Consider the following 121,896-nt stretch of genomic DNA (forward strand, 5'->3'; position numbering starts at 1 on the left):
TTTGATTCTGCCTTATCTGCCATTTGTCTTTTAGAGACAGAGAAGATGAGATGAAGAGAAGGAGACAGCATGCACTGGGAACCGTGATATATAAACAATTCATTCACATTCATTTTATGTTATTATCAGAATTAGTTTACAGTCGCTCAAGTTGTTTAGTAACTATTCTCCCCCATTGTTTGTCATTTGTCTTTTAGAGAGAGGAAGAAAGAAGATCAGACCAAGATGAGACAACATGCACTGTGAGCCCTCTCATTTAAAAAGTTAAATATATATTTATTCTATTTAATAAAAAAAAGAAAGAAATCCTACAGTGATCAATATTTTCTCTCTACTTGATTGTTGTAATTATTAACTGTGATTCACTCTTGTTTTCCTTTTGTCAGGGAGGAGAGAAGATGAGACAGCCATCTAATTTACCAAGATAAGAATACATTTATTGCATGTTATTATCAGAGTTTCTATTCATCAATGTCTCATCTTTAAAGCTACAGTTATCAATCGTTAATTGCTATTAATCTGTCTTTTAGAATGAGGAGAGGAAATGACACAAGGAGGAAAAAAAGAAGAAGACAACATCTGCTGTGGATCCTTTTGTTTGAAAAGGATTGGCTTCTACAGAGAGGAGAAAGGATGCATGCTGAGGTTATAGCTGTTATCAACCTTATCTGCCATTTGTCTTTCATAAAGAAACAAGGAGTGGAGGGGAAAAGTACACATCATGTGCTGTGATTCAAAATGATATGTTGTTATACATTTATTTCATGTTATTATCACAATCAATTTACTGATCAATACTTGACAGTTTTTTTTTTAAATCTATTTCCAATAAGGACAACCAGCTCAGGATGTGTCTTCATCTGCAGCAGCAGCATCACAGACACTTTTTTCATCTTGCCTGTCGTCACACACACATCCAGCTCTCACAAAGTCTGCTAGTTCGCAGACTGTTACAGCTTCATTTGACTTATTTTACATGCGTAAATCACAACCTCTTTGGGTAAATTACATTTTTCAGCCCCTTTAAAGAGAACAATTACATTGTTTTATGTAATTATTATTATCAGTAAAGCCCGTGAAAAGACCCAAATCCAACTAATCCTTCTGATATGTTTGTGTTCTCACATGATGAACATGTCTTAATATGTCAAGCATTTTCTTTAATGAATCGAATTTCACGGGGCAATTTACAGTGGGTACTTTATTGATTGTTAGAACAGTATTTTAGAAGGTTTCCATTGAGAACTTTAGAGTTAAATGAACATTAATTTCTATTTTCATCACTGTGACACGTCTGAGTGATGAAGTTTGTTTAAAATTTTGCATGTGTTCATAAATTACAATATTTTCTCATTCACTTTGATTAGCACAATAGAGAAGGGCTGTTTTTTTTTTTTTTTTACTCAACCCCAGTTCAATCACACGAGGAGTTCAAGTTATTTGAACCACAGATTCCAACAATTCAAATAGTTTTGACGATTGATGAGACTGTGGTGGGAAATCCGATGTGATCAGAAGGTTGTTGGTTCTAATCCTAAGGTGTCTTTGCTCAGTGTGAATGACGAACACGAACATGTGTGTGTGTCAGTGTTGAACCCTGAAATGTAACTACTTCACCTGACCTCTGCTGTGGAAACAAATGAGTTAATACAATCTTTTTCTTTTTTTTTTCCCCTGGAAATTAAATCTATCAATTAACTTTCGAAAAACATATTTCTTGGAGACAGATAGTTGATGGAACGCTGGCAGACCAATGGTGACATCTGTTATCACATTTATTGAATATTTAACACTAACTAACACTGCTTCATTGTGACAGCGTGAGACACATTATGTCTGAGATTTAATTTGCATACCTTGCATACATGCGTTATATCTGGTGTAGATGTGGTGTGTCATATGCATGTTATCATTTTATCAAGCGTGCGTGCGTGTGTGTGTGTCTACATGGTTCAGTTCTGTGTAATGCACCTAGCCTGAGGGCGAGGGTTGCCAGGTTGTGTAAATAAATTAAAGCAACAAATTATGTTTAAAAGCCTCTCCCTCAGGCCAGAGAAAACTAAGATCCATTATTCATGGCTCTTACTGCCGGGAATCTAAAGGCAGGTGTGTGTGTGTGTGTGTGTGTGTGTGTGTGTGTGTATGTGTGTATATATTAGTATCAGTTTTTTGTCAATTATTCAAAGATTAACCGGCCTTACCCGATCACATTATCTTGTTGGTGAAATTGAATACCATTTACATTTTGATACCAGTAATGAAAACCACCACAACGACGGAGGATGATCTTCATCTTCCTCGCGCAGTAAATGGAGAGATTCTGGTCACAATCCAGCGAACGAAAACCTTTAACCTTCAACATCGTATTTGAAGATTTTACTGGAGGTAGGTTACACGCTTTGCTGAAATGCTGAGCAAAAAACATGTATTTGAGATGTATAACTGTAGAGAAGCACTGCTACACGGGGGGGTTGCAGCACTCGTTTCCAGGTCAGATGACTTATAATTCTGCCAGCATGTCCTGGCCAGTGCAGGATCTCTCCCAGCATGTAGTCAGCACAGGAACCTTCTTTACACATGACCACAACATCCTGTCTTTTCTTTTTTCCCTTCTCTATCATGAGAGCTGGATTAAATTGGAAACAAAATACTCATACATACAATACTCAAATACATATAAACTGCTTTAAAACAAATGCTTAGACACCTCAAGAAAATATTTATTTTCCACTACTGCTACAGCTGCAACTGTCTTCCACGTCGACGCTCACTAATTATAGCGGCATCAGTTATTTAATACAAAAACCACAGAGTAAAAATGACATTTTGTGATGACGAAACGTGAGCCTGGCAGAGAGATAGTCTGTAGCTAATGTGTGTGGGATGCATAAATGTCACTATCACGGATAACTATACAGGCAAAATAAAAATTTTGTCTTGTGTTATTTGTGCAAAATTTTATATAGATCAATACACCACACTTTTTTTGGGGGGAAAAAAAGGTATAAGCAGGTTTTTTTAGTCACGGGTATAATATGTGTCAAGTGAGCTCAAGTCAACAGATACCATGACGACAACTGTTCTTTTTTGGGCTTGTTCTGCTTGCAATATGCGCAGCTATCTACATCAGACAGACCAAAAGTAGATTTTCTTTCAAAAGGTTCCAAAAACAAAATGATGAATCTCATATAGATGCTGTTGTGGTTTCTGTTCCTTTGATTGTTTTCATTTTCTTCTTGTAGCATTTAACAATTTTGTTTTTGCTTTCATTCTAAGTTACTTTGATTGTTTTACATGTGGAGTTATTTTAATTATTTTCTATGTTTTGGCTTGGTTGGGTTTTTTTTTTTTTCAGATTTATTGATATAATCTGATTTTAGTTATTGTTTTATTTGTTGTACTTGTGTGTGGACCCCAGGAGGACTAGTGACCACTGTGTGGAACCTAATGGGGATCCAAATAAAGAAATTAATGAATAAATAAATAAACACTTAGATGAGAGTTGGAATCAATAGTCTAATCTAACTCTGGATGTGGTAATAATAGTAAGTTACAGATTAGTTATCATTACAGTATATAACTGCAGTCTCACCCCCATAGTGCATAGGGGATATTGATGCTATCGATATTATAGGTAGCTTATACAGAAACTGCCCTTCTGTCTTACCCTGTATGTGGGCTATACTACTTACTATAACAATTCCCATATAATTACCAACCACCCCTCATTACTCTGCTTCAATTTTACTACATAATTCCTACTAATTACACTCCTACAACTTTGCATTATTCTGACTTTACCTGTAAATTAAAGGGTTACCTTTTTGTAAATGCATTTTTTGTACAATCAAGTTTAATTAACAGTAGTGAGTCGTTTTACTTAAATTCTGTGCCAAACCATCGTCTGATTGCTGCCATCACCAGAGTTGAAGCGGCGTTTGTGTTCACAAATCAAAGGCCTCCTTTTCGTTAACATCTCCATCTCCATCTCTTTTTTCGTCACATCTGAGGTGCTGTATATATTTTCCGACAAGGTCTTCACTCATGTTATCTGATCACTATGGCTGTATCAAGAAATACATGCTTTACAGGATTTGAGGTTAATGGCTTTTTTCTCTTTTGCCTTTTATCGTATCAGGAGACATCTTCGGTGATATGAAAGTTTGGCTGATGATTTCAATTAAAATATTTTTGATAAGCAGAGCTGAGCATATGAGGATGCATGATATAATGTAATTTACTAAATCAACTCCCAGTACAGTCAGATATTTTCTGCTACACTGATATGTTCAGTGTGGTTAAAACCCATTAGAGCAGTAATAAAGTTATGATTTCATTTTAATTTCATGTTAATTTAATTACGTCAGCAACACAGTCCCACAATACTGATTGCAAGCAAGGCTCATTTTAATTAACATCTAATGTACCCTTTTTATAGTTTGTAAATTATACAAATGCATCTATTAAAGGCTGCAGACAACAATGAGGATAATCAGGAAGGAAGAGGCAGGAGCAGATATATTTGTCTAGAAAACAAGGATGAGACATAGTAGAGATGTTGTTCAGCGTTCAGCGGGATCAAGTGCTTATCTCAAACTTTTACGAGGGTCACCAAACGATTCGCTGCTGTTATCACACAGTCATAAAAAGATGACAAAAACACTGCCATTTATGCAGCTTCAAAAAATGTTATATTACAACAGTAATACAATGTTACAGCTGCTCAAGCACCAGCATCGGAAATTTACAAGAAGTAAACCATGGTTATGGTTTCTCATTTAAATCACACGCCTAAATGTGCAAGTGTAGGAGGAAAATGACTCTGAAATGTTGGTGTTAAAAATGTTCCCTCTGTTCTGCTGTGCCTGCGCTTGCATTAGTTATTCAGACAGAAGTGCCGGGTTGAGACACTTTCAGTATCAAGAATGAGGTTCCTTGTCTCAAGCCCTGAGGATAATTATTGACGTTAAGTGAAAACTCTGCTGATGTTTGGTGGAAGAGCAACAATCACGTGGCAGGCTGAGCTGAGTCAGGTTGTCTGTGTCACTTTCTTCTTCGATGCGGTGCTGTGCCTTCAGTAGTATGCGGCTGGACTTGGAAAGATACACTCATGGGATTTGGTTTTGCACACAATAGACGTTATGTAACATATGCCATGCATGTTTCCAGGCTAATTTTGTACAGTAGAAGAAAGCGCATTTACTCCTTTTATGCTTAGATTTAAGACATTTAACTCCACTATTCAATACCTATATAATTACTTTTCAGATGAAGATTTTACACAAAACATACTGCACCTCCACCAGCTTTAACATTAGCATGCATCTTACATGCTAATCAATAATCAATATCAGTAATAATGATCCAATAACAGTGTCAGGGGCCATTTTGCATGATTTCACTTTTGATACTCTAAGTTCTCTAGCTCTAACTTCTACGTCTTTGAACTCAGGAGGTTTGTTTTTAAGTAACTGATGCATTTTTATATGAAGTATGATTATGGATGATCTCAGGCTCAGTAGCGCACAGTCCCTGCGTAGACTCTCCATGTTCTCTCTCCATTTGTTTGGGGTGATCCACAGTTCAAACACACCAAGGTTATGTGAAGTGGAAAATCTAAATTGTCCATTGTTGTGAAAGTGTTTGACTCTGGTGCTGGCCCTGCAATTGACTGGCAACCAACCCGGTGTCTTTTTGCCTCAGTCTTTTCTTACATCCTTGCTCCATTTGAAGGAACAGCTGATACAGTCAGTGATCCAGGATGCTCCCACTCTAATCATTTGTATTTCTTAGTCCTGGTTTTGCCCTGGTTGCATGTTGAATTGCTACGCTGATGTGAGGCTATATGAGGTGTGCATATATCTTGCTGGTGATCTTATGCTCAGGCTTGCCCACTGTTTTTCTTATTTACTCACCTTTTATTCCAGATCTTTTTACTGCAGGTATTCCAGTCTTATCTCAAATTGCAGTTTAGTGTTTTCTCTCTGTTGTACACCACCATCTGCTTCTTATGTTCAAGCTCAGTGTCGGAGTCACCCAGTGTGATACTCGAGGGGCCCACTACAGGGGAGGTGGTTCTTATCTGCTCCATATCTGCTTCCTCCTGCCATAACTCTTCATCCTCCTGCCCGGCAGGTTGTTGCTATTACGTCATAACTTGGCTGATGTCGACTCGGGGCCCTGTTAGTCATTGATCATCTCGGACCGATGATTAAACCAAAGCCAGACACTCCAGAAAATAACATTGAGAAAAACTGTAATGATGTTCCAACTGACCAAATAAGCAGTTTTTATTAATCAAATTCCAGTTAACAACCGACAAGCAGAAAGAAATATCACTCCGATATACTGTATACTGTGATATACTCTAATTGCCCCCTGGGGACAAATAAAGTTTATTGAATCGAATTGAATTGAATTGAATTGAATGTACATCCTCCTCCTCTTTCTACCTCTCTATCTTCTCTCTTCCACCTCTGTCAGACCCACACGTCTCTTCTCTCCTTCTCGTCCTCTCTCCAGCTCTTCCTACTTGTCTGTTTTTGTCCTCCCTCTACCACCTTCTCTTTTAGAGCTCCTCAGAGTGGAAAGCTGAATGACAGAGGAGAAAATTAGACATTCATCAGCCCCAGCAGTTCATCAATCAAAGTTAGTGCAGGAATAAATATTAGGTGAGGAAGAATGATACACATGCGAACTCTGAGAAAACATGCTCTTGACATACATAAAACATCATGGTCGATATTACAAAACCTATAAAGCACTAAATATGATGCTGCCTGTGTAAAGGAAGGATGTTTTTCTTATTTTTCTGACTGCCTGCTGTTATGGCCTTGAACGGAAACTGCCTCCCCCACTTGATGCAATAACTCTGACTCACGTCTTTCTCCTGGTCTGTCTGCATGAGAGCTACGATAAACATAAGTGCCAAAGTTCAAGTTTTTAATTACAGTTAATTAACTGTATTTTTAATGGAAGAATGGTTTTGATAATTGAATAAAGAAGATAAGATGGGAAGTTTATCTTCTGCTTAATGTATTCCCACAATTTTGCAAGTTACAAGGGCATCATATTCATTATAACTCAGTTAGTCAGTGAGTGATTACGTTCCAGCTCCATCATTACTATTATCTGCACCGGCTGGGTTATCGCAATGAGCATCTGCAATTAAAACAGGAGTTTGAGACCGGATGTATAGTTTTTTTTTTTTATACATTTACACTACATTTGCTGTTCTTCTAGATTCAGTTTCATTCATGATTTGGTACATGTAAATGTCATGTTCTGAACAAGATGTTTAGGTAGAGTAAGCATGGATGGATCATGAGACCGTTCAGCAATCCATCCAGGAGCTATAAGCATCTTATTCGAGATTTCACCTTCGACATTAGATGGTTGATTAGTGTGAGGTGATGTTTTCTTACATGTCAGGGTTTCAGTTAGCTGGTGAATACCTTCCTCCTCATCATCAGGAGCTACCAAGCTGGCTGCAAACGTCCATAACATCCCCAACCAATCAGTGCTCTCCTGAGGGACTCCAACAGGGCTTGATTTAATTGGACGCACAGCACCTGAATAGAGAAGAAGAAATAAGGAGTGGTGCAGTATGTGTATAATCATATATTTAGGCCTAACATGTTTTAACAAGAGTTGAATTCAACAAGTAAACATGGGGCGGACAAAATAAGGAACACTTACCTGCAAACTACAGTTACAAAAACACACACAGTGTTAACAGAAACTCAACAAGCTTCTCAAAGGTAGCATGTATTAAATTATGTTAAACTGTATACTGTATATATGAAATGTATGTGTAGGTGTATTATTTGCTTCACCCTAATGCAGCTGTTAGAGCTCACACACACACACACACACACACACACACACACACACACACTTATATACATTTAAAGTTAGTATGAAGGAGTGAGTGTGACTGTGAAATGTGTGACGGCTTAGACGTTTCTTCTTGCCTCTAGCCTTCAAACCTCTCTTAGCGATGGCAGAAGGAGGAGGGAGACCTGTCGGCGAGACACATGAACATTAACAGAGACAGCGTCATGTGAAGTGCAGGTTACAGTTTGCAGAGAGAGAAGGGAAAAAGGGAGAAAAAGGGAGATTGGGGAAACAAAGAGGGGGGAAATGACACATAACTGCATAAAAAAAACCCATAAAGTGATAAAGTCAAACAGAAGAACAATGATCAGTGGATTTATTCCCTCACTACAATAATGCAAACAACATGATAAAAAGAAAAATCACACTTTTCATCGTACAGAACATGTTAGGACTCATCTCTCTGCGGTGCAGGGGACATGCTGAATGAATACACGGCAAGACACAGCAACAACACAACCAGCTCTCCAGCAACATTTCAACATTCCCAGCACATTTTTTTAAATTCGTTTTTTACTAATATTTCCACCTTTAATTCATCAGAAAGACCAATGGACTGTTTGGCCTCTGACCATCAAGAAAACAGCTGCAGAACATCTGGAACAAATCAATTCTTTAACACATTATTAACATTTAAAATGTGTATATTAGTTAATAGATAATTATAGAGGACATTCAATGATGGATTGTCAACATTTGTAATTTAAATGAATGTCTCACTTTTGCTACTGGCTTATTAGACAGTGAGAAAACCCGTGACACATATTGATCACTTATTAACAACTGCAAATTTGATGACTAATTAGAAAGTTACACTCATTGCCCTTTATTTATGATTTAATTAATTACTAGAGAATTAATGTCTTATCGGGCATGGATATTTTAAACAAAAGTTGTTCATTTTAATGACTCCATAACTGACGTAAAACAACTGATACATGATTCACTGACCAATAATGAAGCCATTAACTGTCACTTCTAAAGCCAACGTACTGACGGATACATGAGTGTTATTGTGTGTATTGTGGGCTCACTTCTTTCAGGCAACTTTTTGACTTTGCACACTTATTACTGAACGCAGGTGTTGAACACGCTGCAGGAGACAGGTGAGGTCAGGGTTCACCGGCTAACAGATACATCGCTGGTAAATGAGGCATTTTAAAGCCTTGCAGCAAGACAATTAGAACAAAAATGATTATCATTATGTTCAGTCTTAGTCAGTCTTTTGTACTTTGACCCCTCTGCGCTAGAAACCGTGGAATCGTCCCCGTGACTGCACTCAGTGCCTCTGAAACACATTTTTTCTCATTTGCTTTGAAGTCTGGGTGTGTGTCACAGCTTCCTCAACAGTTCATTAAAAACTAACTGCTGCTGCATCTGTTTCATGTAGTATTGACTTACAGAAGTGTTTTGATTTTATATTTAGTTGATACGGAGTGCACACAAATGCCCAAATGTTCAGCTGCTCCTCTGTATCTGTAATAAGCCAGATAATACCTCTACTTTGGTGTAAGCTGCTCTGGCCGTGAAAGTAATGACTCTGTTCTCAGCGACATGTTCTGGCTCGTGGCGTTTAAACAAACTCTGATCATATAGCTGTCGCTGCAGTGCAGGTGTTTTGCATTTGTCTCTCTGAGGAACACGTGAATTAGCACATTCATCGCTACTCCGTCAGTGTTATGATGACTCTTGGCTCTGAAGTGCTAAATGCATTGTTTTGGTTGTCTCTGTGGATCTCTTTAATATTCCCTCTCGCAGCTTTTTGCCTGTTTGTTGCCCAGTGTAGAGGAGTCATTTCATGGATCCTCATAAACAACTGTTTCATTTAATGCACTGACATTTCTTTGATTGGCACTCCAGACACAGAGCCAGATACTACAGGAATAGAAGGCAACCCCCCCCCCCCCCCCCCCGTCTTTCTTTTAATTCCTACCATGTCCCTTTTCTTCTCTACTCTCTCTTTGAATCTATTTTCTCCCACAGTCTTACTTTCATGTTCTCATCTCATGTCGCTCTTCTCCTCACTTCCTGCATACCTTTATGCCTTTGTTTTTCAGTCTGGTATAGTTTAGCAGCCACATCAAAATGATAAAACACAAAGAAAAGAGATGAAAAATACAAATTGCACAGCAGAGATAAAAAAAAAAGAGGAAACCCGAGGGGCTCTGAAAAACCTCAGAAGAAAAGAGCATAAAGTAGCTGGAAGAGAAACATCTGAGGTGGATAAGAGAAGCTAAATGATACATTTCTTTCTTTCTTCGTTTCTTCTTTTTCTCCCTTCTTCCTTGTTTTTTTCATTTGTCCTTCTTTCTGTCCTTCCTTCATTCTTCAATTCCATCCTGCCTCCTTCCTATCCTTTCATTCCTCCTTCCATCCTTGCTGTTTTTCCTTCCTGTTGCTCTTTTTTCCTGCTTCTTCCTTTCTTCCTCATCCCTTCCTTCGTTCGCAATGTCTGAACTACCAAATAAACCCTGCATGTTCGTCCTGCAACATTTCCACCTGTCTCAATCTGAGTAGTTTTCATTTTCACATTTGAGCCTCTGTCTTTCTGTCAGAGAAGAACAGTTTGATAAGTTGACTGATTAAAGTCTCGCTGTCTACAATGCTGCATCTTTGTCTCCACCTCCTTTCTTTCTCTGACAACTGCATTTTTTCCTGTTGCTTTCTACACAATCCGCTTTCATCTCCTCTGAATAACTGTATTTTTCAGTATGTCTCCACATTTTTATATCTGAATCCTCTTCTGGTGCAACCTTGCCTGTCTATTCTCTGCACGCACGCACACACGCACGCGCACATGCACACGCACGCACACACAAACTCTCTGCTCTCCTACAACACGGAGAATTGCATTTCTTCTTTATTGTCCAAAAATGTCTTCATGCCGTTTCCCTTACACACACTGGCCTTTATTGAAATGTCATGGTGGGAGAAAAGACTTGTGATTAAAAATGCAGTCCAGCATTTTGTCATTGTCAACTTGCAAATATTTGCTTCAGGAAATGGAAGATAACTACAATGTACAGGGTACACATGCTCATTATGTGCATTTCCTCCTCACTTCAGGACTATCCTTAGCCCTGGGAGAAATGTTTCCTTGACTGAGAGAGAGGATATTTAACTTTTACTGATAACTCTGCGTGAGATGTGGGCGATGAATGAATCCGTCGCAGTGACTCTGTATTACATTTTCTGTTAAAGTTTTCTTGGATTATCATGTTTGCCACATCAACTTGAACATATTTGTCAATGTCAGCGGTCACAAGACAATAAACCTGCAAAATTGCACAAATGATTCAATTAGAAATCGCTACAGGCCGGATTTACTGTGTGTCATGAGACACAACAGTTATACCCATTACCTAGATGTCTATTTTAAGACTCTGTATCACACAACTTCTTTGTTACCGAGAACTGTTAGCAGGTCCAGAGAAAACACAGACACACATGCAATTCCACACCAGTAATGCAGCACACAGGCACATTAACACACAGACTGGTGACAAATTAAATAAAAGCCCCAATAAATAAAATATATATATATATATAAAACATAATGAATGCAGATTCTTCCATATAAACATACATAAAAACACCAAATGAGGGGAAATAGTTTTGAAGTATGCTGTTGAATGCCTCTGGAAGAGATCCAAAGACTTGTAGGATCAAAGCACCGAAGCCGTTCTGGAGGCTTGTGGTGGCCAAACACCTTTCTAAACTTAATGTTGTTTCTCCATTAATTTGCCATCCATCTGTAGCCGAGAGGCTTGATACACACAGGCTGCTCGCAGCTGACAGCAGACCAGAACAAAAAAGCATTCTAGTGAAAAAGTAAATTAAGAGAAGCTTTATATCAGGAAACAATTCTCAAAGGGCAAATCAACACAGAATCACTTAAGCTAGCAAGCGAGTAAGCTAGTCTCACCAAGGTCAAGAATGAACAGTGAATTACTGCAAGATTCATGTCAACCCAATGTCTCTTCTAAGAAACACAAAACCCAACATAAACATTCAAATCCAGTCCAACCTTAGTGAACTTTGACCTGTGAATTTGCATTGTTGATCAGTAGCAGGCCTTGACAGTGTTGACCTTTGAGGGAATGAAGAGCCAAAGAGCTTAAAATGTATAGATGTGTTGAACCTTTATCTTTTCTTTAGTATAACCTGCTCGACAAATGGTTTGCAGCCAGCTATGAGACAGGACTTTGAAAAAAAGAAAAAAAAAAGAACTGTGTAATCCCGCTATCTCATTAGCAAGCGAGCTAACAAGCTTGCTAACTGACAGTTAGCAAGCTTGTTAAGGTGAGGAGGAACTGCCAGGGGGAAGTAAGCAGCACAATAGGCTACAGAGAAAAAAAGAAAATTGTGACCAGGCAGAATAAGTGACAGATTTTGCTGTGGATAGTTTTCTTTGAGAAATTTTCAAGCATAAAAGGATAAAAACTGTCCACACGAGTTGCTACGCTGCTCGTCATTTGAAACGTTCAGGCACATCAGTGGTATCATGGATCACAGCAGATGTTTAGCTTTTGACAGATGGTGTAAAACACTTGTTGGTAGCAGGTTTCCACAAATTGAGAGCGCTAGGTTTAGTGTTGATTTACCCTTGAAAAAAATCAAATACAGAGCCTCACAATTTGAAATACGTGGCTACACATGGACAAGGATCATCATGACCGCTCTGTCACAGGCATTGTTGTAGTGCAAGCAAACAGCGCAGTTAAACTGTTAGTGGTTTCGTTGATGTTTTTACCAGGAGATAAACACACGGGGTCGTCACAGTATGATGTATAGTCTTTGGATGGGATGGCAGGTGATGGACAGCATGAGGATGGAGAAGAGGTGAAGGAGTGCGAGTGGAGGGGGGTGGGGGGGTGGGGGGGTGGAGAAAGGAGGAGAGTTGGGAGAAGTGTTAAAGATGAGCGTGTTGGATGTGTGAAGCAGGACTATCCTTACACTGTAGGATAGTGCCAATGTATGTGGATGTGTAGCTGTGGGAGTGGTGGGAGTGATAAAGAACAGATATGAGCGGCACTGACAGAAAGGTCGTTATTACAGTAAATTAACTGAGCACTGAAATACACCAGCTCTGTGACAAAATCAAAGTGATTGATTTTCTTTTGTGTGGTTGGAAGATCGGTGGCAGTTTGACCTTTGTGTGTCAGATCTATTTAGATCACTACAATGCATGCTGCTTTACTGTTCCTAGAAAAATAAAATTAGTTACAAAATTTAGGGAAACTAGAAATTTCTGTCCTTGAAAGGCAAGCCCAATTTAAACCCAAACAAATATTGATTATTCATCTATTATTTGAAATTTTACTATATTCTGTATGTAAAATGCTTGTAGACTAATTTCACATTTTGCATGTTCAGCTGACCTGCTGACTAAACTAGACTAAGCCACTGACTAAAACATTTACAAGATTAATTTAACTAATTGGGAAAGTAAATTTTGTGCCAAATAATATTGTTGTCTCTGAAGGATACCTGCATCATATCAAAGGATGCACAGCTGCCATAGAATTACTTGTAGCTGAGGTGAAACTGCAACCTACCGTCCTTTTACATACTGCTCAAGGAGCTATTTGTAAGTTTTGCTATCGCTACATACCCAACATTAGCATTAACAGCTGTTTACTTACCACTCTTGGCATGAGCCTCAGCCATTGTGTTTACAAGAGGTTTACTGTGGCTAGTTGGTTAGTATGCTAACTTGAGTACAAGAAAAGAAGAGATACAAATAGAAGCAAAACAAGAGGGTTGTTTTCCACTGCTGGAGACAGCACTTGGTGAGTAAAGGAATGAAGTTTGATGCTGAACTTGTAACGTTTCTTCTTGACTGGTAAGTAAACAGCTGTGAATGCTAACGTTAGCTATGTAGCAGTAGCAAAACTACAAATAGCTCCTTAAAAGACCTGAATTTGTGATAATTACATACTTAACTTTTTTCAGGGCAAAATGAATTACAAAGATAACATGCACACTAATAATCTGATGCTTTTGTAATAGCTCAGTTAAAGCAATAGAGAAAATGATGAAACTGTCATTGAAATATACAGGAATAATTGCAACTCTTTAGTCTGGCTCATTAAAATAAATAATAACAGCAAATTCTTTTGTACAGCTATGTTATTTTTGAGTCTTCTGATTTCTGGGGAAATCAACCCAGGTTCTATGTTTACAGAAATAAAACAATAAGCTGCAGTAGCTACAGCATGGATGAATTTGAGAGTGCCGCTGTTGCTCTTTCTTTGTCATACCGTTACTTTGCAAACAGACGTTTCTTATTATCTCGAGATATAACTTAATGGGTTTGTAGAGCTTTGTAAGCCTGATCATGGTGCCAGTGAGCAGACAGTCTCAAGCAGAACCGAACATGTTTGAAGGAGAGATCTTGACTGCTGCATTTACTTTAATCAATCACTATCCCAGTTGCAATCTCAGGGAAATTCATTTTCTGTTATCTCATGACAATGAAGTAATTAAAGCGTGATCACAGAAAATGAAATTTGATCACTCAAGACAATTAAATCATGGGCTGGAGATAATAGGATTAAAAATATATGAGGAAATAAAGCCGCTCTCAGATTCTGTCGAGCTGCAACAGTCAATGTATGGAATTTTAAAGAACTTCATACAAGAGAAATTACTCAACTTAACTCCCTAACGTTTTAATCAAAATGAGGACTGATTAACCCCTGTGACTGTGTTATTAGTATGCATGTTAACACCAGGAAGTGCCCCTTCAATCCATTCTTTAAGTGCATGAGTCATTTAAGTGAAAATGAAGAGGAGTGGAAAGATCTCAGCATGTACGCAGCTGTATTACTACACTGGTACATAAACTGTCAAATGTTAGAGGCTAAGTGAATGTGTGAGTGTGAGAAAATGCCCTCCTAAAGACAGTCCGTCATTTTCAATACATTTGTCCGTCAAGTGACCGGAAACACACCATGTGTTGCTTTAAATACAACCAGTGTCTAACGCAGCACAGATGTTGTAGTGCAGTGTTATTAACATGTGTTGAAAAGAAAAATGAGATGGTGTGTGTCCCGTAATTTGACACCTGGACGTTGCTGAAAATGACGACCTTCATGAGAGCACGTCCACTTTTGAAGTCTGCTTCAAAAATGTCTGAAAGGCTGTTGACCAATGCTCGGATGAAATATGGATGTGTGAATGAAATGTGAAAATGGGTAATGCATGAGTGGGAGGAAAATGTCATCATTGTAAAATATTACAAGTATATTATAATCACATTTTTATGGAATTATAACCATAGTAGAATGGTAAAAATGATAATAACAAAAATGAAAGTGCAAAAAAATAAATTAAATATTAATTCTTGTTACCTGCTAGAGTCTTATAATCAAGCAGATCAAACAGAACAATGGCTACGCCCGACCACGTGATGATCAGAGCCACAACCAGCAGCCAGGCCATCGGTGAAGTAAAGGTTAAGATGACATCATCCAAAAATGTCCTCTCATTGCTCCGAGCTGAAGGGACGGCCTCCCTGGCGTTGGTCTGACTGCTCATTGTTGAAGAGAGCTGAGGACAGGAGAAGGGAAGAGAGGGAGTAAAACAAGTAAGGGATTTACTAAAGGAAATACTTTCTAGTTTTCAACTAAATAAAATGCAGAACTAGATCAAGTTTTAACCATGACAGTTTTTGAAAAATAAAAGCATCAGTGAACTCTTAAAACTAATTTAAACAATCATTTAGTGAGCTTGCTTTTTGTTTTGATCAGCATATCCCACACCTGCAGTTTATAATGCAGAGTTCCTGTTCTATATTCAACGTCTTCAAGCCCAAGGTTATTTTTTCTTAGACTTTGCACAGCTCCTCCAGCAACGCTGTCTCCTTGAAATTATGTTTATATGCTTCTAATCTGCAACAGCAAATATGTTTTGAAGGAAACATAATGCTGCCCGAATACATTATGTTACTTTTTCATTAACAATGAATGGTAAATGGACTGCACATTTATGGCACTTTTCTGGTCTTATCGACCACTCAAAGCGTTTTTCAATGGAAGCCCTGCACCCATTCACACACAAATTCATACTGGGCTTTTTCCTACTCATATAGCACTTCTCTACCATACCCACACACTCACACACCAATGGGAACTGGAGGAGCCGCGATCGAACCACCACCCTTCCGATTTTGTGACCCGCTCTACCTCCTGAGCCACAGCTGCCCCCAGTAAGGAAACTTTGTTAATTCACATACCTTGCACGTCGCAAAATACTGATACTGAACGTATCAGCAAAATGTTCACTGACCATGTATTTCATTTTCCTATCCACGTTTGCAGTACAGTATCGACTCTCAGCAGCTAAAGCAGGATTAAACTTTTAATGGTTATGTTTAAACTCTCACAGCACTTAACATTAACATTAGGGAAAGATTGTGGTCTGGGTTTGATAATGAAAAATTCCACAGATAGTTGAAGAACCAGACACGATGTATTCACTGTATTAACATTTAATTAAAACTACAATCCTCCCCTAACCTTAACCAAAGTGCTTCTGGTGGCTAAACCCTTTCATATGCAGGACTCAGGACACAAACACTAGTCTCCAAGGTCAAAGTCTTTGTACACCCTGCCTCTACCGCAACCACCTCGCAATGGCCTGCGTGTGGTACAAAAATGTGGCACTCGCTTCACTCAAAAAAAAAACAAAACGAAAAAAAAACCTTGCCTGTAAAAAAAAAAATCCAGACGGCAATAACGTTTCCCATCACAACATAATGGGGAAAATAAATTAGAGCTACAGAAGAAGATTAGACCTGTTTTCTCAGGGTGAGTAGTAGTCCCCATGGTGACTAAACTGACCTTTATGTGTACAGTTTTTGCAATCCCACTTTAAAGTTCTTGGGACTATATGTGGGTGTGTAGCCATCATCTTTTGACAATATGCTCTTTTAACTTTAATGTCATCTTGTCCCTGTTGTCCATGAAATGACACAGATCCCACAGTGTGTATTTTTTGATGAAACAGTATTTTTAATTTTTTTTTTTTTTTTTTTTAAGAATCGCTGACATCACTATTTAAAGTCAATATCTATAAAAGAAAATCTGTAGAAATTAAAGGGCCTTACTTAGGTTGTCTGGTACCATAAGGACACATTAAAATATAATCAGCATCAACACCAAGCTAGAGAAACAATTCACACTAATTACAGAAACCTTGGGAGTATTGTGGCAGTGTAAGGTTCAGTTTGCCTTCAGGCCTTTGCATCCATTAATTCACCACTGAGCCCAATTTGTTTAATTTCAATCTGTTCATTATATGATAATAATATCTTCAGTACAACAGGTATGTCGTTTGCATTCATGTTACCAATGAATTTGATAGATGCGCACGGCAGCTGTTTATTCACATGGATGTCAGTGAATCATTCAAGTATGTTCTCTAATTTTTTTCTTTGTGAGAGGATGAGGATGAAGGATGTGGAGAGAAGAGACGAGCACGAGGGGGAAAGAGTGAGAGAGAGCAAGGAGAGAGAAAGACAGACAGAGATTACCTGAGGTGACGAGGAGATTAAATTCTATCTCACTTTGACAAATGACTTCTTTAAAGAAAGTTTTCATCATTGTATGGCAGTGGGGCTTGTGTGCCGTAACATGATTACGTGGCCGCGTTCGGTTGTTTGTGTTCATTACGTGGCGTGGTGTGATGGAACGCCTGAGATGATTTATTTTTCCTTCTGTTTCGCTGCCTGCCTCTCACGCATCTTATCTGTAAAGAGAAGTAAAGAGATATATTTACTCTGGTGTGGAGCTCTGAATTAAAACAGGAATGACTCATTTGGAAGAAATATGTCCTTCTTAAGACTATTAATGAGGTCCTGAGGGATGCAGATCCATGAGAGTCCTGTATGCTCTGTGCTGGTCCAGCTGAAGCACTTAACCCCATTCATTATGACAGGCTGGTTGACAGAATTAGGCGGTGGTTTGGACTCTAATGGTCCTCGTATCCATTGCCAATTAATGGAAACTCTGTGACATTGTCCCTCTGACTCCTCATTATATAATAAATCTCAAGGCACAATTCAGGTTACATTTTTTCCCTCACTATATCCACTAATTCTTGTGAGTGAAACCCAGTCACTTGAGTAAATTGTCCATATTATAGCCTATTTTGGAGCCTGTGCACCCAAAAGAATGTTTACTGGACTGCAAACTCTTAAGCAGCGAATGTAGTTACAAGTAGTATAACTAGATTCAATAAGCAAGCGCACGTGGGCATGGCTGGATTTACCTGCTATATCACACTTTATCTATCTATCTATCTATCTATCTATCTTTCTTTCTTTCTTCTGTGTAGGATATATGTCACCCAGGATGGTTGTATAATGTGAAGTATTGATGTGTTTTGATTCAGTTGCTGGTATTAGACTGACCTTTCTGTTGCTGCATTCAGATAACAAACTACAAGATCAATTTAACATAATTCTGTCCACACACACACTTGAGTGTGCATTTGTGCGTCTGACTCAAGAAAGCTAACCATTGATCTGGTGAACAACAACTGGTGCGTGTGTGTCAGTTAGGAGGCAGAGCCAAGAGTGTTTCTGTGCGCGTGTGATATAAAAGCCATTGATCTCCTGAAGCCTTGGCAGCGGCTGGTCAGGCCGGCATATTGATCCAGAGCAGGTAAAACAGTCACGATGTTACAATGACAGACGGCTGGAGCACAGCAGACAGAACGGGGGAAATGCTGCACTGTCCAGTCCAACCTCACATTCTTCGCCAAACCATGTAATTACAGTGGAATTCTCTTATGTTTTTATCAAAGAGGGAGTCACTGTCTGCAAATATTTTTACCTTACGGGTCTGACTGTGCTCTTTTCCAAACCAGCTGACCCAGCCCACCTGTTGTTACCATCAAGTGCTGAGCTGAGCTTAACACACAAACAAACACACACACACACACACACACACACAAAAAACTTCTGCTGCCACCTCCTCCTCCACACCAGAGGAATGAACAGAATTAGAACGATGTGGGTGAAGGCTACGAACCGGCATTTGAGGGCAAATGGAAGGTGACAAAGGCACGGTCAAGAGGGTGAACCATTAAATGCATCCCCATTTGTTAGGAGTACACCACCTTTCTGACAAATAGGTATGGTGCTGCTTATAAAGCAATCTTGCTGGATATCATTACCAGTGGTAGAAAGTTAAATCAAGTTCAATTCTGAGGTACTTACATTTCTTCATTTGTTTTAATGCACTACATTTCAGTGGGAAATTGCAGTTTCTAATAACAGTTTATACCAGTGGTTTCCAACCTTTATGGTTTGTGACCCCTTACAAAAACAGTCTAGTTCTAAACTTCTTTGGTTTTATCTAAATAACTGTTTTGAGGCCCTACCAGATAAAACGATCTGACATATTTAACAAAAACCCAAGATGAGAGAAAGCCAAGACAAACAAGTACAAATTTGTTTAGCAGTATTTTGTTTTTTGTCTTCTGTCTTCTCCAATTAATCATCTTGTGACCCTTCAGCATAAACATAACCCATTCTCTTGTAACAGAATAAGCTGATCAAAGAAATCATTTGTCAGAATTCAGTATGTTCTCATATGTGTAAAGTGCGGTTTATATGTACATAACCAAATCAGTCTTTCAGTCAACTATTCCTCTTGGTTACATTTAAGCAATTACCAGATGACAGTCAGACAAAAAAGGGGAAAAAGATATAAAAAAAAAAAAAAAAAGATGGTTGATCGTCTCGACATCAGAGCGAGTGAGCTGTTCCCAACCTGGGGGTTGGGACGGCCTAAGAATCCCAAAGACACATCAGAGAGATAACAAGATGATATAAGGTAAAAGAAAGAAAAATACATCTTTTTTTCTTCTGAAATACTGGATACTTTCAACTCTTCAGGCTTCCAAAAATCATGGGGGACATACAGATATTTATTTCATTTTAAGGGCTCACAAGCCAAAAAGGAATCACTAGTTTAACAGATTCACAGAAGATTGAAGAGTAAAAGTCCAGACCAGGGCCAATGAGTTAAAATTATGCTTTTTCAATCAATTTAAACTGATAATTCAATTATTCATTCATTAAACTAAACTGATTTTCTGTAAAATTTTGAGATAACAGTTGTCATGTATTTGATGTAACAAAAAAAGTGCAGCATTATACCACCATTATGGAAGTGGAAACAAAGCAACAGAGCACGGTGTTGCATTTATTCAGGAAGGTAAAAAATTTGATTTTTAAAGTTTATTTCTCTCACTTTTACACTTCAAAGCAACAGTGAGGAAATTATGAATTATTAACAGGAGCCAAGAGCCTATACTGTAGCTTACATGTGGTATAAGATCATAGTGCAAATAGTCTGGTTTATGGCTTATTTGACCAGAACATTAATATTCCTACAGTCCTCCTGTACATATAGACCTATAAAAGGTATTTCAGATGACAGTGAGAAAAAAGAACTGCATGGACTGGTCATTGACCTCCTGCATTCAGTAACACCAGCAGATCATTATTATAAAGTTCAGCCAGAGTGAAATGGATTTCTAGCATACCTTGGACTTGCTGGATGTTCAGTGATAACCTTCAGTCCTTAAAAGGCTCAGAGAAATGCAGTGTTACCATAGAAACAAGCATGTAACTCCTTCGTTAAATCCTCTTTGGCCCCAGTTGAACGTGAGAAAAGATAATGGAGGTAACACTCAAATCCGTCAGCAAAAAAACAGATCACACCAGAGTCTAAAAATACACTAAAACTACCCCACAGGAGAAAAATGACGGAAATCCAGTGAACAATCTTTCACTTTATATTGTTCTTGGTATTTTTCAAAGTTGTTCTTGGAGGTTTCAAATTTGTGTCCATGGAATTCTTGAGCCAAAGCTTTTGAGATTCTGTTCCTAGCTGGTGAAGTTGTTGGAGAGAGTGAGACAGAAAGAGAGAGACGGATAGAGAGAAGAAGGGCGAAGGGGTTGACCCACTGAGAGTCACCCTGCCCCCTCTGAGGGTCCAAAATAGAGAGATAAAGAAATGGAGGGAGGGAGGGAGAGAGGGAGGCAGAAATTTCAAAAGCAGAGAATGAGTGAAGGGAGAACGGAGAGGACAAAAGATCAAAGGATGGAGGGGAAAGGGGGAAAGAATAAAGTGAGGAGATAAAGGTCTAAAAGTCTCCTGTGCTATGTGGCGCAGAAACACAGAGCTTATTAATCAGGGTATAATAATGTAGGCAGAGCCAGCTAACAGCTGTTGCACCAGTGTTTCCTCCTCTGAGAGGCTCATAACTCCATTCCTACTGACCTGTTCAAAAATATCAATCCCCTTACAACTGTAATCTGATTTTTCATTCATTCGTTTCACCATGTTCTAATATGGTTTGATAATATTAAGTGACTGATGGGTCCCCCAATGACAACAGTACTAGTAGTTTTATCAAGACTTAGTCTAGAGACCAAAACATATTCACTGTGTGCCCTTGACAACGACTTCGACAATAAAGTACTTGGAACTTTAAACCTCCAAGTCTTCTAACTCTTCCTGCACTTCCTCCCAAGGAAACATATTTTCTCCTAAGTGCCCCTTCTTGTCAAACAGAGGTCAAAGTGAGGAGTAAATAAGCGAATAAATATCTCGTTCAGCCCCATGTGAGTTTTTAAGCCCCGTCAGAACCTGTTTTTGAGGCCCAGTTTAAAGGAGGGTGTGTGTGTGTCTACGCGAGAGCAGTGGGAAAGAGTAACCTGACCCCCAGTCTTGCCCTGGGAGCCTGCACTGCAGAGGCTATAATTAGAGATACAGACAGCAGCTGGTGTTAACATTGGACTGGACTGCTTTATATGTAGGGCGTACAGAGGGGGCTGAGGGCTGGGGAACGAACACACACACACACACAAGCGCACGCACACACAAAATTCAGATCCTATTCTCTGAGAGACCATGCACAGTATGTAGGAGATATTTAAGGACTCCACAAAAATTACTTTATGTTTATTTAACTTTTTAAAATACTATCATCTTAAATGTATGTCAGTGTATGACTGCCACCATAAAAGTTCATCATTATATTGGGAAATTTCCCTGTTTTAACAAAATCCAGTGTTTCCTCTACATTCATTTAGCAGTGGCGGCCCGCCACTGCTAAATCATAGCCGCCACGCCTTCAAATTTCTTTTATTTTTTTATTTTTTTATTGTCGCAAATGCACCACCGCCACATCTCTCCACCTTCACAGCACAGCCTGTGTGATGATGAGCGCAACAGCGGGGGGAGGGGAGGGAGGGAGTGGGGTGGTTGGAGGATCCTATTGGAGTTAATTACTCGCGAGAGCGCGGCCTTGAAAGTGACGTCACGTCAGGCACCAGGTGAGAGTCAGAGAAGTGTAGTCGTGAGGAATAAGGCAGCGAATTACCGGAGAAAAGGTAGACTTATTAGCCAACTCAGTGACGCTAACTTGGGTAAACTAATTGATAGCATTAAGCTAATATCTACACGTCATTATGTATTAACTGCTGACTGCATTTTCAGATGAGCTTGTTCAGATACTTCTCTAAGAAGAGAAAGACAACAGATGAAGAAGACGCTAGTCAGGTAGCATCATAAGCCTTTTACTGACTCGTAAATGATGATGGTTAGGTAAAAAATAGTATTTTAATGTTCACACTTGTAATCAGATGTGATGTGAGTGTAAATTATATAACGCTGTTAGCGTTACGTTACTCACACTTTTAATGTAATCTTATTAGACAAGTAACATTAGACAGGGAGGAGTTGTTAAACAAAGTGGAGGAGAGCAGAGCACAGCAGCGGGAGAGCTGGGTGAAGATGCAGGAGAGAGAGATGTGCCTGGGTGCAAACTTTGCCACTGACTCACCCCCCCCCCCCCCCCCACTTTGCCACTGACTCTACCCCCCCCCTCCATAGCATGCCCCCACTGCTGAAAAAAATCCTAGAGGAAACACTGAAATCCTTTTCACATTTTAACAAGCAGTTTTTATGACATATTTTGCCATTATTACTTAATTCTTGTGAGAAACATCTTGTTATAACATCATATCATTTTATCTTGTATCTTTTAATATTTTTACTCAAGTACTGTCCTTAAGTACGATTTTCAGGTGCTAGTGCTTTACTTGAGTATTTCCATTTTATTTTACGCCATACTTCTATTTCACTAAAATGTAAAAAAAAAATTGCATTTTTAACTCTACTTTCTAACCTCCCTGACCCCCTGATAATTTCCACAGTCCCTTGTCAACTTTCTGTTTACATATCCTATGATGCAAATAAGCAAACAATGCATTTATACTTGCAACCCTATCTGCCACTGAAAGATTAGTTCCAGTTATACACAGTTCAGAAACAATATATATCACAAACTAACAAAGAAAAAACATCCGCACAATTCGCAGTCCCTCTAATGTTCTCAGCCACCTAATAAATGTTTACAGTTGGCCTAGCTCGTTCTGATTTTTTTAAGTTATCTGTCATTTCATTTATTTTTTGTCAGAGAGATGCTCTACTGCATGCACACACAAATGCACATACCCATGAGAGATGCTGTGATGAAACAAACCATCCAAAGTAAATCTGATGAAACTAACAGCAATCAACAAGAACAACGCTCATATCTGCCCTACAGTACTCTGTGTTATTGGGCATTTGCCTGTTTGTGTTGGATACATTAATATATCCTGAATAATTCTTCCTTCCATCTGTAGCTCAAGATAGCGAGGAGATAAAACACAGGGACATCCTGGTAGCTGTGCGATTTTGAAAGGTTTTATGAGACTTTTTCTTCTGAGCGTTGCACTCAGAAGTGAGGGATATGTTTTGGCACTTTGAAATTCTCAGGGACAAAGCCTCCAGAACTTCACAGGTTCTCAGGAACTGGCTGACGTTCAGAACCACAGACAGCGACAGAGGCATCGGGTGCTGCTGGCGCCAGTTCAGCACCTTCGGACAGCGAATAAGGACAACCTCACACCTGTGGCTGCTGGGAGACACAGCTGGAGCTGATCACGACCAGGAAGTCATTTCAACACCCCGAGGGTGAACTGTCGCACATCCAGCACCACTTCACTTCTCACAGAGACTCAAACATCTGAGGCTCTGCATAGTCTTATGCAACTTCCTACTCACTTTTGCCTCTACACTACTGCCTTTCAGCATAATTAAGCTTGAGGGTTTTAGTGTTACTCCATAAACAAGGTAATGTATACACCTACCACCACTGGCACGACTTAAATCCATTCCTTTAAGACTCCGTTTACTGTCATGGACAAAGGTCTGAGTCCACTGAAAGCCCTTTTGTTCCCGGAAGTCAGAGAATCAATTTTAAAATATTTTTACTTGTCTCCAAATCACCCACAAGGCCAAGACCAAATTATTTTTCTGACACGTTTTGTTTACGTATGACTCCTCTAGAACTTTACTGTAATTTATTCTGACTTGAGTCTGCTGCCTCTTCAGGGTCAACACCAAACACAGAGAAACTGCATTTATGCTACACATACTTGGATCTCTTTGGTGATCTTAGTCACTGTCTAACTGTAACCATCATTAAATCTAAACTACCCGCTCACTGCTGCCTATAACTGAACTTTTGTCTCTGCATCTATCTTGTTATCTTTTAATTGTGTCTCTTTTTTGTCTTATCCTGTCTCACTTATTTTATGCAATTTGTAAAACACTTTCAACTGCCACTGTTTATGAAATGTGCTAGATAGAAAATAAAAAAAACCTTGCTTTTCCTTGTTAAAACCAACAATATGTTAATCCATCTTACAATAGTTTTTCAACATCCCTACGCTATCTGTAGCACTCAGCCCGAGTCCATTCATTCCAACTGAAGAAATAAATTATTTAAAATGTGGCACAAATAGGCCTATATGGTTTCATTTTTTAAAAAGGCAAAATAATTTTTATTATTATTATTTTTAAAATACATATTACAGTATAACATTTAGTAAATGTTACTGAAACGCAAGTAAATAGTGTATTTTGTTCCAGATTATTTCCAGCTGCAAGTTAATACACATTTTGGTGTCAGAGTGAGTATTTACAGCAGCAGGACGGTGTATGTGGGATTGACTCGGAGTAAGTGACAATGGCAATGTTCATTGTAATTAATTGTAATAAATACATCACTCAATGCAACAGTGTGGCTCAGTGATGTTTTTCATAGTTTTTGGACAACAGGGTGCTATGAGAGGAATAAGATATATCGGCTACAAAGGCAATGCTTGTTCGTAGACTCAAATCATTGGTGGTTTTGATCTTTTCAAGGAATTTACTGACAAGAACAATATTAAATATCAAATGATATTTCTCAAACAAGATTACATACTTATTAACTATTCAGAATTTATTATTTATGCAAATTTCTCAGTATAGTTTACCTTCCCTATTTTGGACCTACACATTTTTTCATGGTAGATATTTTTGGCTTGGCTTTTGTGTTTCAGTGGTTGTTGTGTCGATTTGCACCTCTTTGTAGTTGATGGTTAATATTTCATGTCAATCACTTAAAAAAAAAGGCTCTGGCCAATGGGGTCCCCTGACCTCTTGGGCCCCTGAGCCTGGATCCTTAGGTCTGTTCGTAATCCTTCCATGACCATACCTGACTCACACTTGTCTGACTCTCCTATTATTTTTGTTGTTCTTAAAATTACACATTTATCATTATTATTAGTTGGAGAAGTTCATCAACCTTGCGTACTTCCAGCGAAGCTCTACCCAACTTCAATTCTAATTAACTGGAATAAAACAAACTGGAATAAATAACACCTGAGTGGGTTTGCAGAGCCATTAAATGGAACGAAGTCATCATTAATAGTAATAATGTTATTACATTAACTAGTATTCTTAGTTACCAGTGCTTTTCATGCTGTGACAAGGCGAAATGCAAGAAGACAGAAGCGGCAATAAGCATGAAAGTATAACAATAACATGAGAATAAGAGAATGAATTAGGTACATCATTAATTATCTGGTGAGAGTATGTAATTATGTATGTCATTTCCTACAGGTACGCAATGAAGTGTCACGCACGGTAATGAGATCTATATTTGCCTTCGCTTGTCTAATTAAGACGTGTAAAATAGATTAGAATGCTACAAAAGACTAAAACCATAATTTCTGCGTGACTTCAACTGATTTTTTCTCCACAGCCTGGCTCATGCACTGCATGTTCTCTTAGTAATGCTGCCACGGGGCTACAGCTACCTGTTTTCCCTTCGCAGACAGCTGCAGGCCTTTAACCAGCACAGAACAGCGAGGAAACCAAGTCGGTGATTAAAGCAGGAGTGAAGACCACAAGTCACACATCAACCACACACTTCAGTCTCTCCGAAACACTCTCTGCTTCTCCATTACTGTTCGACTCCTTCACCTACAGTACGTTGTCTTTTTCTGTTCCTGCGCCTTTCCTCTTCTTTCTCCACACCTCTCTCTACTACTCTAATTTTATGTCCTCTTTTCACCCCCACCTCTCGGTCCTCTCTCTTCGTCTTTCTCTCCCTCAGTCACCTTTTCTTTTCCTCCTTTATTTTGATCCAGCCTGTTCTACTTACACTACTTCCCTCTCCTCTGCTCCTGAAGTTTCTTCCTTCCTTTCCATCTTTTCTTTCCTCTTTTCACCCCCTGCACTTGCTCGTATCTCAATCTACGCCTCACTGTGTCCCTCGCCATCTTTGTATCTCTACCTCCTCACACACACACTTCTTATTATTAAATTAGTAATAATGTCACCATGCTCCCTCCCAGGAGACCAGTGTTATTGACTTCATTATGCAAATGTAAACCAGCCCAAAGCTATACCACTGATGGGACACACACACGCACACACACAGTTTCTAGGCTGAGTGTGCCGGCCAGGAAAAATTTCTTGCTGTTTCAGATAATTATGTCAACCAGTGGAGTTGATGTGCATATTAGCATCAAATGTGTTAAATCCAATGAGCCTGGGGCTTATCATATCTGTCTTGGAGTGACACTGTGTTAGTATAGAATAGAAAGAATAAAACAGAATAGAATAAAATAAACAATACAATAGAATTATACTGATCCTGATACTATGTGTATGTGTGTATGTGTGTGTGTGTGTGTGTGTGTGTGTGGGGGCATTTGCTAAATGAATGTGATGTTATAAAACTTTAATTTTAATTTAATTTCATGTTTTTTTTTCACTTTTAAGTCGCTTTGTATATGTAAAGAGTGTGTAGTCAAGAACATTTTCAAAGATTTAATTACGAGAAACACATTTTGTGAATTTTGCTCACCCAAATCTACAAAAAAAATCTGTTTCACATCTGTGTTGGTTCTTCACTATGTTGTCCATGTCAGCTTTAAAAAGAAACATATTTGGCTGTGAATAGTTCTTCACAGGAAACTAACTGACGGAAGAGCAGGCCAGGTGCATGTAACCTACAAGTACCTGAATGGCCTGTGAGCTTGTGGAGTAATTTTGGCTTTGTGGCTCGGCCATGAAGTGAAAATCCTCTCATATTTACTCTGATCTGCCAGGCGTGTGGCTCTTTCCATCATACTGGCACTCGCTGGTAACAGTTGCCAAACCACGCTGGGTCTTGATACGAGTTCACAGACATGGAAACGTAATGGAGAGTATACAGTAAACACACATGCGTGCACACACACACACTGTTAGACACAGTATTGGCAGAGGCAGACTAGACAGATGGAAAGACAGCAGACAGCAGGGAGGAAGTGGAAATTAAAGTCACAGTGTCAGGAAGAACAATCAGAGCTCAGGGAGTAACATTGCATACACTGCCTGACTGAGTATTACTTATCATTTTAAAAATATAATGTCATTTTTGGTGTATTTATTAGATTGGGCGGTGCACCATTTTGTCCCAGGCTGAAAAACCTCAGTAATTATTAGATGGATTGGCCCACAGTATGATACACACATTCATTGTTTCCAGATAATAAAGTCTTATGACTTTGGTGATTCCCTAACTTTTTATCTAGTGTTTTCCCTATCCAGTGAAATATCTCTACATCTATGGTGCTGACTTTCAAAGGCAGTGAGGAGTAACTGACAGGGTAAACAGTGTAACAAATGGATAAGATGTCATACCTATAATAAACTTACTGACAAAGACTTAGATGCAACCTAAAAAACTTCTGAACCTTCTGGGAAAACTTAGAGGATGATGAAAATATGAGGAAAAACAAAACAGTATTAACAAACAAAATGTCAATAGTCAAAATAATTTTAGCTTTCCATCTATCACATTACATGTTACATTTTCTTCATTTACATTTGAATGCATTTACTTTAAAAGTAGCTTAACCACATGAATTAGTGAATTCCAGGTGAACGTTTGTACCAAATTTGAAGAAGTTCTGTTAAGGCGTTACAGAGATATTGTGTTCACGAGGCCAAAACTGCGTTTTGTGAGGTCACAACGACCTTGAGCTTGGACCACTAAAATCCAATCAGTTCATCCTTAAGTTCACCCTTGTTCGTGCCAAATTTGAAGAGGTTCCATGAAAGCGTTACTGAGATATTGTGTCCACGACAATGGGACGGATGGATGGACAACCTAAAAACACCATTCCAGCTCTGGCTGTTGCCAGCACAGAGGCATAACAAAGTAATTTTTGCTTTAGCTTTTGCCCAGCTTTGGCTATCTTCGTAAACACACTTTAACTAAATTAGTCTCTCCTGCTTTTATAGCTTTGTTTTTTAGCTGTCTTCTTACATTTATATGGCATAAACATTTATAAGTTAAAACAAACAAGTCAGATACTGGTCGTGACTAGGCCTAAATTTTGACTAAATATGTAGATTTGCAATTTGGTTTTGTAGGGTAGTATCAATCACTTAACTTTTCAATTAGTGCCACCATCAGGTTAAAGTCTAAGACTTTAGTTTAGCACAAAGTACTGCTGTGCCTAAGTACAGCCTCACAGAGTCGCTAGGATGACTACAAAGTACTTTTCAGGGACAAGAAAGTAATAGACATGTCACAGGTAAAAGACAGATACATTTCGACCAAAGCAGATAAAAGTAGCCTAAGTGACAGTGACATTAAGAGCAAGGCTGAATAAAAACAGAGCTGGGGGACAAAACCACCAAAGGAGAAAGAAATAAAGCATCTGATTTAACAACTGTTTAAAGAACCAATTTTACTGACTGGTGCCTGAAAGGACAATGAACCAGTCTGACAGACCAATACCATTCAGTCTTGGTTCTGCTGGACGGAGCTCTTAGCCAGACAGCCATACATCTTTACTTACCTATTCTACTTACAGATTCTCTTTCAGTCCGTCTACAACAACAGAGACAAAGAAGGTAAACACGGAGCTGACATTTTCATCCACTCCAGGAGAGTTTACTTTCCATTCAGTCTTTAAACTTTAAAGTAATTCAGATGTTTTCCTGTAAGTCCTGTCTATCATGTGTGCATTTGCAGTTGGCATTTGGCTGTGAAAATAAGCTGCCAGCAGTGACGAATTTACTTACTGACTGATAGTGTTAGAGACTGAAAACTAAACTTAGTGAATTACTCTCTGTGTTTCCATCTGAATGACTGACTGACTTATTCAGTGCAGCAAATGATATAAAAACAGCTATTAAACCCAGTTATTCAGGGAGACAATGTTTTAGCTTCAGACAGTCTGGTCAGAAAGCATTAGAAATGAGGAGCTGCGCACCAGACACCTCATGCATTTTTAACCAATCAATATCCGCTTTTCTACATCTTTCTCCTCCTCAATCCATCTCTCCATTTTTCTTTGCCTCTCCCTCTCTGTCCTTTGCTTCCTTTCTCTCTACTGTTATGTACTGTAAATGTTTTCTGCTTTCTCTCTCCGTCACCTTTTCTCCTTGAATGGCTGCAGCTTATTAATTTGTCTCATCTCTCTCATTTCCTTCTGTCTGATCTCTCAGTCCATCTCTAGCCACACTATCTTTCTCCTCTCAGCCTGCTGTCCTTCCTCTGCTCTCTTTCACTCGCTCTTTGTTTTTCTTTGCTCCAGTCACTATTTATGTTCTCTCTTCCGTCGCTGTCTTGATGCTCTCTGTCATTATATCATTAAAGACTGGGGCTGTTAATGCCCTTCCCCATCTGACTAACTTTGGAAATGATCTGTCCCCGTTAACTTTATCTTAATTAGAATAAGAGCATGGTCTTTCTGAGCACAGACCCCAGACTGGGCGCATAGACATGTCTGCATGCAGCGGCTCACACAGCTACACTTACAAAGACATTAATACAAAATATACTGAAGGGTTGGGTCACCAAATTACAACAAAGGAAAACAGAGTTTCTCACTTTCCTTCCTGATATTTATCCATGATATTTTTGGCCTCATTTGTCCAAGTTTTGAGACATTGGTTATTTTAATTTGATAAACAATATGCATCTTTTTTTCTTTGTACTATTTTCTGTTACTTTCTTATTCATGTGCAGGTTAAAATGCCAGAAAGCTTTTAATACCAACGTTTTTGGCAGTAAGAAGATTGTTCATGTGCCCAAAATGTGATCTGATGTGATCAAAGATTAGTATCAGTGGTATCAATACATTGGGGATCAGTCACCCACCCTTGTAATCCACAGACCACACTGAACACTGGAGGTGCTACTATGACTTACTAAAGAAATAGTCTCTATGAAACGGTTGTTGACAGTGTGAAGGTTATGATTATGAAAAATGCGTATCCTGATTCTGAAAAGAGTTGCGGCTGTTGATTTTTAAACACTGTGATCACTACAAATTAAATTCCATTCACCTCCATTATTTTGTGGTGGCAGCAGAAATTACTGAGACCAAACTCTCAACGCCTTGTCAAATGAAGCCGACCACAAAATCTGAAGAAAAAAAAAAAAGTCTGCATACCACAAGAAGAAAGTGGATTTCTTTTCTGTAATTTGGGTAAATAAACATATTGAAGTGCAGCACACATTTGGATTTACAAGCACAAACATACTAATGAGTACACACATGAAGTAGATCAAAAGCATAACTCCTCATATGGCTGGGACACACAGCCCACTAAGGATGCATTTATTTTCTCAGAGGGGAAACTCCTGAAAAGTGAAATTATCCTTTGATTCATTGAGCTCAGAGTTATATCTATTTGGGAATGACTTTTAGTTACTCTATATTTACAAGAAAAGTCTTTGTCTAAGAAAAGGAAACGCATGAAGTATGGTGGTGTGTTGGTCTGCTTTGATATAAAGTGGAGATACAGTAGGTAACAAATCTAAATGTGAGGGAAGTCCGTCCTTGAGAATATTTTTTGTCGTTAAAGAGAAAGCAGAATCTGTAGATCTAAATTCATTGAATAGAAATTGACCCAGGGCTGGATTGGATAATAGGACTTAAAGCTTGTTGTGATTTACATAATCCACTTAGACTCCGCTCATGATAAAAATGACAAATGCTTTGAATTGTATTGAGTTCCTGTGAGCTACTGCTGCAATATCCAGGTCTAATAGCATCTACAGTTCTGCCTTCAGGCAAACACACATACATGACTGAATACATGCACTCACTCACTCACTCACTCACTCACTCACTCACTCACTCACTCACACACTCACACACTCACACACGAGGCCAGCCTCCTAAGAAGGTAAAATGTTTCTTCAGACGAGGAGCACAAATAAACCTGAATTAGTGTATGATTCATTGCATAAATGTCTATAGCCACACAAAGGAGAAAAACAGTCACAGAGGCCACCTTATATATGTATGGTAACCTGTGGGAGCATTTTACAAATCCATGATTCTTTTTGTACATCTGCGAAGGATCCACATTTAAACTGTGTTTTCTAACTATGGATTTCTCTAGGCTACTTCTAGTGGTGTTTAGTGGGGTCAGTTGTGTTGTGTCTGCTGTTGTACTTCCATGTCCTTGTACAAGGTAAACTGAATCAAATGTTGAAGGCCATTGTGTAAGTGGACACAATGTTTTCAAAGGAATAAATAAATAACTTGTCTGATTGCTGGAACTAAAAATGACTTTTCATCTCATAGTCTACAAGCACAATTGATGCTTACTGTAATCACCTGGCTATAACAATTATAAGGGTAAATATATCTTGGTCGTTGGATCAATCAGGAATATGCTTGAAGACTAATGAAATCATCCCAATTGTGAAATGAATGACAATCATGTCGCAAAACCTGAAGCGATGCCTCACCATGACTGTAGATTGAATTCATTAAAATGATGATTTAAATGGGATGTTAATCAGATTGTATTTCAAGTGTGGAACTCAAATATGGGAAATATTTATATATTTCTTTTCAACATCTTTCCCTACCCTGAAAAGGCAAAGATGTGCAGTGCATTGCTTGCATTACAAATGATTAAAGGAAATATTGTTCCATTACAGCACTGTTTTATATTTGCTGTGTGCTTTGTTAAAGCAACTGGTCTCGGCATTAGTTGGAGAAATCAACTGAAATTTTTAATTAAAATCACGCTGATACATTGGATATTTTTACATGTGTACAGTATCTGCTGGGAGCTTGAGACTTTTCTGTACTTATTCAGATCAGAACATGTTCTCAGAAAATACTTTTCTTTTTCAAGGAGGACTTTTTTGCGGTCACGGTTACTCATACTGTCATCACTGTTGTTGCGGGGAAATTTCCAGTTAACATGGATCTGTATCGACTTATTAAGGTCTGTACAGGTTAACGTTTCAAAAAATTGCAAGGTATGAAAACAAAAATTTATTTATCTGACCTTTTAAAATGCTCCTTGGATGACATTGAAAAGTCTGTGAACTTGTGATCTCACTTTCTTTTGACTGCAAATGAAATAAGAGCAAAGTAATAAAGGGTGAACAGAATCTTTATCAGCCACTGAACTGTCTTCAATCCCAAGGGCATACAAAGTCAGAAACACATTGTAAGGTGTGTTCAATAAGCCTCAGCCATGGTGTGAAATGTAATTCAGGTGTAGAGTGATTTCTTGAGTGACAACATTATGGCTTTAGCATACTCTGTTGGGAAGCATGATGAACCTTAAGGGTTGCTGCTGTCAGTGCCTGTGACTCCGTCAGAATGAAGAAAACTGAGTGTCTTTATGAAACACCTTGGAGAAAAGCTGCTCTCTTGCTGCAAAAGCATATCAAGAGATTAGTAGATATTTGCCAAGGTGTTGCTCAGTTTGGACTTTATCTTCCTTTCTGCTGTCACTTCCACATTAGTCAAAGCTCAGTTATAATAAAGCAAAATTTGTATGAGTTACATAAGTCTTTATATTGATGTTTCCTCTCTGTACACAACAGCAGAACAGTGAACCAATGTAAGACTATTGTTTCTTGCACACATTGAATACTGAAACTGTCTTTTCCTGAATTCATGTTGTCAGATCTGTCCATGCTGTTGATATGAATCTAAAAAAATGTGTCTGTGCCGTCTCCACCTCCTCACCCTGGATGGTGACAGGCATCTGTATCTCCCTGCTCTGTCTGAAATCTTTTTCTTCATCTTGCCGACACTGAGCTGCAAATGGTTCAGCTTTTACCAGACAATAAGGCTCTCCACTTGACTTAACTGTGCTTTCTTGCCCTTACAACACTCCCTATAAATAACTAAAAGGCCACTAAAAGTACCTAACAAAAACTGGAAAAATGTGGGAGCTGCTGCAACAGGTGACTTCAAGGACATCATCATGTTAGTTACGTATGCTGTGAAACTACCATCAACTGTGCCAGCATCAATTTATCTGGTCAAACCTCAAGGAACGGTTCAAGCGCATTGTGTCTGCCTTGTGCATGAAATGCGCTCTATAAATAAATAAGAAAAAAAAAAAAAAGAATTTTTTGGAAATAAGCTTATTGGCTTTCTTGCTGATGTCTGGATGGTAAATATGAAGCTACCATGAACATCCATTCAACCTACTTTAGCATAAAGACTGTAAACAGAGGGAAACAGTTAGCCTTGCTGTGTCCAGTGGTAACAAAAGCCATCTACCAGCATCTGTAAAGCTCAAGCTAATTAGCATGTTATGTCTGGTTTTAGGCGATATGAGGAAAATTTGCGATGTGCGATGACACAGTTACATTTTGCGATGATGATATTACTTGTGATAAATATTAATGTCTGCATACACAGTTTTGAATGAAGAACACCTCTCCTCCGTCTTCCACCCTCTGCTGCAGGTAACATTGCACAAAAGGTTGTGGCAGATGAAGCTGCAGTCCACACACAAGGTTTTCCTTTTAGCTTGTTTATAACTGTTCACTATTAGGTTAACGTTAGCGCGTGGCGCTCGTGTAAAACAAACTGCGGTGGAGGGAGAAAATGGTGCTTTCCTTCATGTTTAAAACTTGTTGAACAGGTGGCGTGATGAAGGATGCTAATTGCTTTTTTACTCACAAAGGGTGGCGATGACAACTGTAGTTGTTGTCAGCTCCAGCTCCAAGTTCACTCCTCACTGGTCTACACTGCCGCCTCTGTGCTGTGTGTGTGTGTGTGTGTGTGTGTGTGGAGAGCTCTCAGTGCGTCAGTTCACAGCTGACTTTAAAATGCGTCTCCACATGCGTCTTGACTGACCACTTGTGATCGGATCTCTCTTCCCCGCTTTATATGCAAATAACACCCATAGCATTCTGAAGAGTGGTTTTAAGCCTCAGAGTGGGCCGTTACCTCATCGCCATCTTGCCAGTACCTGACTCTGCCAAACAGAGGCAAATTTAAACTAGTTAGTTATATAGAAATTCACCCCGTGCACGGTTGTCATGAAGGAGGAAATTAGCCGTAGTGACAAAAACTATTTTTTGCACCAAGTAAACGTTGGGTATTTTATTATGGGAGTCTATGGAGACTGACTTGCTTTTGGAGCCAGCAAGCAAATTAACAACGGACCCGTCTGTTGATTGGCTAAAAACAAAAACGCATACCTGTTTATTTGCATATAGAGCACGAAAGTGAGATCTGATCACAAGTGGTCAATCGAGGCGCATGTGGAGACGCATTTTAAATCCAGGTGTGAACTGACGAACTGAGAGCTCACCACTTTTTGCGTTCACACTCCTAAAAGAATGTGGACACGTGGCCCAGACCACTTCTGAATATGGTCTGAGTGATCAGATCTCAAATGCATCCTCAATGCATCTTGGGTGCATCCACACTAGGGTTGTGCCGATGGACGATGGTATCAGCTACCGACAATCGTTAAAACTATCGCCGATTGCTCATGCCTTTGCAAATGTCAAGACAATATTTGACTTGTTTTCCCATTAATGTAGTTACTTATTATTTCTAGTAATAAATGAATACTAAATTGAATGTGCCTGCCACAGTTTAACATATATAACCGCATATAACTGACACTTGCAACACATGAGCAAACCCACACTCCGCAGTTACAAGTTTACTAAAGTTTGTGGCAAATGAAGCTGCAGTCTACACAGAGAAAGTTTTCCTTTTAGCTTGTTCACTATTAACTTAACGTTAGTGCACTACGCTCGTGTAAAACACACCGCGTGGGTAGAGAAGTTGAAAATGTATCTTGTCTACATGTTTAAAACTTGGTGAACAGGTGGTGTGATTAAGGATGCTAATTGTTTTTTTTACTTGCAAAGGTTGTGATTTGTGATGACAAATCACAGTGTAGTTGTCAGCTCCAGTAAAAAGTTCACTCCTCACTGGTCTACACCACCGCCTCTGTGCTGTCTGCTGTGTGTGTGTGTGTGTGTGTGTGTGTGTGTGTGTGTGTTGCTGCAGCCAGACACCAAAACACGGTAGTTTTTTCCGGTTCATTTGGCTCTGGTGCTGCGCCTACAAAACCCTGTGATTGCTTGGTTTGTGTAAATAAAATAATTTTTTCTAATTCATCGTGTTTCAGTCAGTCTTTGGCAATGTGTTTATTGCACATGTTCATATCACGATGACAATGAAAATAAGATTAAACGGTCAGCTCTATCTGGTTTGTTTAATTCGAACAAAAACATTATGTGAGTGGTCCTGATCTTCTCATCTAACTCCTGGCAAGAAAGCCAATAAGCATTAGGTCTAAACCTGAGATCCCATCATAATACCCATGATTCTTAATGCCTGTAAGGAGAAGCCTTTTCAATGAACACATTTTATTTTTTTAACCACAAACAGTAATTCTCCTTTAGCTAAGTTGATTTGTGCTCAATTGTTGAACCACTTAGACACAGTCAGGAGTTACAGAATACCCTACAGTTATGCCGTTATGCCACAATCAGCCACTCAGCAGGATGTGTCACTTAAATTCTCTGAACCACGTTTTTCTCCCATAAGGAAATCTGTGTTATGTAGAAATGATTTCCACTCTGGAAAGCATCAATTAATTGGATAGGATTTGGTTGATAGATGGAAGTGCCCACAATGACCTCACTACATGCAAGTGGTATTCAGAACAGCCTGTGAAATACCTAATTATGCATATTTACTTAAAGCAAATATATTCATGTTTATAGTAAGAGTGGATCAAATTAAAGGTATCTTTATTAATGATGAATGAGAGTATTATCACCCAACAGCAGTTCCCCTTTAACTTATTTCAGCTCAATGTTTTGGTTTCCAAACTGACAACTTTACTATTTCATTTCAGTATCACCTCTCTCATAGTGCCATTTTCAGCCACAACATCTGATCTTGCAGTACAATATCCACTTATAGTGACTACAGCATCATTAAACTTTTTTATAGTTGTGTTAAGGACTCACAACATGTCATTTCTAGGAAACAGGGTTGTACCTGCCCAGCACCAAACAACAGACCAAGCTAGAAACTAGTTGAGCTAGCCACTAACGTTTAGTGGAGCATTTAGCAGCTACAGAGTAACAAGACCAATACTAAAAAGGAGAGTGAATATTTGATAGGGGTCCAGAAACACCACTCCAAATGAATGATAATGTTGCTCTGAGTCTGCGATATGTGTAAATAAGCACCTGTTTGCTAACAAGGTTGCCACAAAAGGTGGTAGCATGTCTGTTGTTGTCAACTTGTTTCTACTGCCCCCAGGTGTCTGGAAAAAAAACCCAAATTTTTGCTGACTTAAGGGTATTTTCAAGAAAAGGAGCTATTTGTAATTTTGTTAATGCCACATCGCGGATGTTAGCATTATCAGCTGTTTATATATCAGTCCAGAAAAAATGTTGTAAGTTCAGCAACAAACTTCATTCCTTGACTTTCCAAGAGCTGTCTCCAGTGGTGGAAAGCAACACTCTTGTTTTTGCTTCTATTTCTATCACTTCTTTCCTTCTACTGAAGTTAGCATGCTAACCAGCTAGATCTGGACCGGTTGGCCTGACTCATTACTTTCCGATAGTGAGTCACTGTAGCATCAAGGTTGCCCAGCAAGAAATAGTGTTTCTTAGAACGTGTATTATAACCTCTTGCTCTTGGCAAGACTAGTAAGTAAACGGCTGGTAATGCTAACGTTGGCTGTGTAGAAATAGTAGAACTTACAAATAGCTTGTTCAAATCTCCACTTCTACGCAAATAGTATTAAGTCAAACAAAGTACTAGTTTAGTCTTATATGCTCATGCTCTCCACACCACTTAGATAATATAGTCATTGTTTTCATTGTTTCTCAATAACACAAAATGTGTGTGACAGTCTGTCTGTCCTACAATGTTTTATCTTTTTCTCTTTACCAGTTATCTGCCCACAACTCCTTAGTCACTTTAACATTACTCAGTCTGCACTTTAATGCTGCTATGATCGGTATGTTTCTTCTATTTTTACAACAAAACCCTTAACACAGAGGTTCCATTTTCTCAACAGCACATTATCCCCTTGTGCTTCACTTCCCCTCCTTACCATTTCTTTCTCTGTCATTGTGCCTCTCCTCCAATTTCTTTCTGTCTCTTACTTTCCCTCTCTTTCTCTCTGTCCTTGTCAACTTGTATCTAAATTCTGTCTATCCTCAATTTTACAAGGGGTAAACGGTGCATATGAGTCTTCAGTGGTTCAGTCACTGTAACCGATATTCCACATTCATATAGGCTATTTTCAACTATCTGGCCATGCAGTTAGATTGTTTTCAGATAGGACAAGGTGTAGGAGGTATAGCATGTCAGAGTGGCAGAAGGTCTGTGTGTTTTCTTTGTGTATGTGTGTGTGTGTGGGCTGAGATAGGCTGGCAGCAGCAGGCATCTGGTGACATCTGGTCCAGACAGATAAAGTAATAAACACATACTATCTCACTATCTGGAAAGAGGTGCAGCCTCTCTCTCTCTCTCTCTATCTGTCTGTCTGTCACTCCTCGCTCTCTGTCACTTTTTTCTCTGTCGAAATCAAATTCAAATATGCTTTATTGACATGACAGGAAAGCAGCACATGTTGGCAAAGCAGCACGATGTTTCAAATTAGGACAGTGGCTAGAACAGTAACTAATAACAATGGATAAATACTAACATGTATATTGGCAAGAATACACTGTGTTGTCTTTCCTTTCTGCCTCTTTGTCTTCACTTCTTTCTAATGTTTGTTGTTTCTCTTTTCATTTTTCCTTGCTTATGGGCTCTCTCATTTGATTTTCTTTTTCTTTTCACAGTCCAGTTAAATCTTTATTTTTTTATAACTGAATTTAAAATTAGAATTTTACTTAATGGAAATTTGAACATATACTGTACATTTTCCAGACAACTGCTTAGGAAGATCACGTTATACAAATGAAAGCTGGAGTACCTCTACTGATTGGACCTTGTGGTGAGATGTTTTGCTGTTTCTGAGGCCTAGATTTGGCTTTTTAATTGTAACTGCTATTCAGTCTTTGTCTTGTGTAAAAAAATTGGTATTTGGGGAAAAAAGGGGACAGAAAAGAATAAAGATATTCTAAAATGAAAAATGGAAATATCACAAGTGCAAGGGGATAGGCAGGCAGGGGACTGACAAAATTGACAAACTAGCTCTTCATAACAGACATTCCTTGCTTGTCAATTTCAGAGGCAATGAGCACAGCCACCTTATTGATTGATCGGGAATCGTCAGTCATGCTTTTGGGCTTGTGTCATTTGAGACAGTTGACACATCCTGTGGTTAAATTGATCTTTTTTTCTTTTAAACTTAGTGATCTAATGCTGCAGCTAACAATTACTATCATGAAAAATCAATCACCTGATTATTTCCTTGATTGAACAAAAATGCTCATTGCATGTTTGCACAGCCCCAAGATGACAACATCAAATGCTAGCAGATCCACAGATATTCAGTTTATGATCATAGAGAACAAAACAAAAGCACAAAATATTCACATTTAGGAAGCTGAGACCTGTGAATATTTGCTTTTAAAATGCCTTAATGTTTAATTGATTTGTAAATTTTTTTTTTGATTTACCTTCAGATTAATCAACTAATCATTTCAATACCTATTTTATACTGTGCTATTAACTCTTATGATCAGTCAGATTCACATATACACACACAGTTGAAATTTGTGATATTCACCTATGATCTGACAAGCCTCTCACCAGCGGGGGCCTCACCCTCAGGTGAACAAAGGCCAAGGTCCAAGTGGTCAGAGGCCCCTGGGCACAGGCCCAACTGCCCCAGTCAGTGACCTTTGTGAAAGAGCAGATGATATGTGACAAAGGGAAAATTAGAGAGGCTGAATTTTTGAGTGAATATTAGAAAAGGGCACATAAATGACAAAGAAAAGGACTGAAAGGAAGGAGAGAAGCAGGGAGTGACATAAAAAGAAAGGTGGAGGATGTTTAAGATAAAAAAGGAAGAAGTTGAGTGGAAAGCTGGGCGGATAGGGCGATGGATGGATGACTAAGTAGGTAAGATGATAAATAGAAGAAGAGATGGATGGATGAATGGGTGGGTGCTTTGACACATGGCCCCGGGGAATCAGCCATTATACATGCCACTGTCACTCAAGATTAGCGGCATAATTAAACTCCTGTCGCACTGCATGTGGTTCCGAATGTGTGTGTGTATGTGCATGTGCATTTGTTTGTGCACGCGTGTGTGAATCTGAATGCGTGTGTTGTTTTCCTGGGTGTGTGTGGGAGGGGTAGGCTCTGACAGAGATTGATGGTGAGGGGAAAGCAGGCCATTATGTTGTATAGCTAAAGCAGTGATAGCCTCTACACCTCTGTGTCTGTTTAAACTGCTGGCCATTTTATAGGCGTGGCACAAGTGACCCCATAATACACACACACACACACACACACACACACACACACACACACACACACATAAACACGCACACAGATTACTACACCTTTAATTGGAGGGAAGCTGCTAGTTTTCGGCAGGATTTTGTTGCTTCATTTGGCAGTAGTCTGCTGCTGTGATGCCTTCGCAGAAGTCCAGTCACTGTGTGAAAAACACAGAGGCCACTGAGCTAAATTAAGTGTCATTCACAAATGAGGCAATCACCCTCTGAAGTGTTAACCCAAGGCTCTTTCCAATAATTGGTGGATAGTTGTGAGCAATTTTAATATGCTAAATGAAATTTTTAAACACTCCCCTTTTTATTTAAATATTCAGCCTTAATAGCAGGTTATCAGGAAACCCTTCAGCCTTCAATTAAGTGAATGAGAAATGAGGATAAAATGATTATCTTGACAACCCTGACAGGACACCCCACTGGAAGAAAGAGAGAGAGAGAGAGAGAGAGAGAGAGAGAGAGAGAGAGAGAGAGAGAGAGAGAGAGAGAGAGAGAGAGAGCGCATAGTCGCATTCATTACAACGCTTGATGATGGTTGAAGGCCATGTTCTTGAGCAGCTGCACTCCGACCAAAGCTACATCTCCTTCTGTCTATGTTTGTGTGTTTCAGAGAGTGAAAAGAGCCCCGCCGCTCCCCTGCCGAGCGGAACATCAGCTTCATCAAGTCAACTAGAGACAGCTACAACAGGGATGGGTGTTGGGCACCTTTGCCTTCAGAATAAAAGCTCTACCTCTGACCAACTACTATTCCAAAGTATCAAACATTAGCGAGAAATGTGTTTATGGAAGTGAAAACCTATGCCTAAGTTTTCAAAACTATTTTTGCATTAGTTTTATTCATTTGCATGAATAAAACGTACTTTCTGTTGTATCCCTCACTCAATCAAAACTGAAGGCCAATGACTTCTAGTGCATGTACAAGCTAGCCCAGACTTGGTGCACAACTGAAACAGGCATGAAGCTGTCCAGTTTTGGATGTTTTTTTTTTATTTTTTTTTTAATCATTTTTTCATTCAAGTGAATGGGAAAGTGGCCAGACTTCCGGACCCCACTGGATATATTTTAATTACACAAAGACAGTTAGACGCAATTTGAAACATCTCTGGGATCATTAGGCTAAGTTCAAAGTGGGCCTTAGGAACCTGTTTGCATACAGTGGTCACGTGTTTACAGGGCAACAGTCTCACAAACATTAGCCAAAGTATCGGTTATCCCTGTTAAACTTGCAGGTCAAGTGGGGAACTGCCAGTTCTGTGACATGAACCTAATGTTAGCATCTTTAACACAGTTGAGTATCTTGGCGTCCTCCTCAATGGCTATTCCAGGGCTAATTCATTTGCTGGTTAATTAGTAAACGAGCTAATCCAACAAGTCAGGTATGGTGAGCACTGATACCTGCTAATTAGTGCTAACGTAAAATAACACTAGAATTTCACTCACCTCGGAAAACAGGAGCACAGACTTCCTCACGTTATCTTTAACCGCACAACAAGCCGTATTACTTGTCCGACATTTGCATGAAAAATCCTCCAAAAGGCACCAAACACCCCAAGTTGTGTGGGCGGTTATGTTCAGCGACTCGGATTAGCTGACAGGGCACGTAGCAGGCAGCTACCTGCTCGACATAAAATGTTTGCCACGAGCGGCTAACCAACTCTGACGGCACCCATCTGTCACCCGAAGCAGCCACACTTTCAATGACGCATAAGTTTAAGCCTTAAAAACTTATATGGGACTGATTGTCACCATGTCGGCTTCACTTTTCACCCCTAAATGTTGCCGCTTGTTCAAAACAGTATGCTATTGAACGCTGTTTTTATTTCTAAAACATTGACACCCCGGGTGACATAATCAGAAAAGACACTGAGTAAACATTTGCCACTACTGCTGTGATTTTTCACTATTCCCTTGTTGAGAATACGCTTTTATTTTGGAAATCACAACCGGAAAAGCTATGTTATTGCGTGGTGTTTGACTTGACAGATGGCAGGCGAGAGACGCTCCTCTCGGTTGTCTCTCTCTCGGTCCGTTGGTCTATCCCGGTTCCCATTGTCTCCCCTTTTCACTCTTTGAAGACAACCCCGAGACGACAAAACTAAACTTAGCCCTTATTCCGTCCATATCGCCTTTAGTACGTTACGTTTAGAGACTTACCTCGACCTGAAATTTCACCCTGTCCCTCTCCGTACGAAACGTGGACATGCTTTCTGTGTTTTTTGTCTCTCTCTCTCTTTTTTTTTTAACATTGTAGAGATTTATTCGCTGTACCGGAGGAGGCAGTGAATGAACCGACTAACGGCGGACGTGGAGTGACAAAACGGCGGTTGTGTTGTGGAGCTGATGGGAAGATGAACCGGAGGAGGAGGACTTACTAGCCAAACAGAGACACCGAAATCAGCTTCTAGTGGCTGTTGACATATCACAACATCCTAGCAACAATTTGACTCACCATTTTTCGAGGGGATTAAAAAAATAAAAAATCAGGGAAAAAAACTAAGACACTGGATTTCAACTACAGGTTTGGAGATATAAACGTTGTGTTTGGTTACGGTGTGAATGAACAGTAGAGGATGTTGCCGCTACATGCCCGTGACTTCCCCTGAGAGGAGAGGAGCTGGTCTGTGTAAGGAGGCAGGGACCACTTTCACTTGTTTTCTCCACCCTAAAACAAATTAGGCTGTTTCAATCAGCCAAATCCAAGTGGCGCTTAATCGGATTATTAAACAAGAGAGTAGCTAATCTGGTGAATATATCGATTTAATCTCCTAATCTCGCCATCTCTCTGCTTTTTTCAGTCTTTCAGTAAGTGGCTACAGTACAGGACCGTGTCAAAGATGGTACTTATCGAGGCAGTCCGGAGTTTGTAGTCCAGTAGGTGATAACTGGACAAGTAGACCCTTTGTGGACATAACTCTAGAGTCACTGTAACCTTTGTTTAACACAGGAGTCCAGTCTTAAAACACTATAGTTTTACTTAAGACCCACATTATCAAAAATCTGAATCAGTTCAGTGTTTTTTGCCAATTAATCAAAATGCACCGCTTCACCTGATTTTTTTTGAGCTACTAAATTGCCTTCAGTTGCAGAGGCTTGGAAAGGGTCTGCTTTCATGACTGAGCTCCGTGGATACATTGAGAACAATTTGTGGACTTGAATCATCCCCAAGGCCCACCTTCCATCTTTGATCCCTGACCCCTTGCGTGTTGGAAATCCAGGGGACCACATTTCAGGCTCTTAACCTGTCAGCAGCTCCTCCATTTGAATGAAGTAGTAGCCTTTCATTCCCCTGAGCTCCAGCGAGTACAGGGGCTGTGCTCTGTTCTCTTAGGCTGGGCAGCGAGCGCCTCTACCTGGGCTGCCAGCCAGCCAGACGGCCCTCGGGGGGCTTTTGGATTTTGAAGGGCCAGCTGGAGATTTGGGAGTTACCCAGAGTTTCTTCACCACGTGGACCACAGGAGAGAGGGAGGAGGACACCATGGGGTGCTGTAGTGGCAGATGTACCTTGGCCTTCATCTGTGGCATGCAGCTGGTAAGTGTTAAGATTGCTATTGATCCTGTAAGGGGGTGGCTGAATGGAAGGATCAATCAGGAAAAAGAAAAGGTTTTTTAAAATCTTGTAAGAACAACAACAACAAACAAGTCATGTTGGGGAATCAGCAATAAACACATCTTTAATAGACACAAAGAGGGGATGGATGGGTAGATGCACGGAAAAAAATGGATGATTGAGAGGTCAGATTTCACAAGTTAATAGGAGTGTAAAAGGTCATGATACAAGGTAGGATCTGAGTTGAGGGACAGATTGAGGAATAGGTGAACTGACTGGATGAATTGCTGCTGGTGGGAGCTCTAAGACTGTACTAAGAGTCCTGATGGATAGACAGAGGCAGGGAGTGATAAATGGAGACACTGAAGAAAAAGGAGTTATGGGTGGATGGATGGCAGATAGATAGATGTGTGGAGCAGGTACGTGTGATTTATGGAGAAAAATGTATGGATTTAGGGAATAGGAGGAATAGACATGATATAAACTCATGGTATCAGCTTCTGCCATTCTCTCTATGTGCCTGTCTCTTTGTATCTCTCTTTCTCCCTTCACCATCTGTGTCAATTGGAAACTGGTGCCAGGCAAGACAACAGGGAGGGAGGGATGGGTCTGTAGGTGTGTATGTGTGCATGCATGTGAAGATGTGCGAGAAGGAACACAAATTATTACATTAGTTCAGTCTTGTAAATTCTGAATACTAAAATGAAAATCCACCCTAACACACTAACAATGATATGAAGCAGCAAACCCCTCTGCTGGTTGGTCCCTTTGTTTTCCTACCGAAAAATGGACAAATATAGGTAATCTTCTGTCGGTTCAATATATTTCAAGGAGAGCTGCAGTACATTGGATTTTATTAGCAGAGAATTTTTCATCTGAAACATTTTTCTTCAGTGTTCAACAATCATACAGAAAGAAATCCATCATAGAAAAAGGGGAGAGAAACTTGAAGCAGTATTAGTCATTTTGGCTAGGGCAAGTGGACGAAGCTACAAACTTAACAGTGACATATGGCCTTATAAAGCTAACATCCAAACATGTTTGCAAACAGTTGCCTATTTACAGAACCATAGCAACATTTCCATCGATGCATCTATCTATTTAAAATCATGTCCTTGGTCAGTGTACAAATGTAATTCTAATATTTGAAGCTCCTTTTAGCTTTGTTTTTGGTCTCTACCAACTCCTTAGGAAAAATATTGGGCTCTTCAGCAGCTAAATGCTTCACAATGCTCACTGGTTAGTGCTGACCTAGTCTTTTTGTTGTCTGGTGCTGGGCAGGTAATGCGCAGTGAATTTATCAGAACTTTTTCTCCGTCAATAGCTGAAATTTTTGATTATATTTGGAGGGAAATGCAGAATTGCATGATAAATACCTGTGGGTTTGTCGCTTCGAGAAACATCTTTCACATTACACACAGTAAATTGACCTGTTATTCATATAAAACAAAAAAAAATTGAATTAGTGAAGCTTTAATAAATCATAATACAAAGGACCTAGAAGACATTTTGACTGAGATGCATGACTGGTCGGTTGAAAAAGTCGGTTGCTTGCTCTTACTACTGCGATCATGGCAACACTCTTCATCTTGGCTACTTGTAAAACCAAAGGTGTATTATTACTGTACATTGTTTCAGCCAGACTGACAGCTAGATCGGAGTAATAAGTCCAGGCAGGATCCTCTGGAGGCTACCCAGGGAAATGAAGGAAATAACTGCCTGAAGTAGAAGCAGAGGAGAAAGGTTTAGGCAAAGTGGTGCCAGTCATCTCAAAAAATATCCTGAATTTCTTTAAACCTCACAGGCTGATGATATGTAACAGTGTAAGAGGATTTTAGGGTGGAGTTTTTCCTGCAAGTGTGTATAAAAACTGAAGGCGTGTTGTGACATAAACGGGACACTGTATATAATGTCGACAGATGCATAAACATGAGCAGAAGTGCTTGTGCTGTAGCATTCTCAGCTCGTGGAGTCATGTACAGTAAGCATGTGCAAACCTAAGACCTATTGTCATGTTGAATAGGGCACTGTTACTGACATAATACCCTATGTGTGTCGGCATGCATGCGTTTTTTTTTTTCTTTCTATTCAGTACAAAAGATGTATGAAAACCACCTAATTTACCGTAGGATATTAATGTGAATGACCCTTTTTGTGTGAGTGTGTGGTTGTAGAAGGCCTATTGTGCTGTGAAATGGGACATTGCTGTGCATGATTTCATTCAGGAAAGGAACAACGGCTGTTTAAGTCAACATGTCTAAAGTAGAATGCCAATGAGATTGCCACATGTGCTGTACATCCATCAAACACACCATTGTGCTGTAAATTGGGATGATGCTTGATTCTGTAGGTGAAATACACAGGGTGTGTGTGTGTGTGTGTGAGAGAGAATGAGATGCTGTCACAGTGATAGTCATTGTGTCTAATGCGGTGGAACTAATGCTATGCCATAGTCAACAACATGTTTTGCTCTGCTAACTGTTGTAATAGCTAAGCTGGCTGATACCACCACTAGCTGAGCTGGAGGTCTGGAACTACTGTATGTTAGAGTTTGGCCACGCACAGTTAGCTCAGTTATAGTTGGAACCATTCAGACACAAGCCGCCTGATGGTGAAATCCCTGTCTGCACAAAAAGCACAAATTCTCCATATTATAAAGATGCAACGATACATGTTGTAGTTACTCACAGGAAACCACGCAGCCCACAGTTCTCATTGTTAAAAATCACTTACTTGACCACAAATAAAAAGACAGCCTTTTTTTCTCTCTTCTGCTTGAGACCCCCTGTCTGAGGTAACTATGGAGGTGCTATGTGAGCTTGCACCTAATAGTTGACCTCGCAGAGGGAAAAAACAATGCTGGTCAGTGTGTCTTATGTAGTGGAACTGATATCTTATGTAACTCTTAACAGCTGTTTTCTCCTGCTTCATTAGCTAGGTTAATTGCTGATGTCACTATAGCTGAGTAGAGATCAATGATGCAGGTTGGAGATATGTCTACTTCACAGCTGACGTCGCCATGTACCAAACAATCAGTCCCTCCAGGTGAAATTATGCCAGTTTGTAATCCAAATTAGACTAAATTCCAGTGTACTAGGCTTATCAGTTTCCTTTAAGGTCACCAGTCAATTTAAAAGAATTGTTTTCTGCTTTCCAGCAGTAGCTATTGGTGTTTATTAACTTAAGTGTGATAAATCTACAGACACTTCGACACTTTTTTTTTTTTTTTTTTTGTCCCGTGTCCTTTTGAAAGTTTCTTTAGATATTTAAAAGCAGTGCTGAAACTAACAATTATTTGTTTTCATTATCGATTAGTTTTCTAAATTAATTGATCATTTAATCTATAATATGTCAGACAATACTTACAAATGCTAATCAAAAATTCCTAAAGCTTAAGGTGACATCCTTTTTAATTTTTTCTGACAATCTAAAAGAATCAAAGATAATCAGTTTGCTATCACACAATGGAAAAACAGGAAACAAATTGTCACAATCGAGCGGCTAGAACCAGGGATGGTTTGGTTTCCTATCACATCATTGTTGATGATATATTTTTTTCGGGTAAGTTTTTCAGCTGTATTTGAAAGGCTGTAAGATCCTGATCCTCAACTGAGGTGTGTCAGATTCAGTACTTCCCTCTGATTGGTGGATTAGCTCAAGTACGGTTATCATATGATTTGTTTTAGATATTTATTCGTTTATTTTCAGGTATATAAACGTTTGGAAGAGATTTATTTTGAAAATACTGCTTTTTAAGATGAGTATTTTAAGCTGATGTTAAAAGTTTCTGAATTTCCATAGTTCTTGCATGTTGACTGTAACTGTATACCCATAGATACATTTGCTGAAAGAGAATAATATTGAAAATATAAAAAAAAATAATAATAATGAAAATACAGCTAGTTATCTTAGCTTAGCATAAAGCCTGGAAACAAAGGGAAACAGCTAGCCTGGCTCTGTCTGAAGGTTAGGGTTAAAACAGGACAAAAACAAAACAAAACAAAGATGTGTCAAAACAAGATGTTGCAGTTTTATGGGCGGATATGTGCTACACTACTTTTTGGTTGGACGCAGTCACTTTCTGCAGTCTTGTTGTAGTTGTGAGGTTGCCAGGCAACCAGAGGAAATGGCAAGAAATCACTGTGTCTGGCCAAGAAATAGTCCTACAATGTTAAACTAAAAAGATATCACAGACATGAGAGGTGTATCAATCTTATTGTCAACATTAACTCTCGGCAAACAAGTGAATAAGGTTATTTCCCTGTTTGAAAAAGGATATTTAATTCCTTTAGAGTTGGAAAATAGCAGTGACAATTTTATTCAGTTCATTTCAGTTCAACTTAAAAGGTTTTCACATGGCAACAGTGATATTATGGTGAGGAAGATCAAACACATGCAACATGTAAAACGTGTGTCATTGTGCGGTGAGCAGAACAGAAAGGAAGATTATTAAGTGAGGTCATGCAAAACAGAACAGAGCAAACAGGTCGTAGCAGATCAGATGTTGTTTTTACCAACACACACACACACACACACACACACACACACACACACACACACACACACACACACACACACACACACACACACACACACACATACATATGCCACTAGTGACTCATTCACTGTGGCAATGGTTGTGGTCCTTGTTGCTATATGAGTCCACACACCCACCAGCTGCTGTGACAAAGATGATGACTAAATCATCCAATGGTGTGATAGGTAACAGGACGGCAACTGGTGGCCTCGCTCCATTGGCTGGTTCAGCGGATTCTGTGCAGATGGTTGGTGGGTGTTAATGTCGATGAAACGTTAATTACGTTGTTGGTGTGTAAGTTAATTGAATGGAGTGAATGGAGCTGAATTATAGCTTTGTAATTCAATGTAGTGCACAGTCACAATGCGATAATGATTCTTAATGCAATAGAATAATTGATCTTTCAAACACATAAACACCAAAGAATAGGACCGACTGTCAGAATTATTTTAGCTGGAAGTGCTAAAACCACTGAGGTAAATTTCTTGAAAGAATTTCTGAAACATCAGTCACCAAAATTGTTGAAAAATGCTAATTTTTGCACAGGTGTACAAGACAAAGATTGTATACATGCAACAATGTGGGACATGCATAGCAGCCATAGACTATCTGAGACACAGTGTTTGTCTGTCTGTGGCAGTGCATCCCTGTGACATTTCCACCACTATGACATAATGAATAATTTACCACGTGGAAGCTGCAACATGAATGCAGAAATAGTACCGCTGCATGTGTTGTGCCTGATTGCAAAACAGTGACTGTTTTATTGGCAAAACATCAATTTTCACAACTTAAAATGAGACCGAAAACACTTACTGGTGACATTTGTTTAATCATTTCTAGTGAATTGGTTTACAGATTGGGAGAAATTGTCTATTTACATTCAGATATTGCAGTTTTGCATAAAGGTTCTCCCACTCAGTCTGATTCTTGCTCAACTCCCATATCATTTTATTAGCAATATTCAGTCACAGTTATTTTGCAGGATGCATCCACCTCACGTCGTCGTCTTTTTTTTTTTTTTTTTTTTTTTAAAGCATTTTGAAACAAATCCACTTTGAGTGTACATTGAGTTGAAAGCGAATGCAGCTCCTGCACTCTGGCAACAAACATAATCTTCAGACTTCCTTCCTCGTCGCCACAACACTGAGATAAAAAGGCTTTCCTATCCTTTATATACAATGCTGCTTTCAACAAGGGCCACACACAATCTCAGCTCCAAGTCTATGGATTTTCTGTTGCTCTTTCTTTTTCGCAGTCTCTAATTTGTCAGTCTCTCTACCCCCTGGTCTCTGTTTTTTTATATATGCCCACTCTCTCTATATATGTCTGTTCGGCCTTTGTCATGTATAGGCCTCCGTCTCCTCTCTTCGTCTTTGCTCGGAGGAATGCAGCCATCACACCTTGGCCACTGACTTGACTGGCAATTCAGTGTGTTCAATAGAGTCCCTGCACAAAACAAGCTTTCACCTTCTGGACCTGTTAAGGTGGTCGCATTGTGCCAAATAAGTCCGACATCAGACTTTGAACCTTGTAGATCAGTGCAAGCTGCATTCATATTGTTCAGATTGTTCTGGGTGAATAAGAGGGATTGTACTTTTCTGCCTTTCAGCTGTCAATAAAACATTGTGTCTTGAAAAATGCTGGCTTTTTGGGAAATTGCTGGTGAATGTAGGAAATGTGGTTTGGAGGCAGGGGGCACTAAAAACTGGGAAAAGGCACTTTCCTGCCCTGTTACTGTAGTAGTAGCCTTGCTATTGTTGATGAATTTTGTACTTATTGAGGACACATTTTTATATTTTTGACTGTCTCTGATTTCAAGAGAACCACTGTTTGCTAAATTGCAACCCCCCTAGTTAACTGTGCCAAGGAGGTTATCTTTTCACCTGTGTCTGTTTACGTAGGACTATGCAAAAAGTATAGTACCAATTTGCACCAAATGGAGGGATGGGGCATGGGCCAGGGAAGAACCCATCACATTTTTTGGGCAAATCTGGATCATTAACAATGAGTTTGAATTTGTGAGTCTGGTGTATGTTGTTTGACATTGGCCTTGGTGGAGGCCTGCAGTCAGAGTGCCCTTCTAGATACTGTTGTAATGCCTGCCAAGAATTGTAAAAATTGTGCTGTGATTTTTTTTTTTTTACACAGTGGGTCCTTAATTTCACAACAAAGTGATCAAAAGCAGGTTTTGCATTTGGCAGCTGAAATCATGACTCTACCTTTATTAGTTGTAGCTAGTTAGCTTAAGCTAATGGTAAGACTCCTTGAGTGGGTTGAAACTCCCTTTCCAGCTGACTTTTTAATGTTTTCAGAGGATATGTTTAAAACAAAAAACTTGTAAAAGAGTTTTAAATATGTTAATGATGGCTACGCACATGATATTGTGCCAACAGACTGAGGCAGCTGATCCATTGAAAACATGGAAATAAAGAAACAGCATTGTTACTGCAATGCATGGTAGAGCTAATTAGTACAGTATTATCTGTAACATTAACATGTAACATTATTATTCTATAAATTTTAACATAACCGTTGAATAGATTGGGTGCTAATTATAAAAAAAAAAAAAACATACCTGGACAAGCAACACAGTGGTTGCTGCACTTTTTAGAAGATGAGGAATAAATGTTCGGAGAACATAACGCTATCTAATGCAAGTTTGGCTGGAGTTGTTGGCGTAAACTCCTGAACACTCCTAACCTGTAACCCCACATAATGATATACTTAGCAGTATATCATTATATGCTTAGCAGTATACTTAGCAGTATATCATTATATGCTTAGCAGTATACTTAGCAGTATATCATTATGTTAGGTAACAGGTTAGTATATCATCAGCTAGCTGAAAAAACTAAATCCGTCAGCCAAAGAAGTACATCAGAAAGTTTCCCCAAACAGAATGTTTCACAACCTTGACTCTTCAAATTTAGCAAATTACATTAAGATTTGGAAAATGACCAACTTTTGCAATGAAAAATATGTAGTAAGAATTGTAGGTTTTTGTTTTTTTGTTTTTTTTTCTTTACGCTGGAACATGTTCAAGGACTGAGCAGAAGGCTGTTAGAGTCTCCCAGTTGGGATGCTTGGCTGTTGCTGCCCAATGACAAGGTGCATCCCAAAACATCTGGTGACAGAGCTTTTCTCCCATGACCCTTCACCAATTGATCTCTGATGCCTCAGATAGAGTAACGGAAGTGTGTAGTTGTCTAGGTATTTCAGCTCCTACTCTTAGCTCCTGGTATCATATTTAAGTCAATTAGTCGTTTGTGTTACTGAGAGTAGCAGACCCTCCCCCTGTCTTACCTATCCTGTGTGCCATTAGCATCTGTTACTCAATATGTTTCGTCACACAGAGATTTCCTTACATTAGCATTTTCTTAAAGGCTAAAACATGTGCCTGAGTTTTCTGTCTACATTGTAAGATAAATATGTATCTACTACTTTAATGGATGCAAAATTTTTAACGATATTTTTTTTTTTTTCTATACATCAATGCTCATGTTATTTGCTTATTTCATGAAATTTCATATGTTTGTCAAGTCAGTAGATGACCGTGTGGGTTCATCATCTCCCAGGGCAAAGAGATTCTACAGCTATGCTAGTGGCTCTGGGAGGCTGTACTTAGGAACAGCATTGCTTTGAGCTTACAACAGCTTGCTAAAATGTCACAGTGACAATGTTAAAAATCACTGGGCTCATCAAAGAATCAACAAAGATATTACAGTTCTGATGAGAAGCAATGAATGTCTGCGTGAAATTTCATGACAATCTATTTAATCACAGATTAAGGTATTTCATGGGGTTTATCTCCTGGGTAACCGGGAGATCACCTCAGTCATTAGGATTCATCTTCTGGGAATCATGAATGTTTGTATAAAATTTAATGGCAATCTGTAAAAATTGTTATGTAGACACTGTATTTTAGTCCACAGCAAAGTGGTGGACCAGCCAATACTGGCTTAAAATTAAGTCATTACCTCAGTCAGTTTCAGCTTCCTATCGTAATGGCTTGTTTGCAGCCATAAAATAAAAAAAGAAATCTTGGCTCCGTTTCCTGCCCCAAAAACAAGATGTTTGTAGATTGGGTTCTCTGTCCACATGTCTATCTGTATGGAGGTCCTTGGCTATAATTACTTCTTGAATTATAACCAGAACTCAAAAGAGGGGACACATTCTCTCGTGACACACTTTCAGATGACAACAGATGCAGGATATTTTCATACAGTTTGACCCCTTAGTTAAAGATAATGTTCCTGTTGGGTGCAAAGTTGAAGAACTTTTTTAATGTAATCTGTTCCCACAAGACTGATTCACTAGCAGCAAGCTCACTGCAACACCACTGTTCTACTTTTTATTCTTTTGGGAGGCTTTCTCATAAACTGCAATTTTCCACCCTAGATGTTTTTTTATTGTAAAAACAACACAAGTTTTTCTCCAAGTCGAGATTGTGGCTTGTCTTGTAAAAGCATTCAGAGGCTCCCAGGAAGGGTGAAAAACCATGATACTGTATCAAGTCACACTGTCATCATAAAACAGTCTGTGGAACTGTGGCAAAGTGGAATCAGTAAAAAATGAAATCTTTTTATTTGAGTTGGAAAAGCTGACTCAATCTATATTCCTCCAGAGCTCAGTGGAGGCTTTAAATCGAACCCTTACACAGTTGGATTATTTGTTCTATAGTCTCGGTGATGCTTACACACATGGTGTGAAATCACATCCACTGTTGAGACCACTGTTGTGACTCTATGTTGCACAAACACTGGACTGTAGCACACAATGTTATCTAACAGCAAATACTGTTAATTATCACTGAATAGTGTGAATGCAATACTTAATTAGACAAGGTATTGGTTTCGGGGCAGGCCAGCCATTTTATGTGCTACTTTGTCCAGATATGCTTTCAAACCACAGCTGCTACAGTCTCTGCTTACGGGTTACAAGTTGGAGAAGCAGCTGGTTTTGAAAATGTTTTTCCCTGCTCCAAAATGTTCCTCACTGATATCCTCAATCACTAAACAGAAAATCACACAAGTCTCCCACATGGCCATCAATTTCAATTCTTTTCATGTTTGACAAAGTGGATGGATCTAACTAGTTTTAAAACACTTCCATTTTAACTTGTCACACTTAGGCCTTTGAATATTGAATCCACTTATCAAGTTTGAATCGTTTTGATTCCCTTATAGAATCTTGTTCGGATTAAGCTTCAACATTTGCAGCTAACTAAAGGCTACAATAATTACAACTCAGACATCTAACTGCCTTTTGTTGGCTGAGAATGCAAAAATTACAAACATACAGTGCATTCCACACTCATGGTGATGGAGTGGTGCTACATAGTCATGTGTCTTTTCATCATACACAGTCATTATGGTCATTGTAGAATGAATGTTAATTAGCTACAGCTGATCTAATGTTTGATGTGTTCCACTGCTTTTTGCTCATGAAAAATGAGGAAAGATAAAAGGTTTGATTTGTATTGTAAGAGTTTAGTGAACAGGAGGAACATGCACCTCGGGATTTGTCGTTAACAACTCACATTATTGTTTTCACGTATACAGACTTATACATTTAACCTTTGTTATCAAAGAACCTTATGTTTTCTGATGAAATTGCTTCTCTTTTGTACGGATGAGTCAACAGGGAGAGTTTCATGTGTTCTGATGTGAGTCACCTCTTAATGTCTATAGAGAAAATGAATGGGACTTGCCTGAAATTGCAATTCATCAGTGCCTACGGCCTCCCGTGATTCTGCATTTCAGTCATATGACGTTTATATCCTTTGCAGAAATGGAAATTATTTTATCTGTGATGCAAGACACAAAGAGGCAATGTACCAAGCAGCAAACACACTGAGTATGAGGAAAAACAAACAACCAAACAATGAAAAATTACCCCTAACAATGTTTTGAATCCTTCAAAGCCTCATAGTCATATGTGAGCGTTTTTATAGATCTACATTTTTTAAGTCATCTTCACTACGTCTCCAAAATGTTCAAAACCTTACTTTTCAAACTGCGCCTGTGAAGGGCACCGAATAAACTACTGTGGTCAGTCACATTCCAACAGGCTTGTTTCTTCAGAACAATCTGGTGGCCAATTTCAATCTTCCTGCATCATATTCCCGAAGCCCTGACCCCATCTTTGAAAATCGCCGCCGGTTTCGTAACGACACGCGGCAGAGAGTGAGAGAAAAGTGAGGCGACGACATGCAACAAAGGTCATATCGCAGAGCTTGTGTGTGTGTGTGTGTGTGTGTGTCCACTGAGCTGCTAAGATGTGTAGCGACGGTGCTGGAAGCTGACCTTGTGCGTGACCACCGCTGATGGATGAGCTGAGATGGTGTTTGGCCAAATACTGCTGCTTCAGTATTTACACACAGGTAGACAGGCAGTCTGACATAAAAGGTGGACAGACAGACAGACATACTGACTTTCCTTTATTTTAGGGACGGTTGTGGTGCTGACTCTCCGTCGCTTGCTGCTGTTGTATTGTTATTTACCCCTCAAGGTGAAACACTCCTCTATTGTTCTCTGAGAACTCATATCCTGTTGATGTAGTTGTTGCTATTGTTGTTGTTGCCGTGAATCCTGATATTCCGCCTGCGCAGTCGTTTTGATCTTATAACATCAAAGGAGTGCTTGAATTATAATGGCGAGCGACTGCAGAGCAATGCCTCAAGCTTCATTACACATAATTATGAGATTTGAGATATGACTGTTGTCAGACGAACACCTCCTATCTGGAAAGGAAACAACTGTATTTTCAGAATGACACTGATGTGTGGTTGAGTTGAATAGGGTTTTTTTTTGGGGGGGGGGGGCATGGGTCAGTTGCTTATCACAGAAAAGGGTATAAAGTTATCAACACTTTTAGCTGAAAAAGCAAGAAAAGTGAGTTATATGGTTCTCATGTGGGCAGTCATAACATTTCATTTTGCAGTTATGTACAGAAATAAATTTTATTTCTACTAACGATGTAACCATTCTCCCATCAGCAGTAAACTTACTCCTGATGAAATATCTTCTCAGACAGTCTATAAAGTTTATCATATTGTCAACAGTTACATAAACATGGTTAGAAACTTGTAAATTTCTCTCATGTCTTGTGTTATTCTGTTCACCATCTTTCTCGTCTTTGGTTTCTTACGCTGTTCCACCATATTTTTCTCTGTCTGTGATTGTCGCCCTTGTTGCCTTGTAATTTTTCTCTTTCTGTGTCTCAGTGTCTCTTTCTCTCAGGCTCGCTCGCTCTTTTATTCTCTCTTTCGCTGCTCTGCACAGTCACTCCCGGGCCATTTGAGTTGCTCAGGGAGCTGTGAAGAACCGTGAAAACGATGTCTGTGTGTCTTTGCGTCTGCATCCTGTTGGGAGTGCCTTTTTGTGTGTGTGTGTGTGTGTGTGTGTGTGTGTGTGTGTGTGTGTGTGTGTGTGTGTGTGTTCACGTGCAGGGACAGCGGAGGTAGTGGAGCGTGTTAAGTCTCGCTGCAGAAGCCCTTCGACTGGGATAAGGAGCCAAGGGAGGAAGGGAAGAATGGATGGTTGGATAGATATATTCTCAGAGAATAGATGAATGTCCTTGTGTGGATCGATATTGGGATGGAGGGATCGAGATTTGGATGAATAAATGGAGAGAGGACTGGAGAAGATGAGTTGGGGAAGCAGGGGAGGAGCAGATGATAACAAGAGAGGATGGATCGATGATGGATAGATACCCAAGATGTATGGATGAACAGATGATTAATGGATGAATGGGTCGTTTAACACTGCAAAGTTATCAGTAATGACCATAGATGTCGGGCAGTGGAGAGAGCCAAATATGTTGGGTGTTGACTTTATGGCAGTGGACAAATAATGTGTAGGTGCTGTACGGCGGGAGTTTTGGCAGACTTACTGAGTAAATAAATCAAAAAGGCTCATTAGCGGCCACTAGAGGCCATGATGCTCTTGACACCCAGCTAGACTGGTAATGTACTGTAGAGATACCTGTTTGGGGCTGCGGTAAGGGTGTTTTGAGGTTTAGCACTGAAGAAAACAACTGGTTGGGGTTCGGGTTGTGTTTGGGTTCAGGTTAATGTAAGGGAAAACACAAATGGACGGAGAAACAGACTTTATGGTCCATCCACATGGCTGTGAGGGATCACGGGAAGTAAATTTCGTCTTCTACCCATATCTGCGCCAACCCAAGATTTGTGACCACAGGGACTTTAGGCAAAACAAGCATGCCGACGGCACACTCTCTTTCACATTTTCCCAATTCTTGGTGCTATTCTTGTTAAGCGGTTGCACACACCATTTTATATTATATTATCTTATAGACCCAACTGGCCTTAATAGATCCACACTGTGGGTTTGACAATGTTGCATTATGAGGTTTTATTAGAAAAATATTACAATGGATACATTTCTGTAGGAAATGGTTATTGAAAATTACATTTGCTGTCTTTGCTTCCATTGAGCAGTGTCCTCTTCATTATGTGATGTTGCTGTAGAAAGACACTGAATAGAGTTGGTAAGTCTTTTGCTCAGTCACAGACTCGTATATTAAATAATTTGAGAGGAAATTCTATGATTGTAGCACTGTAATAAATTGGAGAGTAACTTGTATTGAAGGGATATGGTTTTTTTCTCTTATAGTCATCTTATTATATTTTTTAAATGAATGCTTCAATGACAGTGATACTGCTGTGTCAAAACTGAATAGAGGTGAAAGAAGAGAGAAACACATCTCATTGATTAAAAAACTTCACCTCATTTTCCTCTTTGTTGTAGAGCATTGTAGGGATTTTTCCACAGACAGTTATGTTAAATACTTCACTGATAGCACTTCTATAATCCAAGACAAGATAGCTATGCTACCGGAAGTATCCTACTCATGCCTCCAGCTGTGTCTTTCATTCACATGACTCTCTCATCTCCCTTTCTCAAAAGTCTCTCATTTGATATTGAGCATTTCCTTTGCTTTGATGTGATTGGCTCACAGTCAGGGGAAGTGGATGGTAGCCAGAAAGCGACAAAGTTTTCAGAACAGGCCAAGACCAAACGTTATTGTATGGAAAAGTTACTGGCCAATATGTTATGTGACCTTTATTGATATATCTACTAAAGATTTACCGTCACTCGGTCAATACGGCCTCCTCCTCGGGTCCAGAGGTTTCGATTCACACAAGGATAAAAGATCTAATTTTGAACCTCGAGTCCGTCCATCCGTGGCTGCTGAAACAAGAAGACACTGCATGCTGTCTGATTCTGGTCACTGGAGCCCAGAACCTGTGGTGATGCAGATCTTTCTGTTCTTGTGCAAATGAAGTATTCATCATTTCAAACCTCATAAGACATTTTCAAAATACTGAGTGTATCTAGTGCCGATAAGCACGGTGATGAATAGGTTTTTGCTTTAGGCAACAGGAAGGAATCCTCAAGCTATCACACCAAGAAATAAGATCTCACTTCAAATTCATTTTGAGACTAAATAAGAAGACACCTTTGACAGGCAGTTTTACACAATAAAGTCATATCTGTCTCTTACATTTACTTGAAATGTCAGGCAGTGTAAGTTTCTTTATTTCTGGCTCTTCTTTGAGCTTCAATGCAGCAACACAACATATGATATATATATTTTGCCTGCAATTACAAGGTAGTGTATAGCACCACGCCTAATCTGATAATACCCACGTTATCGGCTCTTTTTACTTCTTCTATTCTTTTGAAAATAATTCATGCTTAAAAGTTATGATTGTGATTTGTAATATTTGGCAGGACAATTTAGAAACATGTACTGAACATCGCATTTTACTCCGTATTGAGGCTGCAAATTGTTGGACAAAATCATATTTACAACAGCTGCAGATTAGGGAATTGGACATGGACCCTCTGATTTCAAGCTGCGGTGAGAAAGAAAAGTTTTCTAAAGGTTCATTTTAGAGCCTTTAGATTCTGCACAAAAACAGACACTTGCAAATGTGGGAGTATTAGTAGGCTATATTTCGACTACCTATTTATTTCATGATATTACCATACCCCTCATAAAATTCCTCCTACATGACAGAAAAGGTGCTTCCAGCTTCCAAGATGGTTTGATATCTATGTCACATGTTTCTGGGCCAGTGTACGTCAAAAACTGCTCCTAAAGCCTCAGAACATCTGGCCCAGAGTCTGCTCAAGTTTTTACTGTACAACTGAACTTGTCATAATTAGGCCAAAAGACCCTCAAATGGGACTACAGAATAAATTATAAATGCTGAGACTGTTTGGTCTGCTGGCACAATAAGTGGCTGGCTCAATGTGTTTATAGGAATACCCACAGAGACACATGTTGCCCTTTCATTGTTACATACAGAAACCTTTTTCTGTGAAAACAGCAATTTTTCTTTTACTCTCTACAGTTTTTCCTTTACACTTTTATGAGGGATAAGAATCCAATTTCCCCCTGTGTGCCCTTCACCCACAGCCTGGTCATCATCTTCTCCATTTTAAACCCTTTTCCTCCGTTGTCTGCTCTGTTGACCACACCGTCCCCTGCTCAGTGTAATAGGTTTTGTTTCAAGCAATACAAGTAGATAAGTAGCTCAGTTAAACAGAAACAGTTCAACACAACTGGAATTACGCTTATTATTTTCCTCCTTCCCAGAGAGTTAGATAAGATACCTCTCTCATATCTGTGTGCTATGAATAAATCAAGAGCCAGCAAGTGATTAGCTTAGCTTATCATACAGACTGGAAGCAGAAGCAGGAAAAAAAAAATATATATATATACACACACACACACACACATTGGCTTATATAAAAATAAAAAAAAGCAAGTTATGGTTTTATGGGGAGTTAAATGCTGTAACTGTTTCTGGGTCAGCAGCAGCCAGGTGCAGTGACATCCTTGAGAAGCTGCTGGTAGGCATATTTTAAATTTTGGAGGAAGCCAGGCTACCTGTTTCCCTCTGCTTCCAGCCTTTATGCTAAGCTAGGCTAATCGCTGGCATTATCTTCATACTTAACACACAGACCTGAGAGTAGTATTGATCTTCTCATCTAACTCTTGGCAAATGGAAAAAAATCATCCAGTTTTGCTTGATAAATGACCTAAATAATGAAACAATTATAGAAAAAAAAATAAAACCAAATTCATTATTAATGTAATTGTTAATTAATCATCTAATTGTTTTAGCACTAATCTTGTCCTTTATTCAAACAACACAAAAAATCCCAGAGTCACGAAAAGTCTGTCTGTTTCTTATATTTATAAGACACTTGAATATGAGGCATGTAGATCGCTCTCATTTTGAGTGCATTTGTGTTTTGAAAACAGGGGATTAAGCACGTAATTCTAGAGCGCTGATACTCGTTAGCCTCTGCGTATGAAAAAGTAAAGGCACAAAAGTGTGTTTTGACAGGAGCTTTTTCATCTGTGATGGGTCACATTTTCACTGCTGCCTGCCAAGGTCTCCTGTCGCTCCTCCAAAAGCTGTCATTATTTTGATCTATAAATATATTACTTGGGTATTTGTTCTCTCGCTCTCTCTCTCTCTCTCTCACACAAACACACACAAATGAATGTAATGCAGTGCACAAATTCTTATCCATGCACTGCCAGGCGTGTGCACGTCGACATAAAGATGCAGCCATGCTGTTCTTTACTCTGAAGTCTTGAAAAATGAATCCAGAGAATCCTCTTCTCCTTACATGGTCCCTGAAGGCACCAATGAAGAAGAGTTTTGTTTCATTTTTGAATCCCTTTAAGGGCTAGTGAAGATATTGGTTGATGTGTGAGAGCAGAAAGAGCTCAACATTACACTTTCATCTTTACCTGTAATCATTTTTCCTCTACCACTCATCCCTCTCTCATGCCCCCTGTCCTCTCCCCTCCTCTCCTCCTTCTCCCTCTCAGTATGAATTGATTTAGTCTTATTACCTTACACACCTGCCCTCTGGTTTGGCTCCACTCTTATCTCCCTCTCCCACATAGACACACATATACCGACTACTGCCCCCCGCCCCCCAACCCCCCGGCTCCCTCTCCCATACTCACGCATACACAAACACACACAGACACAGTAATCAGATCCAGCAATCTCTTGTATTTTTGAATACAGCAGCGAAAGTGAGATACGGATGCAGTCTCAGCTTTCAGCTCGGCTCCATATCAGCATATCAGCCTAACTGTGGTCACGTAGCACCAAAATAGAAACACAGTATGTTTTTGAATGTAGGAGACATGGTGGTGGCAGAGCGTGTGTGTGTGTGTGTGTGTGTGTGTGTGTGTGTGTGTGTGTGTGTGTGTGTGTGTGTGTGTGTGTGTGTGTGTGTGTGTAGAGCAACACTGTGCTCAAGTATGATCCACCTGTATGAAACCTGCATGAAAACTGGGCACATTCATGTCATTATGCAACACCTAGGGTAAAAATAGCACAGATTAGAATCTATGAATATATACAATATATTGAAAATACTGTTTAGAGCAGTGAACTTTTGTGAGTTGGTGTGTCCTATAGATATATCACACTCTATAATACCCATTCTATTATAGCAATAGAATGTGGTTTAAATGCAGCACAAGACCTTGTGATAGTACTATACCACTCACTACACCTACTGTAAACCAAAAATTTTCAGTGCCTTCAAAGTGGCCCATGTACTGTATAAGATTGAAAAATGACTCATCTGATCAGCCGTGTTGTCAATACCTCCGCCCACCCAGCTTTTTGACCTACTCGAATACTTTTGGAGGTGAAATAACAACTACATGCTACGCCCAACCTTGTCACAGAGAAGACAAAGTTGACGACAGACATTTTTTATTTTCAAACGTTAATACAATAATCAAATGTCAGCATTCAAAATAATACCCGCAGAGATAGGTCTGGCGATATGACTTCAAATCAATAACAATTATGGTTACTGAACAATTACTTTGGCGCTTATCGGTCTCTCTTGTTTTGATCCATGCGCTCTTCACATTCGGCAAAGTGATTGTGTTCCAAATGATTGAACAAATTGGTGGTGTTACTTGTAGTTGCTGAAATAGTTTATCTGCAGTGTGTGCATGTGACTCCTTGTTCAGCATCGTCTTCACTGAAGTCAAAATGTTCCCCTCAGGGTGGACATGCCATTCTTTTTAGGTAGAAGTTGCTGGGGCTGAGCCTCAGTGTTTGACACGTGACTGAACACGAGGTAGTATTTTGTTAAGGGGACAGTTCATGAACGCATTGGGGAGATTATAAACCGAAATAACCAACATGAGTGATATTAAGTTGGTGCGAGAGGTTCAAAGGTCGTTTCAGACACTTTTTTGGTAAATTGCCCAACCCGACTCACAGACTCTAGTTCCATCTAGATTCACATTTTCAGCCATCCTACCCATCAGAGTCCACAAGAACAGCATCTAAAATGGCTCAAATTAAAGTATTTAAAATTATATATATATGTGTGTGTATGTATATATGTATATATATATATATGTATATATATATATATGTATATGTATGTATATATATATATATGTATATGTATGTATATATATATATATATATATATATATATGTATATGTATGTATATATATATATATATATATATATATATAGACGTTCCCTGCTGGCATTTCTTAGTAGTGCCTAGTCAGTGACTCTGCATTGTGGATTTTCTTTTTTACATTTGCTAGAAGTACGTGTGTTGGAGCTTTCTTACACTTTGCTCACACTCGCGGCAACATTTCCTTTTGAGGGGATAGAAGAGGTTGCTTGTGTTCCTGCCTCTAGTAACAATTGTTGCTGTGTAGTCTGCAGATAATTGCACATTCAAGTTTTTAAAACCAAAGCGAGGCCACACTGTGTCTGTATCACTGCCTGTTTTTGTTGGCTTATCAGTGACATCGCTTATATTAGCAGCTGCACTTTACGGTGTGACATTTAAAGTCCATGCTATATTGGTGAAATCCATATCATAGCAGGACACATCTCTACCCGTTTGCAGAAGTTATTATACTGTCCTCATAGAAGCAGCAAATTTGAAAACTGCAAATAAAAAAATAAAAAACTACAGAAACGCATAACCTGAACAAATATTAACACAAAGTGAGTCTCTCCTCTGAATCGGATATAATCATTCACTGAGTCTGATGAAAGCAGGCCAATATCATTTTGCAATCTGTAGGCCTTTTGCAGTGCGGAGGACATGATTGATTGAAATAAAGGGAGACGATGCGTAATGCCGACAGTGTCAGCTGTCCAATCCCCAGAAAGGATTTTATGATTGATGGCAGGCAGTAGCATTTAGAAGTCTCACACCTCTGCACTGCACTCTCAGCACTCACCGTGATTACATCTGAGAGGGTGGGTGTGTGTGTGTGTGTGTGTGTGTGTGTGTGTGTGTGTGTGTGTGTGTGTGTGTATGTATGTCAGAGTTAGTGTGTGTGAGAGACGTAGGAAAAGGAGAACGAGAGCAGTGGTGTGTGTGTGTGAGGCTGCATGTGTGGGGTTGATTACGGTGGCGAACGTTTGCCTGCTTGCATGTATTTCTGTGTGTGTGTGTAAAGGTGAAGGTGCAGTCTGTCCACATCTGATTGTGTGTGTGTGTGTGTGTGTGTGTGTGTGTGTGTGTGTGTGTGTGTGTGTGTGTGTGTGTGTGTGTGTGTGTGTGTGTGTGTGTGTGTTGCTGTGGAAACCTGAGTGCTAGTGGTGTAAATGTGGGACTGAAGCAGGGAGGGAAGCAGTGAAGGACAAGAGAGGATGTAGCAGAAAGGGATAGATGGAGGGAGGAGTGAGTTGGGGATTGAGGGATGCATACGTAGGAGAAGACAAATAAATGTACACCAGACAAAAGTGCACAAGACAAAAGTCAGGAAGAAATGGAAGGTGTTGAGGATGGATGGATGGTTAAATAAAGCCTCAGCAGATGGTGACAGCGAGACAAGGTGGTGTGAAGGGGAGGAAGGAATGGATAAGGACAGAAAGCTGTAGGGAGGAGGGAAAGGATGGATTCGAAAGAGAGGGACTGAGAAAGAAGGAGTGATGTTTGAGCAGAGCTGTAGAAAGATGGGTCACGTAGATGGATGTACAGAAAGGAGTTAAGGACACATTAAGGTGTGGCAGAGGGGAATAAAAGGGTGAGACGGAGACGGGGGAGGAGGGGAGGAGATGTGCTGATGGGTGGACAACTTTAGAGACGTGTTAAGTGCGAGTTACCACTTGTTTTGACACACACAAAAAGTGAGAAAATGATCTGCTGAAATGTGAAGACATCATTTTTAGTTGTGGTGGTTTTAAAGGTTTGGCTTCATTTGATCGATCACAATTTAGTGGCATTTTTACTGACCCGAAATACATCATCTGAGAGGGGGCATTGTCAAGAGGTCAGCATTTTTCTGTAGCTTCTGAAACCAATTACAAATCCCCGTTGATACATAAATCCAGTTTATGATGTGACACCACTACGGTTGACATTAGGTTCATTTAAGGCAGAAAAACAACCTGGTTAGGTTTTGGAAAGATCATAGGTTGGGTTTAAAACAAGTACTTTGTCAAGGGACCTTTGTTGTTGTCATGGTTACAATAAAAAACATGTGGTTAAGGTTTTGGTTCCTGTCCATCCACCCCACCAAAACTACTATGTGCAGTAAAGTACTCACCTACCAGCAACTCTAAAACTCACTTATTAATATGTCAATAACACTGACAAGTGTAAAAACAAGTTGCTGCTTTTTGCTCAGCCAAGAAATAGTTGTGCACATAGCCCCTGATGATGACTCCAGCCTCATACGGAACAGACAGATATAAGAGTCGGTTTAATCTTCTCATATAACTCTCGACAAGAAAGTGAATACGCATATTTTCCAAAATGTCAAACTATTCCTTTGAACTTCCTTGCAGTAGCCCTCTCTAATCACAGAAACGTCTGTGAAGAAGTGTAGCTGCTTTAGCTCTTAATCTAATGGCTCAGAGTGTCAACAGATGCTGTATTAAATGCACAATGGCCTGGCACAGACTTACTTACTTTGTTTCCCACAAGAACAGAGGGAGAAACGTTATCATGTGGCTCAGCCAAAAAAGTTGAAAAGTTATGAAACATGACAGGTCTCTGCATACTTCCAAACAATGCTTATCCACTGATTATTATTCAGTTGGAGTCCTGTTTTATCCCGTTTTATTTTAAGTTCGTACATAGTATAGTTCTTGAACTTAATTCCTGTCAAACTATTTTGCATATTTAATAATTCAAGGTCCGAATTCTCTTTTTGTAAAGTTGTTCTCACATTGTTCTTGTCTGTCATTACAGCTGTCTCTTTGAATAATGAGAGTGGTAAAATTACCGGTTTGTTTTTACAAACACTCAAGCACACAAGTATTTTTTTATTATTATTATTAAAAATACAAATGGTGACCCTCAAAGTGATTGTGAGGAATAAATCATCTGGAGGTGTGTGTGTGTGTGTGTGTGTGTGTGTGTGTGTGTGTGTGTCTGTGTCTGTGTCTGTGTGTGTGTGTGTGTGTGTGTGTGTGTGCGTGCGTGCGTGTGTGTGTGTGTGTGTGTGTGTGTGTGTGTGTGTGTGTGTGTGTGTGTGAATGCGCATGCTTGCGTGTGTGTGTACGCACTTATCCAGTAACTGTGTACAACTGCTTCTTTGTACTGACATGCACAGTGCCTGTCTCTGAATGTGTGTGTGTGTATGTGTGCATGCAAATTTTTGTGTGTCTGTGTCCCTGAGTGTGTTTTCAGATGTAGGGTCAGTGACAGGGCAAACAGCCGACTAATGGAGACTTGTGTGTGTATGTGTGTGGTTTTCAGCAGAGTCAAGAGGACACAGCAGGATAGGTGAGATGGCAGTTGACTAATGTGTATCTGTGTGTGTGAGTAAGTATGCCTGTCAGGTCAATGACTCCCCAGGTCCTAGTGGCGGGCATCACATACTGGCTATGCCCACCGGTATGTCCAAACTATGGGAGGAAGACGTTCTGCAGTTCAGTTCTAACAGAGGAATTGCTGGTGCAGAGTTTTGGCTGTGTTGCTTTTTTTTATTCCTGTTGGTAACTGAACCAGCTAACTGCTTACTCGCTAGCTAGTGCTAGTCAGTCGCAATAGTTTTTGGAAATTCTCTCTGTTTTCTATTATCTACTTTCTGCTTTTCTGTTCACTTTCCACAGGCATTTTGTTCACCAGCGTACACCATTTTTCTAACAGCTCATTCACTTACGCAGCAATAAGTGGTTCCAGTTTGTTCAAAAGACATATTTGTACCCTTGAATCCTGTCTCATTAACGCTCTACAAACCACTGTTTCTTTTGGGAGGAGGTTAAAGAAAAAACAACACAGCTAATAAGCTTAATTCACTTTGTACAGTCCAGCTGTCCAGCTCCTCAAAGGTTGGCACTGTAAAGACATCTTGGTATTGGTCAATGGTGCTAATTAACCAGAACTATTCTTTTATTCTTCCTGGCTACATCACTGGTCGAAGGAGGTGTGCTGCTGTTACTTGAATGTCATCAGGAGCAAAGTGATCACACTAACCATGGCTACTTTAGATCAAAGTTCTGTATAATTCTTTGTATTGTAAGTAATGCTAAAAATAGTTTCAATAAGAGGAAATCCACGCCTAAGTACAGAGTGTAATTCCCTATAGTTGCAACAAATCTGGAAGAAAGGCAAGATTTTGTAATGCGTTGTTTCTTCTGATTTTTGCTCTAACAGCATTGGTGTGGCCGGGCTCGAGCAAGCTCCACAAAATCAACAGCGCTAGTTTTTAACTCCCAATTTTCAGGAAGAATAAATTGCATCCTTGCAACTTTCCAAGCACAAAAGGAGATCCCCATACTGCATCTTAAAATGAAATATCGATACCAAAGTAACTTTGCTGTAGTTTGCTTTGCTGTACAGTTATCTTCATCTTTGGTGATTTGGGAACCATTTTGGCATTGCACAGCAGAGTTTATCTGGCCTACTAATAATACTGGATCCATAGTTTACGGCTCAACAAGATAAAATTCACCCATAAGTACTTCATGTGCCCATCACAGTGTCTGGCTGACAACCAGCTGCACAAAACTATCTTAGCGCACCAAAAGTGATATGTGTGTCTTTTTATGTGAATTGTCAAGTCAGTTTTATTTATATAGTGCCAAATCATAATTTAAGTTACCTGAGGGTATGTTTCATGTAAAGCAGGTCTAGACTCTTTATAATATTACATTTGTGTAACTTTGCCAAACACTCATGTGGCTATCAGGCTAGAGATTGCCTCTCATTTTTCAGTGCTAAACACTCCATGTAATGCATTTTATACGGCTGCAAGCTGGTGTGTTTTTATTGGCTGTGATAGTTTAATTTTTATTAGATACAGAAAGGGAAAAATGAGTCCAACAAACAGTCTAATGGAGAACTTAAAAGATTTCCTCTGAGCCTATTATAACTCTCAGATCTGTGTTCTATGCACATGCTGTTTAGTGTTAATGACATTTTCATTTAATAAACGTTTTGCCCTATTGCTGAGTGATATTACATGTAAGTGATTCAATCTTATTAGGATTATTAATAGAGGAAACTGAGCAGTTAGCAGGCATAGGGATCACCATGATGGCAAAGATAGCAGTGAGAGTGTAGCAACAAAGACTATGCAAAACTTACTCACCCCCCAAAAGCGAAGATTTTAATATTAATGATAAGTACATTAATTTTAAATCAGTAAAGTTTACCACCACATCATTCCCACAGTTCTTATCCCAAATGGCCTCCAAACTGAAGTGCTGACTCGCTTGTCATGCCATTAACTTAATGAAAAACAAACATGTAGAGACACAAACACACACATGCTGACACACACTGGTCCTTTGTGTTTTTCTCTGTGTAGAGAGAGAGAGAGAGAAAAAAAATCAGTGGAGACTTTGTAAGAGCTTTTGTTTTTGGCGCAGGCGGACAATGCTGAAGCTGGGATTTTTGTTTTTGCAATATCTTTAAGTAGTGTGACAGTCACAGTGGCAAGTTGGCTTTGAGAGGATGGACACAGGCACAGACGCACACACACACACGCACACTCACTCACACACAGACTTGATGGATTGAAGTGGCTGATAAATCACATTACAGTAAGAGCATTTGGAGGACCAAACGAACAGTATATTAGGCCGCAACTCTGGCAATGTGCACATAAACACACACACTCTTACACGCACTCATTTATTTATTTTATTTAGTCAACTGAGGGAAAACTAGTTGCCAACAACATTGATACATTTTCATTTAATTTTTATTAATATATAAGTAATTTGTTTTGCAAAAAATGTAATAATTGGCTCTTTTTATTGTCTCTCTCCATTTTATGTCTTTGGAAATGAATGAATATCTGTGTGTTATAGACTGTTGGTCAGACAAAACAACAACATAAAGGCGTCACCTTGGGTTCTGGAAAACATGATGTTTCACTATTTACAGGCATTTAATGGACGAAATGACTATTCAATAAATCCAAAAAATGACCGACAGATTAATCAATAATGTAAATAATCGAAAGTTGCAGCCCCAGTATAGAATATCAGTTTATTGATCAGTGTCCTTTTTTATTTGTTAGTGCTCAGATTTCATCTTGTCGTGACTCAGTAAGCACCTGCAGCCACACTTGGTCCTACAAATAAATATGTTTTCGTTAAGCTATGAGAAACATGTACAAAACAAATCACAGGTAACTTAAGGATGAGTAGTCATAAGGAGTGAGTTACAGGTGACCCAGAAGACCCAGGAAGCAGAGATAAGGCTGGTTCAGCTTAGCCTTGAACGAAAAACATGTTTGGCCTTATTGGAAAACGCTGTGTGTTTGGTGTGTAGTAGCAGGTAGCTACTGACGCTGATGGAGAAGCTGCAGTGGCTTCCAGATTTACAGCATCATAATTGGCTTACGTGCAATCTGCTTGTGGGCGTTTTTGTACAGTAAACACACGGACGAGCCTTCATGTCCACATGCACTGGGAGCAAGTGCTGGCTGGATGTGCTCCACTCACAGTGAATGGGCGATCAGCAATGTGGCCTCAGTGATAGCACCCAGAGTAATATTATGGAAATATAGCCACATTTTCTGCTTCATAACAGGGAGCAGGAGGAAATAAAGCGCCCAGCGCCCATTGATGCTATGAGCGCTGCGAGCACAATGAAGCTCATTTAAATAAGGTGACAAAGTTGGCCGGCAGTTCATTGTCAGCTGGGACACCACAGGTTCTTTTCATGTCTCCCATTCAGCCCAGGACACAAAGTTAATTTAATCTTGGCTTGCGACCCAGACACAATAAACCGCACTGATGCTATTGTCTCCTGACTTACTGAAGGAGCTGAAACATTTCGGGAAACAGCTTGTGTTCAGAAAGTCTACCTGGCTGTTTTCATGCTGCAGTCAGTTCTAAGATTCAATAAATGAACAAAAGAATCACACCTTTTCGTGTTTTATATCATTTATTGAGTCAAAGTAATCCTTTTTTTTTTTTCAAAAATCTCAAATTATGCAACACACACTCTCTTGCATTCTGCTCTTGTACATGTGTATATACACAGATGCACACACCACAACCACTAATGATGTGGTTGATTTCATTTGGTTCCCATGAGGTTGTTCAGAGAGAGAGGGAGAGGCCTATATCAACTTACAATTTTCTGTGTGTGTGTGTGTCTGTGTATGTGTGTATTAATGTGTGTTAATGTGTTTTGTGCAGTCTTAATGTTTCTTAGCCCGCTGGGCGTCCATCTGTGGGTTTGTCTGGTGTCATTTCCACTCTACATATCCCACTACCACACACACACACACACAGACTTAAAATACTAACTAAACTATCCACACATCACATGCATCCCCTCACACACACACACACACACACACACACACACACAAAGCAAGAGCCCCTGGGTACAATAGAGGTGCCTCCTAATACTTCCTATTTATCATGCTGCAGTTGAACCCCCTCTTTCTTACCAACACACACTCACTCTCTCTCTCTCTCTCTCTCTCTCTCTCTCTCTCTCTCTCTCTCTAACACACACACATTTTATTCTCATAAATGCACTGCCTGCATAGATCGGCCATTAAGATATAAGAGTGTACGAACAGAAAACCATTGGTGGGCTGATAATTCATTTACAGACTGACTGAGGAGGGATGATTTAGTTTGTGTGTGTGTGTGTGTGCGTGTGTGTGGTGCATAGTAACACAGAAACCGATTAAGTGAGGGAGGTGCGGGGTGAGAGGAGGAGAGACGAGGAAGGAACGATAATTGGAGCGGAGGGAAGAAGGAGGGAGAGAAAAAAAGGCTGATAGCAACAGAAAAGGAAGAGGAGGAGAAGAAATGATGGAGGAGAAAGGGATGAGGAAAGATCAAAATCAAAGATTAGAGAAAGGAGAATAAAGCAAAAAAAAGACACGAGAAAGGTGAGATAGAAGGGAGCGGTTTGTGATAAAGGAAAGTGAGAAGAGAGAAAGGGAATGGAACTGGGGGGGGGGGCTGAAAGAAAAATAAGGAGGGAAAAGGCAACAAGCGTAGGGAACCTGAGCCATTAAGGAGCCAGGAGAGGAAGAGCAAAAAGAACAAATCCGTTTGCACAAATTGCATAACTCGTAATATCTGTTTGAAATCATTGTAGCTTCACTACAAAGTTTTGGATGTACAACCACGGGCGTAACAAGGTTTTACCCCCTAACAGCTGAAAAATCTATCATGAGCTTTTGATTTATGTATGAGAAATATGAAATTTAAAGAGCCCCACCCCGAACAATAGCTTCCACGGGTTTTTGTCCGTCTCTGTTGTCTTCTCATCTCTTATGTGCTTTTGTCAGGATCGGTCCAGTGTAGATCAAAGCGGCAGAGCAAATAAAACATATTGAGACAAAGCTGAGCATTTCACTTTTTCTGCTTTCCTCTGATAATGTCAGCGTTTCTTTGGACAGGCTGGAAAAAAACAGACAGACAGATAGAGGAAGATTTTAAAGGCAGACAAACAGATGGACAAGCTCACCATCAAAGACATTAAATTTGCAACCACATAGTTTGATTAATAAGGCAGAGACAGAGCATCAGAGAGCGGGTGACCAGGCAGGGGAGACAGAGGAACAGAAGGAGAGAGAGAAAGGAGGGGAAGAGGTGGAAAAAATGGGGCACTGAGAAGAAGACAGGTGCATATCTTTGGATAATGTGTATGATATTAATCATAATCAGTTGGTCAATCATGCTAAATAACTGTAAAGAGCTTCTTCTGCAGCTCGCAATTATTGCTAATGACACATTCAGCTCAGTATCAGCACAGGGCTGAACACACATACACACACACACAACAACACACACACACGTTCTTGTTTGAGGGAGTCTAACGTTATCTGATTGATAGTCTGCAGAGAGAGAATGTCCTCCAGCCCTGTGTGTGCGCGCGTGCGTCTTTCTACGTATCCATGTTGTCTGGCTTTGTTTTGTGCGCGTGCTTATCTGTGTGTATTTGGATTTGTGAAAGATGTGAATGCGTGTGGGTGTACTATTGTGTGCGCACCATTCAGATGCCACTGCTATAAATAACCCTCCGTCTGTGTTTTGAAATGGGGACATGTCATTAATTGTGCTTCGCGGTTTGAGGTTATCTTCTTTGACAAGCTACTGATAATTTGATTGGATGAATGATCCTTTAGTCCGTCATGTTACTGGCTGAATAAGAAAATTCATGCTCAGAAATCAGTATATATATATATATATATATATATCCTCTGTGTCTGGCTTTATCATCAACTTTTGTCACTTGTCATTCAGTGGTATGTATTGTATATTCTTCCGCTGTGTGTCTGTCTTTAGGAAATTCAATGCTCCTTATCGCTGCTGTGCTGATGATATGCAGCTGTAGTTCTTATTGAAACTGAGTGATAATCAGTCCCGTTTAAGTTATTTTGAGGATATTAAATGCTGGATAGCCAAACGTTTCCTTCAGCTAAATGACAGAATTTTTTTATTATTGGTTCTGACAATTTCCTTTGTAATTCCTCAGGGTCTCTGTCCTCAAATCTCAGTTCACGTGCCAAAAATCTAGGTGTCATCTTCGACTCTGCTTTAAAATTTGACAGCCAATTAAATTCTGTCATTCGCTTTTTCCACACAATGGCGATAGCAAAGATAAAACCTTTTCTTTCTTTTTACATTCTTTTATTACCTCGTGTCTCAACTACTGCAACTCCCTTTATGTGGGAGTCTGTGAGTCCCTCCCTGTCTCACCTGCAGGTGGTTCAAAGTGAAGCTGCGAGACTCCTCACTGGTACCAAGAAGAGAGACTGTATCTCCCCTGTCTTGGTCTCCCTCCACTGGTCACAAGTCAAACATACAATTGATTTTAAGTTTTGAGTTTTGTCGCTCTGCATGGTTTAGCACCAGCCTCCAATCTCCTCAGTCCATATTGTACATCCAGACCACTCACATCATCTGATCGATTGCTTTGGTTACGATCGGTTACTTCCACCACTTTAAAAAACGTCCTCAAATTTCCTTTGAGTCTCCTTAAATTTCAATGTCATGATGAAATTGTTCTGAAATTTTTTCTTTTACAGTTATTTATCTTTTTTGCTTTTGTTTTAAAATGTCTTCTGTAAAGCATTTTGGTCCTGTTATTTTTGAACATGCTCCATTTTGACTTGACTAATGTCAATCAAAACCAAATGTAAGTCTTGCATTAGGAAAACAAAGAAGAAAAAATTGAACAAAGAAACTAAAATGACTACCCGGATTTACGGTTACAAAAACAGACTTCAGCCAGACTTGTTTTTCATTGTTGTTTCCAGGCATAGGGAGCAGAATCCAGCTGACAGAAAACAAAAGAGCCATGGCAGAAATAGATAGACACAGGGGTGGACAGTCACAGACAGAGAGGGAAGATCAGTTGAAATACCAAACTGATTAGTCGGTGTTTCTGACATTTAAATGCCACGTTTACATAAAGAAATGTTTCCTAGGAATATTAATCACTGTAGTTAATTCACAAGGAGATGTGAAATGGATCCATAGTGCTCCTGGCGGGATAGAGGGACAGAAGGATGAGGCAGTGAAGGACAAATACAGAGGGAGCACTGGCAGAATGGTGTGCTATTGGTATTAATGAGAATGTCACAAAAATAGGAACAAGTGCATATATATGTATTGTTAGTTGAGTTATTATTATTCTGCTACAAGTCTTTGCTTTCTTCATTACCCAGCAAAGATGCAGGTATGATAACGACCCTCAAAACCCAGTGGTGTTCAACAAACCATGATGGGACAAGCAATACATAAAGAAATTCCATTTATTTAATGGCTTTTATCCAAAGTAGCGTAAAGTTGTGGGAATGCAAATGTTTCAGCATACAGTAGGTTATTTCAGTGTAAAATGAAACCTCTGGCAACTCCGTCATCTTTTAAGTCAATGGTCCGAACACGAACACAGTCCATTGAGTTAATAGGTGAAATCATGTTGTCTACCTTGAAACATCTTCATCTCGACTGCTGGGCTGAAAAAACTCTTCAACATGCGGCGCCGTGATGCTCTTGTACTTGTTTGAGGTGAGAAAGAACTGAGCGTATTCCAGCACTGAAGCACTTTGTCAGTGCCATTCCAGTTTCAAGCTGAGAACAAAAAAAAAATGACAAAAGGACAAGGGGAAGACAAGCAGACACAATAGCTGAGAGAGGGATTTCCCTCTGTCGCATTTCTGGTGAGGCAGTAGAAATGAGATTTACGTAAGGTCTATCTGTCTGTCTTTCCGGTGACATTCCAGTTAAGTATGTGGGACATCCATGGGACCTAAATTGTAGTTACAATTTGTTCAGGTGCTGGGGCTTATTATTGCAAATTAGGCGAGAAACTGGATTTTGCCTGTGGGCCAGCAGTTGCTCATCATCTCTACAGCACAGCTTTCATTAACACACTGCCATCTCGATCCATCTCAGTTGTTCCACATGACACATCAGGGTACTTACAGGGTGTTGCTAACTGGCTAACACTGCCTCCATCCTCTCTTTCCATCTGTTGATAAGCCATGGCAGCCAGATATATAAAAACTGACATTCTGCTGGGCCAACAATAGTGCAGAACAGATGAACCAAACTCGTAGAATCTGGACAGGGATCTATGAGTGAGACAAGTGGGTTAGACTGATTTGTTGGGCCAAGACTTTCGATATCAGCTGTTGGCCACTCATACATTGTTCTGTAATTATGACTGATTGCCTTTCTTGACGGCTACATAAAACAGGTCATAGAGACAATGGTCTTCTATATTCTTGCACATTGTATTCATTATATGGATTGTTAAATTACATTTTTATACATTGGCTCTTTTTAATGTAAGGCAATAATGTGTCCTGTATCACTGAAATGATGGATGGGTAACTGTATTCAGCTGCTGTAAGAGGTTATCTAGTATAAATAATTTCTCAAGTTTGAATTTCATCTGCATGATCTGGGAACATTAACACTGAGCTTCAAGTTTGAACCTTGGAGCATGTAGAGTGCTACTTAAGTTTGTTTGGGCAGGCCAGATCAGTGCCCTTTGAACTCTGGGCAACTGCCTGAAGTCATTGGTCTTGAACCTCTTCCAATGGTCCGAGGTGCTTGTGGTCGCTACCTTTCACCTTGACTGAACCATGTTTTTTGATCATTGTTAAACATACCAAGCAACTGATCCCTTGAGCTAATCAGATCAGTTATTAAGTGTGTTTTTTTTTTTGGTTTTGTGAGAATTCATGAGCTAAACTGATCATCACTGTTAATTTCCTCGATCACATTGTAGTATACAGCACAATGTGATGTCTCCTTCTGCTTCCAGTAGTCTTTCTTTGGTGTCTTAAATACATGATGTCCAGTTTCAGTCGGAGACTGTCAGAGAAGTTCATTGAAACCTAAGTCATGAATAGAAACGGGGTGGGATAAAACCACACAGTGTTGTATGATAACAACATGTAGTTAATTTCCAAGAAGGTGGTGTAAACAATGAACAGAAAAGGTGCAAAGTATGTGATACAGGCACTCTCTCGTTACCAGCATGTGAAGAGTTCGATTCGTGCCTGTTTTCTCCAGCTGAGGAATATTGAATACTTCGGCTTATTGTGTCATGTCTAGACAACTGTAAATCCCTTTTCACCTCTGGGCAGGCTTGTTTACAAGTGATCAAAAACGCTGCTGCAAAGCTTTTGATCAGGGGCCGCCATGGCTCAGGTAGAGCGGTTCTCCACAAATCGGAAGGTCGGTGGTTCGATTCCAGACTCCTCCAGTTCACATGTGGAAGTGTCCTTGGGCAAGATGCTGACCCCCAAAAATTGCCCCCAATTTATCATGGGTGTGAGTGTATGTGATAAAGAAGTGCTGTGTATATAGATATTATATATAGGAAAAAAAAGTGCATGGTTGAAAGTGGCTTGTAGTGTAAAGTATCAGATCCTCTTAATGGGCCAGTGCACACCATCAGTGTTGTTGATGATTACACAGCTATAGAAACCCCTTCCCTCTCAGACCTTTTCGGCATCTGGAAATGGGGGGGGGGTGGCTATGTTCAACAATTTCTGTAACTTTCCAAAACCAACAGGCTGACATTCACACCCACTTCGCGCAGTGATTGACCGGCAGTGTGGAGGAGAGAGAGGAAGCAGGCTTTGAACTTCTTGGTTCTTTGAACTATCTGTCACTTTTGTGTGTACACCTGGGTGCAACGCTGCAAAAGGAGAAACCGTCTGAAGATGTGCACCATTATCCGCACATTTAAACAATCATCGCTTCTCGCACGTCTCAGTAGGCAGATGTCCATCCAAATGTATCACAAATTTTCACCGGCTTTGAAGAAAATCTGCGAAAGAAAATGCAAACGAAACAATGTAGGAAACATGATTGAAATGTGAATAATTTATGACTTATGGAGTGTTACAATCTCATTTCACACAGATCTGATGTTTGTGTCATTCATTAAGTCCGTCTGTTTCCATTGCTTTTTCTTACATTTTCCTTTTTATTGATACAGCAACTTTTCTACCTCAGCCAAGCATAAAAATGTTTTTGCAATATTTTTTTTTAAGAAAACCTACGTATTAATTGACAGCTTTTCACCCCCTCTTCCAGTATGGCTGTTTTTAATAGCTGAAACACTCTGGTTGGGTGACAGCAGACATTATCTTGATGAAAAATGAAAAGACAGAAAACATCCCATCATTCATCATTCACAAACTGTTCATAAAGTATGCGGAAATCTTGTCGCTAATCGCTTGTTGACCGGCGGAGAGAAATGCGCTTCTGTCGTGAACAGCCGTGTCGTCTGTACTGTACCCCCCCCACCACCACCACCACCACCACAACTCCCAACCGTGTGAGACTGTGCCTTTAAAGTGTGTCCCTTTTGAAGTAAATATCCGAACACTGTGGGCATTTAAAAAAAAAAAAGCAAAATGAAATTATTGTGTAAATGTTTTTCGTGGTTGTGAAAACAGTAAAAAAAAAAATTTAAAAAAAGAGTGTACTTTCAAACACCTTTTATTAGTGTGGGTGTTTTTCTTTTTTGTTGTTTTTTTTTTTTTTTTAGCCTCAGCATGTCAAGCTGTAGAGCCATATGATGAAATGCTAGCACAGAACAAAATATTAAGCCGTATCTTGATAATCTCCTCCACCTGCATAGAAAAGCCCCTGAGATCAGGAAATTTGAAAGGTGCACCTCAGGGCTCAGAAGGAGCTTAACACAACTCTCTGGAAAGTTCAACCAACTCATACAAAGGTAACATCGGCTATATGAGTCACAGGTACCGGCACCTATTCCCATGAAAGCACTGTTGTGACATTTGAGACCACAACCTTGACTGCAACAGCCTAATGGCCTTCCTGTGATGTTCATTTAAATGGGACTCTCAGATGGAGTTGTGTACAGTCTATCTATAGCTGAGTGACTGAGGGCATTATGGCTATTACAGATATAACTGAATAGTTGTGATGACAGTGAGTGGGCCTGAATGGAGGAAATTGGATATTTAATGGGGAGATTTTCACCTTTGATCATCATTGTCTCTTTCCATCACTGTCCTTCTTGTGTCTTACTCTTTCCTTTTCCACCATTTGCTCCCACTCCTTTATTCTTCCTTCCTCCCTCCCTCCCTTCTTTTCCCTACATCCTTTTATCTTTTCCCCCCTCTCGCTTTGCTTCCCCCATCTTCCCTGCCGTCTTTCCTCTCTCTCCAAGCCCCTAAGTAGCCACAAATGGTCCCTAATAGCCTCCAATGGAGATGAATTGATCGTTTTGTGAACTGAATCGATAGGAGATTGCTTTTGCTGTACACAGTGGGATACTCTGCAGGCAGGCGGCCTTAATTAAGTTAACAGTAAACCACGATTGCTTCGGAGTTTTATTAGGAGAATAAAGTTTATGATGATTACAGAGAGGAAAAAAAAGTTATGGTTTTGGAATGGAAGCCAAGGAGGGAAAAACAAGGGCATATATTTACCTCGATGTGTGTCTGATTTGCTTGGATGTTGCTACTCAAGTCGTGATGCTCCCTGTCTGACTCATAAGTGTTTGTTGGATGTTTTCTCGCTTCCTCTGCCTGTTTTTCTCTCCTCTCCATCCCTGCAGCTTTCCATACCTCCTCTCCTCCACCATCTCTTTCTCCAGAGTCTTCTCACTACCTATCCTACCTTACCCTGTCTGACCTCAGCTCCTTCCCTTCATCCTTCCCCCCTTTCCCTCCCTCCCTGTCGTCTATAATGGGATGAGCAGCAGAATTTGATCAGCAGTTTTTTAAAGGTCACAGAACCAAGCGAAAACTCTCAGCCAAAGCGCCGAGGGAACGAGGGAGGGAAGGACGAGATTGAGGAAGGGAGGAGGCAAGCGAGAGAGATAACAGGCTGGCAGAGCCGAGGGAGCGGAGGGAAGAAGAGCTAGAGAGGGAAACGCCACATGTAGAGAGGACAGAAGGTGGAGATGGAGGCAATGGAGACAATGGAGATGGCAAAGAAAGAGAGGAAAAAAGAGACAAGAAGGGGAAGGTAGTGCGGTAATGGAGGAAAGAGATGGAAGGAAAGAGGGAAGAGGCAGATGAGGTAATTTGCTGTTTTATGACACAACAGATCTGGTAACAGATGAATGCATATTAAATATGTAGGAGAGGAAGAAGAGGATTGAGAGCAGGGGGTGACAATAAGAGGAGGAAAGAAGAAAGAGGTAGGCAGGAAATGAGAAAATGAGAGAAGATTAGCAGAGTTAGGAAAGAGTGGGCGGGAGAGGGAAGAAGGTAAGGAGGGAGGAATGGAGTGGCAGAGGGACAGAAGATGAGACATTTTCACTTCTCTCACCCACTGTCTTTCTGTCATTTTCTTCTCTTCCATGAGTAACCGTCAGATCTTAATCACCTCTCCATCCCTTCAGGCCCTCTCATCAGATCTCTCGGCCTGTCTCTCTCTGTCCCTCGCCATCTTATTCTCTCTTCTCTCTCCTCTGTCCTCTTCTTCTGTTAGGATAAAAGACACTTTTATCGCTCTGCAGTGTCTCGTAATGGTCACAGAGTGCAGCTGTCTCCCTGTCTGGAGCAATAATAATTCTTTGATATCATTCTATCTTTCATTATCAAATAGACCAAAATCTTTCCCAAACTCACTGAAGATTTTCTCCTCTGCTTCTCTTTACTGTCCCTTTCATCACCCCCATCTTTCTGCTGCCAATCTATTCCCTAAGTGTTTGAGTGTGAGTGTCTTTCTTTATCACTTCAGCTGCTTGTCTGTGGTGCCTGTGGCAGAATGTGTTCGCCCGTAGTGTATAGAAATGGTACACATGCACAGGTACTTATTTTTGTTTTTTGAAATCCTGCCTCTACCACTGTAAATGACCAATTTCTGGCTCTCTCTGCTGTTTTAAAGAGCAATTTAAACACCCGCTGGAAAATCTTGTTTTTGCTGAGCTCCAGCGCTTCACCCTCTTGTTTGGATGCAGTGATGTAGACGTGCACTCCAGGGTGTGTCAGTACACGGTGACATTGCTGTTGGGTGCGGCACTTTCAACCAACATTCAACCGGAAACATTTCTGAAAACAGAAACAATTAAATCCTCATAATGAATTATACCATCTAGTCGAAACTAGGGAAGGTTGATTTGAGGAAAATATCTCGTAATTTTTCTTCATACATAATTTTACACGGTACAGTTGTTTTGTTTTTGAAACTTGGAAGGATTCCAAGGTTCCAAGATTTAAATCATTCCAAGGTTTAAACCACTCAAAGTTCAACATCAAAGTAAACTTGGCTCGTACTCTGTGGAAAAACTTTAGCCCACATTTATTACATTTATTGAGATACTGCAGTAGCATCAGTGTCAGTGGTATTCTTAACATTAATCAATAACATTTAAATATATGACAATCCAATGTGGTGTTGTATTTATTGATAACCCTTATATTGTTGTCCAGCTAAGGTAACAATGACAGACAGGCTGCTGGTTTTGGACAGGTTTGTGCAGCATAGCTTCTCTCTGTAGCTGCTTAAGCTAACATTAGCTTACTGCTTCATAGCCCTGAATTCTGGAGATCTTGAGTCAGAGCTTTTAAGGTGATTAGCTTAAAACAATATGATGTCCTTAAAAAATTGTATAATTGTATAATATGTTAACCAATCACATACAGAATCAGTATTAATTAGCAACAGCTGGGTAAAGCCAGTGTCAGTGTCATTGCAGCTGCTGTTAATACACTGTTAATTATATAAAATGGCAGCACTTCAAATAAGAAGATTGCGCTTTTTATGTAAAAATAATTAATTGTCCAGCAGTACAGGCAAAGCAAATGGTAACAAGCTCTTTTACAATCAGTTAACTTTTTCTTTAACTGAAGCACAGAAATGTTTTTTTTTCAGTGCCACTACAAAACTAAACCGTTTTGGCCACATTATACAAGGAGGCTGTGAGACTGGACAACCGAACAGTGATGGATCCACTGTAGCTCTTTAGTTAGTCACTCAGCTAAATGCTGCTGCATTTGGGAAACTCATGCAGAGAAGAGCACGAGCATCAGTGTATGCTAACAAAGCAGTAGGAGGAATAAACATTCTTGGTCCCTGAGGGATTCTGTGCTAGTATTACACAGATTGACAGAAGGCTGCATACCAAATTGTTGTCTATATTTTATGAAGCACACACACACAGATAGATACTCTGCAGCATGTGCATTCATTGATTCTTTAAAGACATTCTCTGTGAACTAAAGTGTTTGTTTAGCTCTAAAAAAAAAATAGTTTTAAATAGCCACTGCCCAGCATTATCAGCTTTATGATAGACAAAGAAAACACTCTGTAAAATAGAACTAATATGACTAATTTGCTGTGTCCACAGGTGGATGCACAGTGCAGTGTATACCAAGATAGACCAGCTGAATGTGAACATGCCTCTGCCCTTGTGCTTTAAGCAGCAGAACTGAAATAAACATCTCAGTCGGCAGCATCAAAGCCTGTCGCAGCAGATCCCAAAGGACCCGGCTAGCCAGCTTGAAGCTCCACCTGTACAACGCTGAAGCTTTCATCAGCTGCACATATCACAAAACTGCCATATCTGCTAACATAGATGCTGCTAGTGACTATGCTCTGTTCATATCTCTCCGCATCCCTCCCCCCCAGAGTAATAGCTTTTGAAAGGCCGGGTGATTTCACACCTTATTTTGTAGCTTCTGTCATTTGACACATTCAAAGGATGCATCTTTTGCATGTCAGGAGAAGTTAGTTGTTTTGCAGCTGAGCCATGTAATGAGAATTTGACATCAAAAGGTGGGTGTGGTGTGAAGGAACAGATGGTCTGGGTTTGAATATTGCTCTTTATTGGCTTCCATATTAACTATGTTAGGACAATAAAGACCCATAAAAAAAAACAAAAAAAACATTAGTTTTTGCTCACTGACCGTAAAGGATGAGTGTTGTAATAACCAGGACAAACCAATGTGGATGTCAACTATAGTGTACAAACAAATTCTTTATCCCTCCTATCAAATTCTCTCTCCTCTGTTTGTGTGATTGATCGTGTGTCTTTTTGGGGACTGCGTGTGTGTCCCAGCTGGAGTGAAGACTGTTTATATTATTGGTGATGAAAGAGAGGCTCCCAGGGGCCTCAGTAATGGGCTGGGAGGCCTCTGACTTCTTATAATAGCCTCTGTATGTGTATGTGTGCGTTTGTGAGAGAGGCACAACCGCAGCACTATATAATTGTCAATGGGAGGACACACTTTTACATAATAAAACGAAGCCGATACACAAAGAAACACACAGAGACGGAGTCTGTCAAAGACAAAGAAGCAATGTCTCTCTCTCACACACACACACACACACACACACACACACACACACACACACACACACACACACACATTCACACACGCTCACTCTCACACATTGTGGTGCCAGCTGAGCCCAGTGTGTCCAATAACAGCAGGTGCTGTCAAGTGCAAGCACAGCAGACCTGCCCTGACATGGAAACACACACACACACACACACACACACACACACACACACAAACACGCACGCACGCACACAAACGGGTGGACGCACATATGCCGGCACACCGCACACTCTTTCATACAGCTTCCTCATGTAAATCTCACATCAAATAAACATTCTCACATTTAAAACTAATGTTGGATAGGTGCAGTTTATACAAGGTTACAGTTTATGTGTGTTTTTATCAAGTGTGTGTATTTATGTGTGTGTCTGTGTATGTGTGTACCTGCTATCTGGCTGTGAAAGGCTGTAGTGTTGCCATATGGTCTCACATTAGGGCACTCTAAACTCAGCCATCCAGAAGTGTGTGTGTGTGTGTGTGTGTGTGTGTGTGTGTGTGTGTGTGTGTGTGTGTGGAGAAAAGGGGGAGAATAACAAAATATAAGGCCCTTGATTTGAGATGAAGCTGTTGTTCTTTAAACACTTATAGCTGATCGTGTACAACAGTTAGTGTCTCTATTCTAAATGAGGCTAATAATGGTATCCTTATCTATCTATCTATCTATCTATCTATCTATCTATCTATCTATTAATGTACGCTTTTCTTTTTCTCTTGCTTTCTCTTTTCCCCTCTCTCTCTCTCTCTCTCTCTCTCTCTCTCTCTCTCTCACTCTGTACATATATGTGTGTGTGTCTGTGTTAATATATTTAGCAGAGCCATATCATACTCTGCTGAGTTCATTAACTACGTATCTCAGCATGAAGCTCCAGCGACTGAGCGATAATAAACTCTCGCACACTAACACACAGCCCTGGGAACCTAACCCAAATGCATAGATAACTGATTACGGTTTACTTCGCTATGATCGAGACGTTAATTGTAAATACATCCTCTTAAACCCCCATCTGCTCAGTAAGTCCATTGTTAGGGACCAGACTTGGTCATCGTTTGAATTCTCATTAACCATAAGTTTCCCAAAGATCCTAAACAGGCTCAATATAAGATGATATAAGATCATTTCCAGCTGTGACAGCGTGTGGTGGTACTGTTGTCACCCTGTGAGTCTGTACCTGTGTGTGTATGTGTGTGTGTCTGTGTGTGTGTGTGTCATTGTGACAAAATGTGATCCCACAGACACCTGCCGTAGCGGGAACTAGCACAGAGGCAGTTTTGAGTATACTGTGGCAGGTGTTTATGTGTTGTCTGTCTGTGGATGGATTTTTTTCAATGTGATAGTGTCACAAAACTTTACAGGTGTGTAGTTAAGACAAAATGAAGGCTGAGTTCTAAGACAGCTGTGGTCCAACCCAGGCTGAGTAGGCTACTCATCTAGTAATGTAGGGATTTTGTGGTAATGATTACTCGTGGGTCGGAATATCAACATGTTGAGGGTAGTTGTGGCAGGTGTGGTCCCAGATCCCAGAGCCCAGATTGATGTCTTCAGAGTGTCTGTTTTTGTCCAACCAACAATCATAAACATATAAATGTTTAGGTAAATATCATATATGGGAAAGAACAGCAGATAATTCTCACTTTTAAGCAGGTGAAATGCCATTTTTGCTTGAAAATGTACTGAAACTCTCCTCTCTCCTCCTCCTCCTCCTCCTCCTCCTCTCAGGTCAGTGTGTTGGAGCGTCAGGTGATAGATTTCCTTGGCTACCAGTGGGCTCCCATCCTGACCAACTTCCTCCACATCATTGTTGTCATCCTGGGTCTGTTTGGCACGATCCAGTTCAGGCCAAGATATGTCACAGGGGTGAGTTGAACACACACACACACACACACACACACACACACACACACACACACACGCATATACACACCCTTTAGGCAACAGCCTTTGGTCTGTCTCACTGGAATTTAGTTTAATTTGTGATTTTTAGATTTCATAGCGCTGCCATCCATGAAAATTGTATCATAACTTCACTGTGTGAACAGAACAATGTTAGATATAATGTTTAACATCTTAACTGATCCTATCTACTATGTTCAATACATTTCATTCATAGCTAGAGCAAACTGTTCATATATAACAAGAAATATGACCCACTCGTCCTTAATTATTGAATTATTTTCTAACGCTGGCTCCAGAAGACAATGTCAATTTGAATATATTATGTATATAGTAAATAAGAGGTTAGAACAGTGATATGGTGTGGGCGGAAGAATATCTTGCCAAGTGGAATTATGTGTTCCACTTGTCTGTTTCTATCAGCTGTCGATAAAATAATTTATATTTCAGAAACCTTGCAGAGGTTCGCATCGTGGCTGCAGGGCTCCATGCAGCCCGCTGACCCCTGCCAAAGACCTTCACATGCACACACACACACACACACACACACACACACACACACACACATATACATATACATACACACACACACCTACACATATATATACACACACACACACACACACACATATACATACACACACACACACACACACACTCAGAATATTTAGTGAGAAGATTCAGATAATAAATGATAATGAAATGAAGATAATGTTTCTCTTCATCTTAACAACATCAAAAGACATCAAACATCTTGCTCACTCTGAAAGTAAGACATGAATATGCTTTTTTAATTCTCCAGCAAAGTCCTGTCAAATCGTGACTGCCTCTCACTGCCCCCCCCCCCCCCCCCTGTCTCTCTCTCGGCAGTACGCAGCCTGGCTCGTAGTGTGGATGACCTGGAATGTTTTCATCATCTGTTTTTACCTGGAGGTTGGGGATCTGTCCAGAGTAAGAAAACATTTTCTTGTACTATTTCTGCACCCTTGTCGAATCTCCACCGTATATGTCCAGAGTAACAATCACTGGCTGGATTTCTGGAGTTAGCACGGATCTCTAAGGCCCCCATTTACACTTGCATTTCCAGTGTCACATCTCAAAATCCAGATGCAATAATAAGACTGGCAGTATTCTATAATTACCTTATAGTCTACAAATCCCATGAAAAGACAAAAAACCAGCAATGAATGTGCCCTACTAAGTGCTGTCTGTGTGGCTAAAGCCTAATATAGCTCACTCCTCTGTTCGTATGGCCACCATTGTTGTCCAAAAACTATTAAAAACACTCCAATAAGCCACAGTGTTGCAGTGTGAGTGACTTGTTCCCTCATTACCATATATATGGGAAGTGTAGTCTATTTTGAGTCAATCTCACACACACCGTCCTGCAGCTATTAATACTGACTAGCGCGCCCAATGTGTATTATGCCGCATCTGAAATACGTTAGTTAAAAACTACAGAGCCCAGCTGTTTTAGCCTTTAAAACTGTATCTTTGTGACCTGTTTTTTTTATTATTTACATCTTTTGTGGGTTTCTGTTGGTTTTTCTCTTTTAATGGGATTTGGTCACAATAAGAATATGTAGAATAACACCGGCCATATAATTTAATACGCTTTCATTCACGTATCTTGCATTTGCCTTGGTTTTTCTGTGCGCGATGTAGATCTGGGTGCATCTTACTCCAGTCCAGAGACCAAATGTGAGACAGATTTTGTGTGATCACTGCTCTCTGAAACGAGTCTGTTGTCTTTTTGATATGCTTAGCATCACTCAGTGATTGCAAGTGCAACGTGTGTTCGCGTACTTCACCATTACAGCTTTCTGTATAAAAGTCTGTGGAATGATGTCCCTACTTTGACCACAAGCACTGAACTCTCTGAAAGTACTTTCTCCCTGTCTCTTCTGACAGGAAGGGTCGCATAATTCCAGTGTAATTTTAGTGTAACTTCAGCTCCCATAATCACGAGGGCAAAACCCTGTCAGTGGCAACTTCCACCGACCACTTACTGACGCAGATACACTCGACTGGAGTAAAGATTAGATATGCAGCTTGGACAGATGGATTCCTTTACACCTTTTCAACATCTAGCTTGAATGGGAAAACGGTGGTTTGAGCAACTGGCTAACTGTCCTTCTCTAGAGTGTCTCGTTGGCATTTACACTTTACACACATACAGATACCTGTATGATTCCTCCAAGTTGCGTGAAGCGTCTTTATGTAAATTCTCAGCATCTGGTTTGCGGTGATGTATGAGAGCATGTCAGGGCTTTGCGTTGGTGTTATACGCTGACATAGATGTGAGACATAAAAGTTTCTGTTGCAAAAGTTTAGGTTTTCTGCATTAAAATTTGTCAATTTTAAATACAGATTATCAACTTGGAAAATTAATTAGGGCCAATCAGTGGTTCCATAAACAGAAGAAATCAGTTGATGGGTGTGCTGATTGTGGCTGATTATACTCTGTGGTGTGGTGTTGAAAAAATTGTAGTTTTCCCACCACAATTTGCAGCAAATTACTCATTCTATTGGACAGTTATGTAACACATCTGCATTTGATAAATCACATAAAATTGCAGTTATAGCCCCACATATCCGCATCTTATTAGTACTGCCAGCTTTTCAATCTTAATTAGTGCTAGTTTATACCAAGCGTAAAAGGTGCATCATCTTCAGCTATAGTTTCCCTGTCTCCTCTGGTACTCACCTACTGTTCCATAGACTCATCCCCTGTCTGTCTGCTCTGCGTGTACACACACACACACACACACACACACACACACCGTGAGCCTTGTTAAGTTTTGTTGCCATCCAAATTATGGCCACAAGTTTTACAGTGAGTCAACAGTTGTATAAAATCCCTCCACATTCTGTCGAGAAACCTGTACCTTCATTGATCTCTGATATTAATGATATTTACACCTTTCACTGCCCCTGAGGCCTAGTTTTAACAGTTACAGCAGCCACTACAGCTGGGAAGGGCTGTTTGGGTTTTTTTATCTAGCACAAAAAAGGAAAAGCAGCATATAAATTGGTCAAAGGTTAATTAAATAGGATGAAATGAATTATATCACCACATTTAGAGTTTAATATAAAACCATATGAACCTAATATTTCTCCTCATTTTACGAGAAAAATCCTTTTTTTTTTTAAAGGCCCCAGCTTTCCTGACCAAAATCAACACATCTGGTTTCTAACGACAGGGAAGCAGCCACCTAATTAGCGACACCTTTATCAATTACCTGCTGACCAATCAGGGAGAAGCACGCTCAAACCAGACGCTGAACAGCCTGTTTTTATGACCAGACCAGTTTGCGTGCGCCTCGCTCAAGGGTATATCAACCTTGACCCAGTTACTGAGGGAGCGGGGAGCCACAAACGCGCCACCCCCCCACCCCACCCCACCCCCCCACCCCACCCCACCCCCCCTCCATGGATTCACCAGCTGTTGTGTGAGATACGAATCCATCACCGGCCGTTCCATGGCTTGTTTACTGACCTGAGGGCTATTATTACACTAGACCACATGTAACGCAGGTATGGCTATGATTGTTGCCACTCAATTCAAAAACATAGAAACTCTTCAAAAAATGATAAAACTAGATTTATACTCTGCTGCACAGTGCCAAATAAAAATGTTTTCTATGCTGCTGTTAGTATAGTGTCTTTATTCATTTTAGTTAGCTTAACTAAGGGCACCATTTACTATTGCAGCATTAATTTTACCATCTAAAACTATGCTGTAAAGCATTGACAACCTTTTTTTCCACAAGAAAAATTAAATAAAAACAAACCTCTAAAAATGAGAACCGCGATCAAATTTGAAGCATAAATGACACCTTCAAATTAATTCAAGGGTTGATTAGCTACATGACTTGTGCTAATACGCAGCATTTTATTAGTTAGCATTAGCTAATGTAAGTGGGTTTTGGAAGGAAAAATGTAACAGAATCCACAATCCTTCTCAAAATACAACAAAACATGTAAAAAAAAAAAAGCTGCTGGAACAAACCATGAAAACAGGCAAGTCATCAAGCTAATATTTATTTTTGAAAAAGTAAGCTAATGAAGCATCATCAAGGGCTGTGGATGCAGCTGGAACACTAACATGTAAGCTGGCTAATTTTCATGTTGACTGTCCATGTCCATAGCAATGAGTGGAGGATTAATGAAGACTGTCAACCAGTCAAATCTCTAAATGTTCGCCAAAGGGATATTGCTGCGCTAACGTTGTCCAACGTCTCAACTCATGTCAAGCTGAATCTATGTAGTGGGTAGTATTTTAGTTAACACTAAACAATGCATTAGACGAGAACATTTGTCTCCACGGTAACTATACAACTGTAAGATGGTGACAAACCTCAGACATCGTAGCAGACTCAAGAATTAAAAAATACATGAAAATTGATGAAAAGCTACACTGAATTTTTTCTTGACTAAAACTCGACTTTTAGAATTGTGTCACAGTGGATCAGAAATACATGGTTTGTGTGGATATCAAAGAGTGAGACGAGTATACACCATAGTGACATGTTTTTCCTGCTTAGGCTCACCTCTTTTTGTATATCTTGCACACTGGATCAGAATAACTTGTTGGTATTTGGTGAATGTAATGATGGTGTGCTCTGTGCTTTAAGAGCACTGTGATAGAAATGAAAATCTCTGAATCTCCCTCTCTTTTGCTTTCTGAAGCTGCCTCCCTCCTTCTTCGTCCCTCTGCCTCCCTCCCTCCTGTGCCTCACTTTCTTCATCTCCATGTAATTCATCCCTCCTCTCCCTCTGCTCACCCTATAATCAAGTCTTTTTCATGTTGTTTTACAAAGTGCCACGTAGATCTGTCCCCTGCTCCTCTTCCGTTTTTGTCGTCTTCACCTTCTCGCCTCCTTTTTATTCACTCTCTTCCTCTAAACTTCCAATGTCAAGACTTGAGGAAATGTTCTTATGTCAAGAAGCCACTGCTATTTATGGTCAATATGAATTCATAGTGCAGGGCTTTATGTATCACACAGCACAGTGCCAATTTAATACATTACTTTATACACTCAGAGCATTACTTTGGGGTCACAGGACAAGAGTGATTGCGACAGACTCCATTTTTCTTCATTACAAAGATCTGACATCTTTCTGTGTGTGAAAGCGACAGAGAATCACCCTTGCTTTGATTCATGCCATGTTATCAGTGACTCTGTAATGCAGCTTTGATGTAATTTTACAGTGCTAACACCCTGTTTTATCCATGAATAGACCTAATATCCAGATGGTGCATCCCCAGTGCCAGAAGTGTTGGTTTATTAGAAGAATGATCAGACTGTCAGGGAGGTAAATGGATATGAGGCCTGGCTTCACACTATAAATGAATGTAATAACATTTCCATCGTATTGAAGAACTGGAAATTTTGCAGGCAAAGACAACAAATCCAATTCAATGCATTGTGACAGACATGTTTGTGGTTTGTTGCAATGCATCAGTTTAAGTGTGCAGAACACTCCTCACAGACTAGTTCATGTTCAGCAGGTGAACTGCAAATATTCCTGTTGTTTCGTAGCACAGCAGCAGGACAGTCAGAAAGATTAGGGCTCTAAAGGTTTGCCAAACACCTATGACATTTCTTCTTGATAAGGAAAGGAGACCTGAGACAGTGAGTGGAAAGGTTGGAAAGACAGCAAGGAGGGGAAATGCATCAGGGTTTGTCAGCACAGGTTGAAGTCCAGAAGTCAGGTGGGCAGATTGGACGGACGTTGGAGGAAGACATGGTTGAGATAATGGTAAAGTGGGTTCGATGAGACATCATCTCACTGTGTTAACAGGACATTGCGAGGAGCAGTGTTGCATGTCAGTGATGAGTCACTGACATTGTCCCACGCATACAGTAGGGCTCTAACTCCAAGTTGGATGGAACTCACTTTTTTCATCGATTATTTTGAGCTGGACAGTTTGTTCTTGAGATCAGACACAGCAGTCCTCAACCATATCACATGGTTCTCATCAGAAGATTGCATCTGCTCATAGACATGCAGATGTTCAGACTTCCCATAATTCTGAGTGTCTGTTCAGTCATTCACTGCTCCCTCTGTAATAGACACTTGATAGTCAGAGCAGTGGATTAAGATTGCGATCATTTATAAATCATCATAATTTTGCATCATCACTGACACAAACCTAATGTTCGCATTCATACAATTCATCACTTTGTATTGTGTGATTGTGAACAGAAGATCATTGACCTTGGAAACAGCAGTTGACAGTTAATTATTTGTGTATAAAATGTCTCAAATAATGATAAATTACAAGTGAGATAGACCAAAATTATGTTTTAAGCCGCCCGCACTCCCATACTATGTAACTTGTACTTGAAATGTACACAGTATGGTAGTGAGGGAATGAACAGTACTGAAATGCGCATCAGATGGTCGAACAGCATGTGAGAAACCGTCCACCTTCTCAGCATTTAAATTGGACTGGCTGTGTCTGAAAATCTTTGAAACTTTCTCAAACTGACAACAAACACACCCACTTCAGGCAGAGATCGGCCAGGTGTGTGGAGGTGTGAACCTCTCTCTTTTTACCGACTTCGCTTTTTGTTTGAACAACCAAATGTTGAGAAGAGACCTAAAGCCTGCACTGCTAATCCCCATTCAATCAAGAAAGCTTTTCACCACACCTTCGAATGTGGCCATTCGAAGCAGCTGTATTCAGGCTACACATTGTATGAACTAGTTTGTTTCAAGCATACCCCAGCCATTAGGATTGCTGATGTGGTGTGACCGCAGTGTTTCCTCTACATTCATTTAGCAGTGGCGGCCCGCCACTGCTAAATCATAGCCGCCGCGCCTTCAAATTTCTTTTATTTTTTTATTGTCGCAAATGCACCACCGCCACATCTCTCCACCTTCACAGCACAGCCTGTGTGATGATGAGCGCAACAGCGTGGGGAGGGGAGGGAGGGAGTGGGGTGGTTGGAGGATCCTATTGGAGTTAATTACTCGCGAGAGCGCGGCCTTGAAAGTGACGTCACGTCAGGCACCAGGTGAGAGTCAGAGAAGTGTAGTCGTGAGGAATAAGGCAGCGAATTACCGGTAAAAAGGTAGACTTATTAGCCAACTCAGTGACGCTAACTTGGGTAAACTAATTGATAGCATTAAGCTAATATCTACACGTCATTATGTTTTAACTGCTGACTGCATTTTCAGATGAGCTTGTTCAGATACTTCTCTAAGAAGAGAAAGACAACAGATGAAGAAGACGCTAGTCAGGTAGCATCATAAGCCTTTTACTGACTCGTAAATGATGATGGTTAGGTAAAAAATAGTATTTTAATGTTCACACTTGTAATCAGATGTGATGTGAGTGTAAATTATATAACGCTGTTAGCGTTACGTTACTCACACTTTTAATGTAATCTTATTAGACAAGTAACATTAGACAGGGAGGAGTTGTTAAACAAAGTGGAGGAGAGCAGAGCACAGCAGCGGGAGAGCTGGGTGAAGATGCAGGAGAGAGAGATGAGCCTGGGTGCAAACTTTGCCACTGACTCCCCCCCCCCCACTTTGCCACTGACTCTACCCCCCCCCCCCCCCCCCCCCCCACTTTGCCACTGACTCTACCCCCCCCCCCCCCCCCCCCCCATAGCATGCCCCCACTGCTGAAAAAAATCCTAGAGGAAACACTGGACCGTTTAGATTTTATGATGATATAAAGAAAAAGATCTGCAATTCTTTTTGTGTGAAGCTTTAACCAACAAACTGGTATTTTAACTTACCACAAAGTTAGGTAAGTTAGATTGAATTAAAGAATAATGATAAGTTAAATTTCAACTAAAAAGCACCGCTCTTGTTGTCACATGTTTGCCCTTTCAACTGTTTGTGTTTGATAGAACTTTCTATCAAATGAGTATCTTTGCCTCCCATAAGGCCCCTGTAGAGCCCCAGAGGCAAGATAAGGTGTACATCCTGTCTTGACAGTAATTTGAGTTTAAGCCCAAGATTCATACCATATATCAGTCTGTCACACTCCCATCCTTCCTGTCACTCGCTACTGCACTCTAATCTAATGTAGCAGCGATGCCATAAAATTAATCTTTAAAAAGATTTCTGATGTGGCAATCCTGACAGATTTGGAGAAGAGCCTGTGGAGAGAGAACTGTCACCATGTTGCAAACACACACACACACACACACACACATACACACATACTTTCTTGCATGTTCGCATCTACTCTCACACAGTCTTAGACAGTTAACTGTCAGTAGTCCACTGTGTCATATAAAAGATGCAGCCACCCTCTGGGCGTCAGATGACACACAGATACAGACACATAGATGCACACATGCGTCGCGCTCAGCTGTCAGTCATTTACTGAGGAGGTGGGGTGCTGTGTGGGAGGGATATCCCGCATGCATTTTTGCATATTGTATGTGTGAAAATATGTAAATATGTCTGGCAGTGTGTGAGTTGGAGAACCTGTCATTCATTATATCAGTCACAAGAAAACATGGGGGACTCACGCTTGCATACAGTATGTGCGTGCACCAAATTTACACAGACAGACACTCAAAACGGTGCCGTTTCAAATCCCATGTCTGTCCAGGCATCAATTCTCGGTCCGCAAACGCACAATGGAGCCCTGACAGAGGGAAAAAGAAGTGACCGCAGGGGAAGTGGTAGAATGAGAGATGGAAATGAAAGAGAGAGAAGAGAAAGGGGGAGAAACTAAAGAATACTGAAAGATCGGGTGTAGGGAACTGAGGCATCAGGGGCGGACAGAGAGACGGAGAGGTTTCGACAGGCGAAAGTACGATAGGAGCTATAGAAGATGACGTGCAATGAGATGAGGCCACATGTGAATCAGTGTTGCCTTCGAGAGAGGAAAGAGAGAAGAGAAAAAGAAGAAGTAGAAAAAGAGAGTTAGAGCAACAAAACCTCTGAGGAAGATAGGATCACCTATGTAAGAGGGAAAAAATCAACTATGTCCATTTTGTATACATTTCATATCAACATCAATAGTTGTCAGTTCAGGGCGAGCTTTTAACTGCAGGATAAATTGTGGAAGAAATGTGACAGTAAATCAAACTGCAAACCACCAAATTCATCCCCAAAGAAAGTAAAAAAAAAAAAAAAAAACAGATCGCCTGGGCCAGTTTGAATGCTAATAGTCACTTAATTTTACTTCCCTCAGTATTCATTCACCACCGATTGAGATGATGAATGAGAGGATCCCGCACTTTTAATCATAGACGTTCTAGTTAAAACCTCCACCCCGTTTCTCTGAGTTAATGCATCAACTCTGACTGTGTTTGATCAATGGATGCATTTGTTGAAATCATGGCATGAAATTGCCTTTTTTTTCCATCAGCATGTCTCTAGTGGGACATTCTTACCAACCAATTTTATCATTTGAGCCCTGAGCTATTATTACTGGTGATTCGTTTTGATTATTCATTGTTACTCTATAGTTTCGTGTGCAACGACAAGAGTTAGTTTTGACTTGTTCAAATGGAACAAGCTGATTGAACAGACACCGGCTTTATGCTGCAGTAGATAATGGATTTGATTGACATGACTGCCAAAGTCAAACTTGCTCCAGGGTCTGGATGCTGGCTGGCATTAATTTCAAGCCTTGACTGTAATGGATTTAGCTTGGCTATGATATCAGTAATGTTTGTTTTTATTGTACATGTTAAAGGAAAATACGAAACTGCCAATAAAACCTGTTTAATATGTACTGAATTTCTAATGAGTTTCCTCCCTTTGATTGAAACATTAAAGGATAGTTCTGGTTTATTATAACTTGGGTCTTATTTTGCGGTTTTTGCTGCCATTGGCATTGGTCATGATAAGTTTGTGCTCACTAAAATAAGTACTGAAATCTGGGAAGATGGCAGCCTCACTACATCTCAGTCAAGTGGCGCAACATTCACAAGTAAATTCGGTGTAAAATGATGGATGTTACAATAGATTACTGTTCACATTATTTATTTATTTTATTACCTTATTGGACTTCCTTATCGGAATCATTGTTGATATAAGCATTGATTATTGCAGCTTTAACAATTTCATTTCAATTCAGTTTTATTTGTGTAGCGCCAAATGATAACTTGGCAACATGACTTGGTGACAGTTGAGATGAGAAACTCCCCTAAGCATCAAAGTCCATGTACACCAGCCCTGATTTTTAGAGTTCTGATTTATTGCATAAGGTGTGGCTGCAGGGTTTACAAAAAGCCAATTAACCCATTGAAAGCTTGAATTAACATCCCCCCTCTTCTCTGTGCAAATGTGGATCCCATCTGGGGTACAGAGGGGAGCATTGTAATTGGCTCCCCTATCAGAAAGATCAAACGGGTTAAATTGGTTATGTTGAGGCATTTGCTTAGAATTGGTAATGGGTTTGGTGTAGTTAAGGTCAGGGTTAGGATCTGGACTTCATCTCTATGCACCACCCACCACACCCCACAGCACATACACACACACACACACACACGCACACACACACACACACAAACACAAACACACACACGCAAACAATTCCCTAACACCCCCGACCAATCTGATAGGAGAAAAGTGCTTTAGGCATTATGGGTTAAGGCCTCATCTAACACCCATGGGAAATCACAGCAAAACAATGTAGGGAGATGCACCGTGACTGATGATATTGGTGTGAAATAACACAGACAGAGTGACATAGAGAGAGAAAGCAGAGAGAGAGAAAATAATAGAAAAGGAGATGAAGCCACAGATAGAGATGGAGGTTTAGTTAAATAGAGTGAAAAATTGCCTTTAGAGAGAATAGAGCTAATATTGTCCCCTCCCCGATTTTCTGCCCTTTAGTTTGATGATCAGATCTTTGTGGCTGCCTACTGGACAGGCTGATTGGCTGTTGTTGTCTGTCAGAATATCCGTCTCAATGTTTTATGTATTTTCTGTCTGTTTGACTAAATGATTGATGGAACTTGAATGTTTAATGTTTGTAAAAATGGTGTTAGATTCTGCAAGTGTTAATGTGTTATAGGATGTGGCCATGGCATGTGTTTGTCCAGGCAGCAGATGCTGAAGCACTCATGGGGAAAAACCAGCACTCCTTCCCTTATGCCATCCATCCATCCATCCATCTATCAATCCATCCATCTATCCATTCATCCATTTCAGTCTTTCAAAATCGACAAATTTTTTTATCAACGTCACATCTGCATAATCAGCTTTAGATGCCACGTTGCTCTGTTATTTAACAAGTTATTTAAGGTTTAGAGCTTAATTTTGGTTGTTTGTTGTTTTTTTTTCCCAGACTGACTGTGTTTTTATTTTAACTCTTAAAATAGTCTCAAATTTAGCACCAGGTAACATTAAAATGGCATCATTCCTCCCTTGACCAGACCATCAGAGGAAAGGCCGTTATCAGTGGTCTTTTCCCACTCCACCCCTACACTTCATGAGAGTGGAAGACAAAGGAAAATAGAGAGGTGGGAAATTGAGGGGAAATCGAGAGAGAGATGAGAGAGAGGAGAGAGAGAGAAGGGCGGAGGCAGAATGAGAGGGAGGGATGTAGAGAAAGGCAGAGGAAAAACAGATGTGGTTCATTGAAGCGGCACTAGCCCACAGTCAGAGACAAAGACCTGAGAGCGTGAGTGCATGATCCTCAACTAGCACACTGGAAATTATAGACTGTGTGTGTTATTGTGTGTATGTGCGTGTGTGTGTGTGTATATGTGTGTGTGAGAGGCAGAGAGGGAGATAACAAGAGAGGTGAGAGACACGACAAGAGGGGAGGAAATATGTGAGGACTTGAGACTAACAGTCAAAAATGGTGCTTTGTAATAAACTCACACCTATGTACACACACATACACACAGAAATACTAATACAAGTCTAGCCGATATTTTTTTATTAAGCCAAACAGGACTTTCATCCCAAGACAGATTAATATCTCAATGATGATTAATATGTATCAAAATGATTTTGAAGTTATGGTTTCGTCATCCTTGTGGATTAGATGCTGCGATGCTAGATGAATTCCACCATTTAAAATCAATACATCAATGGACACAACTGAAATTTAATTGTTTTGTATTCCACTGGTGAGTATGGAGTAATTTGAGTTTTGCCTCCAGATCCTCTGTGCAGGATGTTTGGATCATTTGTTATTATAAAGGCATTAGCTCCAAAACACTTGTGCTATACTTTCTTCAGAAAATAAGATTAATTTCTAATGTGTTTTTTTGATAACACATATTCTCCATCTGTGTATAGCGAGGCTTGTTGTGGTGGCTCACTGCTGCTGGATGAATAGAAAGGAGATGAAAGTTATTTTTTATTACCAGTCTAGTTTCGAGCTATTTTACAGACCCTGTAACCTCAATAAACTCATGCACAGGCGCAGGATCTTCAGACACAGTGCAATAGAAAAGGAAAACAGAAAGGTCTACCTTGCTTTTCTAGGTCTCTTTGTTGTTAGGTGTGGTAGTTTTTATATTGATGTTGAAAAGTGTAACCACAAAGACAATATGACATTGACATTCACATTGTCATTGCTTCAGTGCAGGTACAATGGAGCTTAGAGGAGACAATTATCTTAGATTAGCATACAGACTGGGAAACGGCTTGGCTTTCTCCAAAGGTAAAAAAAACAAACATCCACCTACCAATACTACTAAAGCTAACTAATTATTATCAAGCACATAACTCCCCCAAAACCCACATTGTGTAGTTTTTACACTTTGGCCAAGTTAACAGAGAAGATATAATGTCTTACTCTGAGTTTTAGCGGTGCTAGCAGGAGGATTTCGTTAGCTTTGGACAGAGCCAAGCTAACTTTTAATGCTAAGTTTGCTAACAGTCTCCTGGCTCTAGCTTCAAATTAACCGTACAGATACCAGAGTGGAAGCTTCTCATCTAGCCAAACTCTTATTTTCTTTTATGTCAAACTATTTCCTTAAAGCAGGCATATTGAATCTTGCTAGCAAGATTACCAACTGTTACACAGTTTTTAGAGGAGATGAGATTCACTTTTTCAACTTTCTATTGCTTTTTCTCTCCCAGCCTAAACTTTTTGTCTGTAATATTGCATATATTTTGTTGTTAAAAATCTTTCTGCTGTTCCCAAACAAGCCTTGTATACATTCATTAGTGCTGCTTGTTTTTTTTCTTCTCAAGTTGAGTTAAGTTAAGTTGCAGCTTCTTTTGTTCCCATAATCTACAAGTGGTTAGCAAAACTAACTTAGCCAAACTAACAGCTCGGTTGAGTTCAGGCACATTCTTCTTCATGTTATGTCCCTTTTGTGGCATTCACAAAGCAAGAGAGTATTAGTAGCAGAATTAGTAGCGTTGCATCCTGCTTGGTCTTGGATGACATTTTGCCAGATTCAGCTTTTCACTGATAATTACTTGTGTGTGTGTGTGTGTGTGTGTGTGTGTGTGTGTGTGTGTGTCTGTGTCTGTGTGTCTGTGTGTGTGTGTGTGTGTGTGTGTTTGAGAGGCTCATTAGTAAAGTACTGATACAGACTGTACTGAAATAATTATCATGCCAACCCAACCCCATTTCTCTCTCTCTCCCTCTCTCCCAACAGTAAGACAGAAAGGCTGAGAACAGTGAAAGACAAAGAAACAAAAGCAATAAAGAAGAGCGGTGAAGGAAAGAGAGAGGAAGAAAGGGAGAAAGATTTGGAGTAAGGCTGCGACAGGCAGAGACAGACGGAGGGAGAGTGATGGCAGAGAGGGAGCAAGAGAGAAATTTAGAGAGATTTTACTCATTAAAAAGAGGAGCACAACAAGGGGAGATGGCATTAATCAGAGCTCTGCGCTAATGAGGCATTTACTCATTACACTGAAATAGAGAGGGGCCAAGGAAGAAAAAGAGGGGAGAAAAGGGGGGGGGCAGAGAGAGGTAAGAGAGACCTCAATATAAATTAATAGAGAGGAGAACAGGAAAAAATGAAGTAACAGTACGGAGACAGGTGACAGAGTCAGTGTGGATGTGGGGGGAGGAAAAGTGGGCCAGATAAAGATAAAGTGGGATATACAGTGTAGAAACTCCGGTGTTGATGGAAGAGCAGAGTCTCTATTTAAAGATTTGTGTTCTTCACAAAAATAAGTTACTTTAAATACTGACAATTTGCTTCCTGTTGGAAATGAGTGAGCTTCCCTACCTTTACGGGGCTATTCGCCTATCCATTCTAGTAAGCTGTTGTTAAATCTGGTAGTCCCCTTGAAAATGTACTTTCTTTAATGTTCATTGTTTGACTGCCATTTCAGTAAGATAACCACAAGGATACATGGCTTTCTAAGAATGAAAACTAATACGATTTTGAGAGACAAAATCAAAGTTTATACATTTGTTAATATCTTTATAAAAAAAATGTATCGCCACAGAGGAAATTAGCAAATGATGTGAAAGTTATTTTTGCTTTCAGCCTGCTTTTAAAGAGCTTTTCATTTGACTAATGGCGCAGGCAGCACAAGAGCCAACACGTGTGTGTTTGCATTTGTGGACGTGTGTGTGTCTGTGTGTGTCAGAGCGGTTTGCATGGCTGTCTGATGAATGATCTATGTCACTCCTTGCTAAGTGGAGTCGTTAATATGTGCATTATTTAAACCAAGACGACCATCGTAACTGATTTATCGTGCATCTTTTAGGCTCTTAGAATGAAAAGGATTGAAGAGGTACCTAAGCAGACAGTTTGCAATGTAACTGCAGGGGCCATTGCTACAGTGTGTGGTCTTTCTGTGCTGCTGTGAAGTAGAACTGAAACAGTGGGGGACAGAAAATGTTTATTTATTTACTGGTTGTCAGCTGAGCTATTCTTTAGCTGTAATATTAATTTATCTCTGGCTGCGATGGGGCTGTTCATGCTGTGGTGGACAGAGCAATTAAAGAGGAGATAGAGTCTGTATTAATGTAGAGCTGAGTATGAATCTCCTGATCACCAGAGTTAGTACAATTCATTTTGAACATGAATTTCTGAACTAAATTTCATATCAATTCATCCAATGGTTAGTGGAGAATAGTTGCAGTCTGGGCTGGAAATGTCAGAACTAAAGAGAAAGTCAGTGGATTAACAAAGAGTAAGATTCATGCTCTGGGAACAAGGACTTACTTTACAGAATTTCATGCCAATCCATGTAGTATTTGATGAGATATTTCAATCTCAGCCTCCAAAGTGCTATGCTAACTGACTTGCTAGCATGGTTATGAACCGATCAACTTTAATGTCTCTCACTGTTTTGAGATCGTCCTGCTCAAGGAGAAATAAATCAAGAGAACAAATCATAACTGTGCTGCCTAAAACAACCTAAAATAACAGTAACATTTTAGTGACTGACCTTTCCATGACACCAAAATACATACCCCTCTTTCTCTCAAGCTGGAGGCATCATACAAGAGCATGCAGAAACACCAAATTAAAACCAAGCTTCTTTCAATCTCTACTTTTTTTTCCTCTCTCTTCCTTTCTCTCTCAAGCCTCCTCCCATCGTTCTTCTCTCTCCCTCATTTATTGTCCTTATCATTACCCTGCATGTGTACGATTCTGATCTAATCTGAGTGAATCAAAATTATACATCTGAGATCTATTTTTAGCTCTAGCCAAACCCTCTCCCCTCTTTCTTTCGGTCTATCTATCTATCAGACTTAGATATGATAAACAGTTTGGTTTTAATTAAAACTTGGTTAGAACCTGCCCTGACATTCAGCCTGCCTCGGCCTTGTTCCCGATCTGTCCTCTGTCAGAGGATGTAATTCAACTCACTTTCTGTCTGTCTATCTCTCTCTCTCTGCCTTGCCAGGACTCTGACCTTGTGCTGACTTTCAACCTGTCCATGCATCGCTCCTGGTGGATGGAGAATGGCCCAGGGTGCAGGGTGACACCCATCACCCCTCCCCCTTCCTGGGCACCCGAGGACCACCGATATATATCTATATCTGGCTGTCTGATGGATTTTCAGTTCATAGAGGTGGCTCACTCCTCGCTGCAGATACTCCTGGCAGTAAGTACTTGATCTAAATAAGTACTGTCTAGTATGCACTGTAATTTCAAACTCAAGTACCTGAATGTAGTAGACATGCTGTTCTAGGTTTATGGCTTTAAATGTCCTTCTAACTAATAGTAGCACCTGTTGCTCACAGTGGGGGTAGACATTTGTTTGTGAAAAAAATGTTTAACATTTTCCAAAATACTTTTTGCTTTCTTTCTGATAAGAGTCAATTTTAACCTGTGTAGCTAGAGTCAGCACTTATTTAGCCTAGCTAGCATAAAGAATAGAGGCAGGGGGAAACAGCTACAGTAGCCTGGCTCTGTCTAATGATGGTTGGTGAGCACAGCATTAGCATGAGCAAATTAGTACTGAGAGCAACAGACTGGTTTTTAAGTGGGTCCACTCTGAGCATTTTGTGGCCTACCGGACCACTATTATGAAAAAATGGGGGCTGATTAGCTAGCTAGCTGCAGCTGATAAAATCTGTGACAAAAAAACTTGTAACCCCTTAAAAAATAAACAAACTGTTGTTTTTACATTTCTTGTTTGAGTTAAACAAACAAGATGCTAGTTAGCTTGTACTTGTTTTGTAGCTTGTACTTATACAGGCATGTTATCTTAAACTTTTGGACAGAGTCAGATAGAGTTGGACTTCCCCTTGCTTCAAGTATTTATGCTTCGTTAGGCTAAACATATAGGGACTCCAGCACTGTAAATAAAAGAACAAGCATTCTTTGTTTTATGGGCCAGTTAGCGGTAGTGAAACAAGCTGCAACATGACATAAAAATATTATAAACTGGGCGAATGGGTTAGCAAACCGTACATCTACAAGAGGCCAGGTGACATTAGCTTTCATTTGTAATCAACGCTCTTTCTACAAAACAAATCTCCAAAGTCCAACATTCATACTACTTATAGTTGTTTTTGTTTTTTTTTCTACCAACTACTGAGAAAAATATCATGCTCTTCAGCTACCAAACAAACACTATGTTCAAAAGCTAGTTAGCAGTCTAGTGCATAAATATGTAAGTTACTGTGAATGTTTTTGTGTGTAGAGAAGTAATACACAGTAATGACATAGTCCTTTGAAATGAATTATTATTCAACTGATGTTTTATACAGTTACACTCACTAGTACATTAGATTTAATGGATTCTAAAGTGTATTACGACCATGCCAACTCCTTTGTCTGTTGCAATTGGTCAGCGAATGGTGGGCAACTTTGTGGTATCTGTTTTACAGTTAAATAAAGCATTGAGGCTCCATTAAGTTAATAACTTCATGCCCTCATTAACACAGAATGGGCTGGATAGCCGCTTTAGAGACTCTCCCTCTCTGTCTCAATATTTTTGTGTCTCTTTCTCTTGCTTTTTCTGTCTTATTTCATTGTTGCAAAAACGATTTTGTTCTTTTTGTTTTCCTCTGCTTGTTTCTTACCCTCGCCCTCTGTATTTCTTCCTCTACTGCACTGTCAAACTGCGATAATTAGCAGGATCAAAAGAGACAGCAGAGAGAGAAATAAAGAGCGGGAATGAGGGAGGCCTGTCACTTTTCATCCGAGTCTTCTCTGTACTGCTGCTCTGTTTTTTTCTGGGTGTACACATACATATGAATACAGACGCACATGCAATAAACAAACCAACACTTGAATGTGACTGCATGCATCATTACACCATTACAGACAGAGAGACAGAGATTGGGAGTTTCAGTCTGCCTGCCTCTTTTATTTTTCATTCTGCATCTTCCTCCCTCACTTAGCATGACTGTCTCTCTCACCCGCTCTCCACATGCACTCTCTGTGTCTCTCTGTCAATCGATAGGGGTACTTATAGTGTGGCTGAGTGCCAAGCCACCACACAGCTGTACCACTGTCTAGCTGTAATTGGTGTGTGGAAAACTGTCATGCTTCATGAGCACACACTCAACAGTGTAACTGGTCCGCTGGCTGATGGGCTGGCTGGTTTACTGTAATTGGTGGAAACACTGTCAAGGTGCTTAATAACATACGTTCAACCAGTCGACTGGGTGACTAAGTGAGGGGTTAGGGTATGGTTGGGTTGGGTTGGGCTGTAAAGTGACTGGCTGTGTGCATAATTTACTGGTTAGCTGGCTGGCTTACAGATTTCCTGCAGGGGAAAACTAGGAGTTGTGACTGTTTGGGCAGATGTTTTCCGGAAATCAAGGCACTTTTGAGTGAACAAGATACAAAGAAAAAAAACAGCCAGAACAGCCATTGAGGCATATGCAGTCTTGTTTGGCAGAGAATGTTTTTGTTTGGCCGGGTGGTCAATTGGGTATGTGATGGACTGGTCTAACTGGCTCACTGACTGTGAGCTGGATTTTGTTTACGGCTTACAGAGTTACAAACTATTTTGTAGAAGTTCTGATCTGAACACACACCAAGTCTTGCCAAGTTTTTTTATTTTTTATTTCCGCGTCAGATAAGAGCATTTATATGAAAATAAAATGACCTTTCACACCTGACACCTAACTGATTAACTGACTTGTAATATCTAGTTTGCAGTCACTGGTTTGACTGGTTTGACTGTTTTTGAAAAATCAGTCTCACCCTTTACAATCTGGTGCACAGTATGAATATCTGAGCTGAAACTGAGCATAGGTATTCTCCAGGCACACTCAGAGAGTCCTCAATGAAATGTATCGCCATCACTGCCAAACTGTAGCAACATGTGTGAGTTCTGTGATTACAGGTTTTTTGCTAATACCACAGATAGTGATAATTAAATGATACGTCATGAAAAAAAACATCTAAAATGAGGCTTCCTGTTGGCTCAGTGGTCTAGAGTTCATGCCAGCAAGTAATTTAAGTGATTAACATAACCTCAGCCAGAGTGGAGGAACTAATCAGCAAAATCACTGTTGTTTTTGGTAGGATGGAAATCCTCCATACACTCAGCCTTCCACTGCAAACAGTCAAATAACCTTGACTATGACGCGTAATGGTTTCACATGAAGAAAATTGTCATTAGCTTTGCCTGCTTGTTTGCATGCTACACCTTTTTATCAACATTGAGCAAAGCTGACTGAGAGAATGTGTACTAATTACCATCACTTTAAACCAAATACCCAACACTATCAAAACCCATAGTCAAATAGATTGTGCTCTAAATTGGCTCATGTCCTTGACATATTTCTGGTGTAAAATCGAAAATGTTGAGATAGTTCTGCAAAAATAGCCTGTAACCAGCTGCCAGTATAAACTTTATTAGGTCTCTGTTATTAGGTCGCTTAAAATGAAAAAAAAGAATAAGATGAAATGTTGACTTGTAACGATTTCTATCACATACAATGCAGCACATGAAATAGAAATGAAATGTTAAGATACATTTTTAAAAAAGAATTTAAAACAAAGACATCTGTGAACGATCAGCTGTAATTTTCATACAGAGGAATCCAGGGAGAAGCTGTAGACATCCCAAGCTCTCCTCGTTCATCATTGGGAAAGCAGGAAATTGAGTCATTAGCATATGAAGTGTTGTTTTTATTTTCATTTTTATTGACTGGATTGAATGTGACATTGTTGTCGTTGACACCAGACAATGATGTCATGTCAGGGTCAAATTGTATTCATGGAAGCAGCACTGGGACCAGATTGGTTTTCATAGCCGTTGTTATTCAAAGATCAGAGAAAAGAAGGGAAAGAGAAAGAACAATGGCATGAGAATTGAATGTCAGTCAACCAAGGCAACCGCTGTGCTCTGCAGCGCTAATCCCATATTTGCTGAATAAGTAAAACCTTTCCTCTTTTGTCTTTGTTTTTTCAAATGAAGACAGGTAACACTGAAATTCTTAAATCAATTAAACAAAAGTGTGCAACAAGGGATGGTAGATGGCAGCTGCAAAATTGTTGCACATAAGAGCTGTGACATGAGATGAAAACAAGCTTCCTTCTTGGGTGAGCAAGGTTGATGGTGCAGTTTACTTCATTTGTGCTTCATTGATTGTTGCTGTAATAGTTGTGGAGTTTTATACCAGCATCAAATGGCACAAACAAATTTAGGTGAAAGTGATTAGACAAAATTGTTGATTGTGATATTACAGTGATTTTTTTCAATGCAGCTCTGATTCACTGACAAAATATTTTCATCAAAAATGATTTACAGAGAGCACTGGGGGAAGAAACTGGTGCAAAACATTAGTTTGACTATAAACAGTCATCAACAGCACATAAACAGATTTAATCCAATGGATGTGACACCTTCATCACAGCACAATTTATCTGCAGGACGATGATGCAGCAGTAATGGATTCTTTCATTTGAGATGAATACGTTTTCATCACAGGGCAATTCATTCAATACAAAGCAAGATTATCAGACAGATAGACAACAACTCTACAAGTCTTCATCAGCAAAGAAGGTTGTGGGGCTAAAGAAGTAGACAATGGGACAGAATTCATCATGGATCTAAATAACGTCATCATTTGCTGAGATGTTAGTCGTATATCAACCTGTGAGCTGATTCAGGTTTACAAGTTTTACAGACCTTGAGGGAGCTGATTCAGTGGCATCAGCACTTCCCACTTTGATTGTTTTGGCAAAATGCAACCTCATCTTCCTCCTTGGTGGAGGACAGTCTGCGTCAGTGGGTGACTGACCTATAGCCGCCTTCCCCTGGCATCTGTCCTTGCTCTTCTAAAAGGTCTCCTCCCATGATGCTTTCCCTGGATATGTGGTCTCAGACTATGCAGAACACATATTGCAGGTTTTCCTTTCCTTATTGAACACCAGCTGTTTGACATTCAACTAATTTCTCCCTGAGCTCCTTTCAAAACTTCCAGGTGTTCTCAGAATCTCTGCTATGGGAGCTTTTAGGACTTGATTATTGTAGGAGAGAATGATGATTCAGTTATCTTTTTCTACTTTTATTTCCACGTGGGTAATACAGCCCTACACTTTTATGGGACTCTTGGCCATTTTGGGCACAGTGTTATCTGTAAGGTTTTTAGAGAGCTTTTATCTATAGGATGACAGAAGAATCTACTAATAAATCTGCTAATGTATAAGAATCCTGGCATTATAAGCTAAATCCTTACTTAAAAACATTTTGAAAATCCTTTTTTGTTATTAAATGTAATAGAAAAACATTAGGATTAAGTTATTTACAGTAACCTCTTGAACTTTTCAAATTTTCAAGTTTTTTACATTGTGAATTTTTAGCCCTCCTAGCAATGTCTGTTGGTCAGTCGCTCCACCACTTTGGTCTTTGGTTTATAACAAAATACCTGCAAAACTAATGACATTCCCATCAGTCTCTGATGTACTTTGTGTTAATGTGCTAATAAGCAAAGATGGTTAACATTACATCTGCTAAACATTAGCATATTAATGTTGTAACTGTAAGCATGTTGGCATGCTGACATTAGCATTTAGCTCTAATCACCTCTGTGCCTATAAGTACTGTCTCATATGTATATATGTGTATATTGTTATGGCCCGGCTCTGAGACCATAGCAAATGAGAGAAGGCATGCGTGGATGTTTGTAAAACAAAGGAATTTTATTAAACAGAAATTGGTGGTGGTGGTGGGGGGGTTTAACAAAGATAACAAAAATGGTAAATTCAACAAATGAGGTTGGCAGATTGAGCAAGTGGCGGACTAACAAAAGAAATCCTAAATTAACTAAACAGAAAATTAAAACTCCAACAGAAGATGATGTGGTGCAAAGAGGGAGCCTCCTTAGTGCCAGGATGGAGAGGTTTATATAATCTAGGTGGAGGACAGTGGCCAGCTGCCTCCACGTCCCTGATGGCTTCTAGCTCCACCCAACCAGGAACCTGCATAAACACACACACACACACACACACACACACACACACACACACACACACACACACACACACGCACACACACACACACACACACACACACCCCACCTCAGCCACTGGTACCTAGAAGCTATGAGAGACAGACCTCAAAGATGATGAGAACACAATCACTGGCATGTAATGTATGATGAAGTGCATCAGCCACAGCCACCACATTATCTTTCCACTCAGTGTGTCGTATGTCTAGGGAGTATGCCTGGAGAAACAAAGACCAGTACCATCAGGGAGATAGTTCTTTATGACCCAGAGTCATAAGAGGCAGGAGACACCCTGGACAGCAGCAGTCTATTACATGGCTGACAAATAAACACAGAGAGCACAGTTGCCAATTCAAATGACTTCTGAGGTCATAGCTGGCTGGCAGGTTCAAACCCAGGACAGTGTTGCTTTGATGTGACAGTGCTAACCACTGCAGCACCCTCATTTCATTCTCTAAAATGCCCTAATTAGTGTTTGTCACAGACAAACCTGATAAAAAGGCAAAATGGGAGCTAGGATCACACTTCCCAAGAAGCTGTAGATAAACTTCAGGGCAAAACGTTGAAACCATGCGGCTCTGTGCCTCGGCATAAAATGGCCATAAATGGGGAAACTTGAGGGTGTATCTGCAGTGCAAGAAGCCCGCTTCGCAGTCATCATCATTGCAAACACTTGTTCAGAACATTCTGTTCAAGCTCTGAAGGGGAAAGATTTTACAGTCAACTATTGTGGAGAGGCAAGAACATGTACATTTGACAGTTTATTATCCAAACCATTACTCTCCCTTCCCCTTAAGATAATTTCACTTGGTTTTGCTGACTTACTCTTGCATACTTATCTACATTTGCGGCTGTGTTTACCATGGCAACAAGCCCCTGCTGAACAGTATGGTTGAGAAATGGAATAAAGACTGCCTTGCTGCCTCCTGGAATAGTGTGTGACACCGTGCACACAAAACCCCATAGAAGTGTTTTCTGCTCTGAATGAGGTACATGCCTCTGTGAGGTGAAGTGGCAAAGTTGTACAAGTTATTGCTTGTTAGGCCTATCAGGTCAGGGATCCTGCCTGAGTCCATGCTGAAGTGACGCTGTTTTTATTTTCACTCGTCACACCGAACATCCTTCAGTTTTACACAGACAAAATGAAAAAAGGGGCCGACGTCCTCTGCCTGAAGAACCTGGGAGCAGCTCACTTTAATTCTGTCCATCTAAATGCAGACAGAAGCTGCAACACGGGGGAGAAATATTTAGTACAACAAATCCGTTTTTTTTTTTTTTTTCCCACACTCACACTGTCAGTCACCATTATTACCACTCTGTAGTTGTTAACTGTTCATTAACTCCTCAAAAATGGTGAAACTAGAAATGAAAATTTGCAGTTCAGTCACTTTAAATAGTTAAAATATTGAATGATATTGAAGTCTGTTGAGATACACCTGAAGCTCAAGTGTAATCTCTGACAGCAGATCAGCTATTCAGTTAAATTTCCCATCTTACTTTTTCCCCAAAAATAAACCTCTGTAAAACCCCATGCTTGTTTTCTGATTTCACTTGGCAGCAATATAATAATCTGGATGCTGCGACCTTCAATGTATGAGTCACTGTGAGTAAAATAGAAAAGAAATAAATAAAGTTACCTTGAAGGAGAATGTCAGTGTCATATGAACACAGCACTGTGGGCTAAGAGAGGTGGATGGATGTTTGGAAGTATTTTGATCTACATCTTTAGTCATAACAACAACTGAACCGGGAAATTCTGTTATGTACGTTAGATATAAAATATGTTTTTGCTAACTTTTTATCCCTGCAAAACTCAAAATGCTAAATACATAACTTTTCAATGTTCATGAACAAGATAGTCCAAATATAACTCCATACACGAACCCAGTTAGGACCCAGAACTCCAACAAAAAAATACGATAAGAAGCAAACACGTCATAGCTAATATTGGTGCACCGTGGTTATCGGTAGAAGATATAATCAGGGTTATTGTAAACAGGATATTATGTTTACATGCAGCAACACCAAAACAGAGTACTTGACTATCCAGAATATTAACAGGATATTGATGTGCAGAGAAACGCACTCTGTCACAGCTGATCAAATGTTCTCCATTGCAGCGTGGGCACGGCTCTCTGCACTCTGTTCAGTGGTGCTAACAAAACTGCACCCAAAAGTCATTTTCAGAGGCAATGAGCCTGCAGACAACAGAACGGGTTCTGGATCAGCGTTTACGCCATGTGACAGAAAAGTCCCCGCACTCTTGAAAGTCTTTTAAACAACATTTTGACTTTGTAACATTTAAAGTCTCCTTTGAAATGGATACTAATATTAATCATCGTAGCTGGAGTGGCAGTAGACAGGGGAGGCAGTCAGTGGCACGGGCGAGGTCGTGTTAATCTTTCAAAATAAAGGAATTCTGCTTAACTCCTGTCAGTGGCAGTGACAACTGAGATTTTGCAGCCAGTAAAGTCTTTGAGCAGTGGTAATTTTTCAAGGCATTCCTGCTACATAAAGCCTCCTATGTTATCCAAATTGATTTTCCCATCACTGTTGATCCCCATGCTGATACTGGCAGCATTGTCTACTTCCAGTATTTGGCTCAGCTTAAAGTAAATTCATCCCCAACTGAGCAAAACACTGTATTTGTATGACTCATTTACTTGTCAGAGCCAGGAGAGGGGAGAGACTGGGAGAAATACAGAAAAGGTGGAGGAAGGAAGTAGGGATGTAGGGGGAAAGAGACAAAGAAGAGAAGCAGGAAGCAGGAAGGAAACGGTGAGTGAGGGGAGAGTGTATGAGAAAAGGATGAAGGAGAGAGGAGCTCTGGGAGCTGAACATTATTTAGACTAAATGAGGTCAAGACCTTGAGATATACACAGAATTTCAAATGCAGTTGCTCACATTCGCAGCTTGCTGTGTGTTTATGTGCTTTTGTATGGCTGTGTGTCTGTGTGTGTGTGTGTGTGTGTGTGTGTGTGTGTGTGTGTGTGTGTGTGTGTCTGTCTGTGTGTCTGTGTGTGTGTGCGGGCGCGCGCGCCCATGTAGTCAATAGAATACCAACCAGGTCAATGTCCTTTTTCCTACGCTGATTTGAACAATAAGGCTGCCTTATTCAGCATAATATGTTGGTTTAATAACTCATAAAAACACATATTGTAGCTATACCTCCACCCCCATCTGCCTGTATCTTCCCACATTTCTTTTCTCTCTCTGTCTCTCTTTCCTCTTGTATCATTGCAGGGTAATAAGGTCACGAAAATGCTGACCCTAAGTTGACCACACCCTCTCACATCTTTGCGCCAATGAATTACCTCCTATCGGTTGCCTTGGAAACAGACAGCCAGTGAGGTAGCAGATCAGAGAGCCAAGGTGTTCCGCTAATGTGGACTGCTGTATTCCTGTCTAAACACTGCACACACACATTTAATACTATCTTTTTTTGGTATCAATCACAGCACACAAAAGAACAGCACTGTAACCCCCCTTTGGATAGTTCAGTCTGCAGCCGTTATTGTTTTTCAGGTTTATGAATGGCCTCAAACAGATGAGGTAGAACAATGTGAGGTACACTTCTGTATTTCGCTACAAGCTCCAAACAACAATACCCTGTCAGAGTGGGTGGTGGTGTGAGGTTTTCATTTTGACGATGGCGACAAATGTAAAACTATCTGCCCTGACATTTCAACACCAAAGAAATGGAAGGAGATGAAAATTCAATTTCAGTCTCAGTTATGTGAGAATACCCACAGGTTGTGACAATTCTGTCTTTTGTGTTTGTATTATATATATTAAAACAATATAAGTGCGACTCTGTAAGCATAACCTTGTGGTTGTCATTGAAGACACCAGACATTCAGTGTGTGTATGGGATTGTTTTAATATCCTGGTGGGGATTTAAACCTTAATACACACTAACCCAAGGGGACTTGTGTCACTGTGGTAACAAAAATTGCAGTCCCCATGGGTAGAGACTGCATTTTGAGGGTTAAGACTCTTTTTTTGGGTTAGATTAGGGTCACTTTATTTTGATGGTCAAGGTTAGGATAAGGGTCGAGGGAATGCATTATGTCAATGAGTTGTCCGCACAGGTATAGTGAAACTGTGTGTGTGTGTGTGTGTGTGTGTGTGTGGCCAGTGATTCAAGTGCTCTATTTTGGAGCCAAATACCACAGTGCTGCTCTGCTCCACTTACACCAACACCTGATGTCTCTCTCTGTCTGTTTTCTAAGCTATCTATCTATCTGTCTATCTGTCTGTGTTGTCTGTCTGTCTACACTTCATTTATGCTTCATTTATTCTTTATCTATGCTCTCTTTGTCTCTAGTTGGTGGGGTTTATCTACGCCTGCTACGTGGTCAAGCTCATCTCTGAAGAAGAGGATAGCTGTAAGTACACAGTCATACACAATGACTTTCATTCAGGAATGTACACTTACATTTAGCAAATTATCCAAAAATAATAATAATAATAATGAAGGTGTTTATATTTACCCTGTGGTAAAAGTTTCTCACATCAAATGAGTGTTTGCTAAGCTGTTGCTGTGCCTGTCAAGCTTTCTGTTCCCGCCAGGCACATAATGTTTACCATCTCAGTTATTTTTTAAACAATGGGTCCTTGATTTCAGACAGGTAGAAAAAAGCCAGTGTCTCATTTCTAGCCAAAGACCGTTGATTTGTTGGCTGAAATAACAACTGTCGCTGGAAGATTTTATCAGCTGTAGCTAGCTAGCTGATTAAGCTAACATTAGCTCCATGTGTTGACTGACTTTTTCATGTTTCCATCTGACTTGTTTTATAAAAAGAATCTTGTAAAGGAGTCTTATATGTGTTTGATGGCTACCCAATGATATTATGCTAAAAGACTGAAGCTAAAGTTACATGTCCCAGGCAAAAGGTTAGCATCCTCACCTGAAACATTAAAAGACGATGAAATAAAAAAACAAGAATGTTTCTGTATAGTACTGTAGAATTAGTTAGTCCTAGTATTTTAAGTATGAGGAAAATGTAAGCTCAGAGTCTTATTTCATTTTAATGTAACCCTGTTTGGCTTGGTTAATAATTTGTTCCATGGTGATCATTAGTTAGCACAGCATGCTAACAGTTGCAGATTGTGTTAAAAAAACATGAGTTGAGAAAGCAACAGGTTTGAATGACGTCATCTTGGACTGCTTTTACTGATGCTTGGACAGAAATTTGTGTGAAACTTGTAGTTTCTAAGTGTCACAGCTGGGCTCATTTATTTACAGTAACACATGAAGGGAGACAGACGACAATGAGAGAGTGGAGGATTAAGAGAGCTAGGTAGATTCATGCTAGATCAAAGTCTTTCATTCATACGCCCCCACCCCACAAACTTAGCCACCAAAACCAAGAAACAGTCATTACGAAAAACAAAGAGTAGAGACTCAAAGAGCGAGGAAAGATAATCGCTCATCCATTCACACATTATTTATCTTTATTCAGTCTTTTATCAGTTCATCAATACAACCATGTTGATTGGGAAATGTGCAATTTGTACAGTAAAAGGCAACATTGACTATCATTTAGTAAGCATTTTGACAGTCTAAATGAATTGCATTTGAAGTGTAATACCGGTAAGAGTGAGGAAAATGAGGGAAATCAGTATGTTAATTCTTTGATTGTTGCATTTTAAATGCTGTGTGTCTCTGTGAGCATTAACTTGAATGAGCCCATTTACCTGAGCCCATCAATTTAGTTATTCCATTAAAGTAGACGCAGCTGTTCTGCAGGAGGATCAATACCCAGGCATGTCTTATTCAACACTGGATTGAGGATGCTGTTTGCTAACACATAAATATTGATAGGTAATAAATGCAGGCTGCATCAGTGGAAATAGTTAAAATCACTGAGTGTAGACAAGTTGTCCTGCTTTCCTTCCTGCCTTAAGCAGACTGAGGATTGAGATTGACGGAGGAATGTTTTTTCTGAAAAACAGCAGCTGTTATGAAACTAGGAGAGCACTGGATACAAGAGCTGCTACTGTTTTTACACTCCTTTTGTGATAAACAACGTCTGGGTTCAATGAGGTCACAGTTAAATATTGAATCATCTGATTGTTAAAATCAAAGTTCAGTTCAGAGTCCCATTTTTATGGAGTATAATTAAATTTCAGAGGTTATTTTGAGATTAATTTTCAACAGCGCATTTTAATGAGCTTTGTGATGACAGGAAATTTAAAAATGCCACTTGTTTTGAGTCTAAATAATTGATGTCTTACAGTTATTATTTGGCTTTTTGCTTTACTTTTGTGCTTTGGTTATGTCACTTTTTTTTTCCTTCATTTTTTCACTAATTTGATGTCAGCAGAGCTCAGTTGGAAAATGTAATGACACGATGTGCAGTATTTCCGTGCACCAGTCAGTGTAGCAACATTTGAATCAGAACATAGTTGCAGTTTTGGGGCAGTTTTGTTTGCATATTTTGCCAGCACTGTCAAACTGCTAATAAATAGTAACTGAGAACCTGATTTTTTCTTACGTAGTCCTGAATATTTAATGTCTTAGAGAAAAACCTAAAATGTAAAAACAAGTTTTCAGGCATATTTCAGCTCTATACAAAATCAGCTGACCATCTGTTCATCCATTTTCTAAAGCGCTTATACTTTTGAAAGTAGAGTGGAGCTGGAGCCTATCTGCAGAGTACACCCTGGACAGGTCGCCAGTCTATCATGGGGCTAACACATACTGACCAACACATTCACACTCACATTAACATGTATAGGCAAGAGATCCCACCTACCTAAACTGTGTGTCTTTGGACTGTGGGAGGAAACAAGAACACACCGAGGGAACCCACACAGACACGGGGAAGACATTCACACTCCACACAGAGGAACAATAATAAGCTACATGAGTCATTTTCACACTGCTTCTCATGGGACAAATGTTATCGGCAGGAATCGGGACTCAAATTGAGGTTTCAGGCCACTAATAAGGCTTAATGAATATGTACACTATGGCAGCATCATGCCACTTGCTACATTTTCACATAAGAAAAAGATAATTTTTCTCCATAATAATTCTAGGATCCATTGTAATAATCATGTTGCCAAGCCTTAAGTCCTGAATGTGGCTGTGGAAAGCGCTGCGCAATAATGCAGTCTGGGAGACTAAACTATAATCAGGGAGCTTAGTAGGGAAAAGCGCCTTGGGTGAAGACGCTAATACTCACAGAGGACCAATGAAGATTTTGAGTTGCTGAGAAAGCTAATTACTCTGATAATTATTCTGTGCATGTGTGAGTATGTGTGTGTGTGTGTGTGTGTGTGTGTGTGGTTGTGTCTGTGTGGGGAGATTAATCATTATAGTCAGTCTTATCTGTCTCACAGCTACTCAAATGTGTCAGGCAGATTCTTATCAAACACACTTGTAAACAGGAATAACACACACACACACACACACACACACAGACACACACACCTTAAGATTACTGAAGCAGTCTTTGTATGATCAGTCTTTGTGTAAGATGTGTTTTGGCTCTTCAGTCAGTAGCAAACATTAACAACTGAAAAATAACCGCAATAATTTGACTGTAGAAATTCAGGAAATCTCAGTTTGTTACTGCTGTTTAATGTTTGACCAGTAAAATCTTTACAGATCCGTTTGCAGTTCCTGGCTTCACGATAGGCTTGTTCATGGTTTCACGTGCTCATTTGACAGTCCTGAGCCTTTTGAATAACATATCTGAATTTTTAAATTGGGCCACTACAGCTTGATAGGCAGCACAGTGACAAGGTTAGGGGCTCCATTTCCTCTTGTGTTCAAAGGGTCGTGCATGGCAGAAAGTCTGCTGAGACTATTTGACTGCAGCATGAATCAGCAGGAAAACCTCACCGTTCACACCAGGCCATTCCTCCACAAAAGGATCCACACAAAGAAGGAGTGCATCAAGCACAGGCAATGGCTCTGCATTGTCTGTCAGAACAACAATAATGAGCTGAATGATCATAAAGTATCACCATATTGCAGCAGTCCTGGGAAACTGCTGATAGACAAAGAAGATCATCTGTTGTCCCGTTGCGTGGTATAATCAAAATTTCACATGCATACATTAGGAGGATTAAGGGAGGGAAGTGTGAAAAAGATGTGGTGACTTATAATGACAATCCACCAGATTGAAAGAACAAGGAAGGTAGGCTATGTGAGGACAGATACCCTCACAGACTTGAACAGCTCTTAAAAACTCCAATGCTGCAATATAACAAGACAAATGGTTTCGGAAACAGCTAGCCTGGCTCAGTCCAAGGTTAAAAATCCTTATACTAACATCTCTAAATCTGACTTATTAATGTGTTATCTCTTGCTTGTTAAATCTGTACAAAAACCAAAATGTGAAAATGACAAGTTGTACAGTGGAGTGGTACGATGTGGGGGAGGGGGTAGAAGAGACGAGGACATAACTCTGACCGCTATACTTTGTTTCCATGAAGGTCGCACTAACATCAGACACGGCTAAGCTGATAAGATTTCAGGTGATTTGCCAAACTCGTCAATTTGTGATATGCCCGTTTCCTTTGGCATATCTGCCACTCGACTTTTTGGGGTCGTCTTTACAAATTTGGAAGTTATCCCAGACGCTTGACCTTTCCAACATCCTGCCGGCGTTGTTGCAACTTGTCAGAATGTCACGTGGTCATGTGTCACTGTCCCAGGATTGGGACGCTGGTAACGTTAGCTCAGAGCTATAACGCACAAAGCTATCATTAGGATTAAATGTCCTTGTCTGAGAATAACTAAAAATAATAATTAATGTTGATGCATAAGGAATAATTGGATGACTATTTCTTCCCTCGTGGGCTATTTTGGATTTTTGTTGTAATGCATATAAAAAAAAAACACAGCATTCATACTGATTTAGATGTCGATTGCCATGGCAACAGTCGAAGCTTCAAAGCTTCGAGGCATCCAGGTCAGCCCTAGTAGTCGGTGCATTTGTTGGAAATCAAACCCGGCTGACTGTGTTGGTTCGAACATGATATTTGGACTTAATGTATATCCCTCCTTATTGCAGACTTGAGGTGAACTTATAGCTACTTTCATCTCTGCAGTGACAGCCAGATTCCACATTGTACTTAATGTTAGGAAATCTCTCTGAATGAATAAAAAAGTATGCTGCTGATCAAGGCAAGGAAGACCCTTTTATGAGCTCTACAACATCAAAGTAAAAAAAATATCGTGGCTTCCTCTTCAAAAGTCCAGGCTCTCTGCCTCAGTCTGAGGAAAGCAACCACCTGCTGGCAGCTCCTCAGCCTGGGAATCTGCGGAGCTATCCTTGATAATTTAGGCGTTAAGAGTATTCTCAAGTCATAAATATATCGCTGCATAAGTCTTAGTCTTCTAGCTAAAAATAGATTTAGATTTGAATCGCAGGATTTTCATACAGTTGAGACCGAATTTTCACTCAAAGCGGTTTTATGCCTACAACTCCGATTGGCACTAAGAGCAGTGATGGTGGTGGTGTTTCTTGTACAAAATGTACTGTTGAGGAATCTGTAGGTGTAGGACGCTTAATACAATGAATCATCTGTGGTGGGAAGGTTCCCAGTTGGGCATACACTCTCTCTAATTTATGTTTTTTTGTGCAGTTGACTTTATAGGAGGGTTCGACTCGTACGGTTACCAGGGCCCCCAGAAGACCTCCCACCTTCAACTACAGCCCATGTACATGTGAGTATAGTTATACTCCATTTATCTATGTCTGTCTATAAGTACATACACACAACATTATGTAATCACAAATATAGGATGGAATACCATTTATTGGGCTTAATGTTCACAAAAAAAGTTTGTATTCCTGGCTTCCTTTAATCTTTGTAAAAGCGAGGAAATAGGTTTTAGATTTGCAAGTGGGAGGCTGACAGGTCTCGCCCTCTTAAATTCAACCTTGCCGTAGACAGCAAACTGTGTTTAGGGAGTAATTTTCATCTGTGTTTGATATCTTGAGGTCTGCATGGGATGATATGAGCACATTCTCGCTGCATCAGCATAAGGTCTTAGCATTTATCATCACAAGGTCTCATCAGTTGTCACTGTTGTAGCACTTTTATCACTCCCCTCACACGCTGCAGCCAAAGGAGGGGTATGTGATGAAAACTGTTGTATCCTTGATGTCATTCATGCTGAAGTTGGTTTTCATAATTGCTTGCCAACCATTTTACCTACGGTGAATGGAAAAGGTATCCCCTCGAGTATTATTGTAGTGTTGTGAAATGGATTTTTGTTGTTTTGGAAGCTTTTATTTTGTGTCTCTATGGTGATTTCCTGAGACTGAGTATTATTTTCCTGAGACTGTGGATTCCAGCTTCAACAAGATCTTAAGCTATTCTTAGGTCGAAGAGCCAATGGAATAACACAACAACCCTCAGACAGCCCTGCATCAATCTCATGGTCTCACTTTGTTCTGTAGAAAGCACCAAGCAATACAACAAAAGCTACACCACTTTAACAAACAACAAGGCAGAATAATGGTGCTTCCACTGATGTGCAGCCGACAGGTTATCAATAATTGTTTTTATTAGAGAGAAGAGCTGGAGCGAATTAGAGAGAGATGCAGACGAACGGAGAGGGAGAGATGGACAAAGAGAAATTGAGATCAAGATGGGCGAGAGAGTAGTGGAGACAGAGAGAGAGAGAGAGAGAGATGGGAAGATGAGAAACACAGTGATGGATGAAACATAGGACTAAACAAAGAAGAAAGGCAATAAAGGGCCATTCTGTAGTTTTATATGTCCCCTGTGGAAGCCATAACACAGATCATAAATCATCGACCCCCAAGATAATGGCTACAAACACAAACACAAACACACACACACACACACACACACACACACACACACACAAAAGCTGGACTACGACTACACGTATCTGCTACACACACAGAGGCAAGCACTCAAGAACACACAAACACGTTGTGCTGGCCTCACAAACATCTAAGCACACACATCAAATGTGCTGATGGACAGCTTGTGCTTCAACACACATTAATGTACACACAGATGTATATGTGCGCACACACGTACACAAACATCATCAATATGCTATCATTGTTCCCCAGCTGTTGTCCCTTCACTTTGGTGGTTTTTATTGGCTCTGGCCAGCGGGACCAATAAAACAGCATCAGCTGTACCATCCAAAAGGAAACCCGCCCCCCACCTCCTTCCACACACACACACACACACACACACACGCACACACACAAGTAGCTTCACAACAATGACCATCTCCAGACTTTTGACTCCTTTATCTTTTATAAAAAATGAGTTAATTCTGTACATTCAAATGAGAGAAAGGGAGTTAACCATAATTTCAAAAGCATTATAACACATACAAATAAAATACAACTACTACAACAAACACCGGATTGTCATAATACATTTCCTATAATTTATGTTTTATTTCTGAAGCTTTTGTTACAACCCTATGGCTGATTGGATTGTTAGAGAGTTCATTTAGTTCAACGATCAAAAGCTTTATATCATAAATATAGGAAATTTTCCACAGGAACCCAGGACACTGAGAAAACATTGCAGATTGGTATCAGTTCTATAGCAGGAGGTTTCATCTAAGAATTGTATTTAATAAAGGTGTATTAAAGCTGTGTTAACGATAATAATTCCCCTTAAACAAGATTATGCTACTGTATATACTATATATACTATACTACTACTTAAGCATTTAGCTAAAATACTTAACCACTGTAACGGTAGTGTAAGTGGAGAAGAGTCATGAAGTCAGCAAACTCACCCAAAAATGCCCATTATGAGGCATTAATTACTTATACTTTGCTAATTTTACCTAACATTAGCCACCACAATTTACTGGTCATACCAGACCATCACGTATGAATATACCTTTGATTTGTAAGAGGGAGAATGTGCTTTTTCCTCTCTAAAAAGGTACATGGTCTCACTTTACTGTGTCAACACTTTTTTGATTTTGAGTGTGTTTGCAACCGAGCAAATAGTTAGCATCTTTTCCTATTTTTCCTGATATTTTTTATATCTTTTTATTCTCATGCATGTTTAATATTTTGGGGGGAAAGTACCAGAGAGACAGTATACCCATGAGAGTGTTAATCTGTCTCTTGAGTGTTATTATCTTTCATAAAATACACCAGACAAGTGCTTCTGATGTTCTCATCAAGCAACATTATGTTTTTTAGTGAATTATTTTATCAAGGACAATACTAAGCAAATGCACCGCTTTGCATTTCATCATTAACCTCTAAACCTTCTGCCCCATATTTTTCAAGTAGCTTTAAAGTTACATGAAACATATTCTTCACAGTCTACTGAATGACAGCGTCAAATATACTGTACGTTCATTAAACTGGATGCTCAACATGCCTTTAAATAATGACTTGCCAATCTTTAAATCTATACTGGAGCAATGAAAGGGATTCTGTCAGTATTTTGTATAACCCTCTCCTCTCTCCTCTCTTCTCCTCTCCAGGTCAAAGTAAACCCAGGATATACTCCAGGAGTGCTGCCTTACCAACCACCACTGCTTAACATCCTGCTTTTACTACTCCAACTGTCTTTTTTATTAACAACAACTGAAACACAGACAGGTAGACGGGATACAGAAGACACTAAGATATTCTGCGACTTGACCTACAATTACCCTTAGTACTTTGTCAGAAGGCTTCCCTGATCTGCATGTCTGTTGTTTTTAAATGCAGTTAGGTGTGTTCCTGATGAAACACTGACCTCGTGTGGTTGAACATGGTAACTGCAGGACATATGCTTTTGTCTGACTTTGAGGGACACAATCTGGCGCCAGTGGCTCGCCTCCTCCTGTGTTGTTTGCTATCTACATTGTGAAGGAAAGCAAAGGGATGCAAAGACTCATTGGTGATGTGTTTCTTCCAGTGAGAACTCATGGATTCCTGCCGTCAGAGAAATGTTAACATGGAGCCTTGTTCCTTCACGCTACTGCAGAAATCATTTGCTTTCTCAAGTGTTGTGGTATCTAACAGCTCCCAATTGCAGATATGCCTGACCAAAGAGTTAAAAAAAAAACCCCAGAGATGCATCCGTGTGTACACAATGGAGCCTGTTTCACCGTCTCTGGAACTCTTTTGCTCATTGTGCCTGACAGATTAGACACCGGACTTTAACCAAACTGACCAAGCATCTCCGAACAAGACTACCGATCAAGGAATGTCAGACTTCATTTTTCTAAGATTTCTTTATGGTGCATTTGGGTAAGAGCGAGTGCAAAGATGGAGGCTTGATATAAGTATAGACTGGACTCAAGCGCGACTACATGCTACACATTTTACCCTGTTGTTTCATCAAAAACTCTGAATGTTAAATAACAGTGTGACGCGTAGATTTACATATTGTCATCACATATGTACATTTGTACAGGAAGCAGACAGTCACATACACACATACAGGCATTAAGAAATGCATATGTGAATACACACATGCATGCACACACATACTTATAACAGACCTACCACTTAACTTTTTTACTACTAATGTGAATCTTAACAATGTTTACAACAGGAATTCTGTCTGTCAGACAGAAAGACTGAACATTTGACTGACAGGGGCAACAGGTAGATAGACAGGCAGACATGGAGGCAGACAGGAGACTCAAGAGAGACACTTTTTAGCTGCAGCATCCCAAACACCATGGGATGTTTTCTTCCATATTAATACAGACAGGACAGTTGTTCCAGATGTATTTCTTTGGTCCCTTGCTGTCTAAATATTTTGTCTTCCATCCAAGACAGACAGGTAAAGGGAGATAGAGACAGATAGAACATGACAGAGAAAACAACCACAGAAGAGCGATTGAGGTCGGGCAACAGTATCCCATCACCCTCAGTCCTCTTGGCAACCCCACACCCATCTCTCTCAGCAGGCAAGTTTTACCCTTTTTTTTAAAAAAAAAAAAAGAAAATTATATTTAGGAAAAAATGCTGGAAGCCAGATAAAGTGCCCAATCAGCCTTATCGTCTGCAGCATCCAGCTCTTTTTAATAACAGAAATAGTTCAAAAGCAGTCAAACTCTTCCACAGGCAATGCTTACACAGAGGAAAAAGACACACCCTTTACAGAAATGACAATCACAGTCAAAGTGGCCTGAATCTTGTCACGGATTGGCATTTTTGTATCATAAAAAAAGTGACGGAAAGCTGAAAAGTGGCGTCATCATCATGTGGGAGCAGAGAAGCCTCTAAGTTAGACAATTATTTGATGAGTTTTTTTATTATTGTTCTTGTATTGCAACTCAAACCGCTAGTGGATAACAAAGCTTGGTGAAAGAAAGAAAAAGAAAACAACAGACGCTGACACCGTAAGCATCCATCTTCGCCTGCAGACCTATGAGGAGAAAATGATACCAGAGGAATGCCAGAGACTTAGCAGCTGCCCCCTCTCACCTCACTACTCAAATTTTAATGTTGAAAGTGCCAACCGAATCACTGCATGGACATCTGTAAAGCCTGGTTTCTGAACACCACAGACTGGGACCAAAAATAATGGGTCTCAGGTTCACTTTTCTCTGGTTCCCATATAAGAAAAATAGCAAGGATATCACAAATATTAAAAAAACAAACAAAAAAAAAAAAAACAACCACATTGGCATTCCAGACGACCAGCAGGTTTTCTGTTTTTATTTTTTATTTATTTTTTATTTTTATTTTTTTTATGTTCAGAAAACCAACTGATTCCTTCTGGAAATGTGGCTAAACGTGTTGCATTTGTGTTGCAATCAGTGGACCAAAAGTTTGAGGCCTTCTCCGTATATCAAAAAAAAATTTTTTGGGGGAAAAAGAGTGGCTTCTCTTGACATGAGGATGGACTCACAGACCGTTTCGCTCTACAAACTGATCTCAAAGTCCACCGTCCGCCCCCTCACTCCCCCTCGGCCAGTTATCTTCAGCAGTTTATCTGTTTTTTTAACAAAACTCTGTGGGTTATGTTCAGAATCACTGCCCCACGTGGCTCCACTGTCACTCTGGAGGACAGAAACAACATTTTATGTGTTTGCATGAGGTGTTTCCAAACTATTGCGTATTTAATCTCATGCTGCGTGTGACTAACTAGCTACTTAAAATGGGAACTGTTTGGTTTGTTGAATGCTCCTCAACTCTCTTCAAAGAGTCCTAAATGTGAACTTTGTGATTTTTCTATAAATAACACAGTCTGAAATGTCTGCCAAGTAAAGGAGAAAAATAGCTACTACAATGTAAAACGATGAAATGTAACTTTGAACTTCTAGACGTTTTTTAATCACATGTGGCCGTGTTTACTGTTTTTTCTAGTTGACTACTAATGTATGATGTTGTGTACAAGTGGGACTACTATGTTTTATTTCTTCTAATTGTACAGTGTATGTGAAATGAGAGAGTAAGAGGAGAAAGGGGGGAAAGAGAATTAGTTGCACTATAGTCTATAATTCTTTCATTAAACCTTCTGTAAAGACTGGAAATTCACTTTCACTTCAGCACATAATTAACTTTACATTATTAATTTATATTAATTGCCAAACAACACTACGCATTGCTTTGTGATAAACAAATTCACTGCAGATAAAGTGTCTTTTTGGTAAATTCTAATCAGGAACTGTAAAAAAGGTCACATATCCATTATTTTGAAGCTTCATTTGAAAAGATAGTTGGTTATGTCATTAGCAAATGTTATCATTTGAACTGAAAGTGAATTCATTTGTTAATTTATTTGTCTTAAGGACTCAGATAAATTGATTATTAGCTGGCAATGTGGAATCAATATCAACCGAAATACCAGATTTAACAAACTGAAGCAAATATACACAGAAACAGAAAGAATTCCAGATATCTAATGTGACCCAAATATGTGTGTGTGTGTGTGTGTGTGTGCGTGTGTGTGTGTGCACGTGTGTGTGTGTGCGTGCGTGTGTGAGTGTGTCTGAGAGAGACTTTGTACCGCGATATGTTGTTTTCTGTGTCATGGTGAACTGAACAGCTCTTAACCCACAACCTGCAAAGCCACAACCTGCTCCGAACTTAACAGAAATTTCAAGTAGAAGAAGAACTCATCAAAGATTGTTAATTAACAGCAATAACAACAGTAATAATATATTGTAAAGTAATAATAACATTAATAATAGACACAATCTAGATAATCCATTATTTATCTTCAGAGTTGCTTGATCTCATTTAGACTTTGGAACAGTCAATAGAGCTTTTGTCTGTAGATCTAAAAATGCACTTCCATACAAAGAGAATTAAAAATGTAAAGAAGAAGCTGGAGCCAAGCCATTGAGCCAAACATTGTAAAGTTACATGGTCTCTCCTGATATTTAACTACTCCATTCTTTACAGTTGTGGAGCATACAGTTACAGTTATTAATATGGTATTGAGTAAATGTCAGAATAAAAAGGAAAGACAAAGTCTGCATTTGGCAAGTTTTTCACAGAATCTGAAAAGAAAATTTGCATTTGATAAGCTGAATTCAGCATTGTCAGCTTTATAGAAATAGTGTTTTAGTGTTTTTACAGTTTAAAGTCTCCAAAGAATTCCAAATCTTAAGGAATTCTCTATAGTCTAAAATATTTATGACTAAATAAGCAACGATCAAAGTTAAAGTTGAAATAACATCTTTAGTTATCATTTATTTAGAGTTTAACAAGGAAAAAAATTCTTCTAATATTGCTAAACTGTGATGAGTGCTCAGACGTATGTGACATCACCTGTTGCCAACTGACCTCATTCACTTCAAACTAGTGAGAACAGCACGGACAGATGTTCAGAGAAGATTATCAAGCAAGAAAAGTGTAGGATCCATGACAGAACCCTGAGGTACTCCGCCACCTAGCTCAGCTACTTTATGTAGCGGGCCACTGTGTATTGTAGACAGTAAAAAAATGTAAATATATTTGTCTAATTCTCTGAGACTCCCTTTGCTTTCATTTAATCTGAAATTAATTTAAGCGAGCTCAGAGAGTGCAATAACACATAATCGTATTACATTAACAAACACCACACTGTCAATACTTCAATGCAGGAATATGCCACTAACTGCAGGTGGAAAAATACTCTAATCTTTCTCTGTGGCTCTGGGTTGATTTGTTAATGTTCACCAATGACTAAAACCATCTATGTTGGTTTAACTCCTCTTTTTCTGATGGTTTTCCCACAGGAGACTGACTGTACATAAACTAGACAGTTGGGAATAAAGTAGACAGTGAAGAAAGTCTATAATGTGTCCTCTGTTCTCTGACACGTTTCAGACATTTTTTTGTACACAAATTATTTCTATCTGCTACATTATGCATGCAAATGACAAAGTATTCACAGCCTAGGTTATTGAAATAAAGCCTCTCAAACAGGTTCCTAAAAGACAACTTAGGGAAAAACACAAACCCTGATCACTATTTTAAGTTCATACATCCTTATCAGTCATAGAGTACATCAGTATCTCCTCTACTTACTCAAACACAAACCCATTGCCAGGAAGCACTACTATTCCTTTGCCAAGGAAGTATACCAGTGCAAATTCAATGTATAAATCCTTGAGAATAGTAGTGTTTAAGTAAAACATGAAATAAATACCCAATTAAGACTGAAAACCTCTTGAGTGTGGTAGAAAAACCCTCTTTACAGATGCATTCAGCTGAGTTTCTGGTAGAGTAACCGCTCAGGTTTAGAAGTAGTTTAAATATTTATTCGACTGCACACCGTCCCCACTTTTGGACCTGCATAGTGTGGAGCTGCACACTCCTGAAAACGTCTGATGGGTTCTCTGGCTTTATGTAATAAACTGAGACTGGCA

At 39.8% G+C, this 121,896-nt stretch overlaps 2 protein-coding genes across 3 annotated transcripts; one reads left to right on the forward strand and one right to left on the reverse strand.

Annotated features, from left to right (window-relative positions):
• Positions 1–6,260: 6,260 nt before the first annotated feature.
• Positions 6,261–41,560, reverse strand: trdn (triadin). Of its 2 annotated transcripts, XM_056404832.1 has the most exons (7): positions 41,482–41,560; positions 40,093–40,187; positions 15,252–15,450; positions 12,650–12,691; positions 7,974–8,021; positions 7,425–7,571; positions 6,261–6,591 (listed from the first exon to the last, which is right to left on the reverse strand). In XM_056404832.1, exons 3-7 carry the CDS (start codon positions 15,436–15,438, stop codon positions 6,569–6,571), a joined length of 447 nt encoding a protein of 148 aa, XP_056260807.1. In that variant the 5' UTR covers positions 15,439–15,450; positions 40,093–40,187; positions 41,482–41,560; the 3' UTR covers positions 6,261–6,568. The 2 variants fall into 2 exon arrangements, with proteins under 2 accessions (XP_056260807.1, XP_056260806.1); XM_056404831.1 differs by lacking the exons at positions 40,093–40,187; positions 41,482–41,560 and adding an exon at positions 20,458–20,863.
• Positions 41,561–42,016: 456 nt separating this feature from the next.
• Positions 42,017–121,325, forward strand: nkain2 (sodium/potassium transporting ATPase interacting 2). Its single transcript, XM_056404830.1, has 7 exons — positions 42,017–43,570; positions 82,142–82,279; positions 83,186–83,266; positions 98,090–98,290; positions 108,433–108,493; positions 113,712–113,793; positions 116,578–121,325. Exons 1-7 carry the CDS (start codon positions 43,517–43,519, stop codon positions 116,585–116,587), a joined length of 627 nt encoding a protein of 208 aa, XP_056260805.1. The 5' UTR covers positions 42,017–43,516; the 3' UTR covers positions 116,588–121,325.
• The last annotated feature ends 571 nt before the right edge of the window (positions 121,326–121,896 follow it).

The sequence above is a fragment of the Seriola aureovittata genome, chromosome 19, assembly GCF_021018895.1.
Source record: "Seriola aureovittata isolate HTS-2021-v1 ecotype China chromosome 19, ASM2101889v1, whole genome shotgun sequence".
Classification (NCBI taxonomy): Eukaryota; Metazoa; Chordata; class Actinopteri; order Carangiformes; family Carangidae; genus Seriola; species Seriola aureovittata.

Bases quoted from the DNA above. Each gene is read 5' to 3' on its own strand.
- trdn (XM_056404832.1), bottom strand. From the start codon at position 15,438: ATGAGCAGTCAGACCAACGCCAGGGAGGCCGTCCCTTCAGCTCGGAGC. The intron at 7,572-7,973 runs GCAAGAAGAAAC...TTCTCTATTCAG, and splicing joins GAGAGGTTTGAAGGCTAGAG to GTGCTGTGCGTCCAATTAAA. The intron at 6,592-7,424 runs GTAAGAAAACAT...TCTGTCATTCAG, and splicing joins GCTAACTGAAACCCTGACAT to CTTTCCACTCTGAGGAGCTC.
- nkain2 (XM_056404830.1), top strand. From the start codon at position 43,517: ATGGGGTGCTGTAGTGGCAGATGTACCTTGGCCTTCATCTGTGGCATG. The intron at 82,280-83,185 runs GTGAGTTGAACA...CTCTCTCGGCAG, and splicing joins GGCCAAGATATGTCACAGGG to TACGCAGCCTGGCTCGTAGT. The intron at 108,494-113,711 runs GTAAGTACACAG...TTTTTTGTGCAG, and splicing joins CTCTGAAGAAGAGGATAGCT to TTGACTTTATAGGAGGGTTC.